Source organism: Zosterops lateralis (genome assembly GCF_965231275.1).
Source record: "Zosterops lateralis genome assembly, chromosome: 4".
Classification (NCBI taxonomy): domain Eukaryota; kingdom Metazoa; phylum Chordata; class Aves; order Passeriformes; family Zosteropidae; genus Zosterops; species Zosterops lateralis.
The window spans coordinates 42,559,303-42,703,481 of record NC_139765.1 but is presented as its reverse complement, the minus strand read 5'-3'; the positions used below and the strand labels follow the sequence as shown (position 1 = coordinate 42,703,481).

The 144,179-nt window shown below is 35.9% G+C and overlaps 1 protein-coding gene and 2 long non-coding RNA genes across 4 annotated transcripts; 1 reads left to right on the top strand and 2 right to left on the bottom strand.

The window, feature by feature from the left end:
• Positions 1 to 44,818: 44,818 nt before the first annotated feature.
• Positions 44,819 to 48,845, bottom strand: LOC310908349. Its single transcript, XR_014589839.1, has 3 exons — positions 48,574 to 48,845; positions 46,803 to 46,907; positions 44,819 to 44,889 (listed from the first exon to the last, which is right to left on the bottom strand). It is a non-coding gene; the product is annotated as an uncharacterized lncRNA (long non-coding RNA).
• On the top strand, positions 48,379 to 130,050 carry SLC16A7 (solute carrier family 16 member 7). Of its 2 annotated transcripts, none has more exons than XM_083859268.1 (5): positions 48,379 to 48,559; positions 95,990 to 96,233; positions 117,972 to 118,115; positions 119,665 to 120,477; positions 122,910 to 130,050. In XM_083859268.1, exons 2-5 carry the CDS (start codon positions 96,020 to 96,022, stop codon positions 123,179 to 123,181), a joined length of 1,443 nt encoding a protein of 480 aa, XP_083715394.1. In that variant the 5' UTR covers positions 48,379 to 48,559; positions 95,990 to 96,019; the 3' UTR covers positions 123,182 to 130,050. The 2 variants fall into 2 exon arrangements, with proteins under 2 accessions (XP_083715394.1, XP_083715395.1); XM_083859269.1 differs by lacking the exon at positions 48,379 to 48,559 and adding an exon at positions 65,488 to 65,506.
• Positions 106,330 to 112,208, bottom strand: LOC310908348. Its single transcript, XR_014589838.1, has 3 exons — positions 111,719 to 112,208; positions 110,089 to 110,253; positions 106,330 to 106,448 (listed from the first exon to the last, which is right to left on the bottom strand). It is a non-coding gene; the product is annotated as an uncharacterized lncRNA (long non-coding RNA).
• Positions 130,051 to 144,179: the final 14,129 nt, after the last annotated feature.

The window sequence follows — 144,179 nt, the reverse complement described above, 5'->3', positions numbered from 1 at the left end:
AATTTTTTTTTAGCAAATGTGATTCAGAAGATGATAAGTATCAGTGTTTTGGTTTATACTGAATGTAATTCAGTTGATTTCCAAGCATTGTTTCATACCTGCATGTTTCAGTTCCTCTAAGGTTTTTACTGATAGTTATGCCAAGATGGTAAAGAAGTGACTTGTTCTGAAAAAAATATAATATTGTCATATAATACAGAACCTAACTATTCAATTTTCAGACTACTTCTCCATCACCTTTGTATAGAAATCTGTCTTAAGAACAAATGTAGGCCACATAGGTTTCAGCTATACCAAATAAAAATGTGCAAGGATTCATTGTACTGTCATCAGCCACAGTGTCACAGGGGACAAGTGAATAGCAGTGAAATAGAAACACATCAAGAACTGGGTAGTGTGTAGAGAGAAACAGATTTGCTCACCTGTACCAATGCATCTTAATTACAAGGAACTAAAAGCTTTGAGTGCATTCCTGCCTTCATCATTTCCTGCCAGCAGGAAAATTAAAGTGTCTTCAGATTGCAAAGCAGTAGAAAACAATAATTTAATGTTTTAGCACCAGACCTCAGCAAGGTATAAGACTAGCTTCACCTGAATTGGTTCTGAAGAATTATGACACTGTAGTTGGTGATGAGAATTAATGGATCATATCAGAAAGTAATTCAAATTAAAACTCAAGCCATCAATTTAAAGTTAGGTATTGTTTTCTCTGTTCAGGAGGCAAAGCAAGGAACTACATAAATCCAAGCAAAGACATAGCCTTTATTAGCGATACAAGTGAAAATGTCATCCTTCTCAGGTTACTGGGAATATGAGTGGGTATGACAAAAAGAAAGACCAATATTCTGGCTGTAGATATCTTACCCAGTTAATTCCTTTTAAACAATTTCTACAACCTAGTAGCAGACAGAGGACCATTATGGTGTAAGCAAAGGGAGAAGTAGGAATGAATGAATTCTTAAATATTCTGGGAAAGAAAAGTATTGAATTTTATTGCCATACGTGTTTAGGAATATCTGCATAACCGTAGCCTGCTCACAAAAATAAAATTAAGTTTAAAAACTAAATGTCTTTAAAATAACTTTTTTTTTATTAACAATTTGTCACGAATTTACGGGTACATATGCAAAAAATTTACAAAATAAATTAAACATTTTGGACAGCCTTCAGACAAGTGGTCTGCTATTGTTTATTTTATTCTTTGCAAAAAGTTTGTGGATCAAATATTATGAGAATCTTATGTATTTCCAGTTACTTTAGCATCTAGCTATTTGCAAATAGGTATTTGAGTAGAATTTGAACAGAGTATTAAAAAGTGAAAAAAGGCCGGGGCCACAAAGTCAATCTCAAGACTATGAAATAAGCAGGATATAGTATTTTGTAGGAGTGTGTTCACAAGAGTGTCCAAAGTCCTCAGCACTCTAAGAAAACGCAAAAATGAAAAAGTAGGTCATGTATTTGAATTAGTTGAAGAGGAAATTTGTTTGTTTGAAGGGGGGATTTTACTTTTTTGGGGGAAGGGGGGATTTAAAAAATTTCTTCTTTATTTTTTTTTCTTCCAGTAAGCAATGTAGCCAATTCTAGGGCCTGAAAGCCAGTTTAGAAAGTCTGAAGTTATTGCCAGTACATGCATATTTGTACTAAAAGTATAAGCCTTTCAGCTAATGAAGGAAATCAGGTCTTGTTATAATGAGAGAACCAACAAGATGCTGTCTAATGGTGGGACTTGTTCAAACTCCCTTTGAAATGTCACCTGCTGCTGAGTGAACAGGCTTGGCAGGCATGAATCAGAAACAGTAGCTATTGTAACCTGCCAGGGCTCTTCATAATGGGATGATCATGCTTATATAGTGAACAACTAAGGAGAACTATTGAAAGTGTCCAAGTAACTGCCAAAGATGAAATTTCACCTTATGCTTCAGTGTGTACACTTTCTAACTAGTAACAGACAAATTCAAAGCAATTTGAGAATCAGTTGAAATCCAGATAAATAACAAGAAACAAATCAGTTGTTCACACAAAGGGAGGGAGAGACAAGGTGAGCAGGTAAGAAATGCACTGGCCTTAAATTAAGTCTTTATTTTTACAGAATCAACAATCATTAGGGAAATGGGGGGACTGCCCAAGACTGCAGTTCTTCACTGCCCATTACTGTTCCGTTAGCTCACAGGCACACTGAGAAGGCCCAGTCCGTGGCAGTCACCAGTTGCCTCATCTTCCTGTTTCCACCATCTTCACCTTCTCTTCACTGGCCTTGTCTTGACATTCTTCAGCAATGACATTGTTCAACACTGCAGAGCAGAAGCTGTGACATCTCAATTGGAAAATGCATACTACATCTCTTGGGTAGTTGAAAGTTTTGGAAGGAGAAAGGATCAGAATGACCAACTGTGAATGGCACCAAGCAAATGGAAAAAACGAGATCCCACATTGTGTTCAAGCTTAAATGAGAAAACAGCTAAAGGGTGAAAGAAACAAAAGTAATAATTCTCCTACTTTTGGAAAAAATCCCAACAAACCTGCAAAAAAACTAGGAAAAGCCTTTGTTTTATAAAATGTAAATTATTATAAAATTATTCACTTGAGTATATTTTACCTTTGGATTATAAAGCAGCACACTATTTCTAGGTTTCACAATGCTCATAAAATTCAGGAGTTGTAAAATTAAGGCCAGGCAAGTTGGGAAATGCCAGAGTCAGTCTCCTGCTGGAAGTACATTTCAATACACTTATCCACATAATGATCCCGCTTAAGACAAGACTCCTCTGAGGGATTCCATTGTTCACTGTATTGTTTCAAAGTGGACAAGCAACTAGGCAACCAGCTAATGAGTAAGTCAGGACTTAATCTCAAGTTCATTGTTTGCAGTTTTGTCTGTGAAATTTTCAGGCAGTCAGGAGGTGCTGTGAAGAAGATCTCATGGATCTCTGTGGGCCTCAGCGCAAGCCCAGACTCGTTCTTGAGTAAGAGTCTAGATAAACTAAAAAAACATGGTTTCATTTACTTGCCTAAAATCACGCTACAGTTCTAAGGCAATCACCATGAAATACTTTCCTTGTGCCCTGTCTTGCCACTGCATATCTTCTAAGTTTAGTAGTGACTCGGTGTGTTAGGGTGGGTTCTGAATCATCCTGATGATTCACCAGGCTTACCAGGAACATTGAATGAAAGAAATATCCCATGAAAACAAAACACTGTAAGCACACCAAAAAAATACGCTCTAAATGTGCATGTATTTGGTTAAGGCTGCAAATAAATATAAACCCTAAAGTTTCCTAACTTGTCTGCACTTGACTTTGCTATCTTTGTGATGAATGTGTCTTCTGTTTTAAAAAAATAAACCAGACAAAAATCAAAGAATCATTAGACATACTCCTGATGTTCAAGAGCATTGAAGAAATGATTGGCAACTCATCCATGACACAGCCTCTGCTCTTGGATATAATACACACTTCATAGAACATATCACTGACTTTTCATCCAGCATATTGATCTGCCCTACGGATTCAATTTATGCCAGTAGGTTTCAGAGATACTTGCTGGTAAATGGCACACTCAAAATGCAGCCCTGCTCTGGTGCCAAATGTCAAGACACTTTTTCCATATTGAGTTACTAAAGCTTGACAGCAACATCACCACAATTTTTTTACATGTTTTTAACTTGAAAGGAAAATGCAGTTTTCTTCAGCCTTGTACTAAAAAATGGCCATTTACTGTTTACTGATGATTTCCAGTGAAATTTAGGCTAAGACGAGACTCTCAGATGGAAGGTTTCATTCCAAATGCTTAGAAACTGGCAAAGTTGTGAGAAATTGAAGATGAGCTATTAAAATATTTGTGAAACTTTACTTCATAAAATATTTCAAGATTATTTTGTGTCCCAATTAAAAATTGTATACATAAAAATAATTTAGAACCAGAATTTGCATTTCATTCATTTATCAGCAGCTTTTTTTCAGTGGGAAAGTATGTCCTTCCTGCTCATTTATAGCAAAATCCAGAATTCCCACACTACTCTTGGTCCACCGAGACAAGTAAACCTCCTTCTAGCCAGTCCATAAAGAAACTGAGACATAGCAACATCCATTATAAATAATGGATAGACCAATTTCAAAGTGCAATGTTACATCAATATTCACACTTTTTGAATATTGATGTAAATTGGTTTAAATTGACCAGATGCTCTGAAGATGGCATAGACAGGTGCAAATTATTTTTCTCCTGTTAGCAAATCCCATTAGTCTTTAGGAGTGATGCACTATAAGGGAATGCAGCTGTTTGTTGCCCTTAGGGACTGCAGAGAAGACACCTCTAAGGCCTCCTTGGAATTTCATAGGAGTGCAAAAAATGCAGAATAAACTTGGAATCAGATCTTTAATCAACACTTTACCGTGAATGACTACACTTTTTACTATCCATTTCTCAGAACAACAGTGCTGTCACAGGATTATCCATGCTCTGTTCTGTCTCTGAGGCCTGTGATTACATCTACAAAAGAAACTAAAAGGGGCTGGGGCAAATTTCTAACCCTGACATCACATGTGCCACTATGCTTTAGTTCATGTTCACCTGCTTAAACACTCTCCTTTTAAGAGGACAGAGAAGTAAATCTACCAAATTTCTGAAATATTTCTATTTCATTCAAAATCTTGCCAGTTAGTCATTGTACTAACAAAGAAATTATACAGTCACACACTAGTGCTTGATTGCACAAGGTAATTCTGTTTTATTTAGTGGTGTGAGCAAAGCCTCTAAGTACAGTGAAGACTTCCTCTTGAAATCTTGACTACTTACCTTTTCTGATTTGCATCTGCATGTTCCTCAAAAAGGCTCAGCCCCATTCTTTGTGAATCAGTGAGTAGCTTTCCAAAACACTTCTCCTTTTTCCTTGATTCTACAAGGAGAATCTCTTCTTAGAAGGGATGAGATGAGGAGAAGATGACCCTTCTTAGAAAGCAATCTTTTTTCTAGGTGCACTTTAGTCTCAACTATAAACGCAGAATAAAAATATAGTTGTAGTATGAGTGGTGATGCAATGTACTTATGTTTTTACCCTAATTTTACAGTATTCTTACAATAATGTAAGGATTGCACTGTATATAGTGTATATAGTGGAGAGATGGAGTTTTAAACAGTTATATGTAAGACATTACATGGGCCAGGGAAAAGAATAACAGTATGAGGTTTGCTAAAGCAAGAAACAAGGTCAGGATCAACCAAACAAAGGAATGTCTGGGTTTTTATACAACTCCTGCCATGCCTCCCATTGCCTGGTCACCTGGTCAGGCCACAGGTCACCACCAGTCCCTTTTTTATGCAAAGGCTCAGCATTCATGGCCTTTCGTCTCAGGCCCCCAGAGCTCAGCCTGCAGCTCACAGTGCACCTGCACCCTGATATACCTGCACTGACAGCATCACTCACCAGTGGAGAGCAGTAAGGTTTTCTCTGAGCCTTCTCCAGAATAAAGAACCCCAGTTCCCTCAGCAACATAAAATGTATTTTGAACAATTATTTCTAGGTCATTGTGCTGGTTTTAGCTATGATAGAATTGCTTTTTTTCACTGTAACTGGTATGGGGCTGTCTTGGATTTGTACTGGAAAATGAAGATAACATAGATGCCTTTGTATTGCTGAGTAGTGCTTATGCAGTCAAGGCCTTTTTCCCGCGTCTCACTCCACTCCACCACAGAGTGTGCTGGGAGGCAACAAGAAGCTGGGACACAGACAGGACAGCTGACCCCAACTGACCCCAGGGATATCCCACAACACGTGGTTTCATGCTCAGCATATGAAGCTGGGGAAGGAAGGAGGAAGGGAAAATGTTCAGAGTGATGGCCTTTGTTTTTCCAACTAAGTTTTATGCATGATGGACCTCTGCTTTCCTGATGGGCACTTTGCTCTGCTTGTGTTCATGTATTTTGCTTTACCTATTAAACTGTCTTTAACTCAACCCACGAGTTTTGTCACTTTTACTATTCTAATTCTTTCCCTCTTCTGAGCAGCTGTCAGTGCTTTTTGCTGGCTGGGGTTAAATCAGTCAATTTTAATCCTATTTTGTATTCAGGGTTTCTTAGATATGTTCTTTTCATTCTTTTCTGAAAATCCATGAAAACATCATACAGTAAACAATCAATTAGTCTTCTCTTCTTTTTACTTCCACATTTGCCTGCTCATGGTAAATTTTTTTTTTACTTTCCCTTTGAAAACAAGGCTGTCTTTAGTCATTAGTAAATGCATGCAACTTCTTTTTGCTTGTAGAGGTCTGACCATTATCTGAAGGCATGCATACAACTACACACATGGAAATCAGCTTCCAACAATATCTTACCATTTCCATCAGATTGCTAAGGCCTTTGAAGCTTTCCAATTTATATGACTTAATGGAAATAGGGCATAAATCAGTTCTTTGAATTTATGTTGCTATTCCGGAGTCTTATGGGAACAGCAGCTTCTCTTCTGCATTCCATACCAAAAAAATAAAGTAACAGCCAGCTCAGTAAATGAAAGAGAATATGACTGTATTTGCAAACCATTACAAATACACAGGGTAGATTCACCCTCCCACCTTGCTCAGTATGACTCTGATATTCAGACAAAATCAAATATGAACAGCTACTACCACAGTAGACATTCAGCTTCATAAATGCTCTATTTATGTGGAAAAGAAATGGGCCAGGCTTTACAAGAGTTTTACAGTGAAAGAGAAATTGCCAGAACTGGCAGTGTAAATTGAAATAGCAGGAGGTGATGCTATGAGAATAAATATTGGAAAAACAACTAGGAAACTGGATGCAGGCAACTAATTTTAAATCCTTTCTCCTTTGCAAATATAAAAGCCTGGAGTCACCCATCTCTAATGTACATAGGTTAAACCTTCCCAGTTACTCAATATAGGTGCCGCTGGAAGTGCACTGTGAAAAACCAGGTGACTCAGACAGGAAATGTGAGAAATGATGAAAAACATTTTGAGATAGACACATTTTAGCAGGTCAAATGTCAATGCTAGGAACTGGCTTTATCCTAGTAATATAGTGAAGTTTGAAGTTCCCAATCTCTCTAAAAGCTACCATCCCTAGGACCTTCTGAGATTTTTCTTTGAGGCACTAATACCACATAATTTCCTAGGCTGTGTGATCTGTTGCAGTGAGCTGAATGGAATTACCAGGGAAGAAGGGGGAATAACATGTTTTACACCATGCTACCTGCCATACTAAAGATGCTGCAATAAGCCACAGTGATGAAAGTACATTTTAGTTTCACACCCAACAGATTGCAAAGATTCATGTAACTATCATTGTGTTCAGATGCACTCAACATCCCTATTCCAAAAATTAGACACTGAATTTATGGACAGTGAGAATGTTGAGTAGGACTCCACCCACATAGGAAAAATCTTTTGTGAGTCACTGGAATTTCTAATTGTAGTGGTTTAATGGCTCTTCTATCATTCTTGTAAATAAAACTGATTGTAAATAAAATAAAATGCAAAATAAAACAAAGACATTCAAAAAAGATCTGTAGCTTGCCCTTCCCAAATTGATAAGCCTTCTGCTGCCCTGGAATCCAGTATAATTATTCATTAGCAGTCATTAAAAAGAGGTATCTTACAGTATTCTGAAAGTATCTGAAAGTATTTCACTGCCATCTGCTAATACCACTTCCTCCTAATACATATCAGGTATGTTTCATACTGGATGAGATCTCCGTTAGTGAGATCTTCCACCTGAGATCATTCCAACTGAGATGTAATCCCACATTAGAGAGTGAAATTCAGATATAAATACTGAGTGTTTGAACCAACTTTAATTATAAAGAGAAAAAAATGTGGAAATAGAAGTTATGCTTCGACAGCTGCTTGAAAGCTTGGGGGAAAAAAACGAAAGTCAAAGGGAAAAAAAAATGAAACAGTTTTTAAATAAAAATCTTATTCACTAGATGACAATGAAATGTTGCACATTACCTTTCTTGTGTTTAAAGAGAAAAGGATCTCAGTTTTGTAAATTAATCCAGTCATATGATCAGAGATGCAGTAGAATCATACGATTGGAAAGATTAGATTATATAAATAGCAAATGAGGTAAACCATAGCAGAAATAGAAGAAAAAATCTAGAACATCTCCCTTTTGAAAATTCAGCATTTATAAGTACTGAACTAATAGCCTCCTACCCATAATAAGTAGGGAAAACAATGATGAAGGAAGAGAGGAAGATGACAACAATCAGAAACGGCAAGAAGTCTGCTGAATGAAACTTTTTCAACTAGAAGGAAGAAAAATGTCTTTAGATATGACATCATCCAGCCCCTCAGACAATCCACAGTTATCCAGTGTAAAAGCTTTTGAACAAAACTACAGTGAACACATTCCTAAACAGAGAGAGGTGCCTATACCAGTATGCCGTAAGTGCTGATAGACACAGCGTGAATGGAAGCACTTTAGCAGTGACACTCAGGGACCCCATTCGTGAGCCAGGAAATGCTACTGCTGAAGGCAAATTACAATTTGAAGGCATGCCCACTTGCTCCCTTGGCTCCAGCTCCATGATCCAAGCTGTGAGGGAGGATTGAAATTAAATAAAAGGCCCACCAGCCAAAGGTACAAATGCTTCATTAGTTTTTCAGGCAAACCCAAGACTCATACTAATCTCAAAGACTTTCTGCAAGAGAAAGGATCTTGAACTGGCTAGGGAATTAAGAATTACAATGATGTGGTTTTTTTTGAAGCCTGCATTTATTATCCACAAAAAAGGGTGCATAATCAAGGTCAGTAAAGTGAATTGCAGGGTTGAAAGAGTCAGTGCACTGCAGGAAGTAGTACAACATTAAATAGAAATCTGCCATGAAGACAAACACCTACCAGAACTATCTAGCACACAGAGGAACTGCATTAGCAGCCAGCTCTTCCAACGGATGGAATTTTCTTTTTCCCACCTACAGTGTCTTCTGTAAATAACTCGTGATGTTAAAGCTACCATGGAGCTGCACACTGAAGCTCTGCCAGAAGAAAGGATGACTTGAGATAATTCTGTATGCTTTTAGTATCGCTGCTCTGTTTTAACACTGGCTGATATATGTCTTTTCCTTTTGACCTTCAGAGTAGCCAGTGGGTGTCAGGGCCCAGCAAGGGATGGCAGTCACCTCAGGGTTGAGTGACATTTCTCCCACTGGTTGCTCTGCTCTGTGTTAGGGCTGCTAATAGGGTCTTCAGACAGCCATAGACAAAGCAAGCAATGAACTAGGAAACTCTAGGGCTGGAGTCTGTATAGGGGATCCTGCCAGGAGACAAGGCCAGGAGAAGGAGTTAACACAGGGGCAGCTATATCATACCTTAAATCCGAATTGCCAGCCTGAGCTTAAATGGGAATCCTGGGCAGGGTGTGGGTGAAAGACCCTAGCTGAGAGTGGGTAAGGCATCTCTAGTGCTCTCAGGGGCCTGACAACACCTATAGAAGCTTAATAATAACTTGCCAGAGGAAACGAAGATTCCTTGCACATTTGAATTTATCACAGCTTCAAACCAGCCAGTGCAGGCTCCAGATCTGTGGGGCAGCTTACTTTGCTCACTCCCCTCACACCTTCAGAGTGCTTCTAGACCATATGTTCTTTCATAGCTTCATGCAGTGAGTCATGGGCTCAGCAATAGGCTCACATAACCGAAATGTAAACTAAAGTTATGGAGTCACTAAGTGAAAAGTCAGATTTTCCATTTAGCAATTTTCACTGTCAGGAAAGTAGGAGTGGACTTGCACAGATGCTAGAACTAGAAAAAATAAAAGGGAATCTGTCTCTTCACACGCTATCTGTGATACACTCTGCTTCTCCATCCTACAAGAAATATGGAGGAGGAAGTCTAAGCATTGACCTAAAAGAGACCACATCCTACGCTCATTGAGGAAAAATGGGAACAAATAAATGGATGATAGAGCAGATCATCTTGTGGTACAGATCTTGTATAAACTGAAAAATACTCCAAGTGAAATAAAGAAAACAAGGAGAAAAATGAGTGGCAATTAGCAGGGCTTCAGGGAATGGAGTTGCTGAGCAGAGAAGAGTACATTTCCTAATGAAACAGAAGAAATAATATAGGTGCTGTCAGATTAGGTTCATTAGAACTGGACCAAAAATTAAGGATTAGACTAAGCAGTCAGAAACTGGGGAGCCTCCAGGGGAAAGTAATGTTGTTAAGTGCTAATGTCTCTAATTCTGTTAATGTCTCTGACTAAGCACTGGCCCTGAAGGTATGGTGTGCCCCATTGCTCACTCCAAGTTCTCATTTTCCCCAGTACATATCCCAGACAAGACCGTGTCACACACCAGACACATCTTGGTTCCCGTGACAGAAAAGCCAGTTGTCTCGGGAGGGCAGGAGCTGCAGTGGACACAACAGCTTTCCGTGGCCTTCACAGATCCAGGAACCAGCCCTGAACGTGCAGCCTTTCTGCAGGTAGGGAAACTTCTGGACTGATTTCTAAGACAAACCTCTGTTATTTATCAGGCAAGCTACAAATATTTTTCTAAGATCTGAGAAGGAAGAGGAAAGGTCTGCAGCTGTCCTTGTATCCAAATCGGCTCTCCTTGCATACAGACGCCAAACCAGTTTTACAAGAATGTTCCAGAGGTGTTGCCTTGCAACACTAAGTTACACATTACTTGCCCTTCAACAACTCTTTACAAAGAGACAATATGCACACTACTTTATATTTGCTCTTTGTCTTGCAGTTTGGCACCTTCTCTGGTCCTTTTTCCTCTTTAGCTTTTTCAGAAGACAGGCATACAGGGTCCACCTCTTTCCTGTCATCTCTTGATGAAGGCTCTGAAAATATTTTCCATTCTTTATATGGTTGCTTTTGCTTATCTACCACCTCCCCTGAATAAGGCAAAATGCCTCAAAGATTCTATTTTTTTTTTTTTTGCCCCTATTCTTATGTTTTATTTGAATTTCAATAACATACAAGTAAACCCAGTTCTGTGGTGTTAATAGAATTTATATATTGGGCCTAACTGTCTCCACCTGTCTTTATCCTACTTCCCTATATATGTGTATATATCTATACAGCACCCCCTCCCAATCTTTTGTAGTATTTACAACAGCAAACAATAGTGCTACTTTTGGCTAAAGAGTTTAAGAGTCTGATTTCTGATTTCACTTGAACACTGGAACAGGCTAAAGGATCAGATTCAAGGATACAACTCTGTAATTTAACCACAACTTAGCTGACCTAAGTCTGTGTTCAACATTGTGTTTCTGGCATTACCATGTGTAGGAAATTACAACTGGAAATCAACACCCAATAAAGTCTGTTGTTCTTAAACATAATATAATCTCTCAGAAAGATCTACCTCAGAGTTGTTATAAGGGCAAGATATTAATAACCATCACTATCTTTGGCAGTTTGATTTTATGTTCTGACTTCTGCACTGATAGACCATAACCTCTGAGAGAGGACTGTCACACTTTGTGAAGCATTTTTTCTGAACTTTTTTTTCTCACCTAGCTCCAGTATCACACCTTCATGTCTTCCTACTTCATTTTTATCCCAAACTTAAAACAAGTTTCCTGTTCCCACAAAGTCTTTTCCTCTTCTATCTCTGCTTGCAAATCATACAACTGAAACTAAAAGTTTTTAAAATTCAGAAGCCTTTTTAAACTTCTTTTTTGCAGTCATCTTTCAAAACTCATGAACCTTTTCTATTAAAACTGAACTCCCTCAGGAAAATAAATCCTTCCTCACTTGCAGTAAAACTATAAATCCTTTTTCTGCTTTTGCACAACTGCTCAGTCAGTCCATGGTTTGGAAACATGCTCAGGTCTCAAGTGATCATTCTGCCTTTGTGCAAGTGTGCCCTGAGGCCCTGCCTACAGGCATCAGGTGACAGCTTTGTCTGGCACTTACCCTGCTTGAAAGTCAGGACAGTTGTCTTCTGCTGGAATTGTGCAAGAATCATCAAACTCCTTGTTTTGATTATATCTCTTCCCTGTTCTGAACTTCTACTTGTTAAGAAAGGCCCTTAATAAAGCAATTGAATAGGCAAAAACTTTCCCCAAAACATATCTTTCCACTAACTTTTGGACATAATTTTCTTTCTATAGAAGGAATCACTTCTACCCTATTGACACATCCCTCCACACACTTCTTCCTATTTATATGTTTTCTTTAGTCTTTGTTCTTGTGTTTTAAATCTTCTACATTAACTGATTTCAGAATTTACCAGAGTGTCTAGTTATGTTCCCATATTGTTTCTTCTTACCTTTTACTATCCTCTGTCTTATACCTTAATAACCTGAACAGCTTCAACTATTTATATTATTTGGGACTGTGCTTCAGGTATGAGCTAAGTCCAAACATATACCAGCAAAGCCACAGTTCTCCAAGCAAAACAAACTTCTTTTTTTTTAAAAAAAAATCTCAATCAATACAGAGTATTGAACATATTTTTTGTTTTGCCACAAAAATCTCTTCTTCAGTATCTAGGAGGTGATATTTTTTTACCATAGCTGGGCAAATTCCTTGTGACCATCTCCTCACAGTGAAATCTGGCTACTGAACTTTCTAGAATACTAGATGCCACAGATCTACCTAAATTATTGAGAGATTTCTTTTGAGCGTGGCAGGACTATTTTTATGATATGTATTCCAGGAAAATGATGTTATCTCCTCTGTTACATAATCTGCTGATACATTACCTCTTCTATTAATAGTATCTTGGAAAGATATTTTTGTCCCTCTAAGGATTTTTGTCCTACAACATAGTGGCTTTTTAAAAGAAACACAAAATCCAAACCAAAACATGCCCCCCCCAACACCCAAAACCACAACCAAAATGAACATGCTTGATCCATGGGCCTCAGTATTTCACGTTCCCAAACAATTAGGAAATCTATCTTATCAATACCTGATTTATCTTCACATCTAACTAAAATCACACGGAGTAGGAATGATTCTCCAAATTCTCAATCTGAATCTTTGCATGTTGATCAAGACCAGGGTTACTCTTCACATTACTTACTGTGTCTACAGACAGAACAACAGGTTGCTTTCCAGGAGCTATGTATGCTAAATGTAATGTTCAGTTTTGGAGTTGTATCTTTCTTGACTAGCCTCTGCCTGTAAAACTGTTGTTTTCTCCTGCTGCTGCTCCTTTCATGCAGAAGAGGAGCATTTCACTACCTTGTAGATAGGTGGTGGGTTCCACTAAACTCTTGGGGATGGTGCTGTGCAGGGCCAAGAGGTGGACTTCATGATCCTTTTTGGTCCCTTCCAACTCAGCTTATTCTGTGAGAACTTAAGTACATCTCAGCTGGCACTCCAGTAGCCTATCATGCCTAATAGGCAGAATTAGAATCATGTCACTCCTAGACGAGCATCCAAATAAACCACTACATTCTGACTTTCTCTTCTCTTTTCTCTTTTATGTCCACAAGAATAATGAGAATGGCTCAATTTTAAGAAAAAGGTTGAAGAATCTATTCACCCAGAATCTTAGAATCTGTTACGAAGGTAATACATCCTGTGCTTCATCTCATATGAGCATCAATAATTATTTCCTTAAAAACACTTAGATACCAAGAGAATCAGAATATTGGACATTTCCTAAAATTACCTACACCTATTTCCTATTTTTCTTTAACTCCTGTAAACAGGATGTAGACACCTAGTTTAAGACTGGACCCTTCACTGGGAAGGCTAAACGTTCTGTGTTTTAGAGAGAAAAAAACAAAAACAGAGAAAAAATTCAAAGCATATCTGAAGGAAAACTGACTTCATAGCTTCCAGAGTGTAACTCCCAGTTCTGCTGCATGTCTTCTGCTAACTCTGCAGTTTTGGAGGCCCTATTTAATGACAAAAATACCAAGAAAAATGTAATCTACCCATTTAAATGTAAAAATCTTTCTCACATAATAATTCTATGAAGAGTTGGGGTTAAAATACTGTCATTAAAACAAACAAAAAAGTCAATAAACCAGCGCTATGATGCAGATGGGGCATACAGTCTAAGATCAGGAAATAGGAATTAGATAAGCTTATCTACAAGATCAGACCCCACCCTTAGTAAATTAGACCTTTTCCGCAGATTGTTTCTCCCTCCCTTTCCTTAATATGGAGTTTAAATTATTGCTTTATCACTACATCAGTATATACTGGAGCCTTTGCACAGCATGCTGTTTTTATTGGGAAGGCAGAAAACTAGATAGCAATTTTATCATTAAACACTATCTCAAAATCCACATATAATCTAAATAAGGTTAAACAGATAAACAGAAAGGACATTCATCAAATTTTTGTGTGGCCAGTTTTACAATCTTCAAAACATTCTCGTAATTGTCAGTCTGTAATAAATGAGTACACATGCCTGGAATCTTTCTAGGAACTTTGAAAAAGAAGTTATTTAAAACACTAGAAGATAAATAAAATTATTGTGGGCTGTCTTAGATGTTTAAAATGCCTGTTACTTATTTGATTTATTTAAAATTCAAGTAAAGTTGAAGAACACTGCAGAGAAGGGAAGCACACTAAGCTGCCCTGAGTGAACAGAGGCACTGAATCTAAAAAGTTTACATGTTAATAGGTAATTTTGGATAAAACCTATTTATCTAATTCTCTTCATTTTCATGACAAAGTCTTGGGTTTTGTTTCACTATCACTTATTTTTCTGACATCTTCTCTTGCATCTCAACTTCTGGCATTCCACAGACCCCCGGAGGTTAATTTACGTTGTAGTCATGAACATCCCTCTCAAGGAGGATTAGGTACTGCTAATGTATTAGACACTGCTAATCTTCTCTCTGGTGACCGAGATAGGACCCAAGGAAATGGCTCCAAGCTGCATTGGGTAGAGGGGTGGGGATGGGAGGGGCAGTTAGATTAGACATTAGAAAAAGGTTCTTAGCCCAGAGGGTGGTTGGGTGCTCCAACAGGCTCCCCAGGGAAGAAGTTACAGCACTAAGGCTGCCAGAGTTCAAGAAACATATGGACAACACTCTCAGGCACATGGTGTGCTTCTTAGGGTGGTCCTGTGCAGGGCTGGGGACTCAAATTCAATGATACTAGTGGGCATTCTGTGGATATTCCATGATTCTATGAATGATTTATCCATAGCACTCCTCACCAGGCTAAAATAGCTGGAAACAGCTAGAAAATTTGCCTGAACTAGTATATATGTACAAACTGCTATGTAGATAAGGAATTAGAATCTGGAACATATGGGCTTTTTTCTTTCAGGGCATGCAAAGCAGTGTGCAAGAAAAGTCAGTAGAACCTATATTTCTCTCTTCTCCTCATACCCTAAAGGAGAAATAGTTGCTGTTATATATGAGAAAAGAGTGGGTAAGAGTGGGGGATCCCACTCTTACAGTGGATATATGAAATTTATATTGTGGATATATTAAATTTAAAAACCTATGTATTGCTTTGAAAAGGGCTGTGGCCAGTTCATGTTCACTATAGTTAATCTTCTGAAAATGAGTGATTACTGATAAGATTATATTTCCAAAACGCTTTTGTCTTTTATTCATGTGTTGCTCAAAGAGGCTGAATTCCTCAGTATGAAGAGGCTGACTGAACTACAGTCTACAGTGCATGCAAGCTCAGATTCATAATGGTGTAGCACATCTTGATTAAGAGTTTGCTCTGATGTCAATAAGTGCTAAAACATAGATCCTTGACTTTGTCAAGTCCTTCATTTCCTGAAAGGGCTTTTCAGAAGGAAGTCTTCATTGTTCAAAACAGATAAATGAGATTCACCACATAGGCTGGGCTTTCTATTCCCCTGTTTAATGCCCTGCTGGTTCCATTTTATTTTGGTTACTTGATTCTGATCACACATTGTGCACAACCAGACCAAATGGATCACCTAATCTTTGATAACCTCTAGAAATAACTCCCACACTACACAAGGAAAAGCTAATTCAAAGAAGCAACTTGCACATTCTCTCAGCATTCACACTTTCCCTGGAGGTGCCAGCAATGAGTCTCAGTTTGCTGAGAATAACTCTCTTTATAGTACTCTTGATTATTTACAAATCCCTACACAACCATGATCCATTTTATTTTAGCAGCTGTTATCACCCTATTGTCCATGATGATACACTCAATTCTGAAGACTGCTAGTCTGTGGGTAATCATGAAAAGTAATCTAAGCTCAATAGGTGCCTGGATTTTAGTTTCTACTTTTTCTTCCATGATTTAAGATCTTTAGGATTCTTTCTTTCGACTTAATTTTCAATATTATTCCATTTGAATAATAAATAATACTTGTCATCTTTAAAAGATTTTTAAATTTCCGAGCAATAAATGTTTAATTATGCAGAATTTTGTTTTGGTTTTGTTTCTGGGTTTTTGTTTTTGTCTTTGTCTTTGTTTTTGTTTAAGTAATAAAATGTACTATTTCAGGGTTTAATGCTCCCTACTTTTAATAATATGTTCCTATTTCTTAGGTGCTATTGCAATACAGATACAGTACAAGAAAAGATCTTAATGGGAAAAAAAGTTAATATTTTTAGGCAGTTGTTTACATAATTTAGAACCTATGACAGAAATGTTTCTTCTGCTCATACTTGCTAGTGGTTAGGAAAATTACTTATTAATGGTTTTATAGTCAGTCATATCTGTTGTATACTTTAATGAAGCTTAAGCACTGGCTAAACTTTCTAAATAGAACAATAACTAAAGATAATATAAGCAATATGAATTCAAAGATTATTTATTCTGATAGGAAATCTTGAACGCATCCATGTTTTCTAAAAATAAACAGAACAGCCTTTTCTTTATTGTCAACACTGAAAAATGCCATTAGAGGTTATCTCAGATTTAAAGAAAGTAACGATCAAATAAGACTTCAAGCTCAACATGCAACACAAAGTATAAGCACAAAGTATCCATCCGCATTAGCAATGGATACTGTGAACTCAGGAATTTTTAGAGGGTGAATATTTTTCTGAGTGTGCTATTGCTTCACTCAGAATTTAAATGAGAGATAATGTTACAAACAAGACAAATATAAAATATTTTACATATTTCGGGTGAAGTACATTTGATGAGTAACTATTCTTTAAGACAAAAAGATCTCAGGATTAATCTAACATCCTTTTCTTGTGAGTGAGGAGGTTGTTATTTAAATACTGATGACAATGTCCTATGAAAAAAAGAATTTTAGTATGGGAAGCATAGTTTTCTTGAGAAAGGACAAACACATAGACTATGTAATGAAAATTTTATTTCAAAAACATAAGTTGTTGAGGATGCAAACTTGTGAGTTCAGCTGAGACTACGGTCTTCATACTGTGGAATGAGGCATTATCCAGATCTGAAATTGTCGCAATCCAGAAATCCTGAGTACCCCCAGTCGCTGGAAGCTGGTAATAGTTTTTCTGTGTAGAAAAACACTATTTCGATCACACAGTTAAACACCTGATACAGAGTGTAATGAACCACTTGTAAATGTATCAATCTCTGAGGGTCCAGCCTTTGCATATCGGTTTAAAATAATTTTAGAGAGACTGCTCTTCAGAGGTGTTTTGTAAAGTAAAGAGTTTAATAAGTGAAAAATAACAAACGTCACAGAAAACAAAAGAAAAGCGGCACACAGGTGTCTGAGAAAACCTCTGACACCCTGCTAGAAACACTCCAAAAAGTCCCTTACTTCCTTTGTGCTCCTTCCTAAATACTGAATGTTTTAGGAGGGACACTTGGGCCTGCTGCCAATAGGGAGAGGTCCAGGATTTGAAGAACAGCGAAAAGGTTCAATAGGCTCTTCTCTCTTGGCAATGAGCCAATTACAATGAGAAGGGCACAGAACTTTGTAGTTAAACTTTCTAAAACGTCTAAAGGTAAACTGAAACTCTTTTCTTATATAGAGATTCCTGCTCAGGGGTGAGGGATGCTTCACTATAAATACCCAGAACACAAATCTAGCTCTACAGCCGTCTCCCTACAGATGTAGAACATGCAGTCTCTGTGTTACAGTAACAAAGGCAGTAATAAAACATCTGATATTGGTGGATTTTATTACTTTTTCAGATTCACACTATTATCCACCATGCAGTTCTAAAACTGTGTTGAGACAAAATGTTATTTAGAAGGTTATTGGGTAAGATCTACAACTCTGAAGGTTCTGAAGTCAAATTAATGTTTAAACATGTCTGCTTTTTGTTTTGTTCTTTGATTTTCCCTTTTTTCTCTTCTTACAGCCAAAAGTTTTATGAGCTATAGCCATTATCAGCTATTTATCTTTATAATTTATTACTCATTGTTAATTAGAGTTGTGTAATTTCAGTAGCTGTCCCTGTAGGTAAAAACTGAAGATTTATTTGTAATTATCCTGCAGCATAAGACACCTATCTTGTATTTTATGATCCAAATTTAAACTTACGATCCAAACTTTAGAAAATACATAGTTGTATTTTTTTTAACAGTTTGGTTTTGGATTTTGGGTTTTTTTTACTATAAAGTCTCTTTTCAAGTAAAAAATTACAGCATTATTTTATTAAGAGAAAGGAACAAGAAACTGATTTGATTTCATGCTTAGAAATTTTTTCCCAAAAGAAACCTTGCATAACAGTTTGAACAGTGAAATGTTTCTAAAGATACTCCTTTTTGATGAATCATGTGTTTGTGACTTTCCTTGGATATATTTATTCATGGCTCCCTACTGCCTTTTATCACCTCATCAGTAATCATCTCTCGTACAATGTCATTGCATGAGTGTAGCTGTTCCAGAGATGAATGATGTATTTTCTCTAACATTTATTCTGGTTTTGCTTCCATGGGCCCTACTGGATCCTTCATGAGTTATCATAGTCTCTTTTCATATTTTGCTGAGTGACTGGTGGTTTGGCAGCATTTTTCTCTCCCAAGTCCCAGATTTCTAGGACAAACAGAGAACAAAGCTATTCACTTTTCCTATCCAAAACAATGCCACAGACGTTCCCCAGTTCAAAAGAAATGCATTAAACTATGTTTTACTTTTGGGCTAAACTGTCTGCTGAAATTCTTGCAAATTCTGTTACTGATCCTGCTCCCTCTGGTATTCACAATGTCTCTGTTTCCTACTGCTTAGTCCCAGGACACCTATAATCACTGCCAGCAGCAAGTACTACAGAGAAACCCTTTTTGTCTGTCATCTAGTTCACATCCCAACTCCATGGCTTTAAATCAAGAAAATGTCTTCTGACCTTACCTTATTTTTCTTACTGAATCCCATGCATTCTTTTTACTTTTCTGTATTTCACAAACTTTTTCATGACCTCAAGAATTTACAGCAGCTCTTAACAGCTACATAATCCCCCTCCCTGTTTCTCCACACTCCGTGTAAAGCATTTCTTGGCAACCTACCTTGGCATGCAGTAAAATCATGTTTGTTTGGATCTGAAGCTTGTGGTACATAACAAATGTCTGACAAAAATGTCTTTTACCAGGTTCTAAAATATCAGTACAGTCATGTTCCTTTCCAGAATGTTTAATCCAGTGACTTTCAAATATCTGAAAGCCAGGAAACAAACAGTTGATGCATATATAATTTAAACTTGTGAATATCTAGAAAAAGAATGCTAAAGTATGAAAGCAAAATATTGACTGTATTCTTCCTCCCTTGCTGGCAAAAATCCACATGAATTTCATGGATTCACTATGCTAAGTGCAGTGATATTGAATGGTGAAGAGATTAGTTAGAGAAGCTTGGCAGTGGAAAGAAATCAGGGTCTGAGCCTGTACTGGCTTTATACAAGGAAAGAGATATGTATGTGTGCCTTAATCCAATATCAGTGCAAAAAAAGTCAAGCCATTTCTTGACATAGATATTTCAGTGCTGTGAGAGTAAAAATGCTGCAGAAAAATCAACTTAATGTATGGAACTATATAAAAGGATTTTAAAACATTGTCTATTTGAGATTACTTCATAGTTGTAACCCACTGTTGGGGATCTCTTCAACCTACTGTAGTTCATTTAGCTACATCTTTACATTTGAAAAGGGAAAAAAAAAATTGTTAGATATCATTCTGTTTGCTCTCAAATAGACCTCATTAGATAAAACTAGGTGTGAGTCTGCATACCTGTGGACTTCTGAAGACATTGCTCAAAAGTGGAAGATTAACAGCTCCAAATCCTATGATTCAGACTTTTCTGATTTTTAAATGTTACATTTCACTGATCCCAAATTTTTAGGTAGGGCACAAATACAAGGGCAACCTTAACTCAGATTTAATGAAGCATTTTCTTTTGTCAGACAATGCCTGCATTGAATTGAGTGTCCTTTTAAAAGACAAACATGGCAGCTATTTAATAATAATTGAAGTTGCACTTGCATATAAATGTATCTGCATATCTTGCATATAAATGTAACAGAAACATGGTTTGGTAATCATTGCCATTCTTTCCATCCTTCAGAAAAATCTTTCCATTGGGAAATCTCACCACAAATTTACAATGGAAATAGATTACTGTTTTAAATTTATAATGAAAGGAAGATAGAGAAGAGAGCTGTTAAAACCTATGAGCAGAACTGTGAGTAGATTTCAGATTTCTAGTCATTACCCAATACTACTATTGAAAAATTTCACAATGATTTATGCTCATCTTATTATTGTATCTTCATGCTTAAAAGATACAGATGTAGAGTAATGGCAAATGTGGAGAGCACCAGAAGGGATGTGTGACAGAAATCACCATAATTACTGTATCATAGATTATGTAGACATTAATTAACAGTTTCAGAAAAAATATGGAAAAGGATTAACTTTAAATACATAAACTCAATCCAAATTCCCAGTAACCTATCTTTTGCACTAAGAATATCAGATGGAAAAATCATGGGGTTTCACAGTTTGTCCAAAAGAGAAGATCCCATTTTGGAATGTTCTTTTTGCTAGAAGTCAAGAGATCTCTGATACAGCCTTTAGAGCAGAACCCTTGGAAGTATTTTACAGTATTGCCATCTACATAATCTACCTCAGAATCAGCTCTTATCAGTTTGTTTCAGGGGGAAGCTTTCAATTTTTAAAATATTGGAAGCGCATTTTTTACATAAACCAAAATCTGTAAAATACTACCCCAGACTCTTGTAAAACAGTGTTTTCCTAAATTGTGGACCTCAATGCTACAATGTCCCCACTTGAATCTTTTGGTCAAAATGTAACTGAATATAACATGTGAAACCTTGTACTTTGAGGGCTGATGCACTGACATGTGCAAGCAAGAGGAGGTCCCAGGGTCTAAGTAACAAGATATATTAGTATGAGTTAAACAATGCTCAGGTAAGGAAGTAACCAAACTAGGTCTCTCAAAACACAATTGAATACTCCTGCATGGTATTGCATCATGCACATAACTTATCAAAATGTCTTCAGGGGAGAAAGCCTCTTTTATGTATGCTCTATGGCTTATTTCCAGTGGTCCTAGAAAATAGGACATCAGTCATGTCTAACTACATATAGATGTAAAAACAGAAAAATGAATAAAAGGAACAAAGTATTATATTAAGTTTCTCATAAAATATCAGATGAATTATCCCTCCAGTCATTAAACCGCACAAAGGACCCAGGGGGAAGTATAAAAATAAGCTTAGCAAATATCCTTGCTTTATTCATAATGTTTCTATTTATCCACCATGTTTTCTGGGTTTTTTCAGAGAGTTGTATAAAAAGTACTGATGTACAGGAACTGCAAATGATTAACAAGTTGCAGGTAGTGCAAGACTGAAGGGATAAGTGAGCTTCATGCTGCCAAAGGTTCTGACCTGATAAAATCCTGAAGCTTCTATTACTCTTGTCACTCAAATCCAAATGCAACTTTTGGTCAGTCTACCTTTCATTCCTACTTTGTAAGTTCAGCCTCTTGTACTATGCTGAGGATGCTTTTGGTCTTTTTAATATCAGCTGTATTATTAAGAGGTTAGTTTTCAAAACCTTGGACCAAAATTAATACAACATTCATACTTACGAAATTCAACTTGGACCAAGCCAGAGTATGTAAATGATGTAAACTGTGCTCACACAAACTGACCATTGCAAACACTTTCACTCTGTTTCTGGAAATTAATCACATTTTTCCCTGTTTAACACAGAAATCTCTGTATGAGAAGCCCCAAACAACATGATGTAATGTTTTTAGATGCATTTCAAAAGCTTGCAAGTTTAGCTTTTTTAGTCCCTGGATTTTTTTTAGGCAGAATATTCAACTGTGAATTAGAAATGTCCAAGTCATAAACTTTAACAACATTTCCCCTCAATTTATAAAGCTGGTTCATAATGGCAGAGATGCCGCCAATATTTGACTACTATTAATCTAAGTTCTATTACCTAGGATCAAGGAGCATATTTCAGTTGGAAGTATGATGTTCAAAAACTCAAAACCACTGGTCACATCTTTCAATTACTACAATACCCACATTTTGGAGAGTCTGGTTTTCTGATTTGCTCCCTTGCCTCAGATTAAACTGTTGATTGTAAATGATGATTCATTCAATGACTTACTGCAATACTTTGAGTTTCTCAAAAGAATTCTTCAATTCAAAAAACCCAGCAAACCGCATTTTTCTTTGCACCCTGTTATCCTGCTAATCCTGACGGCCTCGATTGCACAACTCGAATGTTTCCCTGTTGAGCCATTCCTCTAGATACCATCTATAAACGTGCCTGTTTTTCTACAGATACTGTATCTAATGAAGTCCCTGTAGCCTCCAGTACTGTCAACAGGAGACCCACACTTCACCTCACAGACTGCCTTGAAATTCTCAGTTGAAACAAGGAAAAAATTTGTTATTCTAAATCTGGTCACCCAGACTGGAATTTAAATAAGATGATATATCATAATATGTTACACTGTGGTATCTACATGGAAAAGTTTTGTGGCACCTTTCTGAGCTCTAACATCTTTCTTACACTGTAAAAGGATATTACAATAATCCAGTGGGGAACTCAGTGTTGATTTTTTATTTACTTTTGCCTGAGGACAGAAATTAAGAACAACAACAAAAAAAAGGAATTTAAAAATTAATTCTATGTCAAACTCTTGATATAATTTTTAATTTTAAATTATATCATAAAAATGCATAGAATGTGAGATGGTATAGAATATTTTGCTACTTGAAAGATGGCCTAGTCTTCACTTATGAGAGATAATAACAAAAATAACAATATTTTGATAAAAATTATTTCAACAACAAAATTCCCGATGCATTTGGCTTTCATATATCCTAAGGAACCCAGTGATATTGCCAAGAGATGAGGCAATTCTCTTTTATTGAAAAGAGAATTTCAGGGGAGCCTGCTATGCACTGGCTGTGACTGCTAACTAGGTTAATTTCATACTGGTCCCCTAGGAAACTCATGATGGAAACAGGCACTCTGACACCACTATATTTTCTGTTGCCAGTATAGAAATCCTCATTAGCATCAGAGTTACTCTTTCTATTGCTAAGGAATTTCTGTGAGGGAAAAAGCCCCAACAAACAACCCACTAAAAAAGATAAAAACAAACAAAAAACCCACAAAAGAACCAACCAACAAACAAACATATAAAAACCCAAAACAAAAAAAGCCAAAAAAAACCCCACAAAAGAAAACTTCATATATTTAAAAATATATCTCTGGAGCCACTTTATTTCTCATCTTATGCTCTTAATACAGCTTATGGACTTCTGTCAAAGAATACAGTTGATCAGCAGTAAATTGCCACGATTGCAATCCCTTCCACTCACTAAGAGAGTGGATGCTACAAATGTAAATGTCTTTCAGCTATTCCAGACCATCTCAATGGAAAACTTATTTAATATTTCCCCTGTAAAATAGTTATTCACCTGTGTAAACATGTAATGTTTATCCTGCTAAATGCAATGTTTTCCTATGTAAGAAGAAGGCACTAAACCTTTTTAGGAGAATGGATCTATTTCTCTATAAGAGCAGGTAGACACCTGCTTACCAAAACCCAATTGCTTAGAAATTTTTAAATTCCATGTAATCTCTATAAGAATATGACATCCACCATCCAGAACTGGAGAAGAGAAGAATGACTTTCATGATGGCAAAAGGTAAATATTCTAGACACAGTTTTTCCTCTGTGATTATACCTGTGCACTTGTAATGCTTGAAATGGTTGTTCGTCTTCCCAGTTTACAGAAATTCTATTCATCTGCAGTAGCTGTAAAGTAACAGTGATGTCTATTCACTGCAGCTTGATTTTCTTACTCATTCAAGCATATGCTCCCTAGAATCTCATATGTGGAAGAAACATAAGGATTTCCTTTCTCTTTTACTTCTCTATCCTTTAGTCTGCTTCTGAGCTCTACACAGGGATTCCAAGGTTACCTAAAAATCTACTGCATTCATTGCTTTGACAGCATTTTCACAGAATGATGAGATTATGAAAGACTGAAGAAGTATATAAAGCTACATTGTAAAGGAGATCTTGTCTTGTAACTTAATATTTGAAATAGTGTTTTTTCACTGTAGAGAAATGTTCTTATAATCATCATAAGTTTGTATATTGAGTCTTTTTTGATGCACTAAGAATTGTTTGCTCTGTTTGCAGAAGTTATATGATTTCATAATTCAAATTGTCAGATTCAAGACTGTAGAAAAGTATACATGAATATATGTATTCTTATATATGTATTAATATGTGTATGTAAGTATATAACAGAAAAAAAGACCCTGCAATATAAAAACTAGGTAATAACTTGTAAATCACATTCTGGTTGAATATTTCTAGGGAAAAAAATGAAAAAATATCACTTGGAATGGAAATAAGTCTTCTTATAATATGAACTATTTATTCATAGAAATGTCATAATAGACATAACAGTAATACCAGCATGCTAAGAGCAAATTATATTTAGGAACAAGTCTGACCTTATTTGTCACAGACTCATTTTTCACTTTCAGTTTTGCTAATAATAATTTTCAGAAAAACAGAGGAAAAGTTGTTGAATGGATGCAGTTTATCAAAGGCTAGGGAACTGAATATTTTAAAGACAGCTATTATTTCTTTTTGAAACTACCTGTGTGTCCAGTTTAGGAAATATGTGACAGAATCAAAGGTTTTTAAAACAGGCATTGTTCTTTTGTAACAGGTACACACAACACCCAAGACAACAGGCAGATCTCTGGACTTACACTGGTCTTTCAGTGGTTTAACTGGTTCTTTAAGTCAAGACTAGAGCTGTAAACTTCCTTCTAAAGAGAGGTATTCCAAATTATGCTCCTCTCTTGCCTCTCCTTTTCCTTGGAAGGAGATGAAAACACCTATCAAATAACTTTTGTTCATGTTTGTGAAGCACATGTATTTGTTGTAGAGATGGAGCAATCTGTCAAGGACAGAAAAAAATACTAAAATTCAATTAAGGATAACTTAATTCAAGTAAGGGTAATTCTCATTTTAACATAGGACCTGGGAGAAAACTGTTTTGATTCAGTCTTTTTTTTTCAATGGGAATATTAGGCAGATTTGCATGATAGGAAGTTGAAGAATGGTGGCCATGCATAGATTACATGAATATGAAAAAAAAATGCTTGAAAAATAAGTGAGAATGTCAGGTGTTCAGAGAAAACTCCTAAAAAAATATTAACAAAAAACAAAGATCCCAGGAAAGGTTTAACTATCCTGAACTTATAAGATGAAGAAACTCAGCATAAGCTATGCCACCCAGACATGAGATGGCCTCTTGACAAAGCACTGAGCATTGGGAGGTTACGGATAAAAACACAACCTGAGCCTGAAAAGCAATCCTTAAATTAAAGAATATGTCTAATATTTACTGAAAATGTGGAGACTTTTCTGAACTCACCTGCCCTTTGTACATGCCAGGTGATTGTCTTAAACAGCAATATTTCCACACAGTTGCTTCTCTTCATATAAATGACTAAATACTCTTACTAGAGAGAAGGAAACTAACTGTTCTGAAACTAAAATTCACCCCTGTGATGAACCATGGTAAAGGTGAATTCTCTTCTTTAGTTTTTATCTATATTTATGTAGCAAATTAATTGCAACAGGAGATCTGAAGACTGACCTTTTCTGCTTGCATAGTTCTGTCATGTTTTGGATAGTAATTTGAGAGAAGAGGCAATAGGATTAAAAAAAAAAAAATTAGTAAATAAAGTGTGAACAGGTCTCATCTTGGAAAAGAAAAAACATTTCCATAAGGAAAAATCTGGAATGTATTTTATTTCAAATAATTTTGATTGATTGAACTTGGCAATAAACTGTTTCCTCAGAACAATCCTCTTCTGCTCTGCTGAGTGCCCAAAGGTTTAGTTCTGAATCCATGACAGTGCACTACCTTCTTGGAAGAGAAAAAAAACTGTTTTCACTTTTTTTGTTTTCTCTAAGTCTAGCATTGATGTAGTATGTACTGACACAGTGCTACTAATGTCACAAAAAAACCCTCCAAAAACCAAACAATAGCATTCTATAATAACCTCATGACAGAGTATTTCTGGAAAGAACAATGTTAAATAGGGCAAAATTCTACTGACCGTACTTACAACCATACTTGCTGTGGAAGGCATTTTGTCTCATTAGAAAGTAAAAGTGCAAGACATTAGTTAAGATGAAAGATGATCTTTCCTACTTAATAAAAACCAAATATAATAGTTGCCATATCAACAGGGACACTCCAAGAGTGAAATTACTACATATTTCATATTTCTAATTCTAACACACGCATAACTTCTCTTTTATACAATGCAAATCACAGTACATTTTCCACAGTTCATGCTGGATACAGACAATAATAATGACTTGGAATAAAATAACTCTTATATTCACTGCTTAAAAAGAAAAGGATAATGTTCATTAATTGTATTGAATAGTCTCCTGTATCTAAATCTGCATTTAGTCCTGATACCTTTCTTTCCATCTTTAATATATGAGTGTGCTTTCACTGAACCACATCAAACTCCTGCATTTTTAAGTTTGACTTGTGCTACTAAACACAGAAGGTTCAGGTTTGACACCTTACTGTCTTGTGCAAAAATATACAAGCAAAAGCATATTTATGCACCTCATTTCACATCAGCTTCAGTGTTAAGCAAAAAATAGGAAGAAGCTAAAACATGTAATGAGGGCACATGGAGAACAAAATGCTTTTCTCTCCAAATGTTACAAGGTGATATTTCTGACAGGCAAACAGCTGACAGTGAAATACCTCACAGTGTTTTCATTAGGAATATGCAAATTGTAAATACAAAAATGTTCCAGACCATTAAGCATGCTAAAGTCAACAACAATTTTATTAAATCATCCCAAAAACTGACAGGAAGGTTATGCAGTGCCCGAAGGACAAATCTTATATGCTTACAATGGGGTGAGCAGTGTCGTGAACAAACTATGCTGGAAATGGATTTCTCAGGTAACAATAAAACTGGAAATACTATAGCTTTAATGGATAAGATCATGCAGAAAATTCATATGAAAATATACACTTCAATATTTTGGCTACAACTGTCTTTGAAGCTTAATTACATCTTAACAAACAATTCCTTCCAGTCAGATTTAAGCACTCTGATTTTTTTTTTCAAGAGTAGCAGAAGCAGCATGATCTGCAAGAAAAAATATTTTGCTCACTCATGACCTGTTAGATATTATCAGTAATTCATGTGTTCCCATTCCATTCAAATCATCATACTCCAATGAAATTTTCTTTTCTTCTGTAATTACTAACTAGTCTTGAAACAGTAGAAGCTTTGCAGTAAGTGTACATTGCAGAAAGGTAAGCAGTGGCTACAGTATGCAAACTCTCCTCCCTCTTTGCTGGTGCTTGTGCTAGAAGCAGTTTGTTCAATCAGTAGCCCCAACTGATTGTTTTGGGGGTTTTAAAGGCTTTTCTTTTATAAACTGCTAACTAGCTGAGTTTCCCTCAGTTAAAGGCTGGTATGATAAAATAATGGCCAACAGACTGTGACAAGTTAGCTATCTCAGGAGTGAAGTGAAAGCTGACCAACCTTCCATTATTATAGAGGCTTTCTTCAGGACAGTGCTGTGGGCCAAAGAAGGGGCAGAAACGTGTATGGCAGAAATAACAGCAGCACATTAATATAGAGTCAGACACTCTAAGCCACCTCTAGAATTGATAGATGAAACTGGACACCTCAAGGGCAACTCATTGGAGCAATTTTGGATTACTTTATTAAGGTGAGCTGAAACTTTCCTGTAGCATCTATTTTTCCCTGTTGATTAGATGGCACAGCTAAGATGGAGAGCTAATATTAAATTATTGCCTAAATTTCAAACACTTTTTTAGAAAAAAAACCATACAATACTAAAGAGCATTCTAGAATATGCTAAATTTTTGTCTTTTTCATTAAAACATGCCAAGCACATGTTCTGGAAATGGTATATCTGTAGGGAAAGCAATCAGAATTTGAAACACAAAAAAAATCTTAATTTGATTTTCCACTTGTCCTAAGCAGTTTTTTACCTGTTATTATGCCATACACCCTCTTCTGTGCTTTTTATAGTTTTGGAGGTTTTTATGTGTTTGTATTTTCAGAAATTAATAGAAGAGTTACTATCTGCTTATATCACTTTTACACATTAGGATATTTATGTTCCCTGCTTTGCTCTATACCAAACTCAGATTGTCAGGGAACTGACCACAAAAACCTCCCTAGGTCTCTTTTCATGTAGAAACAGTTACACTGATGCATATGATTGCATCTATAGATAAGACTGCTTTTCTTTTTATGTGCATTTTTGTGCCATTATCAGTCTTGAATTTCATCAGCAGTTTTTAAACATCCATTCTGATGAGTGTGAGCTTTTTTTGCATGGAAATACTTCATAAACAAAAGTAAAAAATCGTTTTGAAATGTTTATTCAAATTCAATACTATGTAAACATTTATTTCATAGATGTTTCTATCCTAGTACCTGCTCCTTGGTTTGGTTTGGTTTTGTTTTGGGTTTTTTTTTTGGTTTGTTTTTTGTTTGGGTTTCTTTCTTTCTTTCTTTCTTTCTTTCTTTCTTTCTTTCTTTCTTTCTTTCTTTCTTTCTTTCTTTCTTTCTTTCTCCCCCCACCATCTGGCATAATACTCTTTTTATGACTACCAAGTTCCATTACCATGTTACAAAACATACTGATAAAAAGCTACACTATAAAATATAGAGCTTAACATGAAGCTTTACATACACCAATTTTACAATATATAATTATATAATTATTTCATTAATATAGTTTATAGTGATAAAAATTACAGCCTTGGGAACAGAAATTGTTAATCTGAAAAATCAGGCAATTCTTGGATATAAATTACTGTTTCTATACTTTTCAAAATTTATTCAATAAATGTGGATTAATCCATTACTTATCTGTTAAAGATCCTGTACACTTTTTCCTTAAAAATGAAATTCAAATTTCAATTGCAAAATAAGGAAGTTCTAGAAGGTAATGGTAAATTTATTATCTCTGAGGAGAAAGATCAAGGCTATTTGTAGAATGTCGTTATCTTACTGAAGAAACAAACAAAAGCTTTGCCTTTTGCCTTTTACATTTCTGAAGTCAATATGGCCACTCCTTTATTTACTAAGAGACATCCATTGAAATGCTTTCCTTGGTTATGACCATAAACTATAAAAAAAGCCCGTAATATGTGATAGATTGTTCAGCTGATTTACTAGCTAACAAAAAAATGCTACAAGAATCCAGCCACATCAGCAGGGAAAATGCCAGTTACTTTACCACAACTACTTGAAAATTAAGCATGAAACATTTACATCACCATGGAAAATATTTGCATTCAGATATTCATTCCCAGTAACTCAGAAATATGGCAGTTACTTAAATAAACCACAACTACTGGATAACTAGGCTTATTTACACAATTATACAAAATATCAACTGCACTTCATTGTTGTTTCTAAAAATGGCATTTCTTCTCTTAAATGCAGAATGAGACCAGTGTTTTAATTTCTGCTCTAAATCACAAGAGGAGAACAACATTGAATGTGGCTCTCTGCCTCTCAGAGAAACATCTCTCTGATGTTCAGCCGTATCTTTCCTTTTTATTCTTCTCTCACAAAAATGACTCACACTTGTCTTGATGAGGGATTCACTGTCTCCCAAATGCCTTGAATCAATCTGTTGTATGAAGTGCATTATTTCCTTGGTGAAGAGAATTAATGCAAAGCAAATGTAGTCACCAAATCTTACAGCAACCCCTTCCAGTCCTTGTAAGTGCATTTCGGCCTCTGCTTCATCCCCAGTCGTATTTGTGTACTTCATCTGAGCATGTTCCCTGCCTCTTAAAATGCAAGGACAGAGAAATCTTTTCCCAGTTTCACTGTCAAATAATACCACCTGTAGAGAATGCCTGATTACAGTACAGGCCAGTCTCTCTTGCTATCTGAAAATATCCCAGCAGCCCAACAACAAAAATAAAGAACTCTGACAGCAAGTTGTTTAGTTCCAAGATAGATCTCTTTCATATGAGAAAAAAAAAAAGGTGGTTTTGTAGCTCATAGGGCCAATATTTGTCTCTGCTGAATGAGGTAGAGAACTGTAGACAGTTGAAAAAATTAATTTAGTTTCCTCAGGATTTAGAATCTTCAGGACAGCAACTCTCAAAACAGTAGCAAGCAGAATCTGGGCCAAATTCTTGCTCTTAATAAATTACTTGGTTGGGTGGCTAAGGTTGATCATCATCATCTCATATAGGCAGATCAGAGATATTTTTAGACAAGACAGTTTAAAAATCTTTTAACACAGTGTATACACTCTCTCCTTAAGTTTATGGGGATTTGTGCTTGTAGCTGGCCATTGGAAGATGCAGTACTGAATTTTTTCTCCTAGTCTCGAAGGAGATCTGGATTTCTCAGGCTCATCAGTACATGATTGCAGCCCTTCGGGTTTTGTTCTGAAGGAGGAGTCCTCACAGCACAAAGCCCTTATGATAGATTTGTTCTCAGATCCTCATCTTTAGACGGTCATGCAGAGCATAGAGCCATCATTCAAGCTTTTCTCACTGTCATCTTTCTAGTAAATAATGTACTTCATTCAGTACCTTTGCAGCTTTATATGGCTGTCAGTGCACTAAAAAAATAATAGGTTACTGCTCCTGCCAGAAGTAAGAGAGAGTTATAGTGGGGGGATCATCAAAGGAATCAAATGTGTTACAGTTATATCTTATCCCTCCTTCTCGACTTGGGATCTTGATTTTTCAGCAAACATTTCTTACAGATTTGCTTATCCCCTTGAAAAATTAGAAATAATATTTCTCAGAGAGACACTATAAAGCCATGTCCATGAGATTCTAAAACCAGCAGACTGATGATTTACTTTTCAATGACAAAAGGCTTGATCAGCTCTTTTTCACTTCAGGCCATTATTCTGTGAAGCACCTTTCACTCTAAGTCTCAAAAATCATACTGGAACTGAAAGGTAAAAGCACTGCATGGAGAATGACCTGCCAGTTCAGTCCTTTACAGATCCACATTTCTATTGACTGAAACTTGGTTTCTGTCAATGGACTTGGTTGAGGATGTAGTCACAGCATTAAATTTGTTTTATTGAAATAAATAGTATAACTGTGTAACTGATGTTCACCTATAATGTTTTAAAAAGTGATTTAGCATCCCTTTAAATAAATGCCTCACAAAACCATCAGCATGGAGTGTTGTGAGGAAAATTACAATAAAAGATTTTTTTCAAGAAACAGTAACAGTGTTCTGCATTTTAAAAACGCTATTACAACTGAATTGTAAGTAATTACTGTTATTTTAATTAATAATTAGAAAATTTTTATGCATCATATTATTTGTTTCAGAAACCTGCCAACTGCAAAATCTCATATTGTTTCTGTTGCCCTTAAAAAATTAACTACAGTAATTTTCAGCTAAAGACTCACAAATGATACTAATAGTAGGAATTTGAGTAAATTGGAAAGCTACAAAATCATTGTTTAGAATTAAGTGATAATATAAAAATCTATACAGAATTAAATAAATCGCCATATTTCCATGTTTATATTTTGAATGTATCTGCATATTTCTCATTTTATTGAACTTTATAGACATACTGTTTCAAAGGATGATATCCACTTGAATAATTTTAAAGAGAAATAGATTTAAATACCAAGACTGACCAAAGATGTATGTATAAGTTACTTTTTAAAATTCAAGAATTAAGAATTCAAGAATTCTGTTTTCTGATGTATCTCTGGGCTAATTTCTTACTTGGAACTGCTATTTAAAACAAATAGCTGAAAAAATAGTGATGCCATAGAAGTGATTTCAGTGGTCCTTCCAAACAAGTATTGTCAGCCTAGGATTAACGTGTCATTGCAATATGTTGGATTTATGAAAGTCCTGTTTAAAGCTCCTCTTTACTCACTTCTGTAGTTCTGGGTTTATAACACATTCATAGTTCTTTCTTTGCACCTCTGTGATGTAGTTTTCTCTTTTACTTTCCATTTCTTCACCAATGTCCCTGCAGCATTCCCATTCTAGAAAAACCCAGTAAGCATGTATGTGTAGTAGAAGGGTAAAAGAATAGTTTACTTCAGCTCTGAAGGGGAAAACCAAGCCTTTTTTTCTACCTTTGCCCAGTCCTTGTTATTGAAACCAGCCTGATGTTATCTGCTTCTATCTCCTCACCTCCTCATGTTTGAACATTTTTTGGATTAGGGGAAAATGACCCCAGCAGTAAAACCTTATCTCATTTGTCTGTGTATTCAATGCTGAATAAAGTAGGACTAGAGAGCAAGCTCAAACCCCAAACTCAACCATTCATACTGCTTAATAATTTACATATTCTCTGGCATGGTTTTCACGTGTACCTTCTAACTCTTGGAAAATGCTTGGCATTGCAAGAACCAAGGGCCATTCCCCCAGCCAGAGCTCTCGCCACCCTCCAATCCCCTACTAACCTACTACCACCTGAAGAGTGTTCCCTGGCTGTTGCAAGTAGGAGATGTCACCAGTTGTTGCAGGGGTGAAGATGCAGGTCAATATAGAAGGTCACTAACCTTGTCAAGGCTTAGCTATTTATGGGTCACACATTTTTAGTATGAGGGCCTGGAGGGATATAGAATTTATATGAAGGGCTTGACTAATTAGTTTTCCTTTTTTTTTTTTTTTTTTTTTTTAAATCGAAAGCGACTTAACTAAGCGTTTAGGAGCAGGTGCTAAATTCTTTCTTTAGGCTAAACACATAAACAATCAAGAAGGACTCAAGTCTTTTAGAGCACATCTGATGCTACCTACCCTTTGAATGTAGCTCACTATATAAATATGTTGCAGAGAATTGTGTCTTTCCCTTCAACTCCAACAAGCTTAAATCCACAGCTTTCATATCTCAAGCAAACTGCCTCCCAATAAAACTATAGCTTAGCTTGGGGCTGACAGTAATATCCAAAGCACCCAGCTAGAAATGTTAATTTTGGATAGGCTTCCTAGTGGGTGAATAATGCTGTTGGCATTATTATTTTGTTTTAATCCTACACTAAATGTGATGTGCATAAATTATCTAGGGAAAGATTAAACCTATGTATATTGCCTTCCCCCAGGATGCTTCAACCTCTAAGCAGTGCGACAAGTGAATGTACCCCAGTAATCAAACTTTTTCTAGGCAATGTTTTCTGAAGGAAGCAGTTATGTCTCATCATAGATTGAACTCTCTTGTCAGTTCATGAGACAGTCCAACAAGCAGTTTCTACATTGGATCTTTTTGGAAACAGTCTTTAGGTTTCAAAAACATAATGGAGTTCATGTAGAGAAGGCAGTGTTTTTCAAGACAAAATAATTCTGCAATCATATACATTTACTGCAAAGCTTTAGACAGAAAAATAAGGGTTCATTACATACAGACATCTCCAGATTCAGAATAGCAGAAGAGAATGTATGTTCTGAAACATTTTGATCAGTTTCAGGTATGGAAAGCATAGAACTGAAAATTCAATCTATGCACATCACAGAAAATCACTTTTAGAGGTCTTAGCAAAAGACATTGCTCCAAAAAATATAAAATAGCTGTAGGGAGTAAGGAACTCAGTGCTGAAGGAGTTAAAAATTATATTCTTGTTTTGTGTAGGAAGTTGAAGGGGAAAAAATGTGCAGGGAGAGAATCTGCCTGGCCTTTGCAAATGCAGCAAAAGTTCATCAGTTTTGGAGAGAATAACTACTCGTCTTTTGGCAGAATTCTTATAGTGTGTTTCAAAAATAGTTCTCTGCATGAGACATCCCAAGACTATTGCTAAATCAATGGTTGCTCAGTGTTGTGAATGGCCTCAATTAAGAACCAGGGTTAATTCCATACATTGATGAAAATGCTCAGGTCAATACACTTCTTAATGGACAGCTTTATTTAACTACCTAGTGCAGTGAAAGAAAATATTTCACTCATAAATTTACATCATGGGTTCTTTGAATGAAGAAGTTTTATCCTTTCTTGAGTCAAGACATAGCTAATAGGTCAATAATTACAGAGAAAAACTTGAAGCTTGAATAAAAAAAGAAGACATATATTCAAAAAGCTAATTCAGAGCTTAATTTTAAGGCAATGTCAAAATTAGGTAAAGATAAATATGTGAGTGAGGAGTGTAAACAGAAACCTTGGATGTGGCCAACTCTGTATCCCATTTCAGTAGAAAGAGATCCTAACACTTATCAGATAAGAGAAGCTCTAAAATGCATCCATTTGGACTAAGGAGCTTTGGGAAGAAAATATTGAGCAACACTGGGAAGAAAAGTTTATTTTAATGTAATGTCCAAATCTTAAAAATGATTGAAACAATGTAGTCAGAAATAGCAGAAAATTGAACTTGATTTCCAAAAATGTCCTTTGAAATCCTCTTTATGAGGCTTACAGAAAGAAATCTCTGATAGTACTGTGCATGCACACTTCCTCTCCAAGAAATTTTAGGTTCTCAGTAAGACACTTACATGACTTCCCTAGAAACATGAAAACTGCATAATCAAGAGTAACTTTAGTTTAAACAAATATAATTTACATCATTCATGTCCCTTCTTTCAAAGACAAGTTTATATAGCACTAATAGGTTAAAATGGCCTCTTGTTTCCTCTTACTGATTTGGATTTAATTTAGGCTCTAATCTCATCCACAAACTGAAACCATCACATTATGAAAATTCATTTACTCTTCATTTTCTATGTAAGTGTGTATGTGAAGGTGGGACAGCGAGAAAGAAGATTTTGTATTAAGGAGGTAATAACATGGCAGAAAATAGGTTCTGATGTAATTCTGGTTGATGTCCCTTTTTTCAGTCTACAAAATGCTGAGATACATGACAAAGTAAACAAAATCTGTCCCAATAGAGTCAAGAAGTCACTACAGACTTCTCTTCATAAGCAGAGGAATAGAGGGAGCTACTGCTGTATTTGCAAACTGCCCTTTCATACAATCACGTTCCAAATTTGCAATGTAGCAGTATCTTTTTTTTTCCTGAATCTAAATTTAAGCTTTTCAATTCTTAATTTTTTTTATTCTGTAAGACCAACACTTGGTGCATTTGATAACTAGGAATAGTTCTTCTCCCCTCTCCTCTAACTGCAGTCATGTAGTGAAATGAAACATACTCCATATCAAACACCTTTATTGTTCCCAATGGTATATTTTATTTCTGCTCCATCTTCATCCATTGAAGGACTGCATCTAGGGCTGATGTCAGATGAGGAGACATGAGTAGAGATGATGATGATAATGATAATCTGTCAAAGTATAAATTTTTCTTCAAAATACATTTTCTGTCCCTACAAAATGACATGAGGGCAGGCCAAATGTGCTCATTACCAGAATTTTAAAAATTTAATTACATACACACAAATGTAGGACTATTATTACGCCTGTTTAATCTATTGCTCCTGACATTCATACAAAATATGTCAGTCCATGAGTCAATTCCCAGCTTTCTCACAGATCCTAGGTTGGCAGCCTAACTTCAGGGCACAAAGCAGAAATGGGAGAGCATTTTTAGTTTTAACCCTGTTGTATTTTATTAGTGCTTTTAAATCCAGTGGTTCTTGAAAGGTTTTCTGAACCCCATATTATCAAGGTATCTCTGACTCAGTGATGTCTCATATAAAATGGAGTATCTCCAACGTGTGGGTATCCTACCCATAAATTTCCCAGCCTTCACACACTCCACATCCCAGCTGTTACCATTCTTGCCTGAACCCAGGCTTGTTCTCTTTCTGACTGAGGGTAGGAATCTGAAACCATTTATTTCCTAGTTTAAATTATTAATTTCCCCTGGGGTTACAGATATTCTGGCAATAATGCAGAGAAGCGAGGAGATGAGGCCTCTCTTAATTCTGGTAGAACTGTTCTCTTTTCAAAACCATTCACAGCTTGGCATTTAGGATTAGAGAATTTTAAGATTTAATTCCTGCAAACTAAAGTGAAAACTAAACCTAAGGTGCACAGTGCAAATGGATGTTATGACAACCAAACAGAAAGAAAGATTTGGCTTTCCCCAGCAGCTTCTCTGGATCTGGTCCATCTTCTTTGCTTTTTCTTACCTGTGATTCAGGAAAATTGTTTATACAAGGCCACAAGACACTTCAGTTTCAAACTAAGTGGAGTTTTTTTCATCATTCTGGGAACTAAAGTGGAAAAATAATAATTAAAAAAAAAAACAAACAACCGCAAAACACTTGTTTTTCAGAACAAAAAATATTTCTATTGCTTAATTTGGAAGTTAAATTTAAAAAAATCCATTTTTTTGCACAGCCATAACATATAATCAGTCTCATTGACATAAATGCACTGAAGTAAACAAATGCATTGAAAACTATATTCCTCTGTTATTGCTGAGATGTGTCACAAGTAATTGTAGAATCACTAACTGGTCTTTCATTATTAAAATTAGTAAGATTTAGAAAACCACTCATTTGCTAATCGGGACACTTCTGAGTTCATTCACAATAAAAATAATTACCATACTCCTATCACAATGAACTACTCAGAAAAACACCCATAAACTACCCCAAATATTACTCCAATATAGAAAGAGATTTTCTCCATCAGAACTTTTGGGTAGGATTTTTTTTTTTTTTTTTTTTTGATGGTGAGCTTTTTTAAAGCATTTTTTTTATGTTTTTAAGCCACATTGTATTCACCATTTTTGTTCAGGATAATAACAGAAATGTATGAAAAAGTACTAAATAAACACACTTTTCTAAGATAAAAAATTAATGTATAGTCATTTATGCATAACAAAAAGTGAGTGTTGGTTTATAAACAAGAAATCAGTCTCATTGTGTGTGGTGGTGCTTGAATTCAATTCCAATTGGGTTTTTACTGCTCCAGTTTGGTTTTATAATTTGTGTTTTATAATTTTGTAATTATTACTATTGTTTAAGATGGCCTCTCCTTCCCTCTCCTTCTCTCCTTCCTTCAGACTTTCCCGCCAAAACCTTGGTTGTCCTGGTAACCCTATCCCATAATAGTTGTTTACCACTTTTCTGTTAAGTGTCAATCTTTAAGTTATATAACTTCCCCACCCCCTCATCATGTATTCCTCCTCCCCAAGTTACTTATTATTGGTTCAAAAGTTGTGCATTCCCTCATTATACGTTGGCAAAAGGTTGTGATTGGTCCCACGCAATCCCACCCCTGTAACCCACTCAATAAAGAGCCGTGGCATCCCGAGGTCAGCGTCTCTCTCGGAGCACTGCCTTGGGAACACGCACCCCTTGGTTGCACATCCTGAGAGTCCCGCCTTTCTATTCTGCGCACTATCCGCACCGTGGTCGGGTTTGCCCACGCCTCTGGCAAAGTGGCCCCCGGGTTGTAGTGGCGGCAGGGCTGGCCGGAACTGCACCCTTGGTAAAGCCGAACCACTGCAATTGTGTTCACAACAATTTTCCAACTCTCTCTCCTTTAAAAATTCTCACTGAGAAATGAATGGAAATTGAATTCATTATATATACATCCAATTTGCTCCCCTTTGAGTGTCATTGCCTTATTTTATCTGACAATTCTAAATTATCCATTTCACTACCAGAAGACTGGTAGGCAGGGTTTTTAAATGAATATTTCTTCTTTTTATGTATTTTTGTAACTCTGGTTAGCTAATTTTTTATGAAGCCTATAAGGAACAGAGAATATAGCTGTCATATGTGAGAGAAAAAACTCACCAAACACCAGTATTTCCTATCAAAGCACAAAATAGCTGAACATTGAATATTTCTACCTGTGCCAAGCCTCAGCACACACTCAGCAAAGAGATGTTGCACACACCAAAAAAATATCTTCTCCATGGATATCCCAGATCAGCTCCCAGCTGAGGGCAGGTCTGTGGTAGCTGCTTTGCTGGCTTGGGTTCATTAGCAGTAGCTTTGGGCTTGTCAATGAATAAAACACTCCTGTTCCTGCAAAGCTTGATGGGGCTTCACATCATCGGTAAGAAAACTCTTTATAACTTATATTCTTTATAACAAGTGCAGCACAAATGTGTTGTTTTTTAGCTTCTATAGGATATTATATCCACACCACGGGATCCTTTCAAAGCACACTTTTCAAATGGAGCATATTAGCAACTTTGGAGTACTTGAGCAACCTGCAATTAAGTGAACTGACCAACAAAGTTTTGTCTATATGTTTAGGTTCACACATTGGTAGGCAGGCAGGACCAGGCTGAAATTCCTCTCTTTGCATCTAAAATAAAACCAGGGAAGATATCTCAATCCTTATCTTTTCTATTTTTGTCACTGTTCATTGTTGAAGACTGTAGAAGAAAGTCTATTACCCTGGATATTCATAGGTTAGCATGTATAATATGGCTTTTTGGTTTTATTTTCTTCAGTTTAACTAACAATGTGTTTATCTAGTGCAGAAGTATCACCCAAAATTTGAAGTCTGTGATAAGTTACTGCACTATAGGACACAGAGTGGATATATATTGAGCAGTCATAAATCAGCTAAAGGCAGTATGATAAATCTGTGTTGAGTCCACTGATTCCTTTTTACATGCAAAAGGATGGCAGTATGCAAATGAGGGAAAAGCCAGAAATAAAGAAACTTCATTTACCTTTAGATTTTTGAATTGTCTCTGTTTACACTTGTACACTGGCTTGTCTTTAGAGTCAATAGAGACAAAAGGGTAGTTCCAGAACACAATTCCATTTTAGACCTTTTTGATGAAATCAGCTGCGTCCTTCAAATACCTATTTCTAATCACTGAGAATAAGCCAAGATGCTTAGCTCCAGTAGAGCTACTACTTTGCAGGTTTCATTTGGTTTTATGAATCTCATGTAGAGTAACTGAAATTCAAAATGCCACTGGCAAAGGCTCCTCCCCATGAAGGAACTCTTTAATGTGGAATGTTTGTGACCTTGCTGCCCTTTCTTATGACCTTGCTGCACACACATAACTCTATAAGCCCTTTGGAAGGGACTGCTATATTTCCCTGTGTCTGTCACTACAACTCATCACTGTTTGAAAGATAAAGGACAGGAACTGTAGCTTGCAATCAGAGATGACAGGTCCTCTTAGCCATACCTTTGCCCTTGGCCAAGAGCAGATATATTTTATATCAGATTTGTCAAATTGTACTTTGCCATGACTATAGTTAAATGATTTTATGAATTATTACTGAAAATAAAAAATATCCATACCAGGAAACCTAAGCCTGTGATGTTCGGCTACCCCAGATTGGTGAACAGGTGGGGTCTTGAGAATAAAAATCCTGACAAAGCTGTATTTGAACACTTTGGTCATTCTAACTGCAGTAGTAGTAAAATGTTCCCACATTCCATTTTATGGCCATGACAATTTTATATAAAACCTATACCCATTATTCTAGTGATTTGTATGGGAGAGAAATATCTGTAGATCTAGATGGCAAATGTGCAGGCTAATGGGAGCTACAGGGTAATAGTCTGCCCTTAATTCACTGACTTCTTTCAAAGATCCAGCTCTCTGTGCAGCCTATTAATCTACTAATGAGTCAAACCATTTCTAAAGTATACAGGCATCAATTCCAGCCTTGAAAGAATTTGTTTGCATCTCACTGGTTTTCTTCAATGTCAAAGCACTATCCACAGCATCAACCTAGTCTATTTTAAGAAGTGCTTTCAGAAAGGATGTCCTTATCAGGAAATATTTTTTATTTCATAGGAAAAAAAGATACATACTATAAAGCTCAGATGAACTAAAATTTAATGAAAAAAAAAATTATTGACATAAAAAAAACCCCGGACAGTTTCTTCCATATTCAATACCACACCACAGTTCTACAGGATATTTTCATATTGGAAAATTGAAAATGTTTAGGGGACTGGTTCTGACATAATTTATTTCCACAGCTAATCCTGAGTACTACCTACACAGAGTAATGGGGAGAGTTGCATACAGCTATGGGTTCTGTACATAGATATTTTTGAACTGCATTTCTTTCCCTCCTTTTTGAGCTATTTAATTGCCTATTTTTCAATTGCCATATCTTTGTGTCAGGGTCCTCAACTATCCTGTAAAGCAATAATATCCTTCATAAATAGAATGAGAAAAATAATTTTTTCAGCCAGCAGAGATAACACAGCTTGCATATTACATCTGAAAAGGTACTTTTCAGAGAAAAGCGGGGCTTTCAAGAATAGTTTTTGTTTGATGAAAGAACAATTAAAGTACACAAGACACAGCAGGGTGTCCTAACTAGCCCACATGAAGAGTGGGTTAGTTAGGATACTAAAAACGTATAGTTGGGATAAGAGATTCTAATTCCCAGCCAAAGAAGAAAAACCAGGATTACCTTTGCATAAACTGTAATGTGCTTGTGAAGTCACAGCCTCAATTTAATGGCCTCACATTAAAAAAAAAAAAAAAAAAAAAAATATATATATATATATATAAAAAATTATATATATATATACACACACACATATATATACTGGGTATATGATGTATTTGAGGGCAAAGATTTTTTTATAATGCACCTAGTATAAACAAATTTTTTGAACTAAATGCATCTTGAAAGCTAATATTTTTAAATATTTTGGCTATGATAATTTCTATTTGAAAAGTTGCACAAGAAACTTCAGAGACTTTTTTTCCAACTAGTTGTTCCAGTTCTTTTCTGGGTAAGGTTCTTATATAGCTTCATTCATTCTATATTAGAGCAGCTAATATCTGAGATTTAAGTCCTCGTCCTTTTAGCCTTATCTTCATCTATTCAGGCATGCTGGCTGGCTGCCACTGCTCTGCAGCTGTCTAGGCTCTGTCTCTGTAGCTGGGGCAGTAGCCACAATGTGTAACCTTAGTTTGACCATAACTGGGACTGTGTCCTTTGCTATTGCTTTCTGATCTTATTCTGTGGTTGGATTCCAACCTGCTCCATAGCATTTTAACTGGAGATCTTCAGATTAACCCAATCCTCTAAAAAACCCTGTGGTGTTGGTGCTATGAGAAGCAAAAATCCCCAGGATAAGGGTTGAATGACTTTCCACAGTAGACAGAACCACTACAAAGGAAACAAAAAACTATGTTTAAAGCAAAGTATTTTATTCATGTGGAATGGTAAAGTAAGTAAGTAAAACATTTGGACACAAAATTCAGAATAATCTTCTGCATCAATAAATGCAGTGTCAGATTATTTCAGGTTACCAACTCAAATAATCCTGTCAATATCTTAAATGCATTGAATAAGCCTGAGAGATCCATGATGTACATTGATATACAATTACAGAACAAAGGCACATGAAGATATCCAAGATTGTTTTACCTAGCCAATAGCTTCAAGTACTTTGTTGTATGACATGCACAAGTCACAGCAAATGACAAGAGAAGATTCAACAATTTTACAGAATCCTGATTTGTCTTTGGGAGAAACTCAAGAAAAGTTCTTTTCACTATTTTTTCTCAGGAACTTAGGGATTAAAATATATTTTTAATGTATTTTTCCAATTTCTAGGGATTTCATCCTGTAGAAAACTGCAAGACAGACATTGACAGTACATTTCACGTGATGCTTTAATTTTTGTCTGTTTTCAGATGGAGCTTAGTGAACAACTCAGTTCTCTCTGAAAAATATGCAAAGCAGTTCATCAGCAGACAAGGCACTGAGAAGGGTCCACAGATTGCTTTGACTCTGTTGTCTAGAATGAGAGTTTACACATATAGTTTACACCTGAGCCCTTCCATGTGGATGCCTAGCTCTCAATCTGCACCTAAGCCTCACCCTAGACCACAACAAGTTGTTGCAGAATCCAAACTATTTGACAAGAAGTAGATATTTGAATACCAATTCAGTATCAGACTTCTGCATCCAAAGACATTACTGATAATGAGACAATGACTGACAATAAAATGTTAATAGGAAAAAAGAATTATTAGTGGTGATTTTGTGGAATAAACATAGCAAAACAGTGTGATCCTGGGGCACCAGCAGAAGCACCATCCCGTCTAATTGTTAAATAACAAAGTCATCAAAAGAGTAAGAGGTTTTGTAACTAATGAAGTTAGGCATATCTTACAACACAATGGTAATTTACAATTGTGCAGTTGCATCTAAACTGAGAAACTGATATGAAAAATGGCTCTAGACTGAGAAAAAACTACCACTAGGATTATAATAGAAAGATGAATCAGGCCTCAACACATCAAATGGTAATTTAAAACTTTTCATGCATTTGTAAGCTTTAAAACTTTGCCTCTTTCTTCTGTTTGTTTTAGCAGTCATAGAATGAGATATGAAAGGAAAACACCCTCAACAGTCAATACATAGAAGCAGAATTTACATATGTGCACAACTAATTCAGATCCAGTACCATGATAAAACAGATATTAGAACAATACCTAAAAAATTAAAACAGCAGTTACTTCTTAAGATTTACAGAGACTGTTCAAATGCAACACGTTATTTCTGAAACCAGCAACATGGACACATGCAAATTTTTTGTTAATGGATTTTGTAAATTTAATATGTTGCTTTCCTAGCTATTGTACAGTAGTAACAAACACTGTAACTGCCACTGTAATTGTAGCAACTAACACAGAAAAAAAATTCGATGCATGTGTTATGCTCTATGTTCTTTCAGTGTAAATGCACAGAATTTTTTAGACAGAATTTTTTGAGACATTTTTAGAGACATCTTTCAAGGAAATTGTGCAGCAAAAGTCTTCCTCTTTTTAATTTTTTGTTTATTTTTGTTTTAGTTTTGTTTTGTTTGTTGTTTGGGTTTTGTTTGTTTGTTTTGTTCAGCTCCACAAAAATTAATATTACACTGGCATCAGTTATTTCCTGTGATCCATCTGAGTGGTTTAACAAAATCAGTTGATCAATTCTGTGGTGGAAAGATGCCACTCACTTTTTTGAAAAAGGCCAAAAACTTTTTCTCTGTGCCCACTCTCATCAAAATATCTCATGCTCTCTCCCTACAACCAATATAGTTCTACAAGAGATCAGAACCTAGCAAGAAGAGTCACCAAATGGTATCAGTTTGCTTGTATGTTCATGCAAGATTTCACACTTTCTGTAGTCAGAAATTTAAGAATCATAAGAGTGACTTGAACAGAAAGGCTCTTTAGGACTCTTTTTAAATGCAGCTACTAATATCAACACATTCGTTTACTCATAGACATTGGCCTTTTCCCTCCCTTCTTTGTGATCATAGTAAATAACTTTTAATTATTTTAATTATTTAAATATAGATATAAATTACACAAAACCACCCCACACTTTTCCCTCAGACAACTGTGGTCGGTGTGGCAGGAATAGGACTGGTTGCACGGCAGTATAAACAAAGTAGCACGGACAGTAAAAAGGCTGTGTTACTAGTTTTCTATTTTGGCAACTGTAATTTAACAAAGGGCCGTGTTGCTCCCGGGATTTTGGCCACCCCTCAGCAGTACAGTCCTTCTTGACTCCATTGCAGTAATGATTTGTATAACGGAATATGCCAAACTGCCTTTCCAACAACAACTTGAATATTACTTCAGAGCTGGCAGACATGAACTGCCGCTGTATTTCAGTGTTATTAGACAAAGCACTGATCTGGGAGTTCAGTTCCTGAGTAACCTACCTGAGTTGTTACCTCCCTTCTAGAAGAGAGGCTTATTATCTCTCCCAGGTTTCCAGATTGCTTTCTGATTATCTATTTATCTTGTACAGTTCTACTGACTAACTGCTTCAGCTGATAACTGCCAGCTGCCTCAAATTCTCTGTGATGTCTGATAGAGATCTTTCGCAGCCGAGTCTGTTCCTGTAGTTACAATGTGCTGTGCTCTGTGTCACCACGAGCTGCAAAAGAAAACAGTTTTATTGGGCCTAGAATAGACATGGTTGATGGCTACAGAGAAAACTAACCTCAACAGAAAGACATGCTTTGGCTATATATTATAACAGAATTCTTTATTCTAATTATACAAAACTTGAAGTACATGTATCTCTTCCACTAACAGGACTAGGATGAAATTTTATGCTAGTGACAGAGCTATCTGTGTGTATGAATGAAGGTGGAGTGAAACAGGCTGACAATCATTAGCTGTTTATATAAAGCTTACAAAATGTGGCCTAGATGATTTGCCAGTATAATATTCATTATATTATCCTGTGTATCACTTGGAGATGAGAAGAATACAGATCACACTAGCCTGCTTATGGGCATGAGAGAAATTTGAGTTGTATATTTATGGAACCAAAATCAGTGCAGAAAAAATAGAATATAATAAGAATGCAATCTGACATAGGCTAGAATGACACATGATCATAAACTGTACCCTTTATATTCAGACTCTGTGACAAGAAGACACTATCTCTAATGTAGCAATGAAGTTCTAAGCTTAGAAGAGGACATGTAAAATTCTGGATTCAGCTAAAACTGTGTGACAAGTGGCATGTCACACAGAAAAGGGACTATTCCAGTAGGGGACTTACCTGAACAGTTAGTGCAGAGACTTACAGAAAGTACCATCAGGTATTCAACATTTGTAGTGTTTTCTTTTTCTCTAGTGAAAAAATAATACTTACAAATCTTTTACGTTAATATCACTAAAAAACTCAAGCTGTTACTACCAAAACAGGATGTTTTGGATAGTATTTAACATGCAACCTCACAAAAATCTATCAACTGGACACAAAATTAACAACCACAGAGGTGGCTCTTTTCATACACATATGATAGATGATTTAATTTCTTCTTAACAATCAGTTCACTGAAAAATACAGAATGCCACACTCCCATACACAGACCCACACACACGCACACAGAACTCTGAACCTTTAGCATTTCTTAAAATTCATTCAGAAACTATTAATTGCTAACACTCTAAACATTTTTAGTTTCAATAATGGACTTCCTACAGCAAAGGTGCACTAAGACTGGGAAGATGCAAAGTGACAACAGGGTTTTTTTCAATCTGCAACTGAGAACCAAATTACTTCAGTTCTCTTCACTATACAGACACTCACAGAGGAGTATATTCACTTAAAACATGATATCACTACAATCAAAGTCCAAATAAAAAATTAGTCATACAGCAACTTCTAGTCTGAGGGCTCATGGTAATTTTTGTGACTTTAAGCAGATTGCAGGCACTTAATACCCAGTATTTGAACTTGGACTGACTGTAGGCCAGAATCCCACACTATTACACCTGCAGCTAGTTTATGTTCTGACTCTGGCTTGGACTGGAAAACACCAAATGCAAAGAAGGCCCCAGCAACAGAAAGTCAATTAAGATCACCTTTCCTACAGAGGGTGTTCTGAAAAGAGGTATTGAAAGAAGCTGCATGAGGCACATAGGTATGTACAGAAAATGTATATGCCTGTAATGGTTAACGTATGATAATAGAATGTGCTCTTTCTAGATAGATGTTAATATATGCAGTATAATATAAATACAAATTTATTTACTAGCACAGAATATATCACCTTGTACTGTATGTAGCACTGTGTTACACACAGCATGTAGCATGTACTATGTAGTGTAGCAAATACTGTGTGATATACCTGAAAACATACAAGTATTTTACACTCTGCAAAATTTATGTATAATATATAGTATGCATTTATAAATTAAAAATATATTTAAATCTATATAAATAAATATTTGTTTTAGTTAGGACATATCAGTGGAGGAAATAAACTATGCAATTAAAACCAGTTACCATTTCTATCTTCATGTACTTATTTTTCAGCTCTCTTTGAAAATTACTTTCCTAAAATTATATAAAACAGCATGTAAGCTTTACTATTTCACTGTAAAGGGCAATATAGATATATATACTTTGCATTTTACAGGAACTGGCTGAGGTCCTACATGGCCTACAATTTTTTTCAGGGCACAAAAAGTGTTTGAATATGGAAGACAGCTTTAGACTGCTGTAATGCCAAGCATACAACTTTGATTTCAGCACTGGAATATTTTTTACAAAAGTTTTTACATCCAATTTCATCCTAATTTCCACATTTTTAACCCTGTAATTGTGGGCTTGCCTGGACGAGTTTGACCATGGGTATCAGTACCCAAGCTTTCTTTGCTTGCATGCCCAAGAGTCATGGTTTAGTGTCTGTTCTTCCCTCCAATAGGCTTAGTGGGCCCCTTGTGGGTCCTTGGTCTTCCAAAGCCTGTAGTGCAATCTGCTGCCAGGACAGACACTGTGGCTGTGAGGGTGCTGGGCACAGGCTCCTTTGACATACTTGCCCAAGACAGGACTGATATTGCTACCTAAGTTAATGCAACTGTGACTTCCACTAGCTGCCCTGGCAGTCACCATGTTTGCCCCTAAAAATGCCCCTGGACTCAGATATATAACTCAAGTACTACTTAGTTTATGCAATGTCACAAAAATGACTCCAAGCTGCTCAGTTTGTCTCAGGAAGAACAGTGTTTGCTGTCTCTACCAGTGAACTACTTACTGTTCCTTATGAGTACAGTGCCAGAATCTGCCCAGAAACTGTAGAGTCCTGGCTGCCATACAAACATGTGACAAAGTATTCCCTCCTGAATCTGGAAGACTTGCCCTGGAAATGGACAATATATAAATAACAACAATAACATTCTAAAGAATGAAGGAATGCTAAAATGGTACATTACTGATATTTGCAGGTCTGTGTCTTCTGATTTATTGGTTATGATTTAAAACATAGAAAAGTTCCTAACACTTCTCACATAAAAACAAATAAATTCATAAGAAAAGGAGACAAAGAAATCTGATTTCTATTAATTTGTGATTCAGACAGCAGTCCTCTGTGGGTGGATTCTTTGATGTAATAGATATTGCCATTCATGCTGCTTGTTTTTTGAGGGGTGATATGCTCCTTTCCAGATTATTTTTTGAAGCTTTTTGTTCATTGTGGCTGATTCTAGCTAAGGGATTCAAATGTTATTAATGGAAAATAAACAGACAAAAATAAACTGCACAAGTTTAAGTCTTTCCTTCCTTTACTAGCAGCTCAGGAAACTAGAGCCCAACTACAGCCCAAGTTCTCCCATCCATACACAGGCAGTCTCAGTTCCTAACATGCCTGTAATGGCCCTGTTCATAAAGCTCTAACAAAGTGCTTGCAATCAAGGGTGTTTTTTTTAAAAAAATATGATATTAACATTCCCTTTTGTATATTTCACAACATGATTTCAACAACTATAATTAGTCTCCTCACAGTACTTAAGTATTGCACATAATGTAGCAACCTTTAGACAAGAATAGGTACTATGGTAAAGGCTTTAATGATGCAATCATATGATTATGTTCATCTCTTTCCTTACAGCATTTTAGCCTTAAGGACAGGATTTCTGGATATTTTAGCGGTCACTTTCATAGATATATTCATCATACGTACAAAACACTTTTCATAACTTTTTTTTTTTCCTTAACGAGACAAAAATGCTGAGGTGACCAAGATTTTCATCAGCAACTTTGGCTGACTGGCCAAATTTCAGTTCCCGTTTCAGAAGACGAAGGTCCTGCGCTGAGCGCAAAACGAATTCAGTTAATTTACTTTTTATTTTTCCCCTAACACGCGGAAACTGATACACGTTTTTTAGACTTTCGGTGGACCAGAGAGAGGAAACTGCCTTTAATGTGAAATACTTGGCACCCTGGGTGTCGAAGGGAGGAGGTGGGGGTGGGACGGGGGCATGGACAGTTTGGCGCTGCCAGAAGTGCGGTCCCTGTCCCCGCCGCAGCTCCGCGCCGAGGGGCTCCGGGCGCCGAGGGGCTCCGGGCGCCGAGGGGCTCCGGGCAGGGGCGGGGAGCGCTCACGGCTGGCCCGAGGGCGGGGGGCCCGGCGCTGTCCGCCCGGCCCAGCCCGGTACATCCCGTCCCGTCCCACCTCCCCCGCCGCCGGCGGCTCCATCCCCCTGTCCCCGGGCCGGGCGCCGCGCCCCCGCCGGCCCCGCGGAGCCGGGTTGGGCAGCCCGGGAGGCGTCTCCTCTGCAGCCCCCGCCCCCCCGCGCCGGTGCTGAAGCGCTTCAGCCGCTCCCCGGCAGCACCCCCGGGACAGCAGCGCCCGGGCCTCCCTCCCTGCCGCCCGGCCCGGGCTCTCCCGCCGCCGCTCCGCTGCAGAGGACACCTCATGGAAAATAAATAAATTAATTCCCCCACTCGCCCCCGCGGCCGGGAGAGGAGCCGGCGGCGGCCGCGGGATTAGATCCGGTCCGAGCTAGAGAGCAGGTAACGTAACCTACCCGCCAGGAGGGAGGAGGAGGACGAGCAGCGAGGCCGCTGAGGTTGTCCCCACCGGGGAGGGCTCCGGGGGACGGAGAAGCGGCTGCCGCAGCCGGGGCGCTCCGGCGTGGCCCGGGCGGGCTCCGTGCGAGCGGCTGCCCCCGCGCTGAGCGCGCCTCACTGTCAGTCACACACACACACACACACCAGCCGCCGCCCACGCAGCGAGGGATGGATGGATGGATGGATGGATGGATGGATGGATGGATGGATGGATGGACGGATGGACGGACGGACGGATGGGCAGACGCTGCGTGGGACGCGCAGCTGTCGTCCCCCGGCAGCAAAGCAGGCGCCGCAGGGAGCCGCCGCACGCCCCGCCGAGCCCCGCCGCCACGCGGGCTGCCGGCTCTGACAGCGGGGCAGGGAGGGAGGCGGGCGGCGGGGCCGGGCCGAGGCTGCGGCTCTGGGGGGAGCGAGGCGCGATCCCGCCCCCGCGCCGCTGCGCGCGTCCCCGCGGGGCGGCGAGCCCGACACCGCGCCCCAGGGCAGCGCCCACCCCGCGCCGAGCCGCGCCCCCGCCCCGCGGAGCCCCGCCGGGAAATGTGGGCGGAGAGCGGCGGAGCGCGGACCGTGCGGCCCTTGCCGTCATCAGACACGGGCCTGCGAGAACCTCCGTGGTCGAGGTGACCTTGGAGAAGGTGGATCTGGATGGAGTCACTATTGCTCCGTGCCAGCTGCAGTTCCGTGCTCTGGGCTGCTCTGAGTCCTGCAACTCCTGCATTGTTATCTCGAAACGCTGCTGGCTTTAGTTAATGGTTGTGTACAGAGGTCCTGCTCTAAGTAGTACCAGAGCCACGAAAATAGTCCTCCATCATTCTCTTTACTTGCCCTCTGGTAGCACACAGTCCTTGAAGGAAATGGTCTGAAGAGCCTCCCTGACAAGGAGCAATCGTTCAGGGTTCATCGTTGTTGAAGTGGCCCCTAAAAGCCAGTAAGCCTTAGGAGAGACTGAGACTGAGACGTTTCAGAGACCAAAGTGTCCCCTGGTACTCTTGGGAAAGCACATTACCTTTCAGTCCTGCAGGGTCACGGTACTGACAAAAGTTCTCCACTACTTTTCCAGTGAGGTCGATAGGAAAACAAAACAAAGCAGAAAAACATTTGCGGGTACCTGGATTTTCCGGTGCCAGCCTGAGCTTTCAGTAAAGGAGTCTTACTGAAATTGCTGTTGAAAGCTGTTTTGGGAAAAAGAGAAAAACTAAAGAAAGGTGGTGCCTCATGAAGGTACCCATTCTTGCTTTTTTTGTCTCCATAATAATCACTCATGTTTCCATAGTGGCTCCCATCTGTGGCTCTCAAGTTACTGATCAAATAGTAATGAAAAGGTGTTTGCAGCTTCCGTTGCAGGAATGGGGCCATAAACTTAATCACACACCAACTGAGCCGACAACTGGAGGGCCTTAGCTCTGCCTAGATGAATCATGACAGAAAATTTAGTCATTGAGACAGAGGGGTGTACACTTATATTTAAAAGAAGGAGGAAACTGACAAGTAATTCAATAAAAGTGATCTATACTTTTATGTTCAAGTATTAAATATGGAAATAATGTGATTCCCTTCTTTTTTTAAAATCAGCTTTCTCTTCTCTCCTTGTATTATTGTCTGCTAACTTTGAATAGTGTCCTTGAGCCTGAGCACTGAACTCCTTCTACATGATGGAATAAATTTAGGGAAGAGATTATACTACAGATGTTTCTATTATTTTTGAAATTCATTACAGAACTGTAACTCCAGGTATCTCTAAGGGCCCAGCTACCTTATTTTGCAGTGTAGAGTTTACAATGTAAGTGGCTTCAAAGCAAAACAGTTGATCATTTTGAATAGGCAGAGGGGTGGCTGGAGGTTATGGTTTTTATTTTATTGCAGCTTTAAATAAGTTTGGTAGCAAACAAAACGTTTTATTTATATCATGAAGATGAAGAATAGCCTAAATATGAACTGTGGTCTTCATGGAAAGTCTTTATGGATGGTGGAAAACCAGATTAACACATTTTATAGATAGGAAAACTCTTTGGATTGTGTAGTGATATACTGATCTGAACAGGTATTTTACATGTATAGGAGGAGACTTTGAAATATTACCAAAGGAAATATCAAAAAAACCCTAGAGTGTACTTAAATACTGTAGCTCTGCAGCTGCAGTAAGGAGTGAAGGAATTCTTCTTCAGCAATTTTCATTGTAAATAAATGCATTGTTAATAGTATATTTTAAAAGTTTCCTTCCAGCTCTTTAACCTAATTTCATCTGTCATTTCTCTGTAGTGTATATTGTATTTAAGCACACTCAGCTCTTGCTATGTCAGAATTCTTATTCTAGAATCCAAGTTTTATCAGGGCAGATCTTTGGACAGCCTAAATTCATGGAGAGGCAAGTTAAGGGAGAGAAAAAAAACATTTCGTGAATCACAAGCTGGTGTTTTTTAAAAGTGTTTTTCTTTCATTACTCTTCTTTCTTGGATGTGATTCACTACATCATACTTCTATTTCTTGATATTTTTTCTCTGGCACTCCGTGCTTTTCTTTTTTCATTATTTTGGAAAAAAGTCCTCTCTGGTATCTTTTATTTCTTAAGTAAATTATATTTTCTGCTTTTTGCAATGAGGAGGTGGCTTTATTTCCAGTAAATATGGTTATTATTGGACCCATTTTATTTCAAGGAAAGAGGCTATGACTTATCTGATTTTATTTCCCATTTTGGAATCACATGAAGAGTTGCATTTTTCTCAAGGAGAAGTTTGCTTTAGCAAGGATGGTATCTGAATATAATTTTCAATTAAATTGTATCCCTTAACTCTGTTTGCCTGAATTTAAGCTGTCAATTTTTTGTGTGAGAATCAAGAAGAAGGTTCTTGGGCTGTCCAAATAATCTGATTGTTAAATGAATTTTATGTTTCAAGGTTGATATAATTGCAAAAATGTAATTATCTTTTGAGTTTTATTAAAACAGTAAGGTCATACCTATAAATCATTGATAGAGAATGTTTCTGTGTCTGTTTGTGTAATATATATATGGCATAATGTTTGCACAGCACCAAGGAGGAGGTTAGATAGGAAAATATGATGTCATTGACCAACTGTTTTATGTGTCAAATGAATACGAGGAACTGGCTGAGTCCCACATCTCAGTCCAGACCTGCATTCCTTGACTTGCGTGTATTTGTGATCTGTTGGGCCAACTTCTCTAATTTTATTGTGAATCTTGGAACATTTGAAGAAAAGTTCCAGTATTCAAACAAAAGTAATTTGGCTACCAGAGTAAGGAGACAGTATTCCATGACTTAAGGAGTAGAAGATGTTGGACAAACTGACTGTGGAGCTCTATTTGGCTTTGCGATCTCTCCAATATTTTTTTATATTTCTTGGTCTTATGGTCAAGCAATCAAAATCTTTTTAAACTCTTAGTGAAGAGCAAAGGGTTATCTAACTAGGTCACAGTGGCTGATGAACTAGAAAGAGTGACAGTCTTCATTGCTCTGTTTTTATCTTTGTAATCTTAAGATTTTTAATTCACAGTCTTTTTTTTGGGGGGGGAGATGAGGGATGGTGGTGAGGAGGCAGATTCATCATTATTAGCTCCTTTTGTAGATTTCAGTTTTAGTTAATGTGTTGTCTTTAAGTAGTTCCTTTATACGTTTTCAAGGTCAAGCTTCCAGTTCCATGCTAACATTTTTTTATTTTTGGAACACAGTGCTCTTCTGTCTTACAACATCTATGTGCAGAGCTTGATGTAAATGAAGAGGTTTCCATGAAGAGCTGATAAAAATGATAAGCGTTTCCAAAAGGATATGAACATGACTAGGCCACTTTACAAGGTTTCCAAAAGTGAAGGAGGAAAATAATGGAAAAGAGTTGAGCCTTATCACAATATACTCTTTTCCTTTGTTGTTATAAGACTTAAGATCTTATAAAAAGGAATTAATGGTAATTCGTAAAGTCAGAAAGCACTAGAGAACAAACTTAAGCTGGATTTTTTTTTTTTTAATTTAGTGCTGATGCATTTTCTTTCATCTTGGTATCATGATTATTGAACGTTAGCTATTGAATGTATTTCAGTTCCATCCAACAAGAAAGCAGTTCTTTGAATAATAGTGTAAATCATACAAAATTGGCTACAAACTTTAGACTGCGGGAAACTTGTCCTTTTAAATCACCTGTCAACAAGCCACAGGATGCCCAAACATTGTAGAAGATTAAATATATGAGAATAGGTGGATTTGTCGTTATTTTCATATGCTTACTATGAAAGATAAAGACAGTACCAGACTCAACAAAAACCAGTAGAAGGATAAAACTCTGCAGACTGGAGTTGCCCAAACATGCAAGATTGTTTAAAAAGTGTGGGTTTTTTCTTTCAGTGTGAATATTTGTATCCTCCAAAGTAACAATTTCCAGTTGTTTTGACAGCAAGCTTGGTAGTTATTTCACTTTTATCTTTCTTTAAGGTTTTCCAGTGGAAAACTCATGTGTAGGTGATGATCAAGGTTCAGAAAGCATGTTGCACAAAAGGTGACTCAGAAAAACTGTATTTCATAGCTTTTCTTATTTATATGTTTTAATAGTTCTGGTCCTTCAGAGTCGCTCATCTTCCCACACCTGCAAGCAGAGACTCCTGCTGCAGCTTCAGGGTTGACCATTGTGTAGTGCCTTTTCTATCATGTGGCCTCAGGGTTGGCAAACTGTTGACAACACTTCCAAATTTGTCACCTAGGGATAGCACATACAAGAGTCGTGATGGTGTTCAAAATGTGCTTGGCTTCAAAGAACTTCAGCATTTCTGTCACTGCAGTGGTGGTAATGACAGTGCAATGAGGTACACTGCCTCTTCCATATGGTCTACTGTTTTGATTGAAATTAGTAAAATCAGTCACAAAACAGCAGTTCATCATCTCAAAAGATAGAGTTTTTTTTCCCCATAGAAATAGGTTAATTAAGGTTTTAACATTCATACTTGCAACTCAGCACTTCGATATACTTGGAGTCTATGGTACAAACAAAAAAGAGACAAAATAAGATGAAATCTCAATTTATCTGTTGTGTAAGTTTTAACCTCATAGTGTCACCTTCGGAGCTTTAGTTTTCAGGTTGTGTGTTCTGAAATCAAGAAATACTAAGAACAAGTATTTATTTTAAAGTTCTAAAAACATGTGAAGAAAGTAACCAAAAAGTGCATTTTTATGCTGACAAAAATGGCCACAGCATATATGCAAAGTGTGTGTTTGATTTTTTTTAACAAATCTAGTTCCTACTGCAACGTATTTGATGAGTACTTCAGACAGGGAAATGAGCATATGCTCACTTCGAGCATATGCTTTTGTAATTAATTGTATTGAAGTAGCTTTTTAAACCATTTGAAATTAGGTTGTGCGTGGTATTCTTTTCCAATCTCTGGGAAAACAATCTAAATACTTGGTGATGAAGGTGAGAAGTTTTGAAGTGATACAAGACTTTGTTTAAACTATCAGATTTAACAGTTTTGGCTTCTGAGAGACATAGCTGCTTTTCTTTGCTGACCTTATCAAGAGATGAAAATTTGAACCTAAAAATATGGGATATTTCAGCAGTTACCTGTGCTATTGAATTAAAATGCCATAGGAGTTGTCATTACTAGATTGAGCTCCTATAGTTTGCATTTTTGATATGGCCCTCAGGGCAGGTTCACAAAAGAAGCCAAGAAAAGAGCAACCTAATGATGCAAAAAAACTCCCCTTGGCAATGTAAGTGTCTGGTTTCTTAACAGTCAGAATTTTATGTGCTAAATTCCTTGATAATTCAGCCTTTGCTGAGTATGCATTCCAATGCAAAGATCTTTTCTAGAATTTATTTGCTTTTTCATTCTCTGCTGGGGGTGGATTTGGGTCTGAATCTGGATAGTGGACCCTGTGTTTTCAGCAAGTGCCTCCTGCTGATGGTAGAAATGAAAGTTGTTGAAATATATACTGCAACTAGAACTGAAGACTGGTTTCAAAACCAGAGTGTGCCTAGGACAAAGATTCAATAAGGTTGAGCAAGAAAGTTGCATCTGGGAGCAGGTGGAGAGAGCTGAATAGACTGTGGAAGGACATTGCTGCTGGAAGCTGAAGGCAGCAATGGGCCTATCATCCTATTACCAGCCCCTTTGTAGAAGGTTTATCTTTATAATAATTTGTACATAGCGCTAAACTAAAGGGTTTCTTTCTGTCCTGAGGAATTTTTAAGATCTCTATTTGTTTTATGACACAGGGATCCTAACTCCTTATCTTCCATTAGGCAGCCTCTTTCCCTTCTCACCAGCACTACAAAAGGCAAATCAGAGGATTCAATAGCACATGATTAGAAACCACAACAACATATTTTAGCAAGGAATGAAAAAAGCTTTTGTGTTTTTGGACCTCTGGGTTGTATATATAAAGAAAATAGGTAGAAAAGAATATGCCATAATAGCCTGTATTTACAGAGCATAAAGTATGCTTTATATTTGTGAAGAATAGAAGAAAAGAGAACCGGTTTTCTTTTTCTTGTGCAGATACAATTATGCTGGCTAGAGTCATAAGGTAAGGTTTTTTTCTCATGTTTTTCTTACGTAGTTATTCAAAAAGAGATGTTTTGTTGTAGTTATGCTGGAAATAGGGGTGCATTATTTCAATTTAGTTTATCTCCTCGTTGATACATAACAACATTAGAACATTATGAGTGCCTTGCATGGCCTGTGTTTGGTCTGTTTCAGTTTTAGCTCTATGAAAATAATGAAAGTGGGTTTTGAGCTAATGAATGAAAGGGCCAAGCTCATGTGAGGTAGAGAAATCTGGGAAGGGCATTTTAAAGTGACACCTAAAACACCATGGTGATTTCTATCAGTCAATTAATATGTCAGTGTTGCTTGATTGGCATTTCCTCTTTCTCTGACTCCAGGTCCACGCTTGAGCTCCCTTCCTGTGGTGTAGTTCTACTGGATTATAAGGGATTAGTCATGGTTTACACCCAGTAATGGCTGGAGAGACTCTTTCACTGCTTCTTAAGACTCCATTATTTAGTCTTTTTGATCGCTTGCTTTGACTTGCCTGATTAGGTTAAATGGAAATTATTTCTCATAATGATTACCAAAATGATTTCTCTATTTCCAAATAAGTGCTTTAATGTGTCCATCTTCTCTGCCATTCCTGTCTTTATTTTGGTGAGAACTTTGTTCTTCTCCCTATTTATTAGAATGAAAACCAAGATACAGTAGCAAGTTAGTATTCTACTCTGCTCATCCTACTAGCATACCTGGTTTTCCACACTAAAACTTGAAACTGCCAGCTGCAGTTGTCGCTTGTAGGACACCTTTCATATGATACAGATAATGCTTCTCCATAGTTACCAGTACTGATGTTTTACTGTGCTATTTTTATATTTAGAGTTAAAAATGTTTATACTTTTAATCATTATCGTTTTTAATTCTGCCTTTTAAGTGTCATTATTAGGGCACAGAAAAAATCTAGCTTTGGAAGAATGACACATTAGAAGGTGGAAACAGAGTAGATGGGAGAACACATCAACCTGAGAAAATAGTGTTTTGAGGAGTTTCACAGAGGTAGATATCTTCAACCTAAGAGAAGTGGAATGACATGTCATGTTTTCAGTCAGAGCAGGTTTTAGTTATCTTCTGATTTTTAATTTTTTTTTTTTTTTTTGAGAAAGGAATAGAGAGTATTGGCCTTTGCTTTTATGATTTCTTTACTCTAATTGTAGACTATAGGAAGCTTTTTGATGTTGATGAATAGTATTATAATAGGATACAAAAGCTTGTTCTTTCCACAATTAAAATAGATTCTTCTTTTGAGTGTAATAGCATACACAGGCGTTAATGAAACAAGATGTTATTGCTTAATTGGGTAATAAGCTTGCAGTTCTGGATACACGTCAGCATTGCTGAAATATTGTGTATGTAATAGGTGACTTAAATTGTATTGTTCTCAATGAAAATGTATTTTAGCTATGAGGCCACAATTTTTTTGTTGTTGTTGTATGTATTTTATGAAAAATTAGCAAAGTTATAGTAGTTGTCATATTCAAGCTTACTTTGGAATTATTACACTTAAATTGATAGTTGAATTGCACTGAATTATATGTTTTATTAAGTATACAGGATGTGTTTTTAACTTTATTAAGGTAGTTATAAATTTCTTCCTTTTTTTTTTCCTCATTTACCAGTTTTATCCCAGACGTACAAATACAATAATTTTTTAATGTAAGACTATACTCTTGTGATACCTAAATTAGCCACCTAAATTAGGCTCACTAATTTCTGTGTTACAGGACCCTGGGTAAGTAGGTTGTTCTCTCTTAATAACTGAAGCTTAAATCCTACTTTTAAATCAATCCCTTCTTCTAACGAACATGTACTATATGAAAACAGAAATTATAACTGTATGTTGAACACCCTGTTATGTGAGTATTTTGAACAGCAGTTATAGATGTTTTATATGCAGAGAATCTTGCATTCTGGTGTAGTCTAAAGGAAGCATTTACTTCTCAATGTGGGAGCTGAATACACATAAGTGAGTAGGTAGTTTTCCAATAGTAATTGTGTGTGTATATATATATATATATATTTATATTTATACACAAATACACAAGGTGATGTGAAAATAGGAAGAAATATGCAACATGGTGCATACTAGGAAGTGAAGTGGGGAAATGAAGAAAGCTCTGGAAGGGTGCAATTATATTGTTTTGATGCTTTGGGAAGTTCTAGTGTTGCAGCATGGTATTTACAGCCTGTAATAAGCAGCCATAAATAACATATATACATGTGTATGTATTTTCCATATGATCCTTTTGACCTCTTTGGAACAGTTCTATGACCAGGTGCATAGAAGGAGTAGGGGGTACTGATGGGTGATGTTGGCAGTACAGGAGTGTGAGGAGATGCTAAATTTGGACCAGCTACGAAAGCAACAGAATCAAATGCTTGGAGGAGACATTTCAGTGCCAATACTTTGACTTGGCATGTGAACTGTCAGAACTGAATGGATGAATCTTTAGTTGGCATTTAATAGTAAATTTAGCTTCTCATTTTAGAACGGATGATTTCAGTAATCAAGGAAGTTTTTAGTCATCCAAGCAAAGCAGAGCAAGTTCTGTTTTCCTGTGCCAAGAGGCTAAGGCTGTTTGCTTCGTGCTGCTCCAAAGGGGAGTTTGAACTGTTTGGTCAATCCCTGCTGCGTTCATTAACTTGGTGTGTTTGTTTCTGTTACCCCATTGAGAAGGGCATGGTTTGTGTTTGTGTTCCTAAAAGTTTGGACCTGATTTATTTAACCAAACCCCACTGAGCACAGAACCTTTTATATTTGGTTGAACTCATCTCTCAGGCACATTTTATTCTGCTTCTGTGATTTTGACAGAGGGAATCCCTATTTGTTTCTTCATCTATTTCTTCATCTGGGCCCTGCCGATGATAGAAATGGGCTGTCTAGTTTCTGCTGCAAACAGGAACCATGAGAGACTCTTGTCCTAAAGAGAGAAAAGCATATCCAAGATGGTTTCTAATATTTTTTTTTAATCTTTCAGAGAACTGATAATATCCAGAGGGTGTTGCAGTGATTCCTCAAGCAGGAGTAGGAAGGCTAGTGACAGACCAGTGAAAAGACACAAGGTCTTGAAGGTAGAGGAAGAAGGAAGGAATGGTACATGATATAAACTATCAGGCTTCTGGGCTTCAATTCTTGGGCAGTGCAGCAACACACTGCTCTGCTTATGAGGAAAGCCATGGGAGCATGAGCTACCTAAAAACCCCATTGTGCATCAAAGTGAAGGTGTCAAAGCATTGCCTTTAATTTCAATCCTAAAATGCAGCAGCATAAGTAGAATAGATGGAGCAGTTCTGCTGTGGACATTGGGCTGGCCTTTGGGAGGTGGTTTGTGTTACTGCTAAGGTTACCATCTCTAAAATAACCTGCTGCTGTAGAGCTACAGTGAAACTGTACAGTGGTCTGCATCTTTCACCTGTGGCAGTTAAAAATGTTGTATTTGTCTCAAATAGACCTACTCAGGGTGGCTTGGAAGAAACTGACTAGTCCAGAGTGTGAAAAGGAAAAGTGAGTGAGCCGTAAGGGAATGGTGCTCTGTTGTTGTGGTGTTCAGGGCTGCTGGAAATTGCCTAAAGTGTTTCTGTCATCTGAGGACCCTCAGCTGGCAGGATCTGTGTGGATTTTTACCTGTAAAAAACCAAACAAACAAACAAACAAACAAACAAACAAAAAACCACGCCAAACCTGCTTTAGCTTTATAGATGCTACAGTCAAGAGCTGATCCTGCAGGGGTGAAAACTGGCCAGCTGCCAAAGTTTTTAGCTGCCCTTCAAGGCAAAGTAGAAATACATTATACTACACTCTATCAGTTTGGGTTGTATCTCCTTCTTGTCTTTAAACAAAATTACTTTGTGAATTGCTGAATATTTTTATCACTATGCTTATCTGTTTAAGTAATATATACCCAACTACAACTGTGGTTTTCCCACTATGTTTGTCTGTTTAAGTAGTACATACCCAAGTACAACTGTCATTTTCCCACTATAGCATATACCTACACTTACTGCTTACTTGTTTCAAATTCCTCTCTTAATCATGGCCCAAATCCAGATGAAAATATTGAGTGAAGTTCCAACAAAGATAGTACATATTTAGCAACTTATATATCTGTACATAGATTATAAACTTTCAAGCTGGAGAACATCTTGCATTTTCTTACAAGTGAGAAACAAATATTTTTTGCTTAAAATTATAATTGTGCAATGAAAAAGATTGCTAAGTTAAAAGTAAGAGGTACAGGCTTTCAAAATATGTATACCATTAAAAATGAAGATGCTAGTAAAGGCAATAGTACTATTGCATTCAAGCTCAGTATCCTTTTTGCTTGTATTTTGCAATGTCCTCACAGCATCCTCTCACCTCTGAAAAACACCCTTTTAGTTTCTAATATTCAGTCTCATTTTTTCTCTTTAGTTTCTAATACTCAGTACACTCTCAGTTCCACTGAATTAAGCTCACATACATTATCTGATCTGATTAGAAAAAGAGTTTATTCTCTTAAAAATACACTTATTTTACAAATAATTTGTAAAAGACAAAAAAATGGATTTCTTATAAGCATCTAAAATGATCTGAGCAAAAGAGGAAAATTACCATCATATATTAATGCCTTAAACATATTTGGTTTTTATGAGCTACTGCAGTGTTTTAAAAAAGTACGAATGTTAGTGGCTAAGTTTATACTTCTTTATTTAAAGCAGAAAGATATTCAAATAATCACAGCTAAACTCTTCCCTGACAGAATAGCCTTAATTGCATTTTTTAATGTATGATTATCTGTGCATTCATACAGAAACATTTAAATACAAGATAGTGAGAACAACTGAAGGGAAATCAAGGAACCAGGGGAAACCTAAAATACCAATTTTGTGATGAAGAAGCTGTAAGTCATTTGTGGAGTAGTTTTTCCTTACCTTGGACTTTGTATGCTGGCAAGTTTTTGAATTACTAGAGCTGTTAGAGCAAGGAGGAGTGAGACAGCTGGGTGAATCTGGGGGATTAGGGAGAGGAGGAGTGGAGGGAGGGCAGTGGGCAATCTGTGGAGCCGTCTGAAGCAGTGTCTGCAGGTGGAGAGGGCTGGAGAGGGCTTGCAGACCAAGGGGCTGGTGGGGGACCATATTTTCATTACAGTACCATTGCAGTGAGTGTTAATGCATCAGTTGGTAAGCAGGAAACTGCTCATGTTTTTCTTTAAGCTCTGTTTGTGACTTGTGCACAGGTGGTTTTTAGCCCATCAGTGTGTCTGGCTCATTCTAAAGGTGGTGTACAAGAGGTAAGAGTTACTGCCTGTTGGCAGATGAGAAAATCTGTATTTCATATTGCTGAGCTACAGCAGGTCTTGTCCTGCTGTTCTCCATTCATGGTTCCTGATGGTATTCTCCATTCACTCCTTAATATCCTTTGAGTCTACCCACGATAACAAATGCTTACTCAGAAACAGACAAGAAGCAACCCAAAAGCTGGGATGTTGGGCAATGTGACATGCAACATACCTTTCAGATTTTTATTTCCTTCATACCTGACACACTCAAACTTGCGTACTGGCACACCCTATGGCATGTCTAATTACTCAAGCTCTTGTGTTTCTGTAGTTATCTAAGCCAACAAAACTTCATGCTGCATTTTAATACTTTTAATTAACATTGCCTTCTGGTTTGTTGTTGTGGGGTTTGGGTTTTTTTTTTGTTGGTTTGTTTTTTGTGGGTTTTTTGTTGTTGTTCTGCAGAGGGATTTGCTATGGAATTCTTGAGCTTATTCAATTCAAGATTTGGCAGTATCTTGGGCAAACAGTTCCTGGTTTTTTTTTGTTAAGTTTTGTTAAGCAGTCCCTGATGCGTATTTGGTATCTACATCATCAGAGACAACCCTAGCTATTTTGTTGCCTGAATCAAATCTATTCTGCTGCCTCTATTTCACATTTGGAAGAAATTGTAGTTAATACCAGGTACTTTTATAGAACTGCAGAATGCCACATATTCAGATATTATGAAATACAATCTCACAAAATTTCACAAAAAATGACACAAAGAATGCATGCATTATAAAAATTGTTGTCTTGTTAGCAATTTTAATCAATGCAGTCACAAATTGGCTCTAAAAATGATGCCTACAATTCTGCAGATCTGGGCAAGTGTCCAGCCTTTACATAAGGTAAGTTGTCCTCTGTGTTGTTCTGTAAGGCATTGAACATTGTTTCAAGTTTTAATTGAGTGGTTTATTCAGTAGCTTAATTGAGTAAGTTGTCAATTAAAATTGCACATATGAAATTTGTCACTATTTTGTTTAACACGGCAGTGATTTTCTTTCTTATGCTTTTTTGCATAAGACTTGACCTGAAGATTTGTTTTCAAAAACCATAGTTGTCTGTGGTATGCAAAGCACAAGATAGTTTGTCTGCACCTTCCATAAATTTTCTTCTTTGAAGCCATGAGAACCACAAAAATGTTTGTGATGCAACAGTCCTGAATTGCACATTTTGCAAACACAGAGACAAAATATGGGTCTTGCAGCACATACTTTTCAGAGGCGCAATACTCAGCTAAACTGGACATGTTTTTCTCCATAGTACAGAAAAGATTGCAGAATTTCAGATTTCAACATCATGCTGTTAATCTGTGGATCAGTTTCGATGAAGATGGAAAAAGCATTTTTAGAATCTAGAGCACACATTTTTCACTTTCTTATTTTGTAAGAGCTAAATAAGCCAACAGAGACCCTTGTCCTACCTCCCCCAAAACACTGAACTAGAAGAAAGGACTGGGTCATTATTTTCAGTCCACTGTAATACCAAGAAACTGTATTGCAACTTTTTATATAGGGCTGGGTTCAGTAGCATATGCGTCTATAATTGAACAACTTTTCTAGATGTACTTTATATAATGGAGAGATATAGGCACTTGTAGGCCACAATATCATTTTGTTATAGCTTACATGTCTAAAAGAGGTCAGGGAGAAATGTCCCAGAACTTAATTTCTGCCCACTGATTATAAGTGAAACCTACATATCCAGATCACATGCAGATGTCAACACTCTTAATGTCAAAATGTTGTTGTGATGAGAAAAATGTGAAATGAGAAAAAGTCAAATTATGTGTAAGTCAAAGAATATCTTGCAGATCTGTATCACAAGCTTAAATTTTGTCTAAAATGTGTAAATCTAGAGTATATAGTGTATATATATATATATACATATATACTATATATAGATATAGTATATAGTAGGAGAAAAGATTACCACCTTAGGTTTTGCAGAGAGTTATACAAAAAGAAAAAAGTAAAAATTCATACCAAAGGAAAACAATTTGTCACCAAACATCCCTTATTAGAACAAGCTGCTATATAGCTTTAGGTATTATTGCCACTGCTAACGTGGGGCATTCTTTCAAGGATGCTTGGATTGAGACAGAAGGAAATGTTGTGCTGCAGTATTAATGGTAGCACTCGACTATATGCAGCAAAGATTATTTTTTCTCAAGTGTCTACTACTAAAAAGAAATAGTGAAGCAGATGCTAGTGTGTAGAATACCTGAGCTGAAGTTCACGTCAGTGGCCAGAATAAATGATTATGGTGAGTTTACTTCAATTTTAACAGTTTAATCTTATGATCCCAGAAGAAATTCTTCTTTTAGTAACTGGCTCTCTTCCAGGGAGGAATAGTTCCATTTAATATGTGCCTATGTGTGAAGGGGCAGCAAGGTGCAATAAGTGAGCCAGCTCTAGGCACCCTTCAAGGAGCTCTTGAGTAGCTGGATTCATGTTATTTGTAAAACTCCACTGCCATTACTATTCACAAAATACACTGCTGGATAGAGTCTCATATAGTGAGTTGGGTAATAGCTGTCTTGATATTGATATGTTTTTAAATAGACAACAGCCCAAGAGTGTGTTAACTTTTGGTTTTGTCAATTTCAAGCTGAGAGTGGGCTGCAGGCCAGCTGTCTGCCACTGGCATGCCCATGCCCATGCCAATTAGCTCTGTCACCTAGAAGTATGCTTAATTGTTAGTTCTGACCTTCTACCTCATACTCAGTTCCCTGAATTTAAAAAGCTCAGCCACAGGATAGGCACAGATTTTAGTCCTCATTGCTCTCTGAAGCCAATGGACAAAAGGCAGCTGTGGTCCCCCACTGTGATGCCAAGTTGGTGCTGTTCTTGTTCATGTGGACTTTGTGGTCAGCATCCCTAGAGGCATTGCAGTGGTACCTGCTGTTAATCCATCTTTCTGCAGCTGTTTCTCATAGGTACAGAAATTTTGGGGCCAGTGGTTATTTTCTCTTTCCCTAGCAGGGGTGGGATGGGGTTCCTGTGGAAGGAAGAGCCTGCCATTGAAGGGCGCAGTGTGGGAGAGCAGCTTTCCTGACACAAGTGAGGAGCTGTACCCAGGACTAAACACAAGTTGTCAAAATGTAACAGAAGGTGTCCAGCAATAACAATGCCCCCCTTCCTACTTCACTCCAATTATAGGAAATGTTGTATTGCTGTCACTGCAGGCTCTTTTGTCACAGTTCAGCAACCCAGGTTGACTTTCTTTGTTGCCCTCTTCTTGTGTGCATGTGTCAGCAAACATGTTCCCTTCCTGCTGTTGTCCTCAGTGCTGAGATGAATAGCCCTTGCAAGGATCCTCCTCACAGTTTGGCATTAGAGGCTCACCTATCATTGCCGTGTATTATCTCCAGTATGTTTCATTCTTCCTGAAAGAACTGTTTCAGATTGAAATTAAAATTTTAGACAATACAGAGATCAATTAAATGATAATACTTCCTCATGATTAGGCTGGTCTTTTTCTTTAAACGAGTCTCCTATTGGGTTAGCTTCCAGTAATTCTGGGCTTTGTTTTACTTTTCATGTGAGATTGCCAGATGTCCTAGAAATGCAGATCATCATTAGCATAATTATTTTCAGATAAATTAAGAAATTTATTCTGAGAATTGCTTTTTTGCCTATGAACATTCAAAGTGGTGGGCAGTGAAAGTAACAGCAGTTTGCCCATAAAATCTGTCCCAGAGATGGACAGAAATTCCCAAACAAAGCACTTCCAAGAGCTTTGAGGCTTTAATATCAGTTGCATAGTGAATATCTAGGACAAGAGAAAGTTTTAATTTATTTTCCAGCCTGAGTCATCACAATGTTTTTCTGTTTCTTTTGGCCAGGCAGTTTCATCCTTTCCATCATTTTTTGGGTCAAGGCAAGTATGGTGTGTAAGACTGATAAAAAATAACAGTTGTGAAGACATACATACCTTTGCCTGGTTTTCCAGCAAAATAGTTAAGAACATTTTGCATTTAAAAAGAAAAGGCTTTTGATGTGAACTTTGAAAAGCATTGCACAGAGTTTTTGAGTGAAGGTATGATCTGGTTTTAGGTACAACCTATCTTGTAATATATTTATTCTGTCATCAGTTCTGCAGATGATTCAAATTTTTTTCCCTATACAAAAATAGTGAGTTTTTTTAAATACAAGAAATAATGGAAAATAATATTTGGAATTCTACAGTAAATTCTGCATTATCTCCAGTAAAACACTGGAGCAAAAAAGCTTTTAAAATATTGTCATGGATAACATTGCTTCTTAATACAAAGTTTCTAATTACTCTATAAAGCCTTATGCACTATTTTATACTTTCATTGTTAATTGAGCAGTCTAAAATCATCTAAGTTAATTGCACACTTACTGTTAATTGCTGGACAATTTTGTCCAAATGAGAAAAAATTGGACTTTTGCAACATGATAGTTGCATTAAGTGCCTCTAGTTTTCCTTTTAAGCTTTTACTGATGATCTTTAGAGCATTTTTATTGCACTTTTTATTCATTGAACAAAATAATATTAATGTTGATCTTAGCTTAGTGTGTGTTATAAAAGGCAATTTCCTAACCAGCCTTACCATATATACTGAACTCCTAGAACATTAGATTCCTAGAGCATTAAACTCCTAGAGCATTAGACAAACTATGTTCAGGTCTCCCCAGACAGTAGTACTCATTTTTAAGGCTATATATAGCATCTAAATAGAATTTTGAAACTGAAGAGGATGTTAAGGAAAAATCCTGCATGTCAGACAAAGAAGCTGTAAAAGATACCCTAAACAAATTTTTTTATGTTAATAAACTAAGGATGTCCTGTGGCATTGTGTTCTGAATGTTGAGCTTCACCACAACCTCTTGCGCCTCAGTAATTTGAGATGCTTGTTGGTTTGGCAATTGGTCACACAAAATAAACTGTCCAAACATCATGTGTGATAATCAGCCAATCAGGTCTCCAAAGAGTCTTTAAATGTTCAAACTGAACAAAGGCTCTGTATCTCTCAAGTTCCGATTATTGTCTTGGACAGCAGCTCTCTGTCAGGTAATGTGCTGTTTTTCTTTCCTTTTAGCTTTATTTAGTCGCAGTAGGTAGTTTCAGATTACTGTGGTAATCCATGCAAAACTAATTCACTAATTAAATGCAAGACAAGTCAGTGCACCAGCACACGTTGCACAATATTTGCTGTTGGCTTTTTAATGATTATCTAACATCTATTGACGAAACAGTGTGAAGCACTTCAAAGAAGAAATATTTTTATAATCTGTCTAGTCCTGAAAAGTTATAACAAGGATTAACAACTAAATGGTGGCAATTCCCAGTCTAGCCAAACTCTATGGATTTGATGGATATATCTTGTTCATATAGGTTGCCAAAGTTTCTGAGAAAGTAAAGATTTCCAAGATGAGTCTTCTAAAAAGAAACTTAAAAGAAGGGGAGGCATCAGTGTGGCTCAGGTCAGATAGGAAGAATTAATGCTATGTGTTTTGAAGTAACACCTAATTTATAATCCAACATCAATTTTACTTACAAGGCAAGTCTTCATGATAACATCTTATTTTCATAAGGATTTGGGAGGGAAGCAATACCATAATCCCCCTGCATGTACCCAAGTGTTGGAATGAAGGTTATTCATCCTTGCTGAGCTCACTTACACAGACAGCTCTTCTGCAACACCAGAGATTTTTATTATAAAGGTTGAGGGGTTGCTTTAAAGCAAACAATATGGAGGTATATTTAACTGACACAAGTAACTCTGTTTCAGTCTTTTGCAATGTCAGAACTCAGTGTCCTATGCCTCATTTCAGATATAGGCACTTAGATTCCTCAGAATCAAGTGCAAAAGTAATTTTCAATTAGTTTCTTTTCATTTTAACAACCCCTATAAAATCTCCAGCCAACCTAAACACTTTTGCACATAGTCCATGAGCAGTTTTAGAAAGGCTGATGATATATAATTTTGAAGAAAAGTTTGCTGAGTTTATTTTATCGAGATAACCTTGTCATTTTGCGGGCTGTTTTTGTCATCCCTGTTGTCAAGGCTTAAAGGTCTAAATCTTTATTTACTGAGCTCAAAACTGAGTTTAAAGCTGTCTTTGATTTCACCAGAATAGGCTGGTGGCTTAGAGGCCAGAGTTTTGGCTGTCATCCTCACAACTCTTCTGACGTCAGAAGCATTGTAGGGGCTTTATCACACACAAAGGCTGTGGACTTAAGTGGGTCAAATTCTAAAAAAGATAAAAGACAAAACTCCTTAATGGCGTCCTCAAACATTTCCAGTGGATATTTTATGCCTTTCTTTATATTTTTTCATTTATGTCTGCTTATGATATGATTCTCAATAAATCTACATGAAGTATCATCCATAAATTGTTTCTAAAAAAAATTAGTTATGAGAATGAAAAAGAAGTAATACTTTGTTTTTCACCAGTGATGGAGACTTCAGTGTATATTCTCAAAGTCCCACTCTCATGTACAGCTGATGTACTGTAGCTCTCCAACACTAAAAATGTTGCCTTGACTCTTAGCAAAACCAGGAGATAACAGAAAGGTATTCCTATAGAGTAGTAGTAGAGAGGTCCCCAAGTCCTTACATAAAGGAGTCATGCTTGAATAAATGACTTTTCATGATGCTGCATGCAACCTTAGTGAAGTTTCAATATGAAGAAAATTCCTTTTGCTTTAACTTTCTTCCTAAAAACCTGTGGGTTTTTTTCAGATTTTCACACAAAATTTATTTACCAGTACAACTCCCTATCACCTTTTACAGCTACAGGAAGGAAAAAAATTGAGTGTGGGGGGGAAATCCAGATCAGCCTGTCTCTCCAAAGTCCCAGAGAAAAGGAAGCACTGTCCTTGACCCATGTAACAGAGGAAAGCAGGAGAGTGAAAGATGTGTGTGCAGTGTAGTTACAGACATTATAAAACAATCACTGCTGATGTTTAAACATTACTTTATGGTGTTTCCACCGAGATATTCCATTAGTATGTGATGATAATGAATCATGGTCGTACTTCACGGAGAGCTCTTGCCATGACTGCATACTTCTGTGGGTTTTTTTTTCTTCCTGTGGACTGCACATGGAAACAAGGGAGAGAACTTATTTGAAGGACGTAACCAGAAGCTGTGAAATTACAATGCTGCTTAGAAATGGATGAACTTTTCAACACAGTTTTAATTTGTTTTGTCAATATTATTTTATTCAAGCTAGAAGTGCAGTTTTAAATACAGTCTTGTGGAGAATGTGAAAGAATTCTTTTTAAAATGTCCCTGGGTAGGGCAGTGCATATGTGCTGGCAAAAGTGTGTGTGAGGGGATTAATACTTTTGTTTTCCACTTCTGTAGACATAGCTTGTCTACAGCAACTCATTTGAGAAAGAATATATTCAGTTAAAGAGAGGGATTGAAACAAGAAAAGTGCTTATTTACTGGTAAGGATCTCAGCATCTAAACAGCATCTCAGTTCAGCTGGAAATGTTTGTTCTGGATCTAACTCCTACATGCTCAGAGGGTAAGTCATAGGAGCAGGGAGAAGCTGGTGATTCACAATACAAAAGTGATGGAATCAGCTTCTAGGAGATGACAAATGGAAATGGTCATAAATCTCAGATAAAATTGCCATCTGTGATGTTTGGTTCTAAAACCATCTATCTTTAAAACAAACCAAACACTCCACTACCTCCATCTTCAGATATCCATTAAAATTTTTATTCTTTCATTATACTGCAGCAAATTAATATTGCATGTTTAGCAACAGTAGATCATAACTAATGCACTACATTAATCACAAAAATGTCAGTGTATATGATATCTGCTGATACAAAAGCTATAGATACTGTATGCATGAATTATATGAATTATGGAAATTATACATGTATACTTATATTTGTCCTTTCACATTAGATTTTGAACTCTGATACATGATTTGTCATTTACATTAATATTTTACCTCATGGGTGTAAAAAATAATAATATCTGATGTGTGAAAAAACTAGAGAAAATAATAGATTAGAATAATTCTAATTTTTTTAGTAATTATTTAAAAATATTTGACAGTTGAGGACCTTTGATGTTGTCTAGGTCTCAAATTTAAGAGCAGAGAAACCATAACAAGGGAAAAGGGTTGGCTCTGAGGTTGCAGAAAACATTAAACTAGCAGTATTTTATTCAGCAAGTTCAACTTCTTTTTCTGAGCAGAACTATATCATATGCATGTTCTGGTTTGTGGTGAGGATGAATTAGTGGCTTAGAGAGTGAGGTAAACTGAATTCTAGCTTGCTGCATTTGTTTAAGGTTCATATTTGTATTGATTGAATATTAATTTTATTTGTGTGACTACTTAGAGTATCCAGGTGTTTTTTTGTTTTTTTGTTTTTTTTTTTTTTTTGGTACAGCATATTATGCAAAGTTATAGGTCTTTTTCATCAAAACCCTCTTTAAATCTCATCAGAGTGAAATATATTTCTGTGGGATCTAGTGAGAATATGTTCAAGTACTAAAATGCTGTGTGTAAGTGTTCACAAAAATTTCTCTCTTAGATTGAATACTGAAATCTTTTTTGTTAATGAGGTAGAAATTGTAAAACATTGATTTTTGTTCTTAGGCAGATATTCTTTGAAGTGAGGCTGCATTTCAGAATGTCAGACTGTACATGGATTTCTGTGAACTGATCTTTCAGTTTAAAAGAAGGGAAATGCATAATGCAGAAATGCATTAATTTAATTAATTTAATGAATATTAGACCATATTGATTTATCAAATTTATAATTTGTGTGTTTAAGAAGCATTTACTACAGAGTTGTGTTTATACATCACTGTTAATATGTTATAATTTTGGCTTGAAAGTCATTTGAAAAGAGAAAAGGAAAAAATTATCCTATTGAACACCTATGTATCTGTATAGAATTGTACAGGGATTATTTGCATAGAAGTTCTAATCATCTGTGAAGTGCAAGCTGAAGGTGTCTCCTTGTACCCTGTGAAGTTGTATCACTCTCTGCATGCAGTGCCACAGCTGATAATGCAAAAAAAGCAAAATTTCTCAGCAAAATTCTATTTGTAATCTCCTTTACCTGCTTTTCTATTAATTTATATTAGTGTCTTGTAATTTAACCCCTGGTGTGAATCTAGCTCTACAAATGAATACTGTCTTTTATGGTATAGATAACATTATCCACAACAGTTTATTTTAGGAGATGAGATGATAATTCTTTACATTGACACACAACAACTAGTTGGGTCAGGATGAGTTTGCATAGTAGAATGAGCTTCCTACAGTTGTTTCCAGACACCTTGATAATGAGAAGTGGCATGAATGTTTCATTTATTCCTTTCTTTCCACTCAGGTCAGAATGAACTGGTGTCTTAATTTCTGTTTCTCTAAGTTTTCAAATTAGTTTTACTTTTTTGTTTTTAGGTCATATTTAATTTGAAATATCAAAAGAACAAAATTAGATTCTTGGTGTCTATACATAGTCAAGAGAATGAATAAAAAATAAATCAATTACCCTGTAAATTGCAATAACAACAGTCTAATTTTAATGCAGCTTAATTATTTTAGAAGTCAATTGGTGATCAAAGCTAATGCTACCATAGAGCAGAATGAGCTAAAGCAATAATCCTTGTCGTGACTGCAACTGATGATGACCTTTTTGCATCTATCATGTTATTAGAAAATGAAATAATTTTCTTCTTCAAGGGTGAAAAATTTTAAGCTGTCAACAGTTATATCAAGTTCTGCTAATAAAACCTTCCGCCTTAAACAACCAAACAAAATGAATTAAAAAAAACTGACTTATTAATTCTCAATACAAACAACAGATCTGAACTGTAAATGACTGCCCTGTTTAAGGAGTTGATAGGCAATTTAAGAAGTTCTTTGAATTCTAGGACTTGACTGTGGCTTAAAGCCAGGCCTCCTTGGAAAGACCGGTGCTGCATTAGAATTAGAATTCCTTCTGGACAGCATGTGCTGCAACAGGAAGTCTACCAACGTGTGAGATCTAACAGCATACTCCCATCTGTTGCTGGCCAGCTGTCCTGTACATACCCCTCCTTTTCATGAGATCAGCCTGACAGCAGTAGTTATGCTCTTGAGCCATCATGCAGCTGAGCTGCAAACGTGAATCACAAGGGGTAGGTGCACTTCACAGTCACTTTCCTGTCTAAAATTCAGTCCTTGGGCACATTGGGCTTTCTAGCTTTGATCCAGAAAAAATATTTAGTGTTTGTTTATGTCACTGAATCATTGAAGAATATTTTCCTAGAGAGCAGAAAAAAGGCCCTGTTAGGACTTGATAATGAGATTGATTTTTTTAGGTTTGTTATGGGGAGTGTCGTTGGAAGAAATCAGTGCTTTCTTGGTAACCACTCACAATGCTTGGTAATTAACCAACTGTTTTATATTTCACCAAATATACCACTGACTTGTGTCAAGAAACATCACTGTCTCTAAGGACTTACTCCCACATTTGCAGATAATAATTACTCTCTCCTTTTCAAAATGGTTAATTTTGCAATATAATCAGGAAATTCTCTGACAGTGACTGCAAAAGGGCAATTCACAGTAACTTCTGAAATGTAGACCTGTGGGAGCAGGATGAAATACCAAGAAAACACCCCTTTAATGTTTGTTTTGAGGGAAAGGGATGTTGACATAGCTGTTAGGATTATTTGAGGAGTTGGATTTCTAAGGAAAGGGTAGTGGCTTTTGCTTGGGTCTCCCCCCAATTCCTGTCTTCCCCCCACCACCCTCCTCTTAGGATTTAGGAGAGGTTCATAGTTTATTTAGGGAAGTATAATGAAATACAATTCAATCTTTGTAGTTTTGCCTGAAAACATCCATTATTAAATAATTTGCCTTATCATTTGTTTGAGTAGCTCATCATTCTTTAATTGTGATAAATAGCACATTGTTGTCACCTATTATCCTTCCCTATATTGAGTTTTTACTGCATCACAGACGTAGAGCAGCAGGAATATGTGATTGATGTCATTACATCATCTTTAGATTGAGTGTGAGGAGCCTTTTCATGTATTTCACTTTATTCTGGGTATCTATTTGTGGTGGCTATATCAAGTGTTAAGTCATTTTTCCACCCTCCCTCACTGCTGTCAGATTCATTAAAGCTGAAGCACTTTCCCTGGTTGACAGTAATGCCAGCCAGGTATTTGTGAAAGAAGAGCATGATAGAAATGGATATTTCCATCTGATAAAAACTGATAGTCATTAGATAATATAGAGGGTTTGGATTGTCTGTTTGCTTTGCAGCTTGCACTTCCTTGGGAAGGCAGAGATGGAGACATGCTGGTGCAGCCTGAGTTAACCAGGTTTGTGCTACAAGGGAAGCTCCTGGCAGGCTGTCCAGTGCAGCCAGCACTTCTAGAATTTAGGAGATGATTCATGTCTGAACTGCTGGGTGGCCCTTGCCTGAAGGCATCTGAATATGGGCACCAGAAAAAGAGAAACTTAATCTGAACTGAAAATGGCAGTTTCATATAACTTCAGCCTGAGGTCATTGTAACTTCAGCTGAGTGCCTGATGGTGGTGTGCAACTCAAGCAGTATGTGTTGGAAAGGAGGTAGAAAAGCAAAACTAGGACAGCTGATCTGAGAGAGAAAGTCTTTTTGAGCTCTTTAGGATTGCTTCTTTTGCATAAAGGGAATGATGGCAGATGTGAAGTCAGGTGGAATCTTGAAACATGCAGTTGAAAGGCAAAATAACTGAGGAGGTAAATGGTATGAATTATGTGACATATATAATGAAGAAGGCTCCATGAGAAGCAGCCAAAAATCCCTTCATAATGGTGTTTTCTGGATTAGGACAAAGGAATGGAACTACACAATAAAAAAAATCAGCTGTTTTGGGGCATGATTAGCCAAGTTTGGCTACTTCAGTGCAGAAATCCTTAAGCTGCAAGACAGAAAGCCATCACCCTTCTCCCTGATACTAAAACCACTCATCTTAAGGCTGAAAGTCAACTTGAAATATATTTTTTTCCAGACAGAATTACACCTTGTGCAAATCAGAAGAATAAGCATACTATGAGGAAGAAGCAGTTTTTCATTTAATGCACCTTCATGCCCACCAAAGAGGCACTTTAAGATACTGAGTAGAGAATTAAAGAAAAATTGAAAAGAGAGAATAAATCCCATCTGATGGAACCAAGAATCTTTAGAGTATTTTAACCAAGCATGGCATTACAGATGCTTTAAATCACTAATCACAAGTATACCATTGCTGTACTAAAATAGGGATATACTAAAACAACCATTTGGGGCTGTCTGGGCTTTTGGGTGTCTACTTCTGTATGTTAAGTGGCTTGAATTCTTTCTTTCTTTCTTTCTTTCCTTCTTTCTTTCTTTCTTTCTTTCTTTCTTTCTTTCTTTCTTTCTTTCTTTCTTTCTTTCTTTCTTTCTTTTCAGAGAATAGGAATTGAATCTTAGTATCACTACAATACATGAAATTATTGATATATCCTCACTTTTAAATTGAGGTAAATTACTCATTCGAAAATGAGTAATTTTTAACATATAAATAAGAGAAGAGGTGAACAGGGATGTAATTCTGTAGACTAGAAATCTTTGCTTTAGCAATGAATGCTCTTCACATATTAATAGGAAATTAGTTTGCATCAACCAGTGTGAAACACACTATTGGAAAAAACATTATTTTTTAAAATATTTTATCTCTGACTTATGCAGAAGAGTTTTTATAATGTATGAAAATATTAAAGTTAATTACAGTCTGTAAAAACATTGTGGGATGCATTGCATCCTTCACATAAAACACATTATTTTCTGTCCCTCAGTAAGTGTTTTATTTGTTCAAAATGATCCCATGGTACAAATTTTTGGCAAGCATGATACAGATATAGAGTTGGCAAGAATGATATAGATCAACAGTATGTACTAACATCTGGCCACATAGTGCATCTGAATTAGTTGTGTGATAGCAGTAAGAGAAGAAAATGGCATGCAAATATGCATCATTTTAGGCTCAAGTGCCCAGTATTCTTGTGTAATGCTGATTAAACAGACTGACAAAGCAGAAACATTTTATATATGGGAAAATATCATTAGTTCAAAAATAAAAGTTACTGTAATTTAAGCAGTTGGTGCAAACTGAGGAAAATAGTGCTGCTAGCCCTGTGTGCAATCATGCTGTAAGGCTCATGATTTGGCAGGACTGAAGTAGAATATTTGAAGACAAATTACAGAAGCAAGTCCTTCACAAATAGAAGTATTATACATACCACAGTGAAACAGAACAATGACAGAAATGCAGCTTCATTAGTTGTTGCATCTGTATCTGATGAGACACCAAATCACTTCTAAAACCTCAGGTAAGAGTTGATACCTATTCTTGGGGAACATTTAATTTCTAGCAAGTTCCTGAAGGGCAATTTAGACTTCACAGAAAAGTAGGTATGCATTAATTTCCTTATGTTACATGAGAAATGTCGTTTTTTAGCTACATATAAAGTCCTCAACCTTCTTTCCCTTCTACCCATAATATTTAAGAAGTTGAAAATATTTTTCTTTGTAAATAACTGTCTTTATGTCTGTATCCTGATAGTCACATGTAATGGGACATCAGACAAAAAAGCATTGCTGATAAATCTGAGGGTAATTTAAAACTAATGAGCTAGGTCTTGGTGTGTGAGATACCTCATTGTGGTATCTCAGAATGGCAGGCAAGACAGAGGTGTTCTTTCACACAAAAGCTTACTTCCACTATTTCCTCATTTATTATAAGGACAGTGTCTGAACTTGCTTTGAAAGGGCTGCTTGTTATCTTTTTCTTGGTGAGTACTATAATTTCTGAAGTATGTTTGACTCTATAATTAAATGGAAAGAGGATTTTCTTAATCAGTAGCCTGATTTAGAAGTGCCTAGGTACTGACATTTAGCCACCTGTTAATCTTTTCTTTTGTTGTACAGTATGAACAGTACAAATGTGATTCTGCCTGCTCAGAACTGAAAAGATATGACCAATATTAGAAGTGCTAGATTCCTATAGACAGTGCTTCTGGGAGGAGAAGTCAGGAAGAAGTTTTGACAGCATTACAAGTTATAAAAGTTATTTGCATTACGTTAATATTGCCACAAAGCTCCCTGTTGTTACATCAACACATTTGCTTAGAATTTTTTTGTATTTATTTTAATCTTTTTATCTCTTGTTCTTTAATGATTTATTTTCACCTTGATTTCTCTTCCATCAAATTTCCACATCTCTATATTAGAAATCAGAAATTCCTTCCCTGTTTAAGAAATTTTATTAGGATAAAATTTGTCATGGAAGTCTCAAAGACATATATAACTTTTTCAGTTTTTGATCATCCTAATGTACTTTTGAATAGAGAACCAACTTTTTAACTTTTTTTCTTTCCTATGCCCTGTAAGTGAGGATGAAGTCCATTAAGGATAATGAACTGATGCCATAATGATATGATAATCGAATGTCACTACATTCTTCGAGCCTCAAGCTTGCTCTACAAATTTCTCATTTCAGCATTTAACTTGATGTGCATACCTGTATTGCTAATAAAAATAATTTCATTGCAGAATTATTGTAATCTACAGAATAGCAAACAGTCATGAAAGTAATTAAAAGAATAGCAGTAGGCCCAGCTTCAGGGAAGCAATTATTTACTGTGACTTTCCTTTCAACTTTAGTCACGTGTGGTTTTCACGAGGTTTCTTTTATTACCCTGTGCAGTTGCCATAATAACAGCATGTCTGTTGTTGGAAACCTCAGGCTGTATTTGTCACAGGCATACCATGCAAGTAGGAAAATTGTACTTAAGCCATGCTGTAGTACAGCATGCCGTGGTTCATTTGGATTCGCTTGTCTGGATTCAGGCAACTGAGGGTGGATCAGAACATTTCCTGTTAGTATAAAATTTACTTCCACATCATTTTTGATGGATCATTAATTACTCTAGTGAGGTAGCAGCAAACACTTTTTGTAGTTTAAGTCCTGCAACAGGTTTTGTAGGATGTAGATTTATTGCTGAGCTAATGTGGATCAGAACTAAAATAAGTTTGTTTTGGTTTGCTTTTATGCCTTTTAACATAATTTTCAATGATTCTCAGTGCTCATGTTTCATAAAATACTACATACCATGTGTGACATGCTTAAATTGGTTTTGGTACATATAAATCAATGTGTTGGATGGTAAATACTGTGATCCTATTCTTCATTTGCATTATCAAGGGGAAGTTTCATATATATTCTTAAAATGAAAATTTCAGGTTTGAAATTAGAAAGTGAAATGAGCATCATTGCTACTTCACGATTTCTGATTTAAGAAATAATGTTGAAATACTTGGTCAGTGTCTTGCCTACCTAAAATCATGTTTCTATTGCCTTACATCCTAACTATACCATCTTACTTTCCAGAATGTGTTTTCTACCATTTCTGAAAATAAGTATTGTCTTTGGCACGACATGAGTGGAACACTCAGAAATTGAGATTGATTAAATTACTGGTCAATTTTAAAAATAATTTCTGAGTCCTCATTGAAAGCTAAACAGTTGTAAGATTTTTTTTTTTTCTAGAGAAGCTTCTTTTAACATTTGCATGCACAGATGAGACAAATATGCATCAAATAGAGAATGAATGTGGAGAATTAATTCAACAGGTTTTAAAATAGTATTAATTTTTTTATTTACCTATTTCAATCCATTTTTTAAAAACTACTTTGGCATCAACATTAATGTTTCATATAATTTTTGTCTCAGACATGTTGGCAAAAAAATAAATTCAAACCCCAAGTTTCATATAGATTTAATTGTTGGAAACTGCTATTAACAGAATCTGTGATAAGTTTTTACATAATTTTGTTCCAGTAATTAAGACTGGTTGGTTTTCTACCCTCTTTGTCCCCCTCCCCTATGTGTAAAACTTCTGAAACTGAGGGAAGAAAAAAGGTTTATGATAGATATTTCTCTCCTCTGCCCCTAGTTATTAACTCCTTTTTGATATTCCTTCCTAATTTGGTTCAGTATCTTACTCTTCAAGGTAAAAAACAACTTTGCTGCTGTGTTTTCTTCATAGCAGCTGATCTGTGGCTGTGTTCATACTACTCTGTTGGTCAGCAGTGTTTTGGAGATACCCAAGCTTCTGTATTCCTTGCAGGAAATAATGAATCTGATAATTGTAAAGAAGGAACTGGGTATATATGCTGGATGCCAGGAAACAAACTGAAGAGTAAGAAAACAGTTACAGAGAATAAAAATTACTTAAATCTAGTGTTTAATCACACCACTTGATGAAGAAAGTATCAACTATTAAATAACCCTGAAATTCTGTGTTGATAAATTCTTTCGAGTAAAACCCAGCAATTTTGCCCAGTTGGCTCTATTGTTTCCTATATCTGTTGAATGATTTCACAGTTGAAAGCTTTCTGGCATGGCATCCAGAAATGGCATGTTGTTTTGTGCTGGTCAGTTGAGGTGAGAATGGCTATTGGAAAAAGTACTTCAGGGTGTCAGCAAGCCACAAATAGTTTTCTAAAATACCTGTGACTGTGCCATAGCGTACAAAAGAAAGATGCCTTAGATTTTGAGTGAAAGCACAGATTTGTGTCTGGCTTGACTAGAAAAGGACAGGAATAAACAGGCAACTGAACACCACATGCTGATGCAAACTGTGCTGAGAGGGAAGAGTTGAGTGCTTCTTTTCTAAGTACATAAGGTTATGTGTGTTACTGAGCCTGCCCACATTTTCTTGCATAATCCTTTCCACCTCCTTGCATGACTTAACTCAGAATATAGTGCAGGCAGGGTCAATGAGGGTGAACCAAAAGCTCTGGTCATGAGACTAAAAGGTGACCTTGTTATACTGTGGTGCCAAATATCAGCTGAGGCCTCCTGAGAGGTCCTTGAATTGTGAGCACAAATAATAAAATATTGGAGAAATAGGAGACTGTTTAAATAAGATCAATGTGATGAAGAAATCAAGCCTTCAAAAAATGTTACGTATGCAATGCTAATCCCTCAGAATGCTTTCCTATTTTGTTCATGGCAATTTTTTTTAATGAGTAAATTCTACTTTGGCACAGAAAAATGCTAATCTGCTCCTCTTTCTCTGTGTGTGTCTTTTAAAGAAGAACTTGCTCATGCTGCAAAATGCAAACAGGTAGTACCTTGATTAGTGCTGAATATGTGGACTTTGCATGTATAGTTTCAGCTAAGTGACATGTAACACCAAAGCTAACATTGATTTCAGTTTTTCCAGTAAATCAGTACATTTCAGGATGAATACTGGAATTTTTTTTCACATTGCTTCTTTCATTTGCAATAAATAAAAAGAAAAGATTTTTTTTGCAACATTTTTATTCCAGATTTTCAAAATCAAGATGTCATATTTTTCCAGTAGAAAATTTGAATATTGGATTTACACTTGGCCTGCTGAAGATGGAATTTGTTGTACTGAGAATAATCAAGAAAATATATATCTTTGCCTAGGAAAAATAATGTGAGATGAACTGAAGAGGGACTGGTGCTAGCATACAGTCAACAAATTAACACTGAAACTAGGCTTTATTCACTTGCAATTAAAAATGTGATTGGCATTGAAATTGCCAAGTTTGTATACTGAAGACAAAGGGGAATATTTTTTCAAAGACTGGAGTATTAGCTTTAATCTGTAATGGTTTCACATATCATTAAACTTCTCATCTGAAATGTTTGCTTTAATGATTTTTGTCTCTTTTTCAGCTAAAACCAGACTTGTTCACCCTGCAAAGTATATGCATCTATAAATCTTGAGTGAGTGTACTAGACCAAATAAGAACATTGTATTAAAAAAATGGGAGTTTTAGAATTTTTTTTGGGGGGGGGGGAGGGGAGGGCAATAGGAGAGGAGGAACTTTGCTTTTTTTTTTTTTTTTTTTTTTTTTTTTTTTTTTTTTTTTTGTAATTTTATTTTCATTTTATCTCATTTCATTTTGGAAGAGAGAGAAGTTTCTGAAATAATCTTTTCCCCATTGAGTTAAGGTTATTTGTATAAACAAAGCACTGATGGTTTTTCATGAATAAGGGAAAATAAATACATTACAAAAAATGTGACATTTGGGATTCCCCACTACCACTCTCATTTTGGAAATTTTTATGTAAAACCTAATTGTTTTATGGAGTCCCTTGATTGTTCAAGAGAAGCTTCATGGCCTCACTGTATTCTGAACACATAGATTCCCCTGCCTAACTGCAGACACCCTTTCTGTTGTTTTTTAATTGCTGACACCACTCTGGTGGCCGTGCCACAGTGATAAATGGTTTAAAAATGCAGAAAAGTTAAGTAAGTTGTGACAGCGATCTGTGCAAAAGGCAGATCAAAGGGCAAAAAATAATACAGTGTTAGAGATCTTTCATTGAGTAGAATACATAGGCTCCCACTGAAAACTGAATGAGGAAAGAGGAAGCTGGTAGACAATATATTCTACATATATATTCTACAACAGCTCCCCCTCATCACTGAATTCCCATAATGCCCTGAACAAAGATAATAACACCAATCATATATCTGTGTGTGTGTGTATATATATATATATATATACACACACACACAGAGATATATGATTGGTGTTATTGTATATACATATATGTACATATACATATATATGTTATATATACATATATATACACATATATGTATATATGTGTGTGTGTATAAATACACATATACATATATACATATATTATACATATACATATACATGTGTGTGTGTGTATATATATATATATATGCGGGGGGCGGGGGGGCACTTAAACTGTGAGATTTTCATAGTTGGAAAAAATGGTCTTGCTTACTGTTTGCATTGGAGCCATGTATTTGACCAGGTCGCGTCATCCTTTAATTCACTGCAATAAAGTTTGATACAGAAAGGAGTATAAATTTTGTATATAAGCTTGGTATATGATAATAAAAATAACCCTATATATGAACTCTAGTAATCAGAACCTCAAAGGACTGCTGTATGATAATGAGGGCCCTTAAATTTCTTTTCATAATTGACTTACAGGGTTAAAGTTCTGCTTCTAGCATGGTCAGAAATGCCCAGCTTTTATTTTGCTGAATGTCTTGCTCCCATTGAGTATGTTAAGTAAACAACATGAGGTAATTTTTTAGGCCTAGGCTGTTCTACATTTTAGAGATAATTTATTAAATAGCGTGCCACACTGTTGGTTTTGTTAAGTGACACAGGTGGTTCCTTTTTTAGGCACTTGGACAATAATTGGGGCATTTCTTAATGTTTAAGTTTGCTTTCTGTGCAAGAAGAGTCTAGCCAATATCTTTCGCCTTTCAGGAGACAATTTTAATCCTGTGACTATTCAGGAGGACACTGTCAATGGATCTTGATAAAATTGTTCGATTTTGAAGAAAATGCTCTCATGTTCCTTGGGTGCTAAAAATGCAAATAGTAACGAAATGTACTCTGAGCAGGAGAAACTGTAGCTTTGGAGGTGGATATGTAGACCTGAGGTTTTCCTGAAGTGACCGTTTTTTCTCTACAGGCGTTAGACAACTGTAATCAACAACCAGCTTGCAAAAGTCTTGAGCCTGAATGTTTTATTTGAAATTCAAATGGATCATATGTACATTATTAAGCTCTTTGTGGAATTGAGAGGTGAAAGTCTTGCCTAAAAATATAAGAAAAGTTTGATGGAGAATGAGAGAATGGGTCCAGGTCAGCAGAAGCCTAAGTCATTGCCTTGACTGGAAGATTGTGTTTATATGTCAGGCATATAATTAAAAGTTTTCAGGTGTATAATTAATATTATTGGTACACTCACAAGTACAGGTAATAAAAAATTCATCATTAAGATAAAAGAATAAATACAGTGGAATCTGTGAAAAAGCAAGAATTTTCAAAAGAGGAGAAATTAAATGTGTCAATCAACTTGATAAAAACCAATCAACTCATACTGGAGTGGAATTATGTTACAAACAGAAAGAGCTGATGTATACTTTCAAAGACAGTACATCTCTCTGCTCCATGCTTCCTGTGCTGGGTACATTAGCCTATTTATAAAATAAATATTGTAATTGAGAAAGGCTGCATATTTTTCACTTTCAGCTACTCAGCATTGATATCCAGATAGAAATCTATGGTCAATTATTATATTTAAATTTATCTGTATGTACAATCTTCTGTGAAGTGTAATATCCTGGAATGGAGATAATAATTCTATTTCAGATAATGCTCTGTTAATAAAATATATCTTTCTTTGTCATTGATAGGGATAAAGACTCCATCTCAAATTGTTAGGGAGCCACTTTATGTCAGTCCCATGATACAAATATGCCCTACAGCCATCTTTGCTGTGTTTAAATAAGCACTTTATTTCAAGTGGAAATTACCAATGATTTTGCAGTTAGTTGACAGCACATGGCAGGGTAGTAGTACAGTATTTCACATCAGAGCAGGTATTTAGGATATATTAAAGTAAATAAACCATCACTTTGCTCTGTTAACAGCCAAAAAATATTTCTTGGAGTAAAGTGTAGCTGTTGCATAGATTCATCGTAAAGACTTGTTCATTTATTGGGTATGTGAACTATGTAATGGTAAGTTATTATTTTCTTATGTGGTCATGAGGGAGGCCTGAGTGCAACCTTTTTGCTTAGCTTATATCAAATCATTACTATGGCTAAGTAATTATCACAATTTTAAGTGATTTTTTAATACTATATAATCATTATTGACAAAGGATATTGTTCTGTTTCGCTGTCTTAGGTTTTTAGACAAAGATACTATTTGTAAAGATTTTCTTTCAAACTGTGTTAACTTGTAAATATGTTGTTACTATAATCACCAAAAGACAAGACACTAAGTAATGCCATAGTATCTTCATTAACATATTTACCAATAAACTTTGGAGGCAGTCCTCATGCAGAAGCCAAAATACAGTGAATTTCAGTGAATGATATAAAGGTGTTGAAGAGGGTGAACATGAGTGACTCAGGGATAATGGACAGAATAGCCTTTCCCAACACTTACTTAGGAGCAACCAATAGCAACAAAAAATGAAGATAGATGTGGTATATTCTTCCTGAAGACTTCCTTCCTTGATATTTTAAGAAATCAGGATAAACCAGAGCATTTATAAAAGAAAAAATTATATTAGGTGATTCTTTCACTGAAAGAATTATATATCTGAAATATAATGAATATAATAAATGAAATATATGTCTGAAATATATCTGCTTATCATTAAGTAATGAGTAATCACTCAGTCTTAACCTTAAAGCTACTGAAGTATTACTTTAGCTTAACATGTGACTTTTGTCCTACGTGCCTCAAAGGAGGTGCTTTGTTTTTATTTTTTTTCCTGGATCACAGAAGGCATGCAACTTTATATGACAGGAGTGTTCATTTGTTTGGTTTTGTATTTGTTTTCTTACAGTGCTTCTGGTCACAGGTTTGGTCAAGTATTCTTTTTAAGAACTTTATTGTACCTCTGTGTTTGGCTTTTCTAATAGTACAAGTTCAGTATAACAGAATAAATATTTTAATTGCAGAGTTTCAGTCTGTTAATTTTATATCTAGGAACAATTCAATTATTAGAGTGCCTATTCTGTTTTAAAAAGGTTTTGTTTTTGTGGGACAGCCTTCCAGATCAGAATTAATTGTCAAATCCAAATGAAGGTCAAGGGAGTTATTCTTTTAGAATTTCAGTGAGCACTCATGCTTTATTTTGCAGGAGATAGATATGTAAACATCCACTTGTTAGAAACCACCACCTACCTACCTGCATGTTCAAATGTGGGTGTGAAAAGTATCAAAAGTACTTAAAAGTTTGCCGTCATTCCGAATCAGATTTTTGCATTACATGTTACTGCTTTTCTGCTCTTTTGTTGTACTGATGTGTAAGGTATGGAATCCCCACTCCGTCTTTTCTAGAAATATGACTGAAAAAGTCTGTATTAGAAAAGCTTTTGTTCACTTACATTCTGAATTTGTACATCATCTTTGCATTTCTATTTTTTCCTTTCAACGGTTGTAAAAAAATCTATGAACTGGCATATGAAAAGATAGTCTAATTTAGGGATGGTGATAGAAAAAATTATGATTTTCTTTTGATTGGTGGAAGTTAAACAGTTCTTTGTGTTAATTTACCATTTAAAATATTCTCGGCTGCCATGGGTAGTAATAATAGCTATTTTGTTATGTATATGAAGTGGATGGGTATTCAAGACTACAGCTAACCCTCTGCAGCAGGTTTGGGTCTGACGCAAAACAGGTAGAAATTAGTGCCAATTGAAAGACTCAAATAGCCAGAGCCAGATAACGGTCTCATGCACTTCAACCTCAGAATCCTGATTTGTTTTGCAGAGGAGTTAGAGGTTTACTCACATTTTAAAGATGAAAACAACATTGTTTACTTCATCTTTTTGCTCTGTGATTTTTGCTCTGTGGCTTGTTCTGGAAATCTGAGCAACGTTCTGTCACTGTCCTTTTTAACTTCCTAAAAATTCAAGATTTATCAGTGCTGCATCTTTTAACAGTCAGCTTTATTATGCAGGGGCTAATCACACTTTTTCCTACAAAGGCCAAATAAAAAACTCTGTGCATTAAAATTTCATTTTATAGGTACTATCAACTACATACTTTGAACCATTTCCTGAGATGCACAGGCACAAACCCCCAACTTAGTGATGTTTTTCCGTTATATGCTTCTTTCATCATGTAAAGGGTGCAATAAATGCATGTAGTGTTTTACAGACATGGATTTTGAATCAGTTAGTTATTTTAGGAAAAAAGAAAGAAAGAACACATGCTTTTTCTAAACATAAAAGCCATACAGATTTATTTGGAACTCATTGAGGCAGAGTTCATTTTACCTAATATTCCTTTCTTCATATAAACATTTTGTTAACTGATGAATCTCACAATGTTTAACTTCAAGGGAGGAAAAACGACAACCCCAAATTTCATGTTTAATATTGCAAAGAGTAAAATTGCAAAATATCATGAAAATGAAAGAATAATGCTAGAATTGAATAGAACATAGATTTTATGCTCGAATCAGATTATGGCAAGAACAACTTACCCTCAGGAACACCTCACAGTGTATGTAATAATATTTTGAGAGGTAAGAGAAATACTGAAAAGTGTGTCTGGAGAAGAATCTGCAAAGAAACAAATAGTAATTAAACCAAATTATCCCATGAGGTGGTGGTTGTTTCATCTGCAGCTATTGATTGAGAAAGGATCTAGATAAATAAAACTTGAATGGAGATCAAATCCATTAACTCCCGTTTGAGGTCAGTTGGGCTGTATGTGAAAGTTTATGTATAGGAGGTGTATGCTTAGTCTATGCATACCTATGCATAGGTAGATAATAGTTTAAGACTTCAGTGAAAATAAGTAAAACAGGTGTCTTTAAGGGCTTTAGAAAAATGCATAAACTCGAGTTGTTTTGTACACAAAGAAGAATATTACTGTCTTGAGGACTGCAAGTGGTGTTCAGGGGACCATAATGCTCAGGCTCTGAATCCCAGCACTGTTGGGATTGCTTTTCAAGGAAAAGCCTTGAGGTTTACACAACTCCACTACCACTTCTTTGCCTTGTTATCAAGACAGATTGAATAGGTGTATGGAGTGCACTGTACATGGTTTTATGTGTTACAAACAATTTTGCATATAGAAAGTTTGTCTAAACTCTTGTGAGTACATGCGCCTTCAGTAGAACTCATGAACAATCAAATGTGTATATATATCAGCTTTTTACAAGGAAATGCCCAACTCAGTGTTTTACATCTGAACTTATTAAACTTCTGTCCTGAAAGGGACAACAGACTAATTTCTTAGATTGATGTGCTCATTGCCCTACACTGGATATGGTTTACTCTTGATTTATTAAGCTTCCTGGTAAAAATTACTTGACTGGTCCCTTCTGTGAATATTTTTCTCATGCCCTTTTGCTAATTGCAAGGATGCAAATGCCACAGACATCTTTATATTTCTTGTCTCATTTGCTGTATATTTTTGGAAACTCTACTACTGTTTCTATGTAGTTATTATAGTCAAATTTTGAGGATATGAATTCTATTGTTCTAGATTCTCAACAATTAGAATAAGCAGTATTATGTTATCTCAGTTTGTAAAAAAATAATCTGAAGTGTAAAGCTTTTCTTGTGATGATGCATAAATTTAAAACCTGATGCTCGTGAATCTGTTTGTGTAGGTATGGCTTTGGCAAAGAGGGGTTATGTAGGGCAAAGCAATTTGGTACCTGGGAAAAGTTTCACAGTTAAGAGTCCAGCATAACTCAACAAAAATGAATCTTGTAATGGATTTATCAGGTTGCTTTTGAGCAATGAAACAGTGCTACCCCATATTCTCTGTCAAGCAAAATGAGAAATTTGCCAGTTAAAACACAGCTGATGCATGAGCAAGTTCATATCCTGTATGAAGGATATGAGTGCAAAAGGCTGTTGCACTTCAGGGCTTCAGCTTTCAGGTCTATCTTTTGGGTCTGCAATCCAGAAAGGCCTATTTGGATTGTCCATAGTAAGAAAAAGAGTTCCTCTTGTCTTAACTTTGAAAGGAACACTTTCATACTAGGCTGAGACAAGTGGTAATTTCTGGTCAAAAGGCTTATGTTCCAGAAGGCTTATGTTTCTCATTGTAAATTAAACAGAAAATAGATGGCATTAACTTAAATCCGTAGTGCTGGGATTAAATGGAAAATCTATAGTAGGAGATTCAAATATGGAAAATATGACCAAAAATTTGGGAAAAACTTGATTGCTGGATTCTTCAGAAATTATTGATGTCAGCATGAGAAGGGTGGGTTCAGAAAGATCTAGCACTTCTCACGTATCCTTCAGTGGTTGGTCATCTCTTTGCGTGTACTGACAAGCACCAAACAACTTTTCAGTGCTGCTGTGCCAGAGCAGAACCACAGGATTCATGCTTATATTCTGATTATTTTATGAGGCATTAGTAAGTGGCAGTGTAAAAAAGTTACAAATGATACATGCATAAACAATATGATTTACATAAAACCCTTGATAAATTCTGAAGCTTGTTGGAAATTCGTTGAAGATTATTTTTGCTGTTGCATTGTAGAACTGTTCTCTAAGAGTGAGAGCAATGTGGGTTACTCTTTGGATGTTGTGTACTTTCTGTGTTAGGAAAAAGTGTCCTCTGTAATAATCAAGAGAGGTTTTTTGATCTCCCCATGCTCGGTTTCTTACAATGGGTGGAGGAGTACGTGTCAGAATTAGATTAAAACATCTTGGTCTTTAAAGTTGTTTTGTATATATACCAGCAGGTCATCTCATTAACACTTGGACAAAGTACATAGTAAGTTTGTAATTAAACATCCTCTTCCTTCCCATGGAAATCAAATACAATCACAAATTCTTCCTTCCCTGTATTTGTTTATGTTAGAGCATTGCCACTGCCTAAATTATGTTAGCTTTGGTGCATACTTCAAATGAATTATTTTATCATTATGTTCCAGACTGGACAAATAAACATCATACATGAACTTATTTTATGTAGCACCATGCCATGATACTCAAACAGAGCTAAGTTTCCTCAGTGGAATACTGAGCCAACACAGCTCTTCTGTTCCCACTAGCCATGTTTAGTCACCAAGAGATGGCAAATGTGCCTGTGTAGTACTGCACTGTCCCATGTAAATGTATGCCTCCCCATTTGTTTAGCTGTATTGTGCAAAGTTGTGCATTATTAAATAGGAACAGATTTCCTTTTATGATCTCTGACCAGCATAAATATCAGCATAAGAAAGATAGAAAGTTGAGTGGGCTGGACATAGCTGTTGACTCTAATGATAGGTGGTTAGAGAAGTTAAATTCCCCTGCACAGTCCTCAAACATCTGATTTCTGCACTTTAGAAATGGCAAGTGCATCTTCAGGGATGGCCCCTGACATGATACTGTGTGATTAAGTATTTGCCAGGAAGTGGAAACAGTTGGAAAGGGGAGTATACCTTGCTGTCACCTGTCACTTTTTCAGAACCATGGCTATCACTGGTCATGAGATGAAAATTAATGAAAATTAGTGCCTATGGCTTGAAAAAAATCTTTTGGTTAGATGTTTCTTTGAGAATAATGTTGACATTCCAAAATTTTTCCACTTTGTTTTGCAAAGTCGCATTGATTTAGTTCTAAAACTGCTTTTTTATAAATGCATGAAAAATTCATCTCTACTAAATTCTATTAGTGGGAAAAGCCTTTCTTCCTTCCTTCCTTCCTTCCTTTCTTTCTTTCTTTCTTTCTTTCTTTCTTTCTTTCTTTCTTTCTTTCTTTCTTTCTTTCTTTCTGTCTTTCTGTCTTTCTGTCTTTCTTCTTCCTCTCTTCCTCACTTCCTCTCTCTCTCTTTCTTTCTTTCCTTCTTATCTCTTTCTTTTTTCTAACCTAATATGTAACTTAATATGTTTTAGTAATTCCAGAATGACTTTTGGATTAATTTACTTTCTGGCTATATTGTGTTTGGAACACCAGTGGCTCACATTTTAACTCTCACTGGTAGAAAGAGCTCACACATCAAGCCTTTACAAGCACAGTTCAATCAGTTGGATTTTGCAGTTTCAATTTTCTCTATATGGTTTTAGTTTTATTTCATGCAAATAGATGGTTTACTTCCTTTACTTTCACACAACTTTTAAAATCTATATTGACTGAACAGCTTCTTACTTATGACCTAAGTTCTGGGGAGATTTTCATACTGGATACGCAGAATTGCAGAAATTTTGCTGTTTTTTTCAATATGCAGTGATCTCCAAGTAATTTCTTTTAAAAGGTATTTTGGTGGTTCTTCCCTTTTCCTTCTTGCCTTACTTACTTATTTCTCTATAAAGTACATGGGATAATTGTAGTTTTGCTAAAAGGTGTTTTATAATTCATTAGCTTTCCCAGGTCACACTTCTAAAAGACTGTGTCATCAGAAGCATTCCTAGGTTTGTCCATTTTAATAGTAATAGAGAAAATCTTAAACTAGTAACAATTTCCACCTTGGCAGGAATAAAGGAAATGTGAATCCTCTATAAACTTCTGCAGTCTGGAGTTGTTTTCCAGCCTTGGCCAGCTATATATTCCATGTCATATGCTCTTAGAAAGAGAATCCAGATCAGTTTACTTCATATTACATAATCTAAGTAGTTGTCACTGAGACTTAAACATTAGTAACTATTTCCACCCATGGGAGTCATGAGTTGCACGAGAATAGAAGAAAAATACTTTCCTAGTATGTGAGAGATGATTCTTTCAGGCTGGGATTTAAATGAGCGGTGGGACATGTACAAAAATACACTGGGCCATAATACTGGAATAGAGAAGACAGACAGAATGGATTCTGATTGCAAGAGCCCAGAGTAACTTTCATGAAGTTTACGGAAATTAGTATCAGCAGAATTTCAATTGGAATCTATTGTGTCTTCCTAATGTCACATATTCAGCTCATAGATGAATGTGAATATTATCTTCAGCAATAAATGAATTAAATATTGCCACTTCCAAATTACATGTAAAAAGATACAACTTTAGATTTAGAAAATATTAACTGGTGGTGCAGCCTAAGAATAGGCTACTTTTTTCCCATAATTGGTACTTTTTCCCTGCAGTTTAGTATTGAAAGGATGGTAATAAAATGAATATCTGTTACTATTGATAATGGAAAATCTGCTGCTTTAGAAAGATTATGCTATTTATTTTTCAAGCAATGTTCAACAGCTGTGTAATTCCATTAACACTGACTTAAAGCCTTAGTTCTTCCAGTTATAAAATATTACAATTGCATGAATCTGTAACTCCCCAATTTCAAACATCAGAATTCTTCAAATATGTATCAAACATACAGCTCCAAATTTACATGACTTCTGTTATTCTAGAAAGTCTTTTTAAAACATTTTTTAAATGTGAGTTTTAGAGAAGATGAGTGTGCTGATGTAGTTGAAAGGCTAATATTACCTAAAATTGTTCAATACTAGTCTAAAAGGAGTTAAAATACCAAGCATCTGGAAGTTTTCAAGCTGGTAACCATCATACTTAAATATGAGGGAGTAGTTCTAGAATTTAAGAGATGGCATGAGTGGTTAGAAATTAATTAATAAGTTTATCAATACTCTTGCAGTATAAGAAGATAAAACTTTGTTTTAAAAGGGATTTAGCTAAGCTTATTAAAACTAGTTATTTAATGGCAGAAGAGAGTTTTAGGTTTCTTCTTTTTTGAAAGGTTGATTAGCTTGGGTTTGTTTGGGTTTTTTTCAGGTCTGCAGAATTTTTCATCAAATTCAATCAACTTATTGTTAAATCTGATTAATTCTTCAGACTGGATCACTGGCATTTTCAATTTAGCCATCAACAGCTAATTTCAGTGCACTTCAATTTGGGTGGAGTGACAACCTCTTTAGGTTAGATATTCTATTGACTGTCTTTTTGAAGTAATTAAAACAGAATTGCAATCACTTTGGTTAGAATTCATTTCACTTTAGTCATGTAGGTATTTAGTCATCCAGAGTAAGCCAGTCATATAGCTTTCCCTTAAAAACAGTGAAAAAACATAATAACAAAGGACATGATGAATGGAAGGCCAACTGTGACTGTGAATACCGATAAGGGATTCCCAGGAGAATGTGGCAGCACAGCATATGAAGTTTAAAATAAAAAACAACTAAAAAAACCAAACCCAGCAATAAAAAACAAATTAATTATAAATACTTCATTAATATTAGTTTTCACAGATTATATTGGTCATCTCACTACTGACTTAGCAATGTTCCAAATCTGATTTCAACCGTGTAACAGTTCCAATATATTTACAACATAATTTTCTCAGATGGAGGTTCTAGTACTGTAAAAACCTCACTTTAGTTACTTACTGACTTAGTAATAGCTTTTGGCCGTAGTGCAAATAGAATTTTAGTTACACTAACAGCATCATTTATATGTTTTTGCTTTTTATGGGGCAGTATCTTTCAGGACTTACTTCTGTGTCAGTAATCCTATTTTGAATCTTTGAAGAGGAAGAAAGGAATTATATGATGTGCCTTTATTCTTGGTCAAGGTGAATTAGACCTTCAAATACACTTTGCACTGGTGCGACCTCAGCTTGAATATTGTGTGCAGTTTTGGTCATCGCAATATAAAAAAGGCATTAAACTATTAGGAATTGTCCAGAGGTGGGGAACAAAGATGGTAAAGGGCCTTAAGGGGAAGCTGTTTGAGGAGTGGCTGAGGTCACCTGGTCTGTTCAGCCTGGAGAACAGGAGACTGAGGAGACCTTTGTGCTCTACAACTTCCTTGTGAGGAAGAGGAGGGGCAGGCACTGATCTCTTTTCTCTGGTGACCAGTGACAGACAGAGGGAAGGACCTGAAGTTGTGTCAGGGGATGTTTAGGTTGGATATTACAAAAAGGTTCTTTATCTGGAGGGTGGTTGAGCACTGGAACAGGCTTCCCAGGGCAATTGTCACAGCACCAAGCCTGACAGAGTTCAAGAGGTGTTTGCACATTAGTTTCAGGTGTATGGTGTGACTCTTGGGGTGTCCTGTGCAGGGGTAAGTGTTGGACCCGATGATCCTTGTGGGTCCTTTCCCACTCAGCATATTCTGTGATTCTGTGAATGTTCCCACAGCCATCAGGAGCTCAGATCTGCAGTCGTCCTTATATAGCTCAGCAAACAGTTTTGCTGTAACATCCAATTATCTGCCCAGTTGATGCCATTCCTAAGAATCAGCCCATTGAAATGCTAGACCCTAAGAAGAAAGAAAGTTATGGGGATTGCTCATTTAATTTTATCTTACAGCATGTGCCTTTCCCTCTTTTCTACTTCCCTCCATGGAGCCTGCCTCTGCCAACCTCCTTGACAGCTGGAACAATGATACACATATGTCTGCCTCGGATGTGTGAGGAGCTCTTGCTTTCCCACACTGCTTCAAGCACTTGTTTTATTACTGCTTCAGTGGGATGACAAGTACACCACAATAACTATTCTTAACTGCAAATAATTTCATATTTGTTTCATAGATACGAATATTTAGAGCTAGCTCCTTCAAGAAAAAAAAAAAAGAAGTTTTGTTTCTCAATAAGTTACAGATTTAGACTTAAAATGCCTGTAGATATATTTTTAAGAACGAAGGGAAATAGGCTTTAAGTAACAATGGTGATTTTGGGATTCTTTTTTCTTAGACTTTTAGCAAGAGTAGGAAACTCTAACATTAGCCCTATAAATAAAATTTAATGTAATATATTATATATAAGTTATTTTGTTGTCACATAGAAGTCTGAAAAGCATTTACAGACATGACCCTTAGATTCAAGCCTGTAGGAGAAACTTTACAAAACCGAACATCTTTCTAAAAAGCTGTCTAGCCTAGGCACATTCTTAGTGTGTCTCACACAGGGTATATTTGTCCTGAAGATTAGATCCTTCTGGAAAAAAGGCAGTGAAGTCCAACTCTAAGTGCATCTTTCATCTACTTGGGTTTTATTTACTACAAACCCTGTAGTCTCTGATTACAGACAAAAAGGAGACTCTTTTCCTATTTCAGGGCAGTTAACTTGTTCTTTAAGGCTAGATACCAGAGCTTCTTAGGAGCTACTTTGTCTCCAGATTGGAGTTAGAGCTAAAAGCATAGAATGCTTTTGCTACCTTACAGTCCTTCCCCTAGAAAAAAAAAAAAAAAAAAAAAAAAAAAAAAAAAGAGTAGAGCAAGGCAGCAAGGCCTTCTCACAAAACTAACAAGATACATTTTTCTTCAAAGGCTCGAAGTTTCAAAGTTGTTCCCAAGATTATGACAGTAACTTATAGAAATTGGTGAGGCAGCACCGTTTGATAAGATGGTACCTGCTGTTCTGCCATCCTGCTTAGAACTCATTAAAGAGGGGTTAATGAAAGTTGAAAAACTTTCAGCATTTAAGCAAAGATCTTAGGTAAGAGTATAATTCTTATTTTACTCATTGTGATCTAATGCTACTACAAAGTCATTTATTTCAAATACAGCAGTGTAATTAACATGTGTTAAGGGTAAGTTGGAGCAATTCAAACCTATAAGCAAACATTGTACCCCATCTGAGCTCCTAGCCCTAGTATTATTATGCCATGCAAATAATCTGCATTTGCTAGATCTCTTAATGAGATTCTAAAATACTCATCAGTCATAACTCACATCTTATTTGGACATTAGTCTATATGCCAGCTCTGACACTGATCTGGGACAAGACTTAGGTTACTCAGTCTGTTGTCACATTTGCTCCCTGTGTCTAAAAGCAGATTATACTTCTCAGCCACCTCACATGGATGTTATAAGACTACTTTTGCTCAAGTTTGCAAAGCTTTTTGCAGTTCTTGGCTTACTGTCTGGAATTGGAGGCCAGTACACAAATGCCAAGTATTTCTACTATCCTGCAGCAGCTGGGGCAGATTTTTCTCATGCCAGTTCTTTTGCTCTGGGACATGTGGCTGCTGAGTCAAGTGATGATGGGGCACACTCAGGACAAGGCAGACAAAATGCAAGCAGGAAAACTAATAGTTTCTCTAATGTTGCAGAAAAACAAAACTAAAACTCCCAGTAAAATCAGAGTCTTAGTAAACAAGAGAATAATATAAACCCTTCTCAGAAGGGTCTTTGACAAGCTGATTCTGGCAGCTGGCAACTACAGAATATTAATGAAGCATTGGTAGGAACATGAGCAGTTTGAACAGGTTTATTAGAACTGACTGAAGTCTACAATGCATGATATAAAGATACATTATTTGTTTGAAGCATTTGGTCTTAGTTTGACCTTGTTGCTTGCTTGCTACTTTTTTCCTTTTTTCTTTCTCCCTTTTTGCCTTCCTTTCACATCTTATCCTTTCTCCCTTCCTTCCTTCTTCCTTCCTTTTTTCTTTTCCTCTTTTGTTCACTAGTTCTCATATGTCTAATTAAGTTCAAATGTGGTGAAAACTGCAATAAAGATGTTGCATATAAGATGGTTTCTCTCCTACTATTTGTTAGCAGACATATGCAGCTCCTATTACAGTAAGCTGCATTCTTGTTCGCTGCTTACATAAATGGGATTTATACAGGGGAACTAGAAGGAGCTTAGGAGAAAATCCTTGTGCACGTCTGACTCAGAGTATCTAATGGCTGAGGAATCTCTGTGTATTTCACAGCGAGAAGTGAGATTGATGGCTTCACTCAGGACCCACTCCAGTGACTATTCCCATGCTTCTTCCCTGGGAGAGGGCCAGCAGTGTTCCTGCCCACTGCTCGCCTATAAAGGCATAGGTACAAGCAATGCTCTCTTGCTAGCTTTAAGCACATGATGGAATTCATATGACTGACTAAAAACACTGGTGGTGATCTTTATTTACTCAAGTGCTGTTTCTTTTTTTCTTATTTTGGTCTGGTACTGTGTCCTTCACTTGAACATCATCACAAACACTTGTTTTTATGATTTCTACTGTATTTCTTTTTATTCTTCACAGCTTATAATAACATATAAGAGTTCCGAAAAGGCATTTTGATTATCACGGCTTCAGTCCTTCGTCTTTTGCTTCTTCCTTTATCAACATTTGCGTCTACTAATGTAAAATCCTGGGGGTTTTTTTTGGTTGCTGATGGACTTTGCACTCGTCATAATACTACCTATATTACTCAAATCTTACTAGTTAGGCTTAGGTTAGAGCTGGGTGTATTAATGGGTGACACTTCTTTAGGAGGCGTTCAGTTCCAGGGATTGTGGCAAGACATTAAGTGCAGATTTTACAAGAGAATACTGCTTTAAGTCCTGAGCATGCATGGAATGTTTGAGATGTTGGATTTAATGTTTGTGAGGAAAAGAATACTTATTTTCACCTTGGTACAAACATATATTTGTCTTTTTTTTTTTTTGGTCTTCACCTTTTATTGACTGGAGCTAATATTGGCCATGATGATCATAAAGGAGTATCAGGAAAGCTATTCTTAGCTCTACTTTGTGGGATAAACAGGAGGTGTGAGATACTATGATCCAGGCTCTTCTTCATGGCATCATGATGCCCAGTGTAGGTTGGCAGGCAGAACCATGCAGTGGCCTTTGCACAAATTTGCCTCTAGGCTAAGGCGCAGGAGCAACCAATGCCCCTTTGCTTGTTTCCTCAATGCTCCTGTGATTTACTGCAAAGCATTTAAGGGGAAGAAAGCACTGAACTGTCAGAGCCTGTTCTTCTACCCTAAAGGGGTGGGCATAGCAGGATCTCTCCTAACCATTCTTTAGTGACATTCAGGAACCTTCAGCATTCTTTTGACTAATGTGGTGGCTGTGATTTTTCAAAGTGCTTTTGTATTATTTTTAGGAAAAGGAGTGCTTCCTCAGTAAATTGATAAGCCCCTTCCATTTTTATGAAGAGCAATGTGTTGATGTTATTTGTCATTATAAAAAATTATAATAGCGATAGAAGTGTTGTCATGTGAATATTAAATATGAAAACAAATACGCTCAAGCCTTTGAAGTGTAAGAAAACAATAGTTAACCTTTTTTCATGAAACAACCAATAGTTTTCTCAGATAAGCAGAACAACAGCTTTTCTGGGAAAGATGGCAAACTCTCATTCTTTACTTTCACTTAACTCATAGAAATAGAATTCTACTTTTTATGGCAAATTTGACGTTTTGTGCTTTTGAACATGCAGTTGATCATTTTTATTTGTGGTCTAAGTTACAGTGGGCTTTCTGAGATACTCTTCCTTCTAATAGGTCATTATTACCAAAACCAAAATAGTATTTAACAGTGTTGACAAAAGGTCAGCAACCAGAATTGTTTCCGTTCATCCAACTTGTTCTAGTGGCAGGCCTGGGTTTTCCTCTCTGAATTTTCTCAGTGAACTAACATTAAACTGAGACTGGGATGAGCGGAAACAAAGTACATACCAGAGGTTCTTTCTGGACATGCATATGAAAAGATTTATATGCTTTGCATACGGAGCAATAGATATCTATTGCTACCATCAGGAAATCTCAATTATACGGTGCAGAAGCCAAACTACCTTGGCTTTAAAATTTTGCCTAAAAGCCAGATGTTTTAGTCTTTGATTTAGCTTCCCCCAGAGGTGTGCCAACTATATGAGGTTGTAGCTGATGTCTACAGTCAGCTTCAGTGAACTAGAGAATCAAAAGTAGACTAGGTCTCTATCACAGGGCTAACCCAGTAATAGGTAATCTTAAAAGCGACATTTAGCTTGTTTTGTGACATACATTGCATGCAGTGCTACATGGCATTTACCCTAAAAGTACTCCAGGCACTATCCCAAGAGATAAGTACAAGCTGACACAGTTGGGCTTTTTTAGTTTTTGTTAAGGTAATCATCTCACTCCCACTGCTAATGCAGTTTACTGTGAGAAATTGGAATACACTATAAGTGGCACAGAAGAAATCATGTAGAGACTTGCTGGTAATAACAGATTGCATAACAGCAACCTACTCACTATTATCATCCACAGTTTTCAATACTAGTATGGCAGGAGACCAATCAAGAGTAATAAGTTACCTAAATGCCCAAGAAAGAAACAGAGAGGAAAGAAGAATTTGCAGTTTGTACTGTCTGTGTAGGCTGGATTACACAGAAAAAACCACAGTGGACTCCAGTGTTTAATAACAGTGGGATTTGTTAGTGGAAAAAAAATCTCAGAAATAAAAATTTGATTTTCACTGCTATATATTTTCTAAAAAGGTAATGCAGAAAGTAAAAAAGTAAGCTGTTAGATATGAGGATGATATTAGCAATATGAAATTTATTTCAGGCCTTAGAAATTTTATGTGAATTTGAGCTGCCCAAATGTGTTGGCCACACCTCTTAGAACCTCTGTAAGGTATCATTGTGGTGGCAGCTCTTATGGTCAATTCTTAATTATAGAAGACCTGTGGAAATCTTCCTGATGTCTTTTAATATGTGGAAACAGCAATATTAGTACCCTCAAGCTCTACCTTGCTCCTGCAAGTAATATCAATATCAAAATATAAAAATTTAAAGGTAAAATATGGGATTTAATATTATGTATTTATTTTATGGATAGAGAGGGAATTTTAAATATCTGCTTAGATCTCTGCTTTCCAGATGTTCACAATTTGTTCCTCTCTGTTGTTGATGATGATTTTGCTGCAGTACCAATAAATGTCACTAACACTTTTTTATAACATTTAGTTATAATTTAGGTATAACTTTTTTCCATTGTTTCTTCTCCACTCTGTAGATGGTAGAGCTACATAAATTAACCCACACAAACTAGTCACTTTACAATAAGTGACTAATTATAAATACAACTTCAGTGACTTATATCAGTGATTTTTAGCAGTTGCCACATATTGATTAGGCTATTGGAAATATTCTTCCCACAAGTTCTTTTGCAGAACAGCTTTGCTTCTAAAAGCAGGTACTCTTGTTCTGTGGTCCCATTAAAGCTGGAAATTGATCTTTCCTCTGAGGGATTTTTATGATCCCTGCAGAGGACTATTGAATAATGTAGTTTGATATGGAAAAAAGGGAAAAAAATTGACATCCCATTTCTTTCCTTGTTTTTCAGTCTAGTTGGAGAAGAGACAGAGACCAAAAAATGCCGCCTGCAACAGGAGCGCCAGATTACCCACCCCCTGATGGAGGCTGGGGATGGGTTGTGGTCTTTGGGGCTTTTATCTCCATTGGATTTTCCTATGCCTTTCCCAAAGCCATCACCGTGTTCTTCAAAGAAATACAAGAGATCTTCCACACATCATATAGTGAGATAGCTTGGATATCATCGATAATGTTGGCTGTCATGTATGCAGGAGGTAAGACATTTAGTGAAATTAGTAAATAACATTGCTTGGTTGTTTGGTTTTTTTTCATATTGTCCTAAAGCATTTTTTTCCCCTTGGGCCTTTGTTCCTCTACCTAAGATTTAGGTAATTTAGATTAAAAAAAGATTTAACAATCTTTCCCTAAATTCACAGTTTTTGGGAGTATAATTTCCCAACAAATCAATACCTAAATAATTTCTTTGGTGTAAATTTGGTCAGTTTTCACTGCCTTAGTGAGATCTCTCAGTTAATTCAATGATGAAGCTTAATGCCAGGAAATTATTATGGCAATGAGGGTTCATTCAGGAGACACAGGTATTCCTCTGTAGACAGGGTGTTTAAATCTGGTCCTTATTTGTCCTAAAATCCTATTTTCCATTTAGGCCAAGAGTGATGTTTCAAACATGCCATCTATATGACAGCTAAGATGCAGACAATCTAATTCTTGGGACGGAACAGTGAATATAAATCCTCTGATACCTTTTTTCTTGTAAGCAAGCAAGTAAAGAACAAGATGGATGTAAAAGGATTTTGAAGTATAAAGCTATGTTTAAGAACTAAGTGTCAAATCTGCTTTGATAGGCTTTGTGTCTATCACAACCTCAAAGGCTAACTTGTTAAATTCTGCATGTTTTTTTCATTTTCTCTGATTTTTTTTTTTAAGTATTGGTGAGGACTAGCTGCTGCTTAGGCAAAACAGACAGTTCAAAGGTGTGAATTATGTTAATTCAGACATCAGATCTGGTATTTCCCTTTCTTTTAATGTTAAGAGGTAACCACCTGGAGCATCTGACTATTTGCACTGATGGAGCAATTAAATGTGTACATTTATAAACATGTGTTTATGTATATGTACATATGTATGAATATATAGACATAGAGACTGAAAGCATTGTGCCTATAACATACTGATACTGAAACTCTTTAATCACTGAAGAGTATCACTCCGGTATTTTTCAAAAGTGGTATCTGTGTAATAGTAAAGTACAGTGTTGTCAGGTCCGACAAATGGTTGATTGAAGGATGAATAAAGTCTCATTTTCAGCATGGTAGGTTTTTATCTCTTATTTCAGTCTCCCTAAGCTTTGACACACATGAATGGCCCTACCTTACTTAGCAGTCAGGGAAGTAAGGAGCATGCCTACAAAGAGGATCAGGCTATCTGGATTGCTTTCCCCAACTACCTTTTTCCTCTCTGACTACAATAATGAAGCTGGAGCCATCATAGCATTAGTTTTAGCACCTCAGGTAAATACTTTTCAGTTGATGGGATGGTAAAATGGATCTTCTTTCAAATTCTGTCAATCACAAAGACTTTATGAAGACATCTACACAAATGGTATCAATATCAACAAAAGCATGCTATGCAGATATTTTGATACTGTTTTTATCCATCTACCAATAGAAAATTATAAATTACTCACATGCTGGTGGAGAAATATAAAGGATTTTATAGGACCAGTGACAATAGTCAAGTAAATTCACCAGAATTCACCAGGTAAAGAAATAGTTTGAAGCAATCAAGAGTGGAGTAAAAGAGGATATGTCTCATTACATTCAAATCCCCCCTAATGTAACACTTTCTTAAGGATGCATCAGCACTTGCACTGTGGAGTGTATCTGTGTAACTGTAAAAGCCTCTGAACACATGCAGAACCCATCTGGATCATGGGAAGGGCATAGGTGTTGAAAAGCTGGATTTTTTTTCTGCTTTCTGTGCGCTGTGACTTGCTGACCCTGAGCTCCTTTAAGAATGTAAAGCAGGTTTGCTCTATAGTGTGGGTGTTGTTATGTTGTGTTCTCTGCATAGCAGAGAATTTATGCCATAGTTATGTCAGCATAACAAAAGTCAAAGTTCACCCAGGTTTCATTAACAGTGCACATGCAAATCTTGGGACATTTAGCTGAGATAATTTCTATCTGTGAGCTTCAATGTGCAAAACTTTTCCAATTAAATACAAAAGATTCAGTATTTCTGCCTTTTCTCTAATGTTTCTTTGACTGTTCTGATTACCAGTTACTTAATCCATTTGTATATTGACATTAAAAATTACAAAATTGTTTGCCATTCATTCTGCTAACACCTACCCCATTTACTATGAAGATTATCAGCACAGGAACAGTAACAGTTATTTGGATATCTTGTTACAGACTTGTGGTTTTAAAATGCTGAGACTGATGACTCTGCCTGATATAAAAACTCTTTGAAGCCAAAGCTTCTCTAGGACCACTTCCTAAAAACTAGGCCATCTAGACAATCATTGGCAGAATATGAAATAGCAATCCGGAAAAACATTTCTGAAGGAAATCACTTCATTGTTTTTACTGTCTTAAGGTGATTTGATTCTTCCTTTGCATTTGATGTGCTGTAATGTGAAATATACATTCAGGCCACAAGTGCAAGGTTCATTGTTTACTCTGAAGTGTGATATGTACACCTGCAACAAACACTGTTCATCATGCTACTAATGAAGGTAACCTGAAAACATCTAAGACCTGTCATCCTCATTACTGCTTAGCATTCAACCTATTAATCATCACAGTGGGGTCAGTGAATAAGCTAGAGTCTGTGCAGACACTTTTTGCTTTGGAGGCTGCAGCCTTTTGCAGTAATTAGCTGGCATCTGTGTTTCAGTAACAAGGTATTAACTTACCTTTCAAAGCCTCAGAAAAAAGCTCCAGTAAGGAGCTAAAAGAATGTTAATTATATTTATCACTTACTTCATACTTAGAATAAATGGCATTAAATTATAGCAGACCATCTGGCAATCCATATGGTCTCCTGCAGTCCTGGTTAATTCCAGCAAATAGGTCAAGCACAGCATTCACCCTGTTAGGAAAGCACCAGGCAGAGGTGACAAATCTGATAAATCCAATCAATATTAAACCCCTTCTCTCGCTCAATCTGGCACAATATGCAGTTTCATACTGTTTTCTATTGTGTTTTAGGAGGTTGGTTTGTTTGTTTTCTTAAACTCTCTCTTCCTTCTTCCCCCACCCCCCAACCTTCTGATGTTTGTTAGAATTTACTAAAAAGGCATTCCAAAAAGCAAGATCCAGTGATGTGATTAAGGTTACAAGTATTGCACAGCCTCTACTGTTCAGGCCATTCTTGATAAAAGCATCCTCTGGAGAAGAGCAGTCATTCAGTCTCCATGGTAACTCCTTCTTTTGCCTCTCTTGAGCAGAGACTGTCAGTTGCATTAAATTAAGGGTGATGCATTTGTGATGTATTCCTGCACCCAAGGGACTGAGATTGGGACCACCAGACTTTTGTTACTGGAATACAGAAGCTGGGATAAAATGGAATTAGTTGAGTTATCCTGACAGCACAGTTTATGTTCCTATATGTGTATGAACAGATAATGTATGAAAGGTGTGTGCATGTATGTATTCTTATGCATATAAAATACATATGTATCCATATATTCATCTAGTCATATTTCTGCTCCTACACACAGACAAGTTAAGGAATTAAAGAAAGTGGTCAAATACATTTGACCTCAAGTTCTCTTAACTCATTCTTCTCTTTTTCAAAACTTTACCTCCCACTTTGTGCAGCATTATCAGCCAAAGGTGATTTAGGAGCTTCTTATCAGTTCTCAATCTGTTTTCAGTAAAAATGTTTTCATTGCTTTCAGTGTGGGTTTGATAGGAGCCATAGTGGCAGCTATGAAAGCCATGTGACAGGTCTGGTGATATCAACAGAGCTGACCTTGAGTTTTAGATTTCCTCAGGGAAAAAGCAGTTTGTTTGCTCGCTGGTCCTCAACTCTTTTTCTGTCATGTTGCCAAGGACAGTTTCAGTTTGTGTTTTTTGTTTCTTTGTTTGCTTGTTTGTTTGTTTCTTGAAAAGAACTTTTTGGGTATAACATTGGGTTATGAAGATTAGCTTGAGAGCTGATAAATACTTCAAGCCATACCCAACTGACAGTCTTGCTGGTCTGAAGTTCAGAAAACATGAAATGTTCGTGTAAATTCTGGATAATATTTCTGAGTAAATAGTTTGAAACACATGTTTAGACTGCTTTTGAAGAAAGGTGCTATATAAATGTATGGAGTGGCCATTTTAATCTTTCAAAACACACATGCTTAAAAAATGTAGCATTTAATATCTTCCTTTCTCTTCCGTGTTGCTTAGGTTATCCAAGTCTTAAGTGTTTCCAAACAGTACCAAACCCTTGCAGGATTTTTCATGTGACAGCACAAAAGTAACCTGTAGATACAAGTCCTCATTTTGACTTTGTCTAATATTAATTTGGAAAATAACATATCATATGGTATGTTCAAAATATTTGTGATCCACTGTGATTTTATCTCAGTGGGTGTTTTGGTGATATTGCTGTGAAGATGAAATGGCGTGCACAGTGGAGATGACAGTTGTGAAATCCATGTAACACAAACAACAGATGGTTATGGAGTTTTACTTTTGGGCAGGACCTGGGTTCCTACACTTTTCTTCTTCCCAGATAACATTTTCTAATTTTTGTTTTACAAATACTGGCACAAGGAATTCAGTGGCTATCCACATGGAGATTGAGAAACTTTCTTGAATTGACCTATCTCCTTTGTCGTCAGGGCCAAGTGTTTTTCCCCATCAGAATATGCAAAGTATTGAATTTTAATAACCTCATTTAGAGTGCCCTTGAAAGCAGAACTTGCTAACTTTCTGAGTGCCTCATGGGCATAAGGGAATACTTCACATTTAGCCTAAGATATATGTAAAACATCTATGTCAAGTTAATTTGAGACGCGCAGATAAAGGAAAAAGGAGTTGTAATGAGGTTTCACAAGAACAGCGCATTTTGATTCTTACTAGCAAATGGAGATAAGAGTAACAGAACATTAGTTCTGTTCTTAAAAGAGCCAAAACCTGAATGCTAAAGCCTGTGAAGGGTAATACAGCCTGGTCTTATATTTTTTGAAATGCTTTGAGTTTTAGTTAAACCCAACATTGTAGGGTAGTGTTTGCAGTAGCAATGGGCGCTTTAAACAGAGATGTTTTAAACAGAGATGTCTTCCTAGATGTTTTGAAAACACTCTAAAATGGTCAAGGGAAGAAAGGTGAAAAAAGAAGAAACATATCTGTTGTAGATGGTTTTATACATTTTCTTTTCAAATCGGTTTGCCACCCTATGTTCAAGAACAAGCTGCTTTTATACTCTGCAACTTGTTATATTTTGCTGAACAGATAAGATCTAATCGCCAAATATTCAGTGTCTTTTGGGGATTCAGTTTTGTCAAGTTTTCATGAAAGAAAAGTTTTGCTGGTATCTGAGTACACTCAGGAAGCCAATCTCAAAGCTAAGGACATGTTTCCACTGAGAGAAATAAGGAATTTTTTGTCTCTTATTGAATGCTTGTGTTAATTTTGAGTAATTGTCAGAAAGACATTACATGATACAGAGTTCTCATTGTGTTTCTATGAACCTCTTTTGATGTTCCAGGCGTAGGGTATTGGTCATGATTTGATACATACTGTGCTTTAGAGGTGAACATGGCAGTGCTGGGTTAATGATTGTACTTGGTGATCTTAGAGGTCTTTTCCAACCTTAACAATTCCATGATTCTATGGAAATATTTGTGGTAACTTAAATTTAATTAACTTGAGCCCTTTACTAAAAGAGGTCAGATTTACATACAAGTAAGCAATGTGGATTACATAATGAATATTAATTAATAACTCTTTCCCTTTGTAAGACTTTGTATTTGTCTTGATCTTAATTTGGTTTTATAGACAGGGATTTCAATGAGTAAATCAATATTGACAGGTTCTTTTGTCTGCAAAAATGATGCTTTTTTGATTTCCACTTAGTTTCAATTAATAGGTCAAAGTCTAACAATAATAAATAACATGCATCATTTTCTAAGGGGCTAAAACTTTGGCTTTGTTTAAGAAAGGTATCAAGGGACAAACTGAGGCCTTTGATATGCTCATTGAGCTTGTAAAACTTCGACGAAAGAATGCTTATTTTGTGAGTACTGCAAATGTTGGCTTAGTTCCCATATAGTTTTTCACTGGATCATACAATGGTTGTGTTCGTGACGTGTGTTGGGTAATTCAAAGGTAATGAAACAATGGTCTTGCACAACTGGGAATCATGAGACATTTATGCAGATACCCGGGAAGAACCGCGGGGAAGGAAAAGTCTGTGTATACCATTGTAGTCACCTAGCACTTCAAATGAAATAATAAACTCAACACTTTACAAAGAACTTATTATAGAATTCTACTGGTCCATTGTTTTGGAATGTCTAAGAACTATTGCCTTGTTTATTTTGGAGGGCATATTTAAGGAAAACAGAGTTGTACTGATATGTTTAGAAGGTATTCTAAGCCAGTATCAGATGGCAAGAGCTGAAATGTTCTGTGGTTCATAAAGATATATAGTTCTGTAGTCATTAACAGAGGTGAGTGTGCCAGAGATTTAGAGACAGGTTTATGGTGATGGCAGAGGAACAAAAGAAATAAAAAAAAAATGTGATTGTTTAGAATGTATTTTATGATTATACTAGGCACTCTTTAAATTGATTTAGTGGTTTTAAAGATTTTTTTCCAAAGACCACGTGGGACATGTGTTTAAATATATAAACCATGTGAAGAGTTTTTCAGGAGTTAGAACCTTTTCATCTAATAGTGATATTCTATTGAGATTCTGTATGTCAAATAATACGAAAAGATGCAGCTTAGTAGGTAATGCTTGTTTTGTAGGTGCATACAAGCCAAAGAAAATCTTATCTTTCTTTACCACAAAAATTAGCAGGTACTTTTTCATTGTCAAGAAAAAGTTAAGTATTTGCATTGCAGTTCTACCTGATTTTTGTTTGGGGGAATATGATCTGACATCCAAGTGAAAGAATGTGATTAAAAAAGGAACTCTATTGTGAAATAAAATGTTGGTTTACTCATATAGTTCAAACATATCTTTTAACAGTTTCTCACTTATGATGGGAAGTTGTGTCACCTTTGGTTTTCTATGTGTAATGCTTTGAAACACTTGCCATTAGGAGCTTTAACTTTTAGAAAACTTTGAAGAAAGTAATGGTATCCTTACAGCTTTGTACCAATAGTAGCTGGAGATAATATGAACAGGATTCATGTGTTTAGTCTTCCTCAGCATAGGCACCTACATCTGACCAGTTGTCTAGACATCTTGTGTCAATAGATGGGAATTTCTAATTCATTCCTAAATGTCCAAAACACATCAAATATAAAAATTTCTTTGGCTTTTGAGTGCTAAAAGAATCTAGAGATAAAGTTCAAATTTTGTACAAATCTGAGTTGGTGTCATCCTACATGATTGTTGACCTACACTAATCCATTATATTTTGCTACCTAGAGACCTTGAAATCTAAAAACATTCTTATTAGAGATACACATCCGTTGAAAGAGATTTTGAGCTTGTTGTGTTTAAGGTTTGATTTTCTTCTTTAATCTTCTTTTATGTTGAATGGGTTGAATTCTCAAAAGTTCCAGTGACACTGACTCAGTTGCATAGTTTTAATGCTATTAAAAATACCTGGTAATTTTAACAGTACCTGTGAGCTTGTAAATCTTCTCTTACCTTGCAGTGACTTTCCTCATACCCATAATTCCCCTTCTTCCATAACCAGATAAGAAAACGACCACAACTGGCTTGTCTAATAATTGGCCAGGTTTACATTCTTCTGTAGCTGATTATAAGCTGATAGAAATCTATGGATCTGTTATATTTTCTTATGTTCTGTGAATGATTTAAAAGTTAAATACAGTTCAGTCTCTTTGTAACAAGATCCCGAAACACATCTCTTATCAGTTTCACAGCTGGCAGCACCAATTTTGCCCTGATGCGAACCTTACTCGTACTGCTCTCCTATGGAGGAATCCTTTTCTCTTCCTGGAACAGAACTTATATGACTGAAATTTTTAGTTATTTTACAAGGATGAGATCCTCTGTCCCGCATATATTGCTTCCAGATTTGCAGGATTTCCCGAGAACTCTGCACCAACTTTCAAGATTGGACTGCCTCAAGAGAAAGAAACAGATGTCCTATTTGGCCTTCCCCAGAAGGTGGAGCAATCTTATGTCCTTGGAAGTAAAATTTCACTCAGAAAAACTTCTAGAGCAGTGCTGGTCTAATTATTTGAATTATTGGCATATACCCAACTTGCAGAATTAATCTCCTCATATTGTGGCATTGCTAAGCTTTAAGTGCATGTAATAAAGTGTATGACCCTGCTGTTACTTGCCTCATCAGAATAGTTGTATTTTTCAGAGCAGCAAGTAAATAAACAACATGCAGGAGGTTTTACTTCTGAATATTTAACTTAAAGACTGTCTTTAAAGGAGCTATACAATCCATAAGAAACCAAGACTCCGTGGGAGTTACCATGAAACGTTTAATTAAGGAACATAAGAGTTTAACGCTGGAGAGAAGGAATATCTTCAGTGATGATGTTACTCTCATATCAGAGACGTCTAAAATAACTGCCTGGGACTCCATTCCAGGTATGGACATTGGTGCTTATCCTGCAAGAAATGCTTCATTTTAAATACCTTAGTGATCTCATAAAGTTCAAAGTTAAATTAATTTTTTTTCACATACCTAAAGCAAATATATAAACATATTTATATACTTATGCAAATATGTTCATCCTTAGGTGTGTTTGCAACATTAAGATTCCTTGACAGTGTACCCTCAATGACTTAAGCGATTCTAGAGGCATTCATTAAAATCTCATTTTTATTTATATTCACCTCTAAAAGACATGATCCATAAATGAATAATATCTTTTTTTCCAAATAAAATATAAATAAAATATAGAATACTAGCTTTGAAGATTTACAGGATTTAAGCAAACCTGGTGGTATTCACTTTATTGAAGTAATCAGTGGTTAGAACTTGTGACTTATTTGCCAGTATATGAAGCTTATCTCTGCTTCATAAATGGAAAACAAAAGTTTAAGGACACTGTACAATTTGACCTTAAGTACGACTCTCCTAACTTCAATTTTAATTTCTTAGGTTCCGTAGAGTTCCAGTGCTGCAAAGTTCTCTGAGAAGTCAAGAATCAAGCACTGTGATTATTTATTAAAGAAACAGATTCTGTAACAAAACACTTCCAGGTGGTCTGAAATTGCATGATTCTCACATGGGAAGTGAATGTAGTCAACACTGGAGATGATTGTAAGGTGCTCATGCCCCCCTTATGTGAACAATCACTCAGAGGAGTACACCTCACAGAATGAGATGTGGCAGTTTTTCTCAGAGAGAGGTTCAGTGGGTGTTAGGTGTCTGCTTGTAATAAACTACACATTGGGCTTATATTAAAATAAGAAACTATAGTTGCAAGTTTCCTAAGACTTTTTGGTAATGAAATGCAATATGATACCTAATAACCTTGGAAAAAAAAGTTTGTAATTATTTTGAGCTAAGAGGAAGAATTAGTTCATGGTAATGCCACACAGTTATATTTTTAATTTGCTTATTTATATGGCAGAACACATTAGAGATATTTCAGAGTGAGTTTTTTGAAGAGTTTTAATTTAACTGAAAATTCTGAAGCTTGAAATTTTTATTTCAGCTTGGGAATAAAATTGTTATTAAAGCATAGAGTTAATTCATGCAATGCTTGTTTTAATTTTCTGTATTCCTTAAAAATCAATTAGCATGCCACATAATATATATGGGAGTGAGTCTCTTGTCTTTTACACAGCACCATAGTTTATACCTGTGGAAAGAGTGTGCAAGGTTACATTTGCCATCGTGATTTAGAAGCTCTTCATATTTACTTACTCAAATGTAAACAGTAAGATGAGTGCAAAGCACTTGACCCTATGCTCAGAGAACCAGAGCTGAAGTGACAAATGGGGTTAAGACAAGGACAAATCTATATTACGGAATTTCTTCCAGATTATTTCACCTGATGTTATGAAGAAATTAGCTGACAAGGTGTTCAGATACACACATTGCCTAGATCAGTCAAAGTTCTGACCACTTGCTTTCCAGTAAGATGTATTAAAACTTTCTGAAGAAACATAGTTCCTCCTGTAAGATGAAAATATTTCTTTCCTGAGTAAATATTCTGCTCACAAGCGCACATGATAAATCTTTGCAGAAGTAGGTATATTTTGTTGGATTATTTTAGTATGTTCTTGCTGAAGAATGTAAACATAATTCTTTAGTTGAAAGGTGGCTCCAGAAATGCACAATGCTTAGGCAGTATCTGTAATACAAATAATGAAAAGCCTGTATTTTAATGGGCACTAATTTATTTTGAATTTATGATGAATCACAGTCATTAGAAGGGAGCTGCTTCAACTACTAGATGGAGAATAAGCTTTCTGCCAGTGGCAGGTTGTTCTATTTCTTCACAGCAGGTAAAAAACCCCTCTTTGTTCAAAAGCACACGAATACTATCTTCAAGTGCAAAAAGGTGGGACTGGGTCACCAAACCCCTTCATGTTGCTTTTTGAGGCAGAGCTCAAATACTCCTTTTTCATGTAAGCAGACCTGATCTAGACTTTCCCACTCACACACATTCAGAAAATCTTATCTATGGAGGTGCATCTTCTGCTCCTACAAGGGAAAGGACTGTGTAAAGAATGTTAGGAATGTTGTTTCCTCTCCAGTCCAGCCAAAATACAAATGCCTTAATGGCCTTTGCCCAATTCTCTCATAATATATTTCTTTTCCACTGTGGAAGTCCCAGACTTTTTCTACTAATTTTTCATTACTTTTTCACTCCTACCTTGGTCATAATTTATGCTACATTTGATTGAGTCCACAAAATAAATGGCATGTGACTTTACACAAAGAACAATTTAAAAAATTGAAAGCGCATCAAGTAAAGCTTTTTCTAAAGTAGATGGAAATCTAAAAGTGACAGTTCAATGGTAAATTCAGCTCTGATGAGAAAACATATGTGAGGTGGGTATGTCAAAGATAAATTGAAATCTTTTCAGATATAGAGATTTAAAAAAACCGTATCTGATTGCTCCTTCAATTTCATTGGATAGAGTTATTCTGAGACATATATTTGGCTGAAAAAAGCTAGAGAGATGCCAGCAAAATAGAATGAGGAAAGAAGATATTAGAAACCACTCTTAAATTATTGATTATTCAGTAAATATTTTACTGAATATTATTTCTAGAAAGCAGTTAAGCACGAGTTGTCTTAAATTTAAGCCAATTGGAAATCAGAGGCTCATAGAATGGTTGGGTTGGGACACTTTCAGAATTTTGTACATGTTGACTGAGTTGTCCTCAAAGTGTCCACTTCTTTGAGAGTGTAATAAAGGCTACTAATTTGAGCACAGTTGCAATGAAAATGCATTGAAATAATGAAAAACATCACATAAATCTTGTTATTGATCAAAAGTTATTTCATTAACTTTTGGTTGTTCATTATTCTAATTTTGATTTTTTTTTCTTCATGTTCCTAGGCATTTAACAGTTTATATTGCTTTTAGTCTTTTTGATCAGAAAGACGAATAGTCAGTGGGGTTTTTTTATTTTACGTATCATTCTATAATTTAAGAGATTTTTCTCAATATAAGCACGTGTTATTTTTATCCTGGTCTGAAAACAGGGAAAAAAAAAAAAAAAAAGCAAATGAAGCTCCACAATTAATTGACAACTGAATGTATTTTGAAAAATAGTGGAAAAAATGTTAATTCTGTGTCAAGTATGATCCCATTAATACACAGCCACTGTTTGCACTTACACTCTAAATAGGTTCCAAAAACTAATGAAAAATCTTAGTTCCCATTTATATATCTTTAAAAGACAGATAAATTCCCTTCCCTCTTTCTGTTTCTTTTGTCCTTTCTCTTCCTCTTACTCTTCCCTATTTCCTGTTCCCATTCCCTCAGCACATTGGTAACTACATATTATTAAACGTTCATTATATTACTAAACAGTATTGTGTTATAGTATCAAATTATTTCGAAAATATCTAATTTATTGTTTGTAAAGGAGTTTGAGAAATTTACACATTTAGGCTTTTAAATGTTAGCAGTGAAAGACACCATGTGTGTTTTATTGGAAAAAAAATAGAAAAATATATAATTAAACGATAAAATAATTATTTAGTTTTGGTTTTTTGTTTGTTTGTTTGTTTGTTTTTCTATAAAACAGAGTTTAAGCCTGATGATACTAATGGGTTAAGTGCATTTGGAAATAATCTTACAATGTTACTGACAATGACCTAAATATGATGACTTCTCTGGACACTGCCAAGTTGTAAATACATACATCCAGATTTATATTTCTCATCACATTTATTCTAAGTATGTAGATGAGATTTAATGATCCACTCATGATCCATAATTCACAGTAAGTGGTCCACAGAAACATCATAGGTAATAGATTCAGTATTTTCAATTTGAAGTTTAATTATATAGTGCAAAACTGAGAGCAGAAAGAAATATGATAAAGGAGCAACTGAAAAGTGTCTTGTGCATACTCTGAAATTACATATTATTGCCTGTAACAGTATATAAGGAATCATTTCCAAGTTGAGTTAGTTATAATATTATTCTGGAAGAAAACAAACTGTAGGATGAGGTACAGGATGGAAAACGGACTATTGTATGAACTTTATGGTCAATTTGTAGAAGACAGAGAAATCCAACCCAATATTAATCTTAACTGAACTTGCCTGAATTTTTCAGTATGAATGCATTATCTGAAAAATGTACTGGTTTGACTTAGAGAGAATATACCCTACATTCCTAAAAACTACTCAATAGCCTGGGCTATTGTATTTGTTATGACTTTTTGCTCTTTAAAATTCTACTAGGCAGAATTGACAGCGTTTTATTCTGCTTGCAGAAAAAGTAGCCAGGGATTTTTAAGTAGTGTTGTAAAAATAATAATTGATAATAGGGAATAATAAATTCCTATATTCCTAGGGTGGTGAGTAATGAACAATTACAAATATTGTGTTCACATCTGCATACACAAAGATTTTTAGAAAAGCCAGCCCTTCCTCAAGGAGGAAGGAAGAAAGAAAAAAAGGAAAACTTTGTAACTATCTAATAATATGGTTTAGGAAAATTTTCTATGAAGAAATATTTGCACGAACTCTTCATTTTGGTTATTTTTTCTTTTTTTGTTATTGTTTTTGTTTTTTTTTTTTGACTCTTTTTTAGTTCCCAACCATTAGATTAACTACATATCTCTTATTTTCAAGTTACTATAATTATAATTATACAGTGGGATAGTGTAACCTCTGTCTTTTTTTTTTCAGTTTTATGATCTGCAAAAAATCGCCTGCCCTTTGTAACAGCAGAATATACAGGACTTGTTTGGAAATCTGGTTCACAGTTAGCAAGCTGTAAAAACAGGATTGATAGCTGAACATTGTAATCTGATTTGGAAGGGCACAAAGTACTAAACACTAAATTTTCAATTAGAAAATTTTGAGTTCTTTGGAGGTGAAAGAGTGAGTTCAGAAGGTTTCATGTGAAAAATACCTATAAATGGGATATTATCTTTTATTCCTATAGATATATATCTATTATTATAATAGATATATATCTATTATTCTATTATCTCTGGAAAAATCAAGCCATTTTTATCATTGAGCACATCAAATCAGATGAGGGAAAGCATTGGGGTTTTTTTGTTTTGTGTTTGTGTGAGTATGTAGTTTCCATGTCTTGACATAACAGTTTTTTAATAAGATTATTTTTGAGACAGAAAAATTATTAGATAGAAATAGTGTTTAGCTATAAATAAACCCCTAGTTTATAATTAGTACTAATTTCCCTTTTTTCCCTTGAAGTAGACCTATTAGGCTTTATTTTAAATATTCAGAAATGGGACACTTTCAGTTCATGTGCTCAAACACAGATTATTACCAAATTGAATTTAGCATTCATTTCAGCCATCTTCAGAGACAGAAGGATAACACTCCAAAGATGATACTTCTAAAAAAGAAGCCACTACCCATTTTCATGAGAACATTCGAGTTATGCCACATGAAATACCTTAGGGTTATGCCTCATGAAGTTCCAAATGAATTCCTGAAAGAAATGGAAATTTAATCTATTATTACCTTGTATGGTGTATACTGGTGTAGATAATTGCATTTACTAATATTTATATATTAGTATTATTATCTTTATTTCAGGGGGAGATGGTGGATAAGTCCTTGTTTGGTTTTTCATTTGAAGGACAAGTAGCTTTTAATGGCGCACACTCAGTGTGCATTTAACAGTAACATTATGTAAGTGAAATCCCCAACACATTTTATGAGTCAGAAAAGCCTGTTTTAAATTTAGATTCATGCAAGCCTATGACATCCTGAGGACTTAATTACTGTTAAATACTTAGCTTTAAAATTCATTGTCTTTTCTTCTGCAGGAAACTTTCATTAATTTTTCCCAGTACCTAATCTTTTGCCACTGAATTTTCTAATGTTCATGTTGATACACTACATGCTCAAGTTACAAGCTGGTAGCTTTGGTTTTCTGTGAAGACATGACCTTTTTTCTGAGAAGATTATTTGCAATGTACATATGATGCTATTTCTCTTTAAAGAGGCATGCAGACCATTGTTGGAAAAATATGTGCTTGATGTTACAGGATCTCTGTTTGAATATAGCTCTCTTACAGGTCCTTGTGTTCCATCTCATCATTAGCTTGTTCCTTTCTTTCTTTGTTATTCCTTCTTACCTTTTTCTACATTGAAAGACTAGTTTTTGAAAATATCTATGTGTGGGCTTCACTCTACTCAGTGATACTGAAGGTAACAGGAAACCAAATCAAAGGAAAGTTTAAAAAAATGCTGAGATATTTTTCTGCATCTTATTTCTTTTCACAATAAAGACATCAATGTGAAATTTCGACAGTTAATTTTGAGCCAGAGTTTTTTAGTCAGTGACCATATATGTTTCTGAAATCTTCTGAGTGTTTGGTAGCTCACAGAATTACACTCATTTCCTATTATATATGATGAAGTTTCATACTGCTCATTTCAAAAGAAATGTCACAATTTATCTTAAAGCCTTCTGCATTGTGATCAAGTGTTTTTGCCTTTCATGAAAAAAAATCTGCAGCAGAGCATGCAAAACATAATTAATATAAAGCATTGATACGTGTCCATGTAAATAATAATCAGCATGGCTACTACTTGATTAAAAACTGGGCATTTTTCCAACTTTTCAAAATTCATAGATATAGAGAAATTTGCTAACTTGAAGACATTTTCTAAATTACACAGTCCATAACTCCAGACACATTTGTGCCCTAACAAACAAGAAGAAAAACCTGCAAGCCAAACAAGTGCTTTAATCAAAGTATGTAAAGCCCTTGATTCATGTGTCTGATGTATTGCTAGAAAAACATAAAATACCAAAGCAGATCGAGGATCTGTGATTCCTCCATAAAAGCAATACACATAGACCAAGTATCAGCACTACTGATCACTTATTTTCTTTCTCCTGAACATTTCAGGAAAAGGCAGCTTTTATTTGCAGTCAGTCATACCTGTGACATTTTGACTTGAGCATTTCAGTTCAAAACTTGCAGGTGTAACTTTTTTGGGAGGAAAAAGAGGAAGAAGCCAGAGTTGAGCACTCTTCCATCAGTCAGGCTTCTGTGTATTACCACGCACACAATTACTGCACTCCTCATAAACCTCCTAAGGAATAGATGAAGGTCAAATTACTGTTCATTAGAGATCAAAAGATAAAAACTTGATAGAATACAAGGCTTCTTCAGGACACAAGTGAGAATGTGAGCATTCAGAGTAATGACACTGAGGAAATGTGGTTAAGAGTAGGGGAAGTGGAGAGCGAAGTGTAATGGATGGTTGAGCAACTGACTGCATCCTCCCTGGCAGCCTGAGCTTTTAGCTGCTGAGCTCTCCTAACTCACAGCCTAACAACCTTAACTCGATGTTACTCGTTCCCTTTGGTGGTATTTACTGCACGAACATTTTTTTCTCATTGCTTTCTGTCCAGGTTACTGTGTTATCTACGTTTATGGAATCAGTGCAGTCAGTTGTAAATGTTATATGAAATGGAAAAAAAAAAAAAGCTTCCACAGAGGAACTACAGAGAAAACTTTCCAATGATTCTTGAATTAATTTACTTCATTACTGTTACACAAGCATATAGGATATGCTAGAAATGCAGCTTACTATTCCCAGAAAGATGATAAAGCATACAAATATAAAAAAATAATACAAAAATAGTTGCATGGCTTTTTAGTATTTTTAGTTCTTTTTCTGTCTAAAGCCTGTGCAGGAGTACTAAAAGAATTTAGCCAAAGGTTTTTGAATGAGAGATAAGACTGTCACAGAATGCATAATATTTTAACTGCATCCTGCTTGAAAAAGCCAGCATGTTTTGAAAGTATTTTCCGACTTAATGAACAGGTTTTAAGCATTTTGAGTTACTTGTCCTCTGAATACCAGAGATAGGATTCCATTAGCTGTACTAAGTACTTGCTTAAAGCCTTTATGATTGAATGAGTTTTTGTTAGCGGACTTCATATTTTGTAAAACAAAACAAAACAAAAAAAAAAAAAAGGAAAGAGAAAAGTTGGACTGATCTTAGAAAATAGTTTATACTAATATTAATTTTTGGCACTCCTTAGGCTTTTCCAGCCTTCTACAAAACAGAAATAAAAGATAAACCTTGACTGCAAAGACAGCTGCATTGACTCTGCAGAGCAGATGGCTTAAAACGTGTTTAAAACACTTGACAGGATGCAAAATCTACAATGTAGCATTAGTGCAATTTTAAATATTATTCCATTTATTTTCAACTTCTTTCAGCAATTCACTTCATTTAAATAAATGTCATATTGTTCAGACTGAGTCATTTCATGTTGCTTTGGATTGATGACACTATGAACACTGTGATGACATTGTCAATATATGTTAAAAAATTACCTTTTTATCAGGAAAGTTTATCTTTATTTACATACTAAAATTACCAGAGGTAGCAAATAAAAAGCATAAATGCACTGGCACTGTGTGAAACAAATTACGGAGTGCTCTCTAATTATATCATTAAATTACAGCAGTGAGAAATCTAAACTAGCACTAATGGAACGGCTCCTCCTAGAAGCTTTGCTAAGGCATATGGAAAACAGGGAGGTGATTCAGGACAGCCAGCACAGCTGCATGAAAGACAAGTCCTGCCTGACCAACCTATTGGCCTTCTATGATGCAGTGACTTTATCAGTGGACAGGGGAAGGGCTACAGATGTCATCCCTCTGGATTTCTGTAAATCCTTTGACCTGATTCCTCACATCCTTGTCTCTAAATTGGAGAGAGATGGACTTGGTGAGTGAACTCTTAGCTGGATAAGGAATTGGTTGGACAGCCACATCCAGAGGGCAGTGGTTAATGGCTCACAGTCCTGGTGGACATCTGTGACACGTGCTGTCTCTCAAGGGTCTGCACTGGGATCTTATTTATTATTATAATACTTAGTATCTTCATTATGACAGGGATGAAGGGATCAAGGGCACCCTCAGCACATTTGCAGATGGCACTGAGCTGAGGTGTGCAGTTGACACATCTGAAGCACAGGATGCCATCCAGACCTGGACAGGCTTGAGAACTGGGCCTGAGGGAATCTCATGAGGTTGAACAAGGCCAGGTGCAAGGTGCTGCACCTGGATCAGGACAAACCCTGGTACCAACACAGGCTGGGGATGAACAGATGGAGAGCAGCCCTGCTGAGAAGGGGGTGCTGGTGGAGGAGAGGCTGGACATGACCCAGCCATTGGCACTCACAGCACAGAGAACCAAACGTGTCCTGGGCTGCATCCAGAGCAGGGTGGGCAGCAGGGCCAAGGAGGAGATTGTTCTCTGCTCTGCTCTGTTCTGTCCCTAAATTCTGCAAGCTGCAGTGCTGCATGCTTTTGTCAGACCCCCAGAACAGGAAGGACATTGACCTGTTGGATCAAGTCCAGAGGAGGCCACCAAGATGATCAGAGGGATGGAGCATCTCTCCTGTGAGGAAAGATTGAGAGAATTTGGATTGTTCAGCCTGGAAAAGAGAGGGCTGTGGGGTAACCTAATCGTGGCCTTCCGGCACCTGAAGGGAGCCTGCAAGATGGAGAGAGACTTTTTGCAACTAACCTTGAAGGGTTTGAAACTAGATGCCCTTTAAAGTTCCTTCCAACCCAGGCCATTCTATGATGATTTAGTATGATACAGTTCCAATCCCCCAGCCATGGACAGGACACCTGCCAGTAGACCAGATTGCTCAAAGCCGCATTCACGCTGGCCTAGAACAGTCACAGGGATGGGACAGCTGCAGCTTCTCTGGGGAACCCCTTCCACCACCTCACCAGCCTCACAGGGAAGATTTTTTTCATGACAGTTAATGTAAATGTACTCTCAGCACCCACAACTTCTCTGTGCACAAGTGCAATTAAATGCTCTTTTGAGCCATTGAAACAGAACATAGGTGTCACAGTGTTACAAACTTTGTATGAAACATCATAAACAGCTCCAAAATGCATGATCTCATCTCTGATCACACAGCTGAAATTACTTTTGCCACTTTTTCCTTGGCATTATGACAAACAATGTGAAAAGCAGCTATTTCTTTCTTACAAAGCACAGCCCTTCCTAAAATTGTTTTTTAGTGGTGCTGGTTACAGTTGCTGTCTTATACCTTCTCACAGCCTGGTCCTTTGCCTGAAACAGAAAGATATAAAACAAAAATACAGCTGTGAGATTGTTAGCATATTACGATAATGGTCTTAAATTTGGTTCAGGGAGTATATAATCTTTTGTGGCTGATGGTTTGTGGGTGTTAAGGGAGAGAACACAGTAAATATTCTTATGGGTCTCCTGACTTAACATCTGTTATGCAGTTACTTCAAGCTCTGGGAAAAGTAGACTCAGAGATCCAGCAATCCTTTAGTGCATTAACATACATTAATGTATAGCAAGGTTTTGGCTTGTGTGTAATCATATTTAAACAGCTTAATCTTCCTTCATCTAAAAAGAAAGAATACACAAAGAATTTAGAACTATGCTGGCATGGGAGCATTGCTTAAATAACTGTAGAAGGTGTTAAATGTGACACGAAATTTGTACAAGGCTATAAAACATATGATGACAGGAAAACAGGTGGAATTTATGTAGAATCATCAATGTTAAGGCATGAATATGCATTATTTTATGAGACTTCATAACCAAGTGTATGCACATATGTCAGAATGAAATGTTTAGATTACTTATCACATTAGAAGAGTTAGAAGACTTCCTAGATAATTTAGGGATCTTAAACTGACTTTATGGCTTGCAGAAAAATTAATATTTCCCACATGCACAAATTTTAAATCAAAATACTGGAATATACATAAAGAAAACCTCAAATTAAGTGGAGCTGTGGTGGTAAGTACACATCATTAACTTAAAGAAAACATCTCAAAGAGAGTATTATGTTTAAATGATTTTTAAATTCATCATACATTCCAGATTTATGTAATCTGAAAGTAAGAGTCAGGTTTGGACAACCTACCTAAATTAATACATGCATATTTGAGCTCAGCTATTAGGTCTTGTAGGTGAAGCTAAGATTACGTGCTTTGATCTGGAAAGCTGTAACTTAAAGTCCCAGCCTAACTGCCTCAGTGAAGATCTGCAGAGATGCAGTTTTCCTGTTCCTGGTAAGGAAATTTCTGTTAGGAAATACTAAACAAATATTTCATTTTCAATTTTGTAAATACATCACAGGAAGAAGAACTAGGAAAATATTTTCTAAAAATTTTTTTAAATAATTTTTGATATGTCTTATGTGAATACTGTTACTGTGTTTAGTAATAACAAAAATTAGATTTTTTTACTTGCCTTAGATTTATGTATTTTCAAACTTATAACTGTTATTTTATTCTGGTATGAAACTTTTTGCTTTGAGTTAAAAAGAGATTTCCAGTTAAAAGGTTCTTCTTTTTTTTTACTCAGGGAAACTATTTCTATTGTTTACATGTTGCAAAAGGGCTTCCTTTCTGACTCAGACATGAGCCCAATCACTGATTTTCCAAACATACCTCTATAAATAAAAAACTGCATTCTTCCATGTTTCACTGCTTACTTCACGTGGTCTCAAAGGAGAAAGCCTTGCTTGTCACAGTTCGGCTTAGTGGTTCCCCTCAGATGGAAATAAAGAAATGTTAGTTATGTCATCAAAAAAGCTGTCAGTTAAATGTTTTAGGACTTTATAAGTGTTCTAAAGTCTTTTAATAGATCCCTGGGCTGTTGTCTATTTGGGTGTCCATTCCATGCTGTGGATGTTTAAGTCTGTAAGCTTCAATATATGCTTATGCTTAAGACTCCTTGGGACTCAAGCTGTTTAATGAATACACAAACGTAAATACAAATATCACTCAAATCTTTACCTTCCAGTCAAGTTAATTTCAAGCTGATCTCTGTATTAATGAGTTATTAGAAAGGACAGTCAGGAACAGGGCAACTCTATTGTAGAAGCTTGTTTCCATAAGTAAGGGAAAAATTAATTATTTGACATATTCTTAAGACTTATGTTGTGTACATGCAAATAATAATTGACATTTGCAATCTATCAATAATAATACTCTAATACATTTAAGGTAATTTGAAGAGTGGAGTCTAAAGTATAAGTTCACCTATGAAAGCACACTTTTAAATTTCATTGGATTTGGCTTTTCACTGCATGAAGTTTCTGGTATTTATTCCTTTAGATATCTGTAGAAACAGAGACTTCAAACTGTTAGCAGTTTAGTGAACAACTTGCAGTGAACTTAAATGTAAAACAAGGCATTCCACTTTGTGCTAGGTGCCTGCTCTATCTTAAGTTTGAAATGCATTGCTTTTTATAATGTTGGTTTTTTTGGGTTCTTTGCTTTTATTTTTTTAAATTTTTGTATTGGATTACTTTCATTAGTGCAAAAGCAAGACTATTTGTAATGGTTTGGGCCAAATATAGTGCAGTCAGATGCTGGGCAGGACAAGCTTTGACGACCTCTTAATTTTGATATGTAGCACACCATCTATTCTAGCCATGCTTGTTCAAAAACATATAATGTATGTCATGCTAAATGACATGCTAGCTGTTTGGTTAGTATGGATGTAATTATACCATAAACTGAATTGCAGTTGAAACTGAAAAATGGGCCTATACCAATATTTTAAAAGTTTATAGGTTTTTATGCTAAACCACATTTTAATTTTCCCAGACAGCCTATAGTCATCTTACTGCCCATTAACACTCCCCTCTTGATGAGGTAAGGGAAAGCAAGCCTCAGGGGCTAGAGATTTATGTTCTGATTTGACAATATTTTTAAGCTTATGTGTGGTTCTAAGTAGGGGTACAGGACTTGCTGCAGTATTAAGTAATTTTAGTAATTCTGCTTGCCTGGAGGTTCCTCCTGCTCTGCGGAGTTTTGACACCTGTATCAAACTTGAAATTTTTCAGTCCCAGGACTTTCAAAACTTCCATTGACCAATCTTGGTATTGATTGTTCATGAACTCTAACAATCATTCTTGCTTGTCTGGTATCTTTAGTTTTTTCATCTCTCTCCATAACTAATCAATATTTATATTGTCATGGAGGCAGTATATCCACACCCAGTCTTGTATCTGCAAACTCACAGTGTGTTTGTAAGACAGATTGGTGTAGAAAAAATTTAACTTTTTCCAGGATAGAAGAGGAATACATTCCAACATGTTGTAAATACAAAGATAGAGCTACCTGATATCTGAAATTGCATTTTCTTTCTACCAACAGGTCCCATAAGCAGCATTTTGGTGAATAAGTATGGTAGCCGGCCTGTGATGATAGCAGGGGGTATCCTGTGTTCTTTTGGAATGATTGCATCCTCTTTCTGCAATAGCGTCCTTGAACTGTATATATGTATTGGTGTGGTTGGAGGTAAGAGTCCTGTTTAAAAGGTTATATTATATTATGTTATATCAAACTATTTATAATATTGTAAAATGAGCCTCACTGATGAAGAATTCTCTGTGTACAGATGCAATCCAAGAAGGTAGTAAGATCAGTTAATTTCAGCTGAACTATCTAATCCTTTACATCAACTGTTATGATGTTAAATTATTTCTTAGGACAATTCAGAAACAATTGATGAATTTATTCAATAAATGCTGTATATAGGTACTTTTCCATATTGCACTATAATTATAGTATAAAAATAGATTGGCTCATGACAGCACTTATTACAGTCATTTGTGTGCAATTTCACATTTGTTGTTTTAGCTTTTAATCATGTTGCATGGCAGACAGGGTGGCAGAGGCTAGCCAAATTCTAGTAGAATAGTGAAAGGTTGTACCAGCTTTCTGTAGGTTTGTACATACATATACTCTAACAGAAAAGTATAACAACTCTCAGTTCAGTAATTTTCTGTTTAAAATCCCCATGGTCAATCACCAAATAAAATTATTCATAATCATCTGTGAAAGGCCTAGATGTTGCCTAAGCAATGACTTAAAGTTACTGTAATGCCAGTAAATGAAGGAATCTCCCTATTAAAAGTTGTGGGTTTTTTTTAAAACTCCCTTCTCAGAATAAGGAAGGAGAGGTGAAATATTGGCAGGTATTAAATGAATCAGATAATACCTGTATGTTCAGTGTCATCTTCCTTTGTGTTGGGACTAAAGGAGTCCTTTTATTCAGTGATTAATCCTTAAAACTCTTATTTTTGACACCTAAACTTGGTGCCTACTGAAAGAGCAAAGCCAGAGTCTGGGAATGGGCCTATCAAGGAAGAAAGCTTCTCTTCTGTACCATCAAGCAGATGCATATTAGAGTTTATGGCTTAAATGCCTTAATACAGAGAGGAGGCCTAGAAGTTCAGCTTCGAGTTCAGTTTATAATCTCAGCTGATGTGGGGGATGGTCTGCTCCCATGTGTGTCCTTTACAACTCCTTAATAGTGACCTGGGGAAGGAGAGCTGAATCTGCTGGAAAATAATTTGCCATTTTATGCTCCAGTTTTGCAGACAAGTTGGATCTTAATTATGGTGGTAAATAAGAAATTAGGAGATTTATGCATTTAAATAAACCCTACATTCATTGTAGCTGAGGTGACATTTAATAACTTTTGTTAAATGAGCCAAGAAAGAACTGTGTTATAGTTTAGCAGATATAAAAATGGTGAGTCAAGGCACTGATGCCATCATTCTCCTGTATGTGATTCCCCTGTCTCTATCATTGCTGAAAAACAAAAAGGAGTTTTGGCTTTCAGTGCAGGGCTACTGGGGAAAATGGCCAAATGCCACCATGTCAGTCTTTTAATGAACACTCATAGACAGCAATGAGGCTGTTTTTCATTCTCTGATGCTAGTGGGTTTCTGTATTGAATCACTGGATTGGATAGTGGTCATTTTAAAAATAACTTATAAGAGGTGGGATGTGTTTTTCATTGCATGACCTGCAATAATATTGTCTTTTATGTGTTGTTTAGGTCTGGGTTTAGCATTCAACTTACAGCCTGCCTTGACCATGATTGGCAAGTATTTTTATAAGAAGCGTCCCATTGCTAATGGATTGGCAATGGCTGGAAGTCCTGTGTTTCTGAGCACATTGGCACCTCTCAATCAGTTCCTCTTTAATGCTTTTGGCTGGAAAGGAAGCTTTCTTATTCTGGGAGGACTTCTTTTGAACTGCTGTGTGGCTGGGTCACTTATGAGACCTGTTGGACCGAAAAAAGCCCCTCCTGTGAAAAAAGATGTTGAAAAAGGCACAGGAGATTCTGTCTTGCACAAAAACAACAAGAAGTCTTGTTGGCAAACTATGAATAAGTATCTAGATCTGTCCCTCTTCAAACACAGAGGGTTTCTGATATATTTGTCAGGAAATGTCATTATGTTTATTGGTTTCTTTGCTCCAATAGTATTCTTGGCTCCTTATGCCAAGCACAAGGGAATTGATGAATATTCTGCTGCATTTTTGCTCTCAATCTTAGCCTTTGTAGACATGTTTGCTAGGCCTTCCATGGGACTTGTAGCTAACTCCAGGTTTATCCGGCCAAAGATTCAGTATTTTTTTAGTTTTGCTGTCTTGTACAATGGCGTCTGTCATATCTTGTGTCCACTGGCAAAAAATTATACTGGCTTGGTGATATATGCTGTATTTTTTGGGTTTGCATTTGGAATGGTTAGCAGTGTTCTTTTTGAGACATTGATGGACCTTGTTGGAGCTGCCAGATTTTCCAGTGCAGTGGGACTTGTCACCATTGTGGAATGTTGCCCTGTGCTCATAGGCCCTCCTCTAGGAGGTAAGAATCTATTTCTTTCCATTTTTTTCCAACATTACAGCATAATTTTGCAATGTAACATTGAACTAATATAAACATTTTTCTTAATGTTATTTAATGTTTTCACTGTGACTAGGAATGTACCGTAACAGACTGATAGTAAAAAATAACTGCATCAGTTACTTTTCTCCAGCCCAGGGGCAGCTTGGAAAGTGCTCACTTACACGTGCTTAAACAATTTTAATTTATCTAAACAGAGAGAATTGGCATTTCCAGAGAGGAAAAAAAAAAACAGGAAAGTGTGAGAAGGAACACAGGCCTGCTCAGCATTTTAGGCAGGGTGTACACGTGGTGGGATTCCATCAGGGTGTTGTGGACCATTGCACTCTGGCATGATTTCACATCCCAGCTGTGCTCACAGCCAATCCTTTAGCCTGTTTCTATAGCCAGTAGGTGTGGGCAAAGCAATTCAGAGTGTCAACTGACTGAAAGATGTCAGTGCCACCAACTTCTCTTTTCAAGTGTAAGGGGACCTTAAAGGGAGCCTAGGTGTATCACTTAGAACATAATCATAACATTTGGGCTTCTAGCAGCAAAAATGAATATTTTCAGAAAGTATTTTCAGAAGGTATTTTCTGTTCGCTAGCTTTTTTGTTTGCTTGCTAGCTTTTAATGCTTTGTAAATGCAGTATTCAGTAACGCTGATAGTAGCTTTATATTATTGAGATTTCTGATGATATAAGAGATTAAAAAATAGATGCTCTAATTTTATTGGGAAGAATTGGTGTGTATCTTGGTGTGTGTTACAGTATTAGCCCAACAATATGAGAATATAAAGATAGTTAGTTTGCCAGCCTTATGAATATATACTCTACTCACATGAGCACTGCCTCAGAAGTCAGCAAGGTTATGTGTGCCTAAAAGCATTTATATATACCAAAGTACTTCAGATTACTGTCAGTATTTCTACGAAAATAGCATTGCAATTGTATGCAATTCTGAATATGCCAAAACAATTCCACTCACTTCAGTAAAATAATATTTGTACAAGTAAATTTTTAATACTTCTAAAGCATTCCATATTTTTCTTGTCATTTAACATACAAATCCACTTTGACAAAGGTAGAGCAAACTATATCCTCACACAGACTCTTTCTATGCCACCTAGTGGGGGGTCTGAGCCTGTAACCACTGGAGTCCAGCCTTTTCAGTCAGGTTCTGAAATCAGTATCAACTCAAAAGATATTAAATCTAATATTTATGGAGCAGTAACTTCCACAGTTATTTATTTTTCAGTACATTAAGTTTTCAGGAGTTTTGGAAAACACTTTTTTGTGTTACAACAATATGAATAATTGATTTAACTTGTTAAATCGAGGCAACAAAGGGGATGAGCACATGGAAAAGCTAAGCTCCAATTTTGACGAGTTCACATGTTTTAAAATAATATGCTGAAGCATTGCTAATTCTTAATTTTGTTTTGAAATATATTTTATAAGACTGCTCATTGATAAAAATCAGAAAATTGCACAATTTACACTAATAGGTAAATTGTACACTTGCAGTGCTATTTGAGTTTGTCCTAACACTATGTTTGTGATAAAAAAGAAAAGTCTGGAATAATGTCATGGTTTGTAAATATGTATCAGGTGGATAGAATAGCATTATGTTTTCAACCCAGTAAAAGCATCTAAATACATGTGAAATTGAAGTGTGCAGGTTACCCTGTGAGTTTCATTTATAGTGTAGGAAAGTTCAGAGCTAAATACTTGGATATGTACAGATGTTAATTTAGGAGCTGGGAAAATTTAGAAGGAAGGCCTCATAAATTGGAAGAACTCTTATATTTTACTCTCCTAGACATAAAGAAATTTATCTCAGAGGTCTGAATGTAAGTTTTAGGTACAGAGCTCAGAGTTTAAAACTCAGTTGTTGAACGTGATGGCTGAAGGTACCAGCCTTTCTATCTCTTTCATCAGTCACAGGAAAGTAAACTTGAAAAGCAGGCAGCTGATGCACAGAGACAGCAGCCTAAAAAGGCACATACCTCTTCATCCTATTGTCTTTATGTAGCCTCAGTGAGTGTCAGACTGTCACTCCAAACAATAGGAAACATAATTAGAAAGTGAATAAAATAATAAGGCAATGAAAGAATGAAAATAAAAGAGCTGAAATTATTCATTCAAGTCTGCCATTATTCATTTATCTTTACTTAGTTTGTTCTTCAATATTTTATTATTGTCAGTGTCTTCAATGGCAATTGCTATCTTGACTAATAAAGGGATTTTTAAAGAGTTCCACTATCTATGTTAGACAATTTTAACATGTTGAAAATGGGTCTCTGCTACAACTTCAAAATCAAAAAATATATAGATATTTCTTTAAGGGAAAGATTTGGATTATATTTTGTATCCTAGCCTAAATATTCTTTTTCACTCCTCTTTGTATTTCAGGTTGGTTAGTAGATGTTACTGGGGAATATCAGTACATGTATTTTGTCTGCGGAGTGATTGTGACTGTGGCCAGTATCTGGTTGTTCATTGGCAATGCCATCAACTACAGGCTTTTGGCAAAAGAAAAGAAGTTGGAAGACGAGAAGCAGAAAGCACAGAAGAACGCTGACCCAAAGGAAGCAGAACCATTAACAAACAATGAGAATGAAGATGCTTCTAGCAGAGCTGATAAAGCTCTTGAAGATCCGTCAGAAAGGGAAACCAATATTTAATCTGAAATATCGCTCAGAAGGCAACATTTATGACTTCCATTAGGAATATGTCTTCAAGGCACAGGCCAGGTTTTGTGGTAATAATGATCAGTCACAATATTGGATGGGAACAGATTTTTGCCCTATGGCAAGGCTCTAAGCTAAATTACTATCTACAGCTTATTTGTTTCAGTGATACAAATTTACCATTACAGAGATAGTGACTCAATGCAAATGAGTCCATTAAATTTTGACTCTGGACAATCAAGAGTCAGATAAACCAGGCTATAAAGCCTTCCAATGACAAACAGTTTTGTTTCAGAAGTATATCTAATGCAAAAGTATCTCCTACTCTTATTTGGGAAGATACTTGCATTCATCTTTACAATGAGGTTAAAGTCTATCAAAATAATCTGCCCAAACTGTGCTTACCACTAGTATTAAAGAGAACATAAAGTCCAAGATTTCTTTCAAAAGAGATATAATACCTGACTGAAGCACACTGACACATTCTTCTCTTTTGTACACCCACTAGATGAAAAATATGTCTGCATAAGCAATTACGGATATAAAAATTAAGTGTAGGAGACAAATAATTGGTGAACACACCTCTAAAATACAATAAAAAGCTGATTTATAATATATTCCAGAAGTAGTTTCCTCCAGTAGTAGCTGATTACATAGTACTTCAACATATACATTTGAATTCAAAGTATGTTCACACCTTGCTAATTCAAACTATTCTAAAATCTGCCTGTACATAAAAGGTTTAAACCCAAGATTTACATTTCTGACAAGAGTGGCAATCAGTTTGTTTGACTATGTATTCCTGTGTAGCTGAAGGATCTGTATCAGACTATGAAGCCATTTTCCTAAAGGGACTAGATTCATAATCTGCTGATGTTAAAAGGATACTAACCCTTGGCTTTTGTGGCCTTAATGTTCATGCCAGTGACTTCAAAAGTCAATGCTTGGCTTTATTGACAAATTGTTAGTTGTTTGATGGTTTCCTGAGAGGAGATTTAAGATCTAACTTCAGATCTTTGCAGACAGGCAGCCTCATACCAGTTCCCACTTCCCTGTCCCTGGAATTTAGTGAAGAGCTACTTCTTTTTTTTTTTTTTTTTTTTTTTTTGTAGTGCTGCTTTGAGCAAAAATGCTGCAAGGCACCTTGACAATGCCAGTCTAGAAGCTTTATGTTGACACATCAGTTTTTTGCAGGATGTTCAGTCTTTTGTCTACAATTTCACACAGATTGTCATGTAAATTTGAATGTACTATTGTTCCTATTCCTTTAGACAAAAGAAAGCATAAATTTGAAGTTTTATATTACCGAAATCATCTAGTATTGCATTTGAAAGTTAAAAGTGCAAGCTTTTGAAAGTGATATTTGAAATTATTTCTGTTCTATTTCTAGGTAAGGAAGGGTGCTATTAATTTTGGAGGGATCCTTATAAATGCCTCAAAAATTGTGAAAATTAAGGGTCTGATTCATAAAACATTTATGCACTGTTTATGCAGGACACACCTACACTCAATTCCAAGAAAAGAAAATTATTCATTTTAGTCCTCTTCTAAATCTCAAAAAGTTGGAAATATATTGGACAGAGAGCTAACTGTGATAAACACACTTTGAAGTGCCAATAACCAAATTAAAAAATCAATCGTGAAATCTAGTAGATATGGGAGGGATTTTAAGACAGTTTCTTCTTAATATTATTATGTTCAATATTATTTTATTTTTTTCTAAAAATGTTGATAGTGCTTGCTTCTATTTTGCTAGTTTATCATTTTATAAAGTTCCACAGTAGTGCTGAATTTTTTAATTTTCTCATCACTGTTTTGGGGAGAAACATCATAAATCTACTCTCAGCCTGGTACAGAATTTGATACCTACTTTTTACCTAGTTATATTCAGGAAAACAAAAATTCTCCAACAACTCATGTGATTTTTTAGGAGCATCAGAAACAAAATATATACATTTCAGAGTTTTGGGAGAAAATACAAGATGCATGTTCAGATTTGAACCATATACTCTGTAAAGGGGAATGATTCAGTCCCAGTAAAATTACAGTTCCTCTCCCAACTCCCAGCTTCAGAGAGGAAGTAAATGCATTGCATCTCCCTCTGAACCTTAGCCTTGCCAGCACCCCATGACATGAAAGCAATGCTCTTTTTGGCTGTGCAAACTTACTGAGTGAATTCCAGGGTCTGTGAAGGCCTTATGTGCCCATAAGTGCAGCCAGAAAGTGATGAGCTTCATGGACACTAAGCTTTCATGCAGTGAGGATTATCAGTTATAAATACTGGATTGTGAAAGATGCACTGAAATTTTAGCTGAAGAGTAGTCACTACAAATATCACTCTGCTCTTGACAGCCCCTGATAGAGAGGTAGAGATTATTTGAAAAGAGATTAACACAGGAGCTGAACCAAAATGTCTGAGGTAAAGTTGGTGCTTATTATCTCTTTGCAAAAAGGCAGCATGATTAGGAATACAGGGTAGAAGACAAGAAGTATCAGCTTTTGACTGAATGCTATTTAAAGTTGCTGTTGAGTAAATAAAGGATTCAGAAAAATTATGATAAAAAGAAGTCTCTCAGGAAATATGCAGGCAACTTGCCTGTTCTATGCAGGATCTCAGAATACAAAACAACATGGCATAGGAAATAAGGGAAAAACAAAGTTCCTCGAGCCATAGACACACTTGACCACCAGTAGCAAAAATTATGTTACTATCTCAGAGGAAATAAAAATTTCCATAAACACTCTACAGAGATGCTACTCTTTCATCTCTGGTCCATTATGTTAAAAGGCAATAGGAGCACAAGAGCTGCTTTACCACCACTCACCAATGTGCAGTTTTTAATCCCATAAGGGAAAATGATATGACAGGCTACTAGAGCCATAGAAAGTAGGAAGAGTCAAGTTAAACAGTTCCTTATACTTCTTTCATTACTCTTTCTCTTAATAATAGCAACAAGATAAAACTCATCAGCATAGCCTTGATACTACGGAATATTAAAGAAGTTAAAACCCAGAGATGAATGAAGAAAATTGGAACTATATCTATGCAAAAACTGCCTCAAATTAAACGCCTGTGTCTTCCAAATAACAGGTCCTAAAGGGGAAATTGCCTAGTTAGGTAGCTCTTATTTCTAAAGTAATAATAATAATAAATTGCCTTGAATCAACTTTATTCTGAGCATCAAAGTAGCAAAATGAGTAGAACTTGCCTAAAAAACTCCTGAATATCACTCCTACTTGCGCTGACCTGTAATTTGTACTGTAAGTAATTTCATCATTACCTTTCTGCTTTTGAGATTAGACCTGGGTATATACATTACCTCTCTAAATTGCTCTGGTTTCCCTTAATTACCTCATCCTCAGTTTGAACAGCTGAAGGGTCAGGACTAAGACATTCCCCTGATCAGTGATGAAGAAATGTACTCAAACTTCCTAACATGGATCTCTTATGCACTCTAAGAATCTGTAGTCTCAATCAGTGCAAGCAAATCTTTAATTGGTTTTATTCTCATGTATACTCATGTATACTTCATTATTTTAATTTCTCTGCCACAGTATTGCTAAGCTTGATTACCCTTTTTCTCCTCTAGAAAAAATAATGCCAAAATTTTAAAACTTGTAGAAAGGTGGGATAGCATCAATTAGATTTTCCCCAATTTAATATCAGGGTTAAATTTCAAGTTGTTTTAAAGTACTCATCCAGATACTTCTTAGTCATTTGGTTTTTTACGTCGTATACTCTATTAGCTGGAGAATTCTCCTCTATTGCCCTTTCCAGCTCCAGAGATAGACTCCTCACTAGTAATTCTCAGTACTAATTCAGGAACATATCACAGTTTCCCCCCTCCCATCTCTCCCCATTCAACTGTGATTTCAATTGTTGTTAGTTCTGTATTTCCATAATATTCAGAAAAGCATCTTTTTATATGAAAGACTACAATGCTTTCATTCTAGGAGTGTGTTTTGTAAACTGTTTAGACAGAGCTAGGGAAAATCTTACTTCATCTTGAAATAGATTTTTTTTAAGTGATGCTGTCCTTATTGAGAGGAAGTTCAGCTTTATTTTACTGCTGAAGTGAATGGCAGCAGTTTCACTGACATTGATTCAAAATTGACATGAATTTTAATGGTTGTGTTGCATATCAGCATCCTCTGTGTTTAAAAAACATTTGGCATTGTGTACATGATTGTTCCTCCTAGAGAATTTGTGTTCCTTTTAAACGTTCCCCACCTCCACTACCCCATACTTGATTTTGATGTAACGCAAAAAATTTTTTACTGGGTATGTAGTGACATATCGTTAATTCTTTCTTGTTGTTTTTCCTGAAATGACACATTTGCTATGTTGCCAAACGCAACATTTTTCACTTGCTTCTTTCATGTCTGGTTGTGAATATCAGTGGAGAGATATTACTGGAATACATAAGTTACAGATACCACATGCAGCCAGATTTTGGACTGCTATCAGGATTTCACTAAACAAAGTAAGTCACCACTTTTATAGATGAACATGCTATAAATGACACTGATAATTTTGCCTATAACAAAATTGAATCAGGCAATTTTTGTTAGTTTCTCTATAGATGACTATTTTTCTATTCACAGAGAGGAATATAAAGGGAATTTTAAAATAATTATTTTCAGTGATGGCTTATGAGTTTTAAAAAGGCTGTTTGGATTTTTTTGGGGGGTGGGTGCATTTCTGATATTTGTGCAAATATATATATAATGAAAGTGCTTGCATGTACTGTCACATTTTTGATCAGAGTTTGCATAAACATTGCTGTGTGATTTCAACATAATTTGCATGTTGTATTTTTGCAGTTCAAATTTTTCTTATCATCTACCTCTCAGTTGAAGTTTGGAGACTTGCACAACCCTGGAAGAATAAAGTTAACAAAATGCATAATGGTAAAACCTGTATAGACTAATAGAAAGTCTCCCAAATATTTTAAGCTGCTTACACTTCTGTTTTCTAGACAGTGCATCTATGACCACATCTTTGTATCAGTTGGCATATCCTTATTCTTAACCCATACCTGGGAAGTTTTTGCATCACCGATGTGGTATAAAAACTCAACATGTCCTTTAGATATCCAGAGTCTATTGATCTTTCTGTGAGTTGCTGGTCTGCTTTTCTTTTTTGTTTTCATACAATTTCTGAGTTAGGGAAATTAACAAAGTTAATATATCCAAACAGTTTTTGAAATTATTACAGAAGATTTTGCATTTTGCATCCCTGAAAAGAAATTGTGTTCCTGATTTAGAAATAATAGCAGATTTTAGCTTGCTTTTTTTTTTTTTTTTTTTTTTTTTTTTTTTTTTTTTTTATGTGGCAGTTGAAGGAAGTAGTCACAAAATATTAGATTGGGGCCAAGGAATGACAATTATTCTTCATATTCTCTTTTCAAAACCAGAGATGAATGTTCCTTCAAAGATAATCTTCAAGCCATTCTTGCCTTCTAGGACTTTGTACAAAGTCCACTAAAGCTGACATAAAAATACCAGTCAAAGAGCTTTATCAGACATTGGAGGTGATGTGGCTTCAGTGCAGATTTCAGCCTTATTTTCTCCATTCCAAATCTAAGGACTGTCAGGTATAACACAGCAAATGCAGGATTTGTTACAACTGGCATATTTACTATGCCTGCATAATATTCCTAATGAATCAGTCCCTAAATTAACGCACAATATGTATTAATAGTCTGTGTAAATAAATAAAAATAATCCCACCATACATTCTGAATGTAGATTATGAAATACAGAGGATATATTTAAGTAAATATCCAAACAAGTCTGTTAACCCCAAAGGAAATTATCTATTTCCTTTCAAGTCTTCTTTGAGCAGTTTAGAACCTTCATTTTTTTTATTTCCAGAGAAAATGGTTTATGTCTTCTGTGAATGTATATATGGACATATATAAGGGAATATATATGCAGATGTGTTATGTGTGTATATATGTATTCCCCTATATATAAAACTCTAATTTATATATATTATATATATTTATGTATATATAAAATATATATAATGTTTTAGAGTAAGTTGCATATTGTGCCTGATAAATAAAACATAATTGTAAGCAAATAAAAAACTTCCACAAATGACAGAAAAATTTGAAGATTTTCTGTAAAAGCATATGTTATTTTTCAGTTTCAGCTAGATTCATTTATAGTAGAAATCAATTCAAAAAGCTGCAGTATTACATAACACTGGTTTCCAACCATGATTCCATTCAAAGCGGCCTAAGATCACTGAGAATGTTCATTGAGGTAGATGGCAAAACCTACATTGTTGGTGAACTTGTTGGTGAGGCGTCATTGCTGTGGAAATGTTACGTAAATGATCTCTGAACAGACTGCAACCAATATACTGAGTTTTCACCTAATGTGATATGTATGACCAGTTCATACAAAGTATTGGTGGACATGATATTCTTGTAACAAGTACAGAAAGTGAGAATACTCGAGCACCTGCAAACAATATTCCTATTAGATTAGTATGTGAAATTCTCCAGAACGCTAGTCACTAAAAACACTGACAATGTATTATACCTTTTTACAGATTTTGGTGGTTTTAATTTGTCTGCAAGTAGGCAAGCCCATGAAAAGTCTGTATTTGGATCTTACTCTTTAAAAAGGTTATACCTTAAAATTACTGGGAGATTTTTCAGAGTGGTGCATAAATCACATACATAACTTCCGTTCCTTGAAACGTGATACAACTGCATTTTCCACTTATAGCCTACTTGGAATGTTCACCATATCTGCAGTTTATCAACAGAACCTGGTATTGCTATGCAATAATTAAACGTGCAGTAACCATTGTTTTTGACTAATAAAATTGTTTCTTCCTTTCTGTATTTTGCAATACTGTATGGTTTTTACTTGAATATATTGGCTAGATTTTTTTTTTTTGACAATCATTTATTAGCTAGAGGTGCTATTTATGTTCCAAAGAGATATGAGTGAATGATAACATTCTCTTTCTAGATGCCAAATCCTTTTTTTGACCTGACAAAATTCATTGTTCATAATGTATATTAACCCTGTAAAATGCTTATGCATTGCATTAAATTGTATTTAAATGCATTTTTGTTTATTAACTTCTATTCCAGGCTCATACTACTGTGTAATATGTCCAGTTTGTCCATATATATTTATGGGAAATTACAATGAAAATTGTGTATAATAAGCAATTGGGAGAAAAAAAGAAAAATGAAAATAAAATTTCCATGTAAAATTTCTGAAAGGATGTAGATTTTATTTTCTTAGGCTCTTTAATAGTAAATTATTTACACCTTCAGATTGTGCAAATATTCATAAATATTTAGATTGATTCACTATTCAGTTGGAGTAAAGATCTCAAAATCACTTCTTGTTGCATACAGAAACAGAACTTTAAGCATTCCTGTGGACAAAAGATACTACTAGTAACAGAACATTGTACCAACCCCTTGCTATTCCTAATTTCACCATAATTCGGATTTATTCCCATACATAACTCACAAACGATCTGGACACCAGGGATTTTTCCCCCCATTACTCGGACTGGGATGTGTTCCTGTATTCCATGTGCATGGATTGTTGTTCCTTAATCACCAATACTCATTTTGTTACAGAAGAGGAATTTATCCCAGGTCTTGAAATAGTGTCTATAAATAAGCCTTACTTTGTATCCTCTGAATGTTATCCATTCCTATGCTTTTGTCAATTGACTTCAGTCTGTGATTGATTGCCCCAGTAAATTGCTGTTTATTTACAGAATGTGATTGGATATTTAAAATTAAGCTATTATGGGGGGTGTTAGAGACAGTATTAAGATGCACCGTTGCATACTATCTACATACCTTTTATACAGATGCACACTAAGCTAGTAGGAAAAAAAAAAAGTAAAATATGAACTATTGACTAAGAAAGAAATAACTTTATCAAAGCAAATGATTGTTTTATTTCCAATAACTGTAAAATGTATTTTTAAAGAATTATATCTATAATCTTCATGATTATATAACAAAAGTTTTGATTCAGCTACCAAAATACATTTAGATTTTGTTTAGATTATGGATCCTTGTAATAGTTGCATATCTGACTGTTTTAATGTTCATAAAAACCCATTTTCATGCATTGATGAAGCAAAAGAATAAAAAAAGGTTAAAAATACCTAGTTGTAACATTGTCCCTTTGAAACAACAAAGAAGATAGAATTTTCTACCCTGCTCAAAGACACAGCTGATATTATTTTCATACCTAAGGATATGTTACCTCATTGAATCTAAATGCATGACTAAAATACATTGCTGAGAAATAGATACTGATTTCAGAAAAATCATTCCTATTACTGAGGTTTTTGTATTTTGATAGTGTAGTGGCAAGATAAATGGAGACCTCAATCTGTGGTTCATCTCTAATATCAGCTGTTACTGTTTTCCAACAAATTTTTTTTTTATTTTATTAATGAGCTGTTTTAACTCTGCTGGTTATTCCAAGTCAAGTAAATAGATTGCATTTGCCATTGCAGTTCAACATTAATAACTTCTACAGTTTTATTCCTCTGATCGGGACTTGAAAAACATTACCAGTCATTGAAGTTCCTAATCTATAACATGCAGTCAACCCTGAATTTGTGTGGGATCTGCTGTGCCAGCTGTTTCTTTGAATGTTTTATGGGATCTAATGAGATTAATCTGAGAATACTCAAAATGCTGGCTGATGTCATTGCAAGGCCCCTATCAATTGTTTTTCAACAGTCTTGGGAATCTGAAGAGGACCCACTTTCCTGGAAGCTGGCAAACATCTGTATTTGCCATAGCACATTATGTCTTGCTTCATCTTCTTACATTACGAATAAGACTGTGCCCTAGAGATCAGAGGTACAAACATTGTTTTTTAAACATAAAGTCTGAATCATAAGTCAAAGAAAATTAAATTATATATATAGTGCATTAACAAGAGACATAATTGGTGGTTGTGATTCACTGGTTGAGTAAGTAGTTCCATTTCATTAGGTGACTTCTAGTTACCCATGCCCAGTGACATCAAACACCAAGTCTGTCTTGGTGAAAATATATCCACTCACTGAACGCCTGTTTTTGTGATGGAAACTTCTTACAGGATCCTATTCTATAACATAATGATGTTCTCACCTCAAAAGTTATATGTGAGTTTGTGGATATGATTCTGTTCTTTTTTTGACTAGCATGAGACCTGAGTCTTGCTGGCTTTTCTGTACAAAAGAACTCTTGACCTAATTCAAAGTTGCAGTATTTTTTCTCACAAAATATAAAAGAAGGATGACACACCTGGACAAAATCCAGAAAAACTGAGTCAGATAGATACTTTAAGAACATTTTACCCACTTTTTATCAATTAGCACAAATGAATCTTAAAACATATGGAACTGTACTGTCTTGAATTCAGTTTAAAATTTTATAATCACAGATTTCATGTATTATTTGAAAATTACCTGAAATCATTATTTCACATATGATATGAGAATTCATAGTAGTTTGTCAAAACTAATTTATTGGAAATTGTGAGGTTTCCATAAAGAAAAAAATAATCAAAATGCATGCCTGGAGGAGATACTGCTCAGTATTTGCAGATAACATCCTAAAATCCTGCACATATTATTTCAATTTAAGATTGAATGGAAATTGTAGATTTTAATTTGAGTGCTTTTAAGAGTAATATCTATGCAAAGATTTATTTTGTTTCATTAAAAACATCTATGAATTTTCTTTCTTTTATATATTTCTTTTTTTCAGAATTTAATTATAATTATTTTCCCCTGGAAATTGTGTAAACATAGCTCATCAAGCAATATATGTTTATATATATAACGACTGTGAGAGCAGAAAATTTTTCATGCCTTGTATATCAACAACTATGTCAATTCTTATGGCTGTTCCTACTTCCTCTTCATATAATTTTTCATAAGCTGGAAATGTGCGCAGTCTATTTGAACACTTTAGTGTCTATGAAATTGGAATGTAAAATTTGCTAATGCTGTTTTACTTGTTTCTTAATTTAAGACAAGCAGAAATTCATCAGCAGAATCTGTTTCATTTTTATTGTTCTCATCAAAGTTCATGAAGACCTACAAACTACACAAGCATTTAATTAAACTTTTATATAGCATTAAATTCTCAGTACAAAATTCATGTGAAATATTTAGGAAAATGTGTTATGCAAACATAATAAAACTCTCAGAGCTCTCTTTTAAAATAAGTTTTAACTGAATACTGAAAGAAAGCATTTATCTTAGATAATCTAGTTCAGGTATCCATAACTTGTTTGTGCTTGTATTTTCCACAAAATAAATATTTTCAGAAAAGGTCCAGTAGAACCCTAAAGCTGTTGATAGGTACTAAAAGAAATGGCAACATTTTTTGAGATATCATACATGTATCAGTTTTAACTTACAAAGAGTTTATTTTGGAGAAAGAGTGATTCATTTTGCCAACCATCGTAATATACTTTGATTAATAACTGCAATTCCAGTTTGGCCTGAATGATAAATGAATAGCAGTTAGGCACTATAATTTTTCAGTTCAATCACTGAACTGAATAATTGGGGGAAAATGGTTGAGGATGAAATGAAGAGGGTTTTTTCCCTCACAGAAAAAATGCTTATTTGCCTTAATTACAAAACAAAGTTTTTTAATTCCATTTTAAACGTTCTAAATAGATATAAAAGGAAAATTGGATTCAATGCATGAAACAACGGAATTTAGCAGTGATCATATTATTCATCAGATATATTGACAGATTCAGTTCTGCCTCGCATGTATTACCCAATGATTCCATATTCTAAAGCTGCTGGGGATTCATGACTGAGTTTCTCTCCTGCTCGTATTTTTACTGCCACAGGAGTGAGCCATGTTTTGGTCCAGTTTGCATAGTGACACTCTACTGTCTGGACTATATATCTTCCAACATCAAATATTTTATGCAAAGTGAAGGAACACCAGTAAAAGTAATTTCTAGTACTTGCACACCAAAAATCCCCTGTGGAATAGTGTAACACAGCAAATGCATTGGTTTGAAAAGTCACAATACCCACAACTTTTGAAAGACTGAAAATAAAAAAGAGATTGGCCTTGATAATCTATTTCTTTTTACTCAGCTGATGTTGCCTGTAAATAAGAGGCTTTGTTGTTGGGTATTAATAAAATCCGTAGTTAATTGTTTTGTGTTTACATTGACCTTGGATTTATTGTATTTGTTTGAGGTATGATTTCACGAAGGGACCCACAAGGATCATCAAGTCCAAATGATTGAGTTCCAGCCCTGGAAAAGACATCCCACACCATGTGCCCGAGAGTGTTGTCCAAATGAATCTTGAAATGTCAGGCTTAGTGCCATGACCACTTCCCCAGGGAGCCTGTTCCACTGCCCAGCCACCCTTTGGGTAAAGAATCTTTTTCTAATATCCAACCTAAACACTCCCTGACAGGCCATTTCTTTAGGTTCTGTCAATGGTCACCACAGAAAAAAGATCAGTGTCTTCCCCTCCTCTGCCCCTCAAGAGGAGTTTGGAGACTGCAATGAGCTCTCCCCTCAGTCTCCTGTTCTCCAGGCTGAACAGACCAAATGACCTCACCCTCTACTCAAGGCTTCCTTGCCCAGACATTCACCATGTTTGTTGCCCTTCTTTGGACACTCTCCAATAGCTTTATATCCTTATATTGTAGCACCCAAAACTGCACACAATATTCAAGGCGAGGCTGCACCAGCACAGAGCCAAGCAGGACTTGCCCAGCTGGTGATGCTGTGCCTGATGCACTCCAGGACACAATTGGCCCTCCTGGCCACAAGGGCACACTGCTAATTGAAAATTACTGCCTCACAGATCTAGATATTTTTCTTCCCATCCACAGACCCAGAGGCATAAAAGTTTGGTCTGGATACAAAAGGTTACTGAAAATGAGAAATAATGCCTCAAAGTAGCAATTATTTTCTAAGAGAGTTAATCTTTCTGGCAATGTTATTCCCACAAGTAACAATGTCATTAAATGGTCTTAATTCTGGTTTCCACTCAAGTTTATTAAAGCAAGACATTTCTCTTAAAATTAATCAAGGGAAAGATATTAAAACCTCATTCTTAAGTTCTGTCTTGGTAACAGCAGCAGCAGCAGCAACCTGGAGATTCAGTGCATCTGGCAAAGGGATGCAAGTGGGCTGTTAGCAGAAGCATGTTGTCCTAGGTATTGAAAGTGTGACGTACTTAATTGTCCTTAAGAATGACACTAACAGGAGTTTGAAATCAGAGAACTGTTTTAAGTTCTTCAGTCAGTGTAGGGCATCAACAAGAATGAAATACCCTGAAGCCATTTACAACCCCTTTTTGACTATCCATTAATAACATATTCCCACACCTGTGCCCTCAGACTCAGCAATGTTTTCTGTTTATCGAAGCAGCAGTCACTGAGAGGCCTCCACAACAACCTTTCTCTCACCTTCCTCGGAGTGCTGACAAGAGAGCTGACTGTAAAGCCTGAAGTGGAAATTGCTGGCCTGACACTTTTTGCACATTTTCCAGAATACAACTAAGCATCCAGAATATACCGCTAAGCAATGCCTTGCTTCAGTGCTGCAAGGTGCTCAGGTCAGGGGCTTGTCTCACTGGGTTGCATCAAGAAGTATCTTATGTTTTAGACACAGTACAGACTCTTCCTTACTCTGCCCCAAACCCTGCCAAAGAATGTTCACAAAACTTTTAAACTAAATAGTTTGTGTGATTCTTTCGTGTTTGTAAGCTTAAGTGTGGATTAATATAATAGACAGGGAAAATGTAAGGGTTTTAATTTGGGGAATTATATATCTTTCTGATATATTTTACCAAAAACATGAAAAAATTCACACAAATCAAGTAAAGATCTTTGTGAATAGATTCTTGCACATTAGGGTGCCTGTACCTAGGAGGATTTCTCTGCTAAGTAATGCTTGGTCACTTTAGGAAAAAATACATTCTTGGTCAAAATTTTTTTGACCAACACATGTGACTGGGAAAATCCTTAGTAATCACATGCTGGAAGTACCCTAGGCTGGGTGGAAGGAAAAAAACCCACAAGTTTCAACTGTAACAAGATTACAAAAGAACTCCTCCATAGATCTCTCTTCCACTCGCAAAAAGGTTGGGTTTTTTTAAATAGACTTTAAGGTAAAGCTTATACCTTTGGAAAATTGTCTTTTTCTATAGAGTCACAGTATAAATAAAAAGAAATGAAAATGCAAGATAATTTAAATTTGTTTCACATCTCTACTACGAATTATTACGGGAAATTTCCAAGCAATTTCTGGACCTATTTTCCCACTTTTCTAAGTGTACAAGAAGTCCTGGCTAGAGACCGCAATAAAGAAACGTGAAACATATGAATTCAAGGAATAATATCAGTGATTATTAATATTTTTATGTTCTCAGAACACATACCGTTCTCCACATCACCTTTTAGCAGCTGAAGAACCACTTCTCCTGTTACAGAATTGCAGGCAATATGTTCTCAGCATGAATTGCTAGCATCCCTGAAGAAAGAGTACACCACAGCTACACTTTCTAACATCTCTGGCCTGAAAAGAACTTCATGGTCCAGAAAAACTCAGATAAATTTAAAGACATTTCTCTATTCATCACTTGGGGTTTTTTGTTGCCTTTAAAGTGGAGTATATTGCTATAGGAAAGCAGAGATAGGGGGTTTTCTAACAGTGCTAATGGATTAGATGCTAAAAAACATGCTCTCTGAAGCGAAAACAAATCAAGCACCAATTTCTAATCTTTCTGAAATGTTATCTTACAGTCACTGTATCTTCTTTTCTGCTATGAAAACAAGTATTTGAATCATCTGGTTACCCCTGCATTGAATCAGTTGGTTTATGTTATGCAGTGTTGTGGACCTGCAGAGGATGTGGAGCAAAAGGAAGGTCCATACAGCCTCCTACCCTTGGAGCACTCCTAGATGCTGTGCTGAAACATAGACAACATCTTTTTTTGTTGCCAGTGATTGGAAAAAAGGCCATATGCTGCTAAAGTGATGGGGTTTTTTCCCATCTTTTCCTCCATTTTGCAAGATAGGGCATGCTCTTTCATAGTTCCTAGTCTCCAGATAGGATGTAACAAAGGGGAAAATCTCTGCTTTCCCATTAATATGTGAGTAATTTCTAAGCTAAAAGCAGGTAAGTGGACTCTAGGAGCTGGTCTTTACCTGGCTAGCTCTTCTCTCACATTTTTCATTCACAGGGACTCCCTAAATGCACTCTTGTTGTCTCTCAAATCTCAAAGAGGCTCTAACTGAAAACATGTGATTATTGCTGAGGAGTATTCTTACCGCAATATGGTTTTGCTACTGCATAATAATATGTTGTCACGTATTATGTTGTAGTCACTCAGTGAAATATTTATGTCACAGTAGCCCCTTGCTTCAAGATAGAGAAACAGATTATCTAAGATAGAGAAACAGATTTTTTCTGCTTAAGTATCATCCACACCATCTCTGTTCTGCTATCCTTAAGCCTGGCTGATCCACATCAAGTAAATAGCTCTCTAAACCACATTATTTTTGCTATTTGCATCTTTCTGAAAGCAACCCTGAATAGGGTGTGTGTGCAAGGAGAAAGGACTGATGAGCAGCACTCCAAACTAGCTTTGTTAGTAAGAATATTAGGTGAGCAGAGAGAATGGAGTGGTCTTCTAGAGCCACATGCTGTGGTTGCTTCAGCTTTTCCAACCTACATGTGCCTGTGAGACAATCAAAAAGGAGTTGCCTGTTGGAACACTACAATGAAAATGACAATGTCCTCTCAGGATTAACAGATCTGTTGTTCTCCAAAACAAAAGATCTGTTGTTCTCCATTTCAAAAGCACAAATGAAAACAAGAAGAGAGGGAAGAAAAAACGAGTGTAATCCACAGAGGACATGATCAGCTCTGTTTCTTAGTTAATGTCAGATTTATGAAGTGTAAACGTGTAGCAGTCTCTGATTCAGTTAAAAATAGTGTTTCTGAAACATTTTATGAACTAATAGAGATCACAATTAGCCTCCTGCCTTCAGTTGCAATACATGACAGAGACTTACATGTTCAATGCAGAGTTTATGCCTGCTATGGTGCAATTCTGAATGTCACTTTTTATTTACAATATTATTTCCATTACATTGTAGAAGAGTTGAAACAAATAGACCTTTAAGAAGACAATTTGGGTCTTCTACAGTTAACCTTTTGATACAGAGCAAGAATGAACATGCCTATTGTTGTGTTCATCCAAAGCATTGGATTTACTGGATTTCTGAATACATATGAAAACCAGGAGATTTCATGGAGCTCCGGAAGTTTGAGTTGTTCAACAGTTTTTTCACTTGATTGCAACCTCATTTAAATGAGTTGATGACTCTCAGCTGCAGATGTCAGGAGACTACCAACCATATATTTCACTACTTTGAAACCATCAGCCATATATTTCTTTGGGTAAATCTTACCATTGAAATCTATCAGCTGTTACACAGGTAGCTGTACTGGGAACTGACTGTGAATGCAGAGAAATGCAAATTTTAAATTAATCTCCATGATTAATTAATCCCCAGGATAAATATATATATATAATAAATACAAACAGAAAAAAATTATTAATTTGCTTCAGAAAGCAAATACTTTGCAGATCTATTTTCCTCATCTCTTTACATTTAAAGAAAATAGAGTTATAAAAAGTCAGTCAAGTTCAGTCATTACTTACACAAAAGAAAAATCTCATCCTAATCAAATAATATAAAATCTCCTTTCTGAATACAGCTTTTATCTCTTAGTTTTCATTTTTCTTACCATGTATGCACAATGTTCAATAAGAATCTGCTATACTAAACATACGCTTTCTGTGGAGCTCTCCAGTTAACTTTCTGCTGAATTTCCATTCGATTTCCTTCAATTTTAAAATATTAATCATTAAAAAAGTTTCATATTTCCACTTCTAAAGCTTTTCTGCTATTAGGGAACAATCCTCATTTAATTCAGGCAGTTTTTCTATATTCATAATTAACTGACTATTTTATATTTCATCTACTTAAGTTCTTCTGTTAGGAAGATTATTAAAAAAAGAACATATATGAAAGTGTCAGAAACTTCATCTGCTTGCACGGATCAGTAAATGAGATCTATCTTTATAATCTGAGTCATCAAGAGAATCTTCTCAGAAGATTAAAGAAATGGCCCTGAAATGTTCTGGCAATCAAAGTTGTGTAAAGTCAAAAAGCCTACTTGCTACTCTGTTCATGAAATCCATACTTTCACAAAAGAAATAAAAGGCATCTTTGGCCTTCTCAAACTTCAAAACTGCAGCTTAGAACTGAGTTCAGGAGAATATAAATTTAGTTTTAAATCTTTAAAGAGTGATGCAAGTCTTCTTGTAAGAAGTCCAGTTGGGACTCTACATCTTTTAAAGTAGTTTCAATAAGTGCACTTAAAGTACAAAAAATTGTATCCTTTAAAAAAAAAAAAAAAAAAAGCTAATCAAAGACCTGGTTAATGTGCTGAAGTGTCTTAGCAGGTAGAAGAATTATAAAAGAAAGGCCTCATAAAATCAAGCTCACTCTACTAAATTGCTAAAGCTAGCCTGTCACTTCTTCTAAGTAATTTGCAAGTTCTTATGCAAAAATAATCTTAGTATGAAAACTTGTTAACAACCTGTTCCTCAGTTGAAAAACAAATGCGCCTGCAATAACAAGGGATTTGTCCCATGAGAATCCGTAAAGAAAACATGTAAACACTCCAAGAATACTGAGATTTGATAGACAAGTAGAACACCTTTTACTAACCAATAGAGTAATTGGCAAAAAAGCTATTAACCAATTAAAGTTGCACATGAAGTCTGTAAAAACTGTATAAAATGAGTTTTGAAAATAAAGAATTAGTTTTGTCTTCATGAAAATAATAGAGCCTCAACTAACTTATTACAATACTGAAGCACTTCTTTATGTAAGGATCTGAGAATTTTCAATTTTATGGCTATCTACAACTTTTTGACCCTCTCTGTTTTTCTGGTCTTCTGGTTGCTGCCTATTGCATTGCAGTAAATACCTGTGCAAAAGAAGCAATCATGTGTTTTTTTCTACAGCATTATGAAAAATATCATAATTTTGACTGTCTTTTAGTAAGAGTTTCTTTCCACTCCAGAGGCAAAGATGTTTCCATGAAGTTTCTTGGCTTATTTCTGAAACATATTTGTATTCAACACTACGAGAGGAAAAAAAACTGCTGACAGAATGCAAGAAATAGTTGAGGGTACCTTCCCAGAATTAAATGAGAATTCACTGACATATAAAAGAGCTGTATCAAACTGATATCTGACCATTTGAGGAACTCACTATTTAAGTCATACATCATATAAAGCACTACAAGCCTAGTGCTAAGAGCTGTCAATTTGTCACAAATAATTTGGTAAAAAATGAGAGGATTTGGTGTGTCACACGCCTAAACTGTGAAAGTGATTGAATATATACAGAAACAATGACCTCATGTTTTAAGTAAAAATAGATCCAAGTAAAACTGTATTCATAGTTTGATTAAGTAATGGCATTGAGAACTCAGATCTTTGTCTGATAGAAATCAACACTATTACTATAATTCCGCACAGCACAAACACAATGTATTTATTTTTTAATTGTTTCTCCTACATAATAATTACACCAAGCTAGCAAGAAAAAGAACGAAGTTTACAGCACAGGTTTTATGAAGTTTGAAAAAGTCATAGTGGAAAGCATTCCAAGAATATAAATGGAGCTCCTAATTCTTGTAAGCTCAGGAACTAAACTGAATATTTTCACTAGAAATGCACTGCCTACATGATAGATCTGACATGGTAACACTATTAACAATAAACCTAATGGTTAGTTATGGATGTATTCTGCAACTGAACTAATTTTACACTATTTGGAAATATCTCTCTACTAGTATACAGCTTCTTTTTGATATTTTAGCCATTTAACGCATCAAGTCACTTGTCTCTTTGTTGTCATAAATTCTAGAAGAGGATTTCTGCTGTCCTTGGAGCTCTAAGTAACTTTCTTTTCAAGGCGCCTGTCTCTTCCCGCACACTGTGACTGTGAAATATTTGTCCCTGTCCCTCTCCCTCTCATTTTCCCTCTTTCTCTCCCTTTCCTTCTTACACATTTTCTTTCTGCAAAATTTAGTTTTTTCTTCACAGTGTCAAGATTTCATTAAAAAAATAAAAAAAAAAAGTTTTTGTGAGTCATCAACAAAAAAAAATCAACAAATTTATCAAAAAGTCTTTTAAGACCTATTTATTTATCAAGAGTAAAATTCAGTATTATAAACCCAATTTAGCACTGGAGTAATCAGGCTGAGGTTCATAATTTTTTTTATAAATTTATGTTTATACATTTATTTTTCACAGAACCCTGACCCTGATGATGTTTTGCAAACAACAGCCTTCCTGAACTGTTTTTTCCCCCTTCAGGAACTATCTAATAGATTTCACAGTACAGTGATCGTCAAATCACAAATGTGATAACAGAAATTGGGTCTAGTTGTATTTTTCCCTATAATGTTAGCAACAATGGAAATTATGTGGTAACCTTCACATTGCTCTGTATTTATTTAAGATCATAATGTTTCAGTTCTTAGTTTTTTCTTGACCTTAACTGATTCAATACTAATATTCAACAGTCCAAGAGTAAAATATGATATATGAAACATGGTATGATATGATATGATAATATACTGACTTATTCCTGTCAAAATATTTAATTGGAGTTCTGTTATTTGTTAGCAAGCTTACTACTGTCCATAACTACCAGGGAAAGGAATGGCTGTAGATTCCTTATCTTATTGCAGAAAACATGATATGGAAATTTAAAATACAGAAATTAAAAGCTTTGAAATATTCATTCATTGCTTTTATGTAGTAAGAGAAAAATTGCTAGAATTCATTCATTGCTTTTATGTAGTAAGAGAAAAATATGTACATTTTCTGACTGTTGCTGGCTCTATCTTAGATAAACAATACATTGTTTACAGAGAAAATTTCTGTTGATAAAGCCAATTAAAGCAATCACAGTTAGGAACATTTAGACCTGGACTTTGAGCTGACACTCCACTTCACTTTGTCCTCTTTTTTTAAACTGAGCAACAGATGATACAGCTTGACAGTCAGCCCACATATTTCAGCTAGGCTGGGGTAGCTAATCAAGTTCCTAACATTTTTAAAAATTGAAGTATCTGGGAGTGAACTAATACATTGATGATATAGAGACAAAACCATTAGCACAGCTATCCAAGGGTCAATAAATAAGAACTGGTGTATCCTGTGTGTTTTGAAACTAATCTGCCTAATTGTCTCCTGGAGTCTCACTTCAAAGATGCACTTTTGTTTTCTGATAAAAGAGATGTAATTACTAAGTGTGAGATTGGGTCAGCCTTGATGAGGAACAGAAAGGAGACCAAAATGGCTTGCCACCCTATCTAGTATTTTTGTCACTAAAGAAATGACCAAAATCTGTTTGACTTTTTCAATCTTTTCCAATTTGCAAGTATTCTTCCTCCTCTCCCAGTCATGTTGGTATGCTTTCCTGTCACTTGTTTTTTCTTTATTTTTGAACTTCATTTTTAAAACTCGACAAGTATGTGCTGGTTTTTACTACAATATCTCAGATGTGAAACAGAAGTAATGGTAATTGTTGTTTCCTCTTGGTCATTGTTAAGAATCAGATTCTGTTGAACCAAGTGTAAGAGAATAATCAAATAAATCTAAAACAATACTGACTCATATACACATTTTCAAAACGGACTTAAGGTCTTTCATTTTCTAGTTGCAAGGCTTTTTTCTAGTTGCTAATTTTCTTCTCAGTTTATTCTTATACATCTTCCTCTACAAAAATCTTTCTAGATCCTTTATCCCACTGAAATTATTTTCTCAGCAGTAAATGATGTTTTATAGGGTATGGAGATATTATAGTTATTTGCAGTTTGTTAGTGTTTTCTTCTTTTCCTTTTTTGAATGGGACATCATAAGAGACAAATGACAGACTTAACTTCTGCCACTTTTACAAATTCAAAGGGAATAAAAACCGTTTGTTTTCACTTGTTCCTAATTCTTTCTCACTTGTCACTGGCACATATAAATGACTGCAGTGTGGGCAAAGGTTGAGGGGTTAGAGAAAATAGAACAAGGGTAACTGCCCTCCATGTACTGAACTTGAATCTCTACATTAACAGTTGAAAAGTGTTTCCCGTCATTAGTCCTTGCATCACCCCTCATAATTTATCCAATTCAAAACAAAAATATAAGTAATAAATTAATCCTTTTATCTCTTAGGGGAATATGTGCTTACAAAGTACCATTTCCTTTCCCTTTTCAATAACCAGAAATCTGAAATTATTATGGAATAACATGTGAATGAACTATACTGCTTATTTAAAAAGAAACAAGTATTTCTAAATAACTCCTTGAGAGATGACCTTCGTTTATGAACTTTGTAGTATGAATAATGGAATATTGTCTTGGATGTTGTTCTCAAAAAAATCCTGAGCAACATCTCCTATATAAAAATACTTTTAGTAGAAAATGCCTTTATTAGCTAATTATTAAACAAAAGATCAACCAATCCAGATGCAATGAGGTTAGAAAATGGAAGTCTCATGCCACCATTCTTTGAGTGCCTCTGCAGACCCTGTGTATGTTAACCTCATGGGATGCTGAAAGACCCATTTTTTTACCAAGAAATAGCACAGAAATGTCATGATGGGTGGACCCCAATGCCCCAGTCAGAGGCAGGAGCTCTTGCCCTGGCCTCAAGACTGTTTTTCTAGTGTGAGAGAATATTAGCAAGTTCAATCATGTGGTTAGGATCTCATTTTTGTGCTGTGGAGTGTCTGCAGAATCTTCTGACTTGCATTTGTAAAATTTAGTGTTACAACAAAAAATAAATTCCTTTCATAGGTGTTAAATATTTATTTATGAGCCCTGCAGCCATATTACTATGTAGTG

What these genes read in the sequence shown, in the direction of transcription:
- SLC16A7 (XM_083859268.1), top strand. Translation starts at nt 96,020, where the DNA reads ATGCCGCCTGCAACAGGAGCGCCAGATTACCCACCCCCTGATGGAGGC. An exon ending in GGCTGTCATGTATGCAGGAG is followed by an intron (nt 96,234 to 117,971) that starts GTAAGACATTTA and finishes TTCTACCAACAG; the next exon opens with GTCCCATAAGCAGCATTTTG. An exon ending in CATAGGCCCTCCTCTAGGAG is followed by an intron (nt 120,478 to 122,909) that starts GTAAGAATCTAT and finishes TTTGTATTTCAG; the next exon opens with GTTGGTTAGTAGATGTTACT.